Source organism: Hyperoodon ampullatus (genome assembly GCF_949752795.1).
Source record: "Hyperoodon ampullatus genome assembly, chromosome: 2".
Lineage (NCBI taxonomy): Eukaryota > Metazoa > Chordata > Mammalia > Artiodactyla > Ziphiidae > Hyperoodon > Hyperoodon ampullatus.
In genome coordinates this window covers 83621784-83765962 of record NC_136915.1, presented here as the reverse complement: position 1 = coordinate 83765962, position 144179 = coordinate 83621784, and the positions used below count along the sequence as shown (strand labels likewise).

Below are 144179 nucleotides of genomic sequence, written 5' to 3'. Positions count from 1 at the left end.
CAAGATGTTGAGTTGTTAATTGAGCTTCATGCTGGAGAACAAAGGGTGACTGACAGCTCTAGGTGCCAAGGCCATATCCACATGCAAAGAGGGTGAGGTTGCCAATGAAGGGCGAACTTTCTCCTGGTCGTTGGGTTCACCCTTCCTGATCGTTGATGTGCCCTGGTACATGGGTTGGTTAAAAATGGTGAACCAGGGCTTCCCTGGTGGCGCAGTGGGCTTCCCTGGTGGCGCAGTGGTTGAGAGTCCGCCTGCCGATGCAGGGGAAACGGGTTCGTGCCCCGGTCTGGGAAGATCCCACATGCCACAGAGTGGCTAGGCCCGTGAGCCATGGCCGCTGGGCCTGTGCGTCCGGAGCCTGTGCTCCGCAACGGGAGAGGCCACAACAGTGAGAGGCCCACATACCGCAAAAAAAAAAAAAAAAAAGATGAACCAGCAGACCCCTAGGCTGCAGTTTTGGTCTTCCTTGGCCCTACTAGTACAGGTAAACAAAGAGACAGCCTGCTGGTCACACCCATCTTAAGTCTTTTTGAGCTGCCAGTTAAATGTTCTAGGAATGAGTTCATTTGTGATGAATGAACACCCATAAGCAAGAACTCCATCCCAGACACATAAGCCTTCTAGTCCCTGACCTGAGTTAAGTTTTAAGTTGAAGATTTTTGCACAGTGCTTTCATATCCAGGAACCCTGTTCTACTTAGCAGCTTTGCGTAGATTCTCTGTGTGTTCTAGTCATCATTTGTGAATCATGACAGTTTTGTTCTCCCTTTTCCAATTCTTATACCTTTTATTTCTTTTGTTTATGTAACTGCACTGACTAGGACCTCCAGGACAGTGGCGCGCAGAAGCAGTAATTGTGGACATCCTTGTCTTGTTTCTGATTGATTGATTGATTGATTTTATCAATGATTCTCATACTTCACCGTTAAGAATGAGGTTTTTCATAGGTACACTTGTCCTTTTTTATTTCTAGTTTGTGAAGTTAGCTTTTTCCCTGCTGAGATCATGAAAAGATGATGATATTTTTAAAAATCCTTCCCCCCCATCAGTTAGAAGCCCAAAACGATTTTTCTCCTTTAATCCTTTAATGTTAATGTGGTGAATAGATTTTCTCATGTTAAACTGACCCTATATTCCTGGAGTCAACCCAGTTTGATTATGATGTATTTTTGTACATTCTTGGATTAGGTTTGTCAGTATTTTGTTTAGGATTCTTTTCATATCTATTCATGTGTGAGATTAGCCTAGGCTACCTTTTCTTTCTTTTATTGACCTGGTGTGCTTTTGATATCAAAGTTATAGTATCCTTTTTTTCAAGTCTCTCATTTTCAAAGTAATAAGTTCCGAAGTTTGGCAGAACTTCCTGGTTAGAAAAACCATCCAGGTCTGTAGATATTGAACAACTGATTCAAGTTTTTAATCATTATAGGACTCTTCAGATTTTCTGTTTGAGTCTATGTTACTATTATTTTTCCAGGAATTTGTTTTTCCTAAGCTTTCAAATTTATTGGCATAAGATGTTCATAGTATTCTCTTACAGGGCTCTCTTGTTATCTATGATTATGCTCCCACTTCATTTCTCTATTGTTTTGTGCCTTCTCTCATTTTCCCCCTGGATTATATCTGTCAGAGGTTTATTTTACTAGGCTTCTGAAGAACCGGGCTTCATTTGTTGCTCCCTTACTGTATCATTTTTTTAAAATTTAATTTCTGCTCTTTTTATCTTTAGTCTTTTTTAAATGTTTGTTCTGTTCTCTTAAGCTGGACACTTATTTAATTTCAGTCTTTTCTAAAAGTAAGCATTTAAGTCTCTACGTTTCCTCCAAAATACCACTTTAACTGTATCCTACAGGTACTATATCCTACATTCTGATAATCTGTCTTGTGAGTTTAATCTGGTCAACAGTTACCATGTTTGGTGATACATTTGGGTTTACAGCTGCCTCTTATTCTGTATGTCTGTACTGTTTGTACATTTTTTTTAACCTATGGGGTTTTTTAATTCCCTTATTTTAAATTGTCTTTTAAAAAAATACTCTATTCCTATTCACTTAGTGGTTATTTAAAAATACTTTTATATGACTTTAAACAACATAATAGAGTGAAACAATACCTCTCCTTTTTCCTGAGCAATGCAGGACTTAGAACATAAGCTTTGGGTACCTTCTACTTGGCTTATACGTCAATGTTGCCTTGTGTTTGTTTTAGTTTGTCTTTTTAAATTGTGGTAAAATACACGTACCATAAAATTTACCATCTTAGCCATTTTTAAGTGCACAGTTCAGTAATGTTAAGTACATTCACATTGTTGCACAACCAGTCTCCAGAACTCTTTTCATCTTTATTTAATTTATTTATTTATTTATTTATTTTAAAATAAATTTATTCATTTATTTATTTTTGGCTGTGTTGGGTCTTTGTTGCTGCACACGGGCTTTCTCTAGTTGCGGCGAGCGGGGGCTACTCTTTGTTGTGGTGCACGGGCTTCTCATTGCAGTGGCTTCTCTTGTTGCGGAGCACAGGTTCTAGGCGCGCAGGCTTCAGTAGTTGTGGCTCGCAGCCTCAGTAGTTGTGGCACATGGGCTCAGTAGTTGTGGCACATGGGCTCAGTAGTTGTGGCACACGGGCTCAGTAGTTGTGGCTCGCGGGCTCTAGAGCACAGGCTCAATATTTGTGGCGCACGGGACTAGTTGCTCCACGGCATGTGGGATATTCCTGGACCAGGGCTCGAACCTGTGTCCCCTGAATTGGCAGGCCGATTCTTAAGCACTGAGCCACCAGGGAAGTCCTATTTTATTTATTTTTATTGGAGTATAATTGCTTTACAATGTTGTGTTAGTTTCTGCTGTACAATGAAGTGTATCAGCTATATGTATACATATATGCCCTCCCTCTTGGACCTCCCTCCCACCCTCCCATCCCACCCATCTAGGTCATCACAGAACACCGAGCTCAGCTCCCTGTGCTATACAGCAGGTTCCCACTAGCCATCTATCTATTTTACACATGGTAGTGTATTTATGTCAAACCTAATCTCCTAATTCATCCCACCCTCCTCTTCACCCCCTGTGTCCCCACGTCTGTTCTCTATGTCTGCGTCTCTATTCCTGCGCAGCAAATAGGTTCATCTGTACCAGTTTTCAAGATTCCACTTATATGCATTAATATATTTCCTTTTTCTGACTTACTTCGCTCTGTGTGACAGACCTGAAACTCTGCACCCATTAAACAACAACTCCCCATTCTCTCTTCCCCCGCCCCTGGCAACCACCATTATACTTTCTGTCTCTATGATTTTGACTGTTCTGGGTATCTTACATAAGTGAAATCATACAGTTATTTGACTTTTTGTGACTGGCTTATTTCACTTAGCATAATGTCCTCAGGGTTCTTCCATATTGTAGCATGTGTCAGAATTTTCTTCCTTTTTAAGGCCAAATAATATTCCATGGTATATATACCACATTGTGTATATACCACATCCTGTTTATCCATTTATCTACTGATGGACACTTGGATTACTTCCACCTTTTGGCTTCTGTGAATAATGCTGCTACGAACATGTGTGCACAAATATCTCTTCAAAATCTTGCTTTCAGTTTTTGGGGGTATATGTTCAGAAGGCAAATTGCTGGATCATGTAGTAATTCTACTTTTAATTTTTTGAAGAACCACCACACTGTTATTAGATATTTGTCTTATTTTGCACTATCAGCGTTGGTTTAGAGTTGCCTACGTGTTTACCAGTTCTTCGTGCATCATTCAGTCTTAGATCTTAAGCTTTCCTTCTGGCATCCTTTTCCTGCTTCCTGAAGGGTATTTTCTATTTTCATTTGTCTCAAATTGTCTTTATTCACCCTTGTTCTAGGTAGTTTGCTGGGCAAGAAATTTTGTGCTCCTCACTTTCCCTTTTGACTGATGAAAATCAGCTGTCAGTCTAATTGTCTTCGATCTCAGGGAAGCCTTTCTTTGCTCTTCTGCTGCTTTTAAGATCTTCTCTTTGTTTTGGGTAGTCTGTAGTTTCATTACAATGTGTTTGTTTTTGTTTACACTGCTTAGAACTCATGGGATGCCTGAATCTGATAATTAGTATCTTTTATTAATTTTGAAGATTTCCCATCATTATTTCTTTGACTATTGCTTTTTGCCTTTCTCTCAATTCTCTCCTTCTAGAGTTCTGGTTAATTAAGCCTTCTCATTCTACCTTCAATGTCTCTTTTATATTATTCTTCACCTTTTCTCTCTGAGCTGTGTTTTGTATAATCTCTTTATATATTTGTTTTAATTCATAAATGTTTTCTCCAGTCATGTCTAAGTTATTTAGAAGGTTATCTTTATATTTCTTTATATCTAGATATTTTGATCAATTAGCTTTTTATTTCTAGAAGTTATAGTAGATTATTTTTATGTCTGCCTGTTTCTTCTTAGGTCACTTTTTTATTCCATCTTTTTAAAAAATTTATCGTACATCATTATTTTATAGCTTATATCTGAAATTCCAATATCTGAAGTCTTTGGGGATCTCAATCTATTGTCATTTCTGCTAACTTTCAGTCATTGGGGCTTGTTTTCTCACGTATATGGTTATTTCTGAAAGGGAATTTTTGTATTTAACCAAACTTGTGGATATCCTGAGTAGCTTTCTGTTGCAGATCTAGTTTTCCTCCAGAAAGGATTTACATTGTTTCCTTACTAATGGTGCCACCAACCCAGACACTTTAATTTTTTTTCAGTTTTGGATTCTCTGTCAAAGCAGGTCATATAAATATGAATCCCAAAGGCCTACTTGTGGTTACAGATTCTTAGGGGAGACTATTATTATTTTTTTCCATCAGAATCTGTGGTGGAGACAGTAGCTCTCCTTGGTTCCCTTTGCTAGAGCTTGTTTTTTGTTTCGTGTTGTGTCGTGTTTAGCACATTCCTTCTGTAGTGGGTGGTGTAGTCCCATTCTGATGGTTCAGGTGGGCGTCATGTGGGGCTTTGGGGTTAGCTGCTCACTCTTATGAACCCAGGGCTTAGCCTCCCTGCTTTCCTCCTTACCTTTTTGTTGCTGTTGTTCACGTGTTGTGTCCTTGATTTGTTCTGTTTCTGTATCTGTTTTGTATGTGTCTGTGTTTCCTGAGACTTTCCCTTTCTTGTGACTTCAACATGTATTTGGAAATACATCTGTAATTTGATTATCATTTAATTTTGAGAATATCTGGTCTACCAGATTTAGCAAAGGGAGGTCCCATCATAGAAATTTCTAATTTTCTGAGGCCTTATTTGGATTATATAGATATAAGGGTGATTAATTGTGGTTTATATTTTCATTTGTGCATTTTTGTCCTTGTTTATTTATTAATTGGCTGCTGTGTGACAAATACTTTTGTACATACTTTTGTACGTGCTTGTTCACATTGGTGAGCAAGACAGAGGTAGCTGCTGACCTCATGGAGCTTACAGTCCTGCGGAAAAGACATAAGCAAGCAGTGGCAACTGAGGTGGGGGTGATGGAGAAGACCAAAGGGTTATATAAAATCGGGCACTCTTGTCTAGCTTCTGCACAGCTACTTTGCTTTGCTGTTCTCTGGCTTTCCTTCATGAGTTAACTATTTTTGCTCGTGTGAAGGGATCCCTTAAATGTTATATTTCATCATACTTTAAGGGAAAGATTTATGTGTTCATAATTTGAGGGATGTGAAAGACTCTCCTGAAAGTAACTTATTTATCTGTCGAGAAGAAAGGAAAACTTATTTGAGACATTCAGTAGCTAAATGGCAGCAATCGTGCGGACTGCTAACTGTGGAAAATGGATGGTAATGAGGTAAATTCTTATTAATTCAGAACCTGGTAGTCTAGTTAGTACAGTATGGTGCTTGAGGCAGAGGTGTTTGCTAATTCATTCTTAACAAATGTATGGAGTCCCTGCCAAGGGCTAGGCACCATCTACCCAGTTCCCTTAGAAAGAATTCAGTGAGTGTCCTTACCTCTTTCTTCCCTTTCACCCACCAAATCCTGCCATTTACCAAGGTCTATCTATTCACAGTTCTAAGTCTCTCAAGTCTGTACACCATCCCCCCACTCCCTCTATCGCTCTAATCCAGGCCTCGTCATCTCTTACCCAGACCCCTTTAGTATCCTCTCCTTTAGTCTTCCTGACTCCACTTTGCCCCCCACTAATCTGTTTTCCACACTGCTGCAGGGGGAATTTTCTAAAACACAAATCTCTGGTTATTCTCCAGCTTAAGAGCCTTGAACAAATCCCACTGCTTTCAAGATAAAGTCTAAATGTGTTTACGTGGCGTCCAAGCCCCTTGTGACCTGGCTCTGCCTCTTCTTCATCCTGGTCTCCCAACCCCCACCAGTCCTGCTGCTTCCGTTAGTTGTTCTTTTCTTCATTAATTCAGCAAGTGGTTTCTGAGCAACTGCTATGTGCAAAGTACTGGGGACACCAAGGTACACAAAGCAGAGAAAGCCCCACTCTTGCAGGATTATATTCTGGGGAACAGACAGACCATGAGCAAATAAACATTTCATATAATATCAGATAATATGGGAAAAGATGAAGCCAGAAAAGGGGATACAGGGTGGTGGTGCTCATTTAGATAGGATGGTTAAGGGAGCGATCTTTGAGAGAGACCTGAGAGCTGCGAGGAGTGAGCCTTCGAGTATATCTGGGGAGACTATTCCAAGCAAAGGAACAGTAAATGCCAAGCCACAGCAGCAGGAGCCGGCTTGATGTGTTTGAGCAACAGAAAGAAAAGTCAGTAGGGCTTGGATGGAATAGACAAGCATATTAGTGTATTTTTGCTGAGTAACAACACCACAAACTTGGTGACTTAACACCTGTTTGTTACCTCACAGTTTCTGTAGAGCAGAAGTCCCTCATGGCTCAACTGGGTTCTCAGCTCAGGGTCTCACTCAAGATGTCAGCGGCTGCATTCTCACCTGAGGCTCTGGGGGAGAATCTGCTTCCATGCTCATTCAGGTCGTCGGCAGAATTCAATTCCTTGCAGTTGTAGGACTGAGGTCTCCATCTCCTGGCCGTCTGCCAGGGGCAGCTCCCATCTCCTGGAGGTTCTGTGTCTTGGGCCTCGTCACAGACCCTCTCATAACATCACACTGGCAACAGGGTCCCTCATGTCAAATTCCCCTCCCTCTTCAAGTCAGGTCCCCTCAGATAATTACCTTAATGTCAGCTGACTTGCGATGTTAATAACATCTGCAAAATCCCTTCACAGCAGTACCTAGATTGGTGTTTGACTGACTCACCAAGGGACAGGAACCTTGGGAGGGGGCATCTTTGAAATTCTGCCTAACACAATGAGGTTGGAGAGCTGGCTGGGGTCATGCCAACCAGGGCATTGAAGGCCATGGTGTGGACCTCAGGATTTTGTTCTGACTGGATGGGAGCTGTTAGAGGATTTTGAGCAGGGGAGTGATCTGAGTAAAGATCACTCTGACTGCTATCGTGGAGATTGTGGAGATGGAGTAGAATTGGGGAGGGTATTGGGGAGGTCCAGGGGAGAGATGATGGTGGCCTGGGCCAGCGGGGAATTAACTCCACAATGCTGTGGTTCCTCAGATGTACCATATTGTCACGTGCTTCTCTCATTGCCATGGCATGTCTCATCACCACCTACCCCACAGCTTCTTCATTGGGACAAGTCCCTACTCAGCCCTCAAACCTCCCACTGACACCCTCTCACTACCTTGAATTGTGCTGGATCAGTTGATCTGTGTTCCCCACTTGCCTGCAACCTCTCTAAATGCAGGGCCTTTGTCTTTGGTTCTTGTATTTCTGTTGTCTGGCCAACTGCATAGCATACTGTAGATGCTTGATAATGTTTGTGGGATGAATGCAAGAACTGTGGGACATACTGGGCATGAAGCAGACACATCATTACTCTTGGGTTGCTCACCTTGTAGAGGGAGAGACCATATATAAATAAATAAACATACACACAGTGAACATGCATGGAAACACCATGCCACCTGCACAGAGGAAGTGTGCCAGCTCTGCACATCACTGTTGTGCGTGGAGTTTAAGGGGAGCCTCAGTCTGGAATAGCTGGATCTAGTTTCTCACATCCCTCCATTGTATGAAATAATCATGTTATTATAAGCAATTCCGTTTTATGTTTTATCCAAAGGGACATTTGTGTGGCAACACCATTAGCCATTAAGTTAGTCTATAATATTTAAATAAGGAAACATCCATTCACTTAAAACATTCTCTAATTTAAGACAGACATAGGGCACTTCCATCTCCATCTGTATTCGAACTGCTCAGAAAAGATCTATGTTAGTGAAATTTTGTTTGTGTATTCAAGATGGAAAACCTCTTCACTCAAAATAGCAAACACTTATACATCAAGTGTCCTTTTAAGAGGGAGGATATTATTAACCTGGCTACCGATAAGAAACAAACTAAAATAGTAAATATGTATAACATGTCTGTGACTCCCAGCTAAACATCCCTCAGTATGAACTTAAGAAAGTGGGATGCTGGAAAGAATGATTTAACCAGAGTAAACACAGTGATGTTATTTAAAACTTAATAAACCTAAGAACAAAATAACAGGAGAGTCCAGTTTCATCCTGCTGCTTTCCTGCGGTCTGTGGATGGTGCTCAGCAGGGCAGCCTGCCTGACAGTGGGGCCACGGTGCCTGCCAGACTCTCCAGTTGTAAAGAGAGATGCATACAACATCACGGATTCACAGGGGTGGGGATTCATAATTGACATAAGCAAAAAAAAGATTAAAAAAGCTTTTCATTTACATTGCCAAGTTTCTGTGTTTGTTTTCTAGTGATCTCTTTTGGGGAATATAAAGATATGGTTTAAGGAGTGTTTGTGGCACAGTCTTGTATGAATAATAGGGTATTCTATTTCAAATTAGAGGCTGGGGCTACAGGGCCAACTGCTATGTTTTCCAGCTCATGTCTTCTTTCTGGTTAGATGGGTTAGGGCTAGGGTTAGGCTGGCTGAGAAAGGAGACACAGAACTTCTGCATTTAAATATAATTTTAATTTGGTTCGAGGCAATGATTTTTAAAGCTTTTGGATTTATAACACACTCACTCAGTTTTATCATACTCTCCTTGTCTTCCCTCTCTTGTCTCTCTAAAAAGGACGAGTAGGGGCTTCCCTGGTTGAGAGTCCGCCTGCCGATGCAGGGGACGTGGGTTCGTGCCCCGGTCCGGGAGGATCCCACATGCCGCGGAGCAGCTGGGCCCGTGAGCCATGGCCACTGAGCCTGCGCGTCCGGAGCCTGTGCTCCGCAAGGGAGAGGCCACAACAGTGAGAGGCCCGTGTACCGGAAAAAAAAAAAAAAAAAAAAAAAAGGACGAGTAGAAGAATACAAGGATCCACTAGGGCACCCCTTGGTGCACTGAACTAGAACTTGGATCCCCCTCTGCTCTGGGAACAGAATGAGCAAGGGTCCCTTAGCAGAGTTCATTTGGGGGTGGGGTCAAGAGGGGACTTCAGTTTTATCCCTAACCAGCAGCTCTTGTTTTCCTTCTCTTTTGCCAAAAGAAGTGTGTGTGGTGGAGGAGCACCATAGGAACACGGGAGTTCATCCAAGGCTGGGGAGACACTTGGGAGAGCACCCCAGGCTCCCAGGTGTCGGGGTCTCTGGGCAGGAGAGCAGGGTGGTGGGGAGAGCAGGTACGTTACTGACTTGGGTCCCCGGACTCTTTAATCAGTAGAAGTTGATGAAAGGCCAGACAAGAAATTCAGGCAAGGCTTTATTGGGACTCGTGCTGCAGCATGAGGGAGTGAAAACAAGTAACAGGTACCCTTGCTCGCTCCCTCAGTGGGGGAGAGCTGGTCCCTTAAACGGGGTGGGGGTGAGCGCAGGCGCATATTGGTGGGTCGGGCCAGAGTGGATTAGGTGGTCTGACCATCCTCTTGGTGGCGCTGTGTGCAGGGATCATGCGCAGTACCCTGCTTTTGCTCCTGGCACCTGAGAAGTGGCAGCTGGGTTTTGGCCTTTTTGTATCTTGTTCATAATTTGCCCCAACCGTGCATGTGTGCAGTTATCTTTAGTTCCTTATAGTTTCTTTATATTCCGTTGCTCCAGGAGATATTTGTCCAGGTGCAAGCACTGCAGTAATGGGTCCCAGGTCCCCACCTGTCTCACATGGGCCACCCTGCCTTGAGGTGACCCCATCTCTGAGTGGCGACCCTGCTGCTGCTGGGGCTGCCTCAGGAGCCACTCATAACACAGGACTCGTGTTGGTTGTCCCACACCCTCCCCAAGAGAGTTTGAGGGGTCTATCCTGAGAGAACTTGCTCAGAGTTTTCAGGTACATCTCTAGAGAAAGGGAGAGAGGAACGTTTCAGCTTTCAGTAGGTAAAAGGAAAAGGATTTTTACAGCTAAATCTGGTGAGAAGAGCAGATCCTGGACAAAATTCTAAAAAGAATTTACTAAAAGAATGACCTTTGAGCACCTAAGAAAAGAGTTAAAATTGCCGATCATGACTGTGTGGTCTTGGTATTTGGCGGCTATGTTCCCCAAAATGAATGAAATGAAGCTCAGGGAAAATATTTGACAGTGTTAGTTGCCAATGAAAAAATTCAAGCTTTCAAGTTAGAAGACTTGTATCCTCTACCATAAGCTTGGCAATTCCCAATACCTAGTAACTTCTGATGAGATCAGTGATGGTATTAACCAATGTGATTCTTTTTTTACATGATAATGAAATGGGTCAAAATTTGGAAGATCTGCATAACTCAGTGAACCAGTGTTTCCCAGAATAGTGGTTATGGAATCACACATGAACAAAACGTCCATTCAAAGTGCAGGACAGAGGCAAAAGAGTAAGAGATATGGTTTCAGATTCCACATCACAGCTAACTTTTAAGAAACTACTACTTGTCAAGTTTTGGTATGTTATCAAAGTAGAACATCCATAATTATACGCAAGTCTATTAAAATATCCCTCCCTTTCCAATTACTTAACTGTAAATGTGGATTTTCTTCATTTATTTCAACTAAGACATATCACGACATATTGAATGCAGAACTAGATGTGAGGATGCACCTGTCTTCTAGTAAGCCAGACGTTTAAAAGATTTGCAAAAATGTAAGACAATGTCACTCTTCTCACTAAATTTTTGCTATGAAAAACTTATCTGTTTTTCATTAAAGTGTTATTTATTTAAACATATAATGGGTTTACTTTAAAAATATGAATTAATATTTTGCAAGTTTCTCAGATTTAATTTCTAATATCAGTAATCAGTAGATATAACCCACATGAACAAAATTCTTCAGAGTCCTCAATTATTTAGAGTGTAAAGAGATCCCGAGACCAAATCATTGGTTTAAACAGTACACACCTACACTGTTTATCCATGCATTAAGACATATGTGTATGAATATATATAATGTACATTTTAGAACATACATAAAAATAGAAACTTGAAGAAGATGAGAAACAGCATTTCAGTGGTTCTAACATCTTTCTGCACTCCCAGGGCCAGACCACTGGGCCAGATGATTAGCATAAGACCGGATGCCTATAAGCCTAAAATGTTAATTCAGTAGAAAACCAGGAGTTTTAGAATTTAAAGGGGAGTATGACCAAAGCCCTGCCGACAAAGTTTTTAGTCACTAGCCGGGTGGTCCCATGGTCGCAAAGTCTGATGACATCAATGCAATGTCCAGACTGCAGCAGAGGAGGTGGTGACCCAGCACAGCAGACGGACTCGGCTGCTTTGGGAAAAGATGCCTGATTAACACACACAAGCTTGGAGGCAAAGAGTATGCCTGGTTTTCAGGTTCTGAAAGACTGATTTATACCCCTCTTTGATGGAAATGCACCAGGGACTTTGAGCTTAAGCCCTTCTCAGATACTTTGGCCTTACAAAGGGACTCATTTCAGAACCTAATCTGTTTGCACATCCGTGAGGAGCATCTCCGAAGCCAGCCTGCCTCTGTGCGTGTGCCCTGTGTGCAGCCCTAAGTGGACAGACCACTCCAGGAATAGCTTTGGGGGTTGGATCCATTTCACAACAAGATGGTGTGCCCCTGAGCTGCGGGATTGACTCCTTGTGTCCCAGCAGGGGTCTTGCTGCTCCTGTTCAGGGGAGAAGGGCTGCAGTCTCCCAGGGTCTCTCCACAGAGGGAAGCATCCAAGCCCCAGAGGGTCTGGGGTTGAGCTCACCCTTCCAGAGGCAGCTGCTTGCCGGTAGTGATCCCCCGCCTTCTGAAGGATGTGTCCTCTTTGTAGATATACTGACACCCCGCCCCCCCTTAAGAAAACTACTCCTATGGGCTTCAGAGCCATTCTGTCCTTTAAAAAATGGTCCCGTCTCTGCAGGGTGATGTGTTGATTTTGTGAAGTTTAAGTCTCTGAAGGCAGCTGTTTTTTCACATAGTCTGTTGAGGGGGGCACTTTGCTGTAACTCTGCCGGTGCTGGAAACATCAACTCTCATGTCTCCCCCTCTTCTCCTTTGCCTTAGATCCTCTTCCACTATAATAAGTCAGCCTCCTCAGTGACACCGCTGCTGTTTACTTTTAATTGTCTGGTTAATCCTAACAGTATTGATAGACATGAGCAGACATTAAATGGGGAGAGAAAAAACAGTGGGGCACCAAAGAAAATTAGGATGAATTGCTCAGCTTGACAATTGCTCAGCTTGACAGCAAAAGAGAAAGGTGATTTAGAAGCAGAGCTGGGTTCAAAATTCACTCACCCGGGTTCTGGGTGACCTTGAGCAGCCGATCTGCCCACCTGAGCCTCCGTTTTCTGTCAAAGTGGGTGTGACACAGTTGCCTGGTCCAAAGTGCTGCAGGTTTGGGCATCCAGCCCTGCTTTACTCGTATCTCTCACAGCTCTTTGCTTCGGACTGTTAGGCTAATTTTTATGCTCAGAGTGAATCTAGAATTACCACATATGAATAGTCTAACTTTTGGAGCTTGAATTTGACAGGAAAATATGTGGAGCTTCTAGACTGAGGTCATGGTGGTATCCTATACGTCCTCCACCCCGAGGAGACACCCGGGAAAGAAATCTGTGTCTGTTCTAACTTCCTTGTCTGCCTGCTGTGGGTATTGCCTGGGAGGTGGGCCCATCTTAATAATGTGAATGAATAGGGTGAAATAATGTTGGATACATTTTACCCAGGGTAAGATTGCATTGTTCCCAATTGTTCTCATATTTATATTTTCTCTTTTCAGGGATCAGCATCTTCTGGACCCAACTCTGGAATATGTGAAGGTAGGAAACCAGGATTTAAACCAGATAATGTCACCGTCTGGCTTGTGTAGGAAGCTGGTTAGATTGAAACCACCAGGACATAATTTGACTGTTTTGGGCTTTTAGTAATCTTTGTAGGGGTCTTATGTCACCCTATTATAAGTATACAAACTCTTCCCCTTATCTGAAACCCTGGGGGCTAGATGTGTTTTAAAAATTCAGAATTTTTTAGAAAGGTAATATGGTACATATATATAACACCCCCAAAAGGAGCTAGGGTCAGCATCCCATAATCAAGCCCATTATTTCAGCAGTGATATGTGAGAATGTTCACATGAAGTGGGATAAATAGACTACAAATGATTTTACGTAGTTCAGGTCACATTTTGCCACCAAATGAGGTTGGGTTTGTTCTGCTCCCAAATGAATTATTTAAAATTGTCAGTTTTCAGAGTTTTGGGGTTTTGGAATGGCAGACAGGAGTTGTGAAGCCGTGTTTACCTTCAGTGGAGGACTGAAGGCTCCCTGAGGCTTTCTGAGCCATCCTTTCCATTTCAGCAGCCACCCTCTTGTTCAGTGGCTAATCTGGGACCATGAGCTGTGTAATACTTTACCTTCCAGTGGGGCTGACATTCAGTGCGTCTAAATACACAACGCTTCTAAACAATCTTCTGAGCAGAAAGAAATGATGCTTTTCACTTCTTCCTTCTGCCCCTCCCCCCACTTTTCAGGTGTGTATGTTTGTTTTATTTTATTTTATTTTATTTTCGAGAACTGTAATTACGGCTGGCACCTACAACAGAAAAGAGAACTCTGATTTCTCATAACAAAATATATCATTAAATTTTAGGAGAAATCATGGCACAAGTTAGGACTTAAGGTGCTTGCCTCCTAGGAGCCACATTTCGTCTTTATTATTCCCGCATCCTGGTTTCGGAGCATTTAGGCCTGTTGCTTTTTGTGTGCCTGTGACTGTGCCTGCCCCAGGGTTTTGGCATTTCTTCCCTTTAGACCAGAGAATGGAAGGTCTAAAGCTTCTCCTAGAGGAGAAAACTCCAGTAGAACCACATGGCCACTTGAGGCAGTCATAATAAAGTTTGTTGGAATGGAGGTGGATTTTATTTTTCCCCTCTCTTCTACCCCCACTATGTCTGAGCTGTAGCTTGACTGCAGCAAATGTGTAATCCTAAGCCAGCAGGGCTGCTGTGTCAGACTCTGGTCAGGGCTTTATAAATGATGCGTCTGCTTCCCTCCTGGATGCATCACATATGCTTTTGTGCAGGTTGTACACTGCAAGGAATTTGGGGACACTATCCACATAAACTATGATTTGACTTGACCATAACATAAAAAACGTGCCCGAGACTTCTGCAGTGTGTAAATCACAGCTGTCCTTTAGAACTCACTGCATGCCATGTTCCAGAAACTGGCTATCTCCCACTGCGGGCTCGCTCAAGCTGTGCTCACCCCCTCCCCTTACTCCGTAACTCAGTTTTTTCTTTTACTAAAGTCCCAGCTTTTTAAGATAATCCAATGATGAATTCTAAACCTAAGCAGAGGCTTTGGGAAGAACTTACTTACTTAGTATTATCTAAGCTATTGCATCTCATTCATTAATATTGGTCATTGTGAGTTGTCGTGTTGACTGAGAAGAGGTGTGAGGTTTTCGGTGCTTCCATCTAGCTGGGCTCCCCCTGCCTTCCCTGGCAGTGATAGAACTGCTCTTGGTGGCTCAAGGAGTACCCCCTTCAAGGACTCGCTGAGGAGTTCTGAAGGTTACTCTTTGCTCCCATCCTCATCTGAATCTGGTCAGAGCTTTAGAGATGAAATCTCTACGTCCCTCCTTGATGCATCGTATTTTTTTTTTTTTTTCTTACTTTGCCCTTGGTTTACAGGAATGGCTTGGGGATTTGCTGAGTGAAGGTAGGGTATTTTCATTTGCCTCCATGGGCACTAAAGCTCTGAAAACACACTCATAGAGGCCTTGGGCCTCAAGGTCTCAATGGACCCACGTGTCAGTTGTCTTGGGCCAGCGCAGGCCCGTCCTAGCATTTCAGACTTAGCTACCCTCTTGAGCCCTGCTGACCAGCCCATGGCTCCAAGCCCTCGTATATCTGTGCCAGCTGGTGCCTAGAGCCTGGAGGGTGGCTGAAGATGATTGAGGGAGGTGAGAGGTGCAGATAAAGTGGATGCAGTTTGGCCCTCTGACTTTGAGCTGTTTCTTCCCTATCATCCCCTTTCTCGGGCACGGAGAAAAGTAGAGATTCTATGTAAAGTATGTTGCATACGGTAGGGCCCTTTCTGGTAGAGTCAGAGTTTTAGCAGTTCGTTGTGACCTCAGAATGGGGGCGGGGGGCGGGGAGCAAGCGGATCTCTGACTGGGTCTCATCTTGGCAGTAGAAGCACCCAGTTGGGGCCAACTGACAGCCGTTCTCATCCTTTTAGGAGCCGCCTTCCCAAGTCTCCCTTACCATGGAGACTTCCTAACCGTCTTCACCTGGTTTTCCCAGTGCTCTGATTAAGAGCGAGGTCTGGGACCACCCCTCGTTCCTCGTGTCTGGGTGAGAGGAAGCACTGGAACTGACCCATACTTCACGGGGTGATGGGGCTGCTGTGTCGTGGCAGGAGAGAGCTGGACAGGGAGTGACTCCACAGTTCAGTCGTGTCCAGTTTGGTCTCTGTGTCCTCCTAGCACTTCGCACAGTTGGCATTGCTGCACTTCAGTAAGGCAGCGTGAAAGGGGACCCGGCAGGTGGTTGCTAGGTTACGAGGAGCTCCTCTGTGTGAGGACTCTGGAGGGAAAAGTGCTTGGCGGGGAAGCCCTAGGGCTGTTTGGTAGTTCTTTCATTTCTTCAGCAGGCTTGCCTCCTGCTGGAGCCTCCCAGTGGCACCTGGTTACCCTAAGTGATGAATTCCCTGCTTGGATGTGATAAGAAAATTTGAGTAGATCCAAAGAACCCCCAGGGATTTTGAAATCTTATTCTCCACTCGTTCTGTCTCTTTAATTCTGACCGTTAGAGAGGGGAGTTTTCTTTTTTTTTCTTTTTCTTCTTTTTCTACCTTTTCCTTGTGTCCCTAGCCCCCTCCCCTCTCCACATTCCCCACTCCCACCGACCCAGTAGCTTAAAACATGATCATCTTGAAGGTCTGAGTTTAACTTTTGTATAGTCATGAGATCCTTTTCTGTAATCAAATATAATTGTTTCTCTTTCACTATATCTGAACAAGACCGCTTCTTCCAGACTGGAAAGCAGAAACCTCCAAGCAGCTGCACCTTCCTTCTGCTCTTAAGGTAGTGACTTTGGTTAGTAGTGTACAGCTCTGGAATTTTCCTCTGCGTACCTAACATACTTCCCCCTAGATAAGAACCAACTTTTTTTTTTTTTTTCAGCAGAGGAGATAGCCCTAGGCAAAATTGTTCAGTAGAGTTTATCTTCTGGGCTGCTTTACCTGCTTACTGCCCCCCATTTAGTTTTTGCCATATTTTTACTGCCTTTAAAATGTATTTACTCTGTGTCTAATTTCTTAGAGCTTTGTCAGGTAGCTGCTTAGAACATTTGATAAAAATAATTGTACTAAAATGTGAATACATGGTAATAGCTCAGTGTGTTATCCTTCCCAGATAGCATTCCAATAGGAGACTCCAAGTTACACAGCCCCTAAGACTCTCCAGGGAGGGGAGCCTGGTCCACGCTCTGGTCTAATTAGCAGCATGACCTTGGACTTACCATCTTCTCTCTATGGGTTCTAAGGCAGGAGATAGGTGGGCCCCAGGCTGAGCAGCTGGAGTTTGTCCCCTTCTGGGGAGACAGGAGGGAGGAGAAGCTGAGCCCTGCCCAGATAAGGGATAAAGAGACCCATATTCCTCATCCTCGAAGTCAAGGAGACCTTCCCCACTACACAGGCGCAGAAAAGATCCTCGGAGGTCAAAAAAGGAGGGGGCACCACGCCATAGTAGGTGATGTCAACCTACCCATATAGGTCTCTTTGCTAGAATCCATCTTGGCTAAGAGATGCGCACGCACACACACAGGGGAAGACCCTGAGATAAACCAAATACAGACTCAGAACCAGGCAAAGCAAGATGACTGGCCAAAGGAAACCTGGAAGAAATGCCTCGTAAAAGTGATTCAAACTACCACGAGGGCATGACTCTGCCTCTGAGCCTGCCTGTATGAGTCTATTCACATGTATCCTTTTTCCTCCTAATAAACACTTTACTTATCTCACTACTTTCTGTCTCTTTGTGGGAATTCATTTCTACAAAGCTGATGGGCCAGGGCCTTGTCACTGGCCACTGTCCCTGATGGTCTAGTGGCTAGGATTCAGCACTCCCCCTGCCAGCACCTGACTTCAGTCTCTGGCCAGGGAACCAAAACCCTGCATCAAGCCACCGCAGGCCAAGACGATTTGAGATCGGTTCCATCTTCCCCACAACCAGAAAACCAGGGGATGGGCCAATGTCCCTTCTAGTTTAAGACTTCTAGGATCCCCTCTGCCTGTGATAAGCTGGAGTGGAAGGGTTTTTGCAGGTGGTAAGGGGTTCTTAATTAATCTTTCACTCTTGATCATAAAATTGCCACATCGATTGAAACACGGATGGCATTTTATGTTGTGTCTCAGACATTGAGACCAAGGATGTAGCAGATAATAAGTGCCCACCCATCATATTACCTCAGAAGATTGGAGATTTACCCCCAACACTCCTACATTTGCTATTATGATCCCTGTGCTTTAACTTTTGCAACACCTTGAACCTTGAAACCTACTTTCATTTTCACTCTTTATTATTCTTTTCATTTTTTCCTGGGGCTACTTCTTTAACCTTCGGGAGTTGCCCTCCCCCACCCCATACTCTCTAAACTTTATAAATTTATAGTATTTCCTTTCTTCTTCCCCTTTATACCTATCTTCCTTTTAGACTGAAGATTCAAATTCTTTCTAGCTTCTTCCCACACAGCCTTACAGTTATATTAATAGCGTCTCTTAGAGTGGCTTAAAAGTATATTTTTTAGAGGAGGAGGTGATTAGCTACAGCAGAGCTGGGTGTTGTTTTTTTTTTTTTTAAGAAGAAATGTTTATTACGGTTTTGTGATTTTTCTTTTAGAAGAAATGTTTATTATAGATTTTTTCATTTTAAAATAAACTGTCCTTAAGAAAGACAAATTGAAAAATAAATATAGCAATAGCAAAGTAGAGAAGACATAGGGAAACCTGTTTTTTCAAATTAAGCAAGGTGTAGGCAAGGCCAGGCTGTGAACAGCACGGTGCCCTCGGACAAAGCCCGCTCTCCAGGCTCTGCAGTTAGCAAGTGTCAGGACTGAATGCAGCCTTTTGTTCCCGTGAGCTCCCTAGTGAACGAATATCCTTTCTTTTGTCGTCAGCCCTGGTCGACTCTTGCTGGAACCACTTGGCGAGCTTTTCTAAGATGATTTGCGGTTTCTGAGCTTGCTTTGCGGGTTAGGAGAAGGGATGGGACTGGAGCGGTATCTCGAGAGGCGACCAGCGCCCTTGGACTTCTCCTTCCTCTGGGGTGCACACCGGCAGCTCAGGAGCCCAGAGCCACCTGGAGATCGGTCCTTATGGGGTTAACACTCCGAAAATGCTCTTTCTAAGAGGGTCTTACAGACTTGACAGACTGCCCAAGGCTCAGATCTCAGCAAGGCCGTTTCCTGCAGTCGGCCAGGGCTACATGAGGTCACCCAGCAGATTAAAAGAGGAGTCATTATGCGAATTCCAGCGCCAAGAATAAGTGCCCGGGTTGTGGGAGCCACGCTGGGGGCGGGGGCGGCGGGGGCTGTAGCCCACTCCCCCCACCGCCCCGCCCCTTTGTGTTCAAGATGGCTGCAGCCATGGTCACGGTTAAATAGCCGTCTTTGAGGAGAGTCTTTTTCTTCCAGCGGGGAAAACAGGCCAGTCTGCTCTGAATTAGCCAGCTCACAAAGCCATGAAAGGGACTTACCAAAACAATGGTGCGCTGTGCATTCCGTGAGATTTTAACGAGTTACATGAAGCAGATAATGGCCCGATGGCTGGCTCTGCAGGTTTTTGCCTGAGCTTGCACACCCAGAGAGCCAGCACCGCCCCCTGTGGATGAGAAGCCCAAACACCGCCCGCCGTGAGTGGGGAGCAGCCTTGGGGCTCACCCTGGGAGCAACGAAGACAGCTCCCATCCCGCTCCTCCCACCCCACCCCAAAAAGTTCTCTGCAGATATTCCTGGGAGGCTTAATGTTACTGCATTTGTAAAAGATTGCTGAGGCAGGGTGAGAAGGCAGAAGAATAGGGATGGAGGACAGGCCTTCATTCAATGGAATCCTATCCTGCAGGTCTGTGAAAATATGGCCATTTATACAAAGTAAAACCTCATCATGAAAACGTATGTCCATTTTGAAATCTGTATGTGAATGTTGATGGTGACATTATTTGTCATTGACAAAAACTGGAAACAGCTCAAGTGTCCTTGGACTGGTGAGCAGATAAACTGCAGACCCACACAATAACATCCTCTTCAGCCATAAAAAGGAATTGGACTGTTGGATGCAGATAAAACCTTATAGTACAGACAACAAATCAGTGGTTGAAAGGAGTAGAGAGAGAGGTCAGCTGCAAAAGGGAATGAGGGAACTTTGGGGGAATGATTGGAATACCTTGATTGGGGTCGTTTCAAAGCTCACAGAACTGTACAGAAAAGGGTGCCTTTTACTGTTGGCAGATTATACCTCAGCTGAGCCTGACTTTAAAAAAAGCAAGCTAAATGCTTATCATATTTTAGTCCTTAAGTGCTGCCACCTCACTAGGGGAAATTTTTGGTTTTGAGATGGGCCACATCAGACTGCCGATCAGATGGAGAAAGTGCTGAGCTTGTGGATATTTTACTGCCTTTGTTCATTTGACAGATGTTTTGGGCAGATTCTATGTGTTAGTAATTGTTCAGTCGAGTCAGGCTGGGTAGGAGGAAAGTGTCATCAAGAGCCTAACCTAAGATAGTGGCAGTGGGAATGGAAAGTCAGGGCAGGTGCTGGAGGCCTTTTAGAGATAGAATTAAGAGCTGTTCTGTAAGGTGTGTTGACAGTTCCTGGCAGGACTTAAATGGAGGTGGTGACAGAGAGGAAGCCACGGGCAATTCCAGAGTTCACACAATGCCTGGCAGCTTGCCAAAAGCCAGTAAGGATTTTAGGGGAGGAAAGGAGATTTCCAGTTGGAGACCTTGTTACCACAATGACATTAAGTTAGTTCATGAGCAGCTGGGGATATCATTAGCCTGGGGGAGGGGTGTGGGGTGGGCAGTTGGCAAACTACAGCCTGGGACCAAATGTGGCCTGCTGTCTATTGTAGGCCCACAAGCTGAAAATGGATATTATGTTTTTAAGTGGGTTTTTAAAAAATCAAAAGAAGAATGTGAAAGTTGTAAAATTCAAATTTCAATGTGCGAAAAGTTTTATTGAAACACAGCCACATCCATTCATTGATGTATTGCCACTTTCTGACTATAATGATGGAGTTGAGTAGTTGTGACAGAACAGGTGGCAGAGCCTGAACTATTTACTATCTGTCCCTTTACAGAAAAGGTTTGTAGGCCCCTGCTCTAGACTGAATGCACGTACACTGTCCTTGTTTTTCCTCCGAACAAATATGTAGTAGGCTTTCCACAAAAAGTCCCATCTTTCCATGCTAACTCCTTCCATGATGCAGCCGTGGGTCATCGACATCACCTTGACCTTGCCTGATGACACAGCAGTGAGTCCTTGTGCAAGTTGTATGATCTTGCACAATCACAGAGACAATGCTGTTGCAACACTGCATGATCTGGACACACCTCAGCATCTCATCAGGTAGATCCGTCTGCTCTGAGCAGCAGCATCTCTCCTGTCGCGTTAGCATCTTCAGCTCTTCTGGGTGAACGGGTGTACGGAAATAGCTTGAGTCTTGACTGCTCTTGCCTGGGGCTTGTCTGGATAACTCCTCAGGCCAGATATTGCTCTGCCAGTACAGCCTGAGATGTGTTTTCTCAGTGTCCCAAGTCAGAAGTGAATTCCCCCTAGGCTTCTGAACTTGATGGTTTGAATCAAGGTCAGAGCCTGGAGCTGCCCTCTGGAGGTGCTTGAGGGAGCCTGGAATGGCCTGTGAGTGGAATAACGGCAGGTTCACATTCATGTTCTGTGCTGCAGCTTTCATCCTTGGCTGGAGGAAGAGGACTCCTCTGAGATCCCAAACAGTAGGAGAGTTGGTGAAGAGACTGGAGAGCTAACATGTAAGCAAGGATTGAAGCTATGGCTTCTGACCAGACTCAGCTTTATAACTGGACTTCACAGCCATCCTCTTGTGGCCTGTTCACCTCTAACCTCATGTCCTGCCATCCACCTTGCTCACAAAATTTTCCATGCTGGTTTTTCCTGCTGCTGCCAGATCTTTGCCTTTCCCTCAAGCCTGGAAGGTTCTTTTGAGGTAGAACAGCTGAGTGGTTTGAAGAGGGTGCTTGGATGCTGTCGTGGGTTGAACTGTGTTCCCCAAAAGATGTGTTGATGTCCTATAACCCCCAGTACCTGTGAATGTGACCGTATTTGGAAATAAGGTCTTTGCACATGTGATCAAATTAAGACGAGGTCATGCTGGGTTAGGGTAGGCCTAATCCAATGACTGGTATCTTATAAGAAGAGAGAAATTTGGACACACAGGGAGCATGCCATGTGATGACAACGATTGGGGTTGATGTGTGCACAGGCCTAGGAACACGGAGGATTGCCAGTGTTCACCACCACAAGCTAGGAAGGGTCCCACCTTAGAATATGTTTCTATTTTATTTTTTATTTTATTTATTAATTTTAATTTTTTTTTTTTTTTTTGCGGTACGTGGGCCTCTCACTGTTGTGGCCTCTCCCGTTGCGGAGCACAGGCTTCGGACGCGCAGGCTCAGCGGCCGTGGCTCACGGGCCCAGCCACCCTGCGGCATGTGGGATCTTCCCGGACCGGGGCACAAACCCATGTCCCCTGCATCGGCAGGCGGACTCTCAACCACTGCGCCACCAGGGAAGCCCAGAGGTATACACTTTTAAAAAGTGTGGTTCTGGCAACCTCTGTGACTCCGATCTCTCAATCCTCAGTTCAGGGATGTTGTTATCAGCTATGAGGTCCCGGTAACTAACTCATCAACCCGCAAAAGAGAGGCCAGGCTCTTCAGCATTGGAATCGTTTGCTGTTAAGCTCTGCCCTCTAGTGGTAATTGAATGACACAACAGCACAGCGTTTGGCTGTGCGACAGTTTCTGTGTGTTCTGGGAGCTTTTAATATTAAATGTAATAGTGTGCCATAGCAGTATATTTACAACCTCAGAACTAAGGTCTGCGTTTAAATTATGTAAGAAGGCAAGTCATTTTCATTAGCTCCATATAAGACAGATTAAAATTGTCAAGGCATTTTATTATTAGAATTAATTGTCTAACGTTCTTGGACTAACAGCTCTAAGATGCTGCAATACTGTATGTAGATTTTGAGGGGGGGTTGGCATCGACCTGAAGTTTCACATGTCATTACCAAGAAGTTTTCTTGGAAAAAATTATATTTGAATTGTGACTTGACAGCTGAAAAAAATGATGACTTGACAGGAAGGAAGCTGGTATTTGGTGAGGCAGAAGACAGATATCAACATGTTAGAGACTGATGGGGAGACCCCAGCCTGCGGGAAAGTGTGTGCCCAGGCTGACTGCGGCAGGAGAGAACAGCAGGTGGAGTCTTCTGGGAAGAGTAGGGACTCTCATATTTATTGAATGGGAAGGGTGAGGAAACTTCAAGTGTTCCTAGGAAATTCTGAGATGGCCAAACTGTTAAAGAGAGCAAGAATGCTGAGCTGGGGAACAATTTGATTGATTTCCCAAAATTGTGTATAACTACATATTGCTTTGCAACTTCCTTTTTTCATTGGACATCATTCCCTGTTAAACATATGGGTCTACCTCCTTCTTTTTTTTTTTTTTTTTTTTTTTTTTTTTTTGTGGTATGCGGGCCTCTCACTGCTGTGGCCTCTCCTGTTGCGGAGCACAGGCTCCGGACGCGCAGGCTCAGCGGCCATGGCTCACGGGCCCAGCCGCTCCGCGGCATGTGGGATCTTCCCGGACCGGGGCACGAACCTGTGTCCCCTGCATCGGCAGGCGGACTCTCAACCACTGCACCACCAGGGAAACCCTACCTCCTTCTTTTGAATGGTTATCCAGTATTCCATTGTATGAAATACAATTATATTTAACCAATTTCCTACTGACATTTGGGTTCTTGTTAAAAACAGTTTTGCAGTTATTTAACAAATATAGTCATATTTGTTATATATGGCATAGTCATTTAACAAATGTTTATTGAGTATCTGCCATCAGCCGGTCACTGTTCGAGGGCCTGAGGATACAGCAGTGAACAAAACAATGTCCCTGCCTCTATGGATCTTATATTATGGGGTGGAAGAGTGAGAAGACAAAGAAGACAACCGAGTACACTATGTTCGGTAGAAATAAGTGCTCAGCTGAAAAAAATTCATCAGGGGAAGGAATTATGAAATGTTAGAGTTAAGGGGACGTTGAATTTAAGTAGGGTGGCCAGGGAAGGCCTCACCCAGAGGGCAACTTTCTAGTGGAGGGGCAAGTCAAGAGTGGTGTCTGGGGAATTCCCTGGCGGTCCAATGGTTAGGACTGTACACTCTTCACTGCCAAGGGCCCGGGTTCAGTCCCTGGTTGGGGAGCTAAGATCCCGTAAGTCTCACGGCCAAAAAAAAGAGTGGTGTCTGATGGGGAGAGGATGTAGCAAGGGCAAGGCCGTGAAAGCCAGAGCTCACCTCTTCCTCTGAGCAACAGCTGTGAGGCCAGTGGGGCCAGAGGGGGTGGCCTTGGGGAGAGTGGTGAAAGCTGATGTGAGAGAATGAGGAAGGGGGATGAGGCAGGTCGCACAGGGCCTGGATGTCCCAGTAAAGATGTTAACTTCTACAGAGTGAGATGGGGAGCCATCTCAGGATCACTTTGGCCTGTATGTTGCTGGCAGACTGTGAGGGACAAGGGTAGGAGCAGGGAGATCAGATGGGAGGCCGTGGTGACCGTCCAGGTGAGAGATGGTGATGATTTGGATCTGTGATGGCAGAAGGGGTGGTGAAGAAGGGGGATTCTTGACATATAATATGAAGGCAGAGCCTCAGGATTTCCTGAGGGGCTGGATGTGGGTGGGAGAAAAGAGGCGTGAAGCTCAGTACTGGAAGGGTGGCATTGCCTCACTGAGAAGGCTTGGTGTGCATTTGTGCGAGAATTTCTGTAAGATAAACACGTATGAGTAGAATGATTGAGTGTTGGGTAATAAGTCAAAATTAACTTCCTGGCAATTAAGGAGTCTTGTTTTATTTTTCACATTTCTCTCTGTTTCCAAATTTCCTCTGATAATCATTAGTGCTTTTATGATAGTTACTTATAAAAATAGATACTCCTCTATTTATATACCTTAGTCTACTCCATAGATTTGATGCTGAAAACTTATGGCTTAATCAAAATTATGTAAAACAGGCAGGTTAGATATATGAGAGCCTAAGTTCTTAAACTCTTTGGTCTCAAGACCCATTTTCAATTGTTACAAATTATTGAGGACCCCAAAGAGCTTTTGTTATGTGGGTTTTAGCTATTGGTTTATTGTATGAGAAATTAAAATGTAGGAATTTTTAATGTTTATTTAATTCATTTAAAATAACAATATTAAACCCATTATGTGATTATAAATAGCATATTTTATAAAAAATAATCATTTTCCAAAACAATATTTAGTGAGAAGAATGGCATTGGTTTACATTTTTGCAAATCTCTTTAGTGTTTAGTCTAGTAGAACAAGCTTGATTCTCATATCTGCTTTAGCCTTCAATCTGTTGTGTTACATAATTTTGGTTGAAGTCTAAAGAAAATCTGGTCTTGCACAGGTAATGTAATTCAAAAAGGGAGGAATAGTCTTCTTTTTATTGAGGTATGATTGACATAACATTATATTAGTTTCAGGTGTACGATGTAATGATTTGATATTTGTATATGTTGCAAAATGATCACAATAAGACCAGTTAACATCCGTCCCCATACATAGTTATAAAAAAATTTTTTTTCTGATGAGAACTTTCAAGATCCACTTTGCTAGCTACTTTCAAATATGCAATATAGTATTATTAACTATAGTCACCGTGCTGTACATTACATCCCCAGCACTTATTCACTTTATAACTGGAAATTTGTACCTTTTGACCCCCTTCACCCATTTTGCCCACTCCTCATCCCCTAAGAATAGTATTTTAATAGCCTTTTCAGATCACTAGAGATATTCTTCTTTGTTATTATACTAAAACTTGAAAAGTTGTAGTTCCATAAAGGTTAATTGCAGTGTGGAATCTGAAATCATATCAATGAACTTTTTTTTTACTCTATTCCCTTGAAATCCATTGGTCTATCTGGCAATGTGAATGATGGATCTTACCCATGCATGATTTTGTACCATCGTGCATTGGTCATTTGAAAAATACTGCTTTGCTGAGATATGCAGATCTTCCAAATGTTAACATATTTCACTATACAATACCAAAAACTCACATTCATTATTATTGTCACTCATGAAAAAAATCATTAAAGTATTTACCACTCATGGTGGTAAATACACGTTTCTCAAAATTCTCATTTTCAATTGAAAGCTCAAGTTTTAGCATTGGCAACAAACACTGTCAGTTGTTTTCCTTGAAGTGACAGGCTCACTTTGTTCATTTTTTAGAAAATGTCTGCCAAATAAATACTCATGTCTGAATAACCATTGTTTGTCAGACATTCTTTGAAGTAAAAATGACGTTCCATGAAAAAGCAGCTAGTGCAGCCTACAGCTTAATGGCACAATTGCTTTCACTCAAGACAACCACTGTGCTGGGTGTGCAGGAGAAGTACAGTATGTCTGCTTCCTGTCTCACCACACAGAAATTTCGAGACATGGACTCAAGGGCCAGGATGTAATAAAGTGAATACAGTAGTCCCCCTGATCCACAGCTTTAGTCACCCACAGTCAACCATGGTCTGAAAATTCCAGATATGAACAATTCATAAGTTTTATTTTATGTGGTGGTACAATATTTTTTTACTCAAGTATAGTTGATGTACAATATTATATAACTTACAGGTGTCCAATATAGTGATTCACAATTTTTAAAAGTTATACTCCATAAATAGTTATTATAAAATATTGGCTATATTCCCTGTGTTGTACAATATATCCTTATAGCTTATTTTATATCTAATGGTTTGTACCTCTTAATCTCCTACCCCTATATTGCCCCTCCCCTCTTCCCTCTCCCCACTGGTAACCACTAGTTTGTTCTCCATATCTGTGAGTCTACTTTACTGTCACATTCACTAGTTCGTTGTATTTTTTAGATTCCACATATATCATACAGTGTTTGTCTTTCTCTCTCTGACTTACTTCACTTAGCATAATGCCCTCCAGGTCCATCCATGTTGTTGCAAGTGGCAAAATGTCATTCTTTTTTATGGCTGAGTAGTATTCCAGTGTGTGTGCATGTGTGTGTGTGCATCTTCTTTATCCATCCATCCGTTGATGGACACTTAGGTTGTTTCTATCTTGGCAATTGTAAGTCATGTGGCTATGAACAATGGGGTGCATGTATCTTTTCTAATGAGTGTGTTTTCTTTTTCTGACAATTTGTAAGTTTTAAATCGTGTGCCATTCTGAGTAGCCTGATGAAATCTCCTTCCTGCCTAACCCATGAAGAGTTAGGAACCTCCCTAACCCTTTGTCCAATGTATCCCATCCGTTAGTCACTTGATAGCCATCTTTTATCAGATTGACTCTCAAGGTATGGCAGTGCTTGTTCAAGTAACCCTTATTTTACTTAATAATGGCCCCAAAGCACAAGAGTAGTGATGTTGGCCATTCAGATATTCTCTTACTGTACCTAATTTATAAATTAAACTTCATCATAGGTATGTATGTATAGGAAAAAGCATAGTATTTATATGGTTTGGTACTATCTGTGGTTTCAGGCATCCACTGGGGGTCTTGAAACATACTGCCTGCAGATAAGGGGAGACTATTGTAATTCCTACTGCTTCATCAAGGACTTCTTAAGTGGAACTGGCTATTTTTTAAAGAAATACATATTTTTAATATTTAAAAAATAAATTTAAAAAACATGGTGGTCAAGAAATGCAGTGACTACTTTTCCAGTTTGGTGCCTCCCCCTTGCTTGCTTCCACAGTCCCAGTAGTTTTACCCATCATTGCTTTTGCTCTGTCAGCATAAATGTCAACCCAGTGAAAAAGGCAAAAAAAGGTCTCAGTATTATTACGAAAATACTGTTAACCTCACAGACTCCCTGAAAGGCTCCCGTGGGCCCGCAGACCACACTGAGCACTGCCGTCCTAGAGGGTCTCCTGCTACTAAAGAGCTGTTATAAAGCTGCAGAAACACTAATACAAATAATCACTGTCTGTTTATCTAAATACATATTTTTTCTCTAGCTAAGAAAAAACCCAGCTTGCTCAACAATAGCATTTACATTTAAAATACTGATTATTAATAGAGAAGAGACATCAATTTTCATTGAAAAATAAGAAAAAATTGAGGGTCTATCTCAGAAATAAGGGTTCACAATTGTCTGCCTGTTCTTTACAATTGAGTGGATTGTAAAGCCTCGGTAAATACTAACTCTATTTCACGCGATCAAGTCCTTGCTCATTATATACTGTAAAGAGCTAGGCCACAGCAGTTGCTGTTCTGCTCTAATTGCTTTATGTTAAAACCATGAAAGCCCAGAGCTTGGTGAGGTCAATGCCTGGTTTATAGCAAAGATGCTCAGCGTGGATGTGTGAATGCAGTCAAGGGGTATATTTCCTTGGGGCAGGCTGAACTCCAACATTCCCCTGATCCTTAAGCTTTTGTTAATTGCTGTGTATTTGCCCATTCTCTGCTCCCAGCATGCATTAGCTAGCTGACTCTATTCATCCTTTCTGTCAGTGAAGATAAGGATGTGTCAGACCCTGGGAACCAGAGCATGCCACTTGGCCCTTCGAGTTCCAGCTCTCTCCAGATGGCATCTAATTGTTCCTTGAATGACCTCAGTGTCCAGGCTGTAAGAACCTGGTCTGAGAGGCTATTTCACATATTTATTAGCTCGTGGATGAGAACTTACTACATAAAGCCCCCATTCACACTCTCAAAAGAGCTTTTTGTACAGAAGAAATGATAAAGCTGATGGACTGTTTCCTGTGGCCACCAGTCTCCAATTGGATCCTTATTTTTCAGAGGCCCAGGTGGGTGCTTTTTGAAAGGAGCTGTGTGGTCCAGTTGTGTCCATCATGGTCCAGTCTCCTCCTCTCTGTCTTCCCATGGTCTTTACTGGCAGGAGCCTAAGCAGAACAGTGCCGTATCCTCTTCTCTCCCAGTTTGCAGAGCATTCTACGGTTGCTCACTCAGAGTAGGTGGTGGGAGTTGGGAATTACTGTGTCTTGGGAGCCTCTTCCCGTTTGGGAACCCAGGTAGGTCACAGTTTAAAAGAGTAAAGTGCTTCTAAGTGACGAAGTGGGAACCAGCCCTAATCCAGCCACAGGGATGGCAAGGTGGGTTCACCAGTGAGGAAAACAACCCCCATGTGGCAATTCATGTCTCATGCTTCTGTGGTTCTTAACTATCTAGGGGGTGGTCCCCTATCTTTTTGCAAATATGATGAATAAGAAACCTGTCTCTACAAATATGCACACACACTTACGGTGCATCTTCTAAGGTGTTTGTGGATCGAGATTGAGAATCCCTGTGCTATCTTCAAATGTTCTGGCATTGTACTGGGCATTGGAGTGAAGATGATGACTGAGGCCTGGGTCCTGAGGCCACCAGACAAGGACACATCATTTTAATTAGTGCTTCAGTAGCTGGATGCTGGAAGGCAGGTTTGGGGCTGGGGCTCCTCACTGGGATGAATAGAACAAGAGCAATGGGTGAAGGATGCCCCATAGGGCCACACAGGCTGAGAACCAGGGATCCGTGGCTCCTTCCAGGCCGTGCCCACCTAAGGACTACATAAGGAACAAATTTGGGAAGATGTAAATATAATTTGGAAGTGATGCAAATTTCCTTTCTTTTGATCTAGGAGTCATGAGAGTTGCCCTCCCAGGTACTCCATCGTACCTGGTAAAGTTCTCCTTTGTAAGGGAATGTCTGAGCCTTTGCCTCTGAATCAGGTCCTCTGGCTTTCTACAAAACAGAATAGCCTTTGGAAATATTCTCCAGGAACATAAGATGCTGCTGTTGCCTGTATAAGCAGGATTGAGAGAGCCATTTATTAGTAGTTTCCCGTAGCCTGGGCGGGATGCTGGTTGTGGGAGCAAAACTTACACCTATACTCAGTGGCACAGAACATTCTAACTCTATGAATCCCTCTCCCTTTTCCTACAGGCAAATTCATGTCTGCTTTATCCTTGAGAACTCAAGACAACTCAGTTCTATAATGGAGTGTCCTTGGAGTAGGCTGTGAAACACTATTAATATCCACCCATCCCTGCAACATGAGTGTATCACCCTGTTATTAATGGGCATGTATCATACGTGTTTTCATGTAGCATCAGTTTATGTTGGCTCCTTTTTAGCATTTCCAGATTTAGGGATCGTGTCTTATACAGGTGAACTCTAGCAGAGCCCAACACAGTGTGTTATAGTTCACTCTCAAGTGTTTACCTAATCTCACAATGATAAGGTGAACCTGTAAACTCTCAAACTGATGATGCGAGCTAGGAAATTTATCACTGGGAAGGGCAGGGGCGGAGTGGCCTGGGTCGATGACTGTTCTCAGGAAGGAAAACACGTCTGGACTCTCAGCCCTTGCATCTGCTTCTCTCAGCATGTTGACTGCATTCTCTCAGATCAACTTCTCCATGTAGTTGGGGGCACATGGCTGTTGGCTATTCTAAGCTTATAATCTTAAAGCTTATGGTCCAAAGGGAAAAGGGGACCTCTACCTCTGCTCTGGTTTGAAAAATCCCAAGGAAGGACTCTGATTGGTCTAACTTAGGTCACATGTACACTCCTGGACCATTAGGTGTTCAGTATTCTGACTGGCTTTCACAACCATTACAAGCATGAATACACATGCCCTGGGGTAAAGGTTTTAAATGTAATAACCACTGTCTGCTATTTACATCATTTTTCCCCCTGAATTTTTAGGATGAGAATCTATTAGGCTATGTTTCTAATTGTCTCTGTCTATTCAGGGTACATATATAAAATGCTGGCAAATGCTGGCATATGCTTGCTAGGTTTTACAGAGATATTTTTGTTTTGATCTTTTCAAGTCATATACTCACCTTTCTCTAGCTTATCTCCCTCCTGGTTTATTTATATGCTGGATATCCATTGCCTCCCAGTTTAATTGGGAGGCAGATTCCCAGATTCCCCTACTGTTACAGAGAAATTATAGGTGGGAGGTGGGGAGGTGGTGCAGAGGGGCTGTGAATTCCCCTGTGATTTATAGTTTGACTTTGGAAAAATTCCTGCATCTGTTGTCACAAGTGGCCTAACCCTGAGGCAGGTGTGTTGATCCTCAAGAATGATCCAGGTGAGTTCTTGCTGCTCTCCCTGGTAACCCTCCCTTCCTTCCCCTGCCTTCCCACTTCTCTGGGTGTACATGTAAGGCCAGGGATTGTACTGTCCTTTGAGCCACTGACAGAAGGAACCTATTATCCGCATGAATGCTGACTGCCTGGATGTCACTTCTGAGGTGGCATTGTGCGTAGCAGCTGACTGCCTTAGGAAGTGAAGAAAGGAGCTGGTAATCAGTACAGTCCTTCCCGTGCAGCTCACCCTCTGATTTGGCCTTTTCCTGTAGAGAAATGGGCCCAGCTGACATCTCCATATACGACAGAGACTGTCTGTCCCTTAGCCCTCCATTTATCAGTTGTGTGATGGGGCTTTGCTGCCTCCTGGCTTTTCTGAGATTCTGGCCCCAGTATCCATCTGTACATGTCCTGCCCTTTCCCATCAGTAATGATGAGAACTTCTGACCGGGGATATTTCAGAGGAGACCAGCTGTCTATGTTGCCAAAAATATCTGTCACTCGGTCGGAGGGAGAGGGTTGTTGCAGCAACTATAATTCTGCCTTCTGGATTTGCACAAGATAAGGTACTCTAGGCAACCAGGTGGTATCCATGCTTCCATGATCACATGCGATAGAGCCAGCCATTCTGATTCATAGTCGTTTTAATTATTAACTCTAAGAACTGTTTTGATCTCATATGTGAAATAGAGTTAATAATACGTGTCTCCTAGCATGAGTATTAAATAGACACTATGGTTAAAGTCCTCTGTATAAATGCTGGCTCTTGGGGACCTTGCACATGGGGTGGTGAAGGCTCCTTTGGGGAGCCCGGCTGAGAGCTGGAACGATGTCTGTGACTGCCGCAGTCTAATGGGAGGGACCGCATCCCTGGAGTCTGTGGTTGGGGGGGGGATGCTGAGGGTCTCACTGGTAGCTAGTCTGAATTTACTAAGCGTTGCATGCAGACAGGCCCTTCCGCCAGCTGGGGGAAAGGGTTCTCCTCCTCTCGCAGGTGTTTAAAGCTACTCCAACAGCAGAAAGGAAAGTGGCACTGCTTGCCTCAAAGCTCTCTATCTCCTCCTCTTACCAGCCCCAGCCCTGCCAAGACTTGAATGTGTCCAAGGTGACTAAGGGAAGGGGGAGCTATCTGTCTTTGCCCATGTCTGTGGTGACCAGGGTATCCTCTGCAATTCTCTCTCCATTAGAAAAAAGATCAAGTTAAGACCCTCAGAAGCTACATCTTTAGGAGCCACTGAAAGTCTTTCTGGATCAGTGGGGATTGTTAGGTCACATGACTCTTGGGTAAAAGCCATGGACCCCTCACCTCAATGAACAGCACTCATACAGCAGTTTGTATACAATTTCCAGTGGTTCATGGAAGCCCCATCCCACCAGAGGTTAAGAACTCCTGGCCTAGACTGATTGGTTCTCATAGCTCTTTGGGCAGGATGCATAATTATCTGGTATGTCTCTCAGATGATACCCATTATCAGTTTATGACCATGAAAAAATGATATTTTCCCACTGAAGTATTGTATTCAGGTGGCTGGAATTTGCTTGAAAACAGAGAAGAAGGGATTAATTAAGATCATTTTCTCTTTCACTTGGCCAGCTTTCAAGGCTGGAATGAGTCGGGGTAGTCCTGGCTCCACCTCTTACCTGGTGCCTACCCTGCCCTCTGTCAGAGGGTTCCTGCCTTCTCAGGCATCCCTCACAGTCTGTTTCATTCATTCAGAACTTTGGTACCCTTTCTGGGTGGGAGGTGGGTGTGTGGTGGCCTTGGAAGTATGCACTGTAACTCTGGCGATCCCTGCCATTAGGGGCTGGAGAGCAGGAGGTTCAGGCAGAAAGCAGAATCACAGATGACCCAGAGAAGGTAGCTGGGCAAGGCAGGCACATCCAAGGGCTATCCCAGGCACAGTTCTAACTGTAGAAATGGTTGGCATCAGAGTATCCAGTAATATGCACTGGTGAAATATGAAGGAGTCAGGTACATGGGAGGTGGCCCTTCTGTGGACTCTAGACATATGTGGAAGATATAGTCCCAGGGCAAGAACCTGGAGAGCCAGGCAGGGGGCAGGGGGAAAGGTTGGAGGAGCATCAGGCAGGGCATCCAGGTGGGACATAGGCTGAAGCCCAGCTCTGCAGTCACTTGATGTGGGGACAATGGGAAAGGAGGGGCCACGGGATCCCTAGTCAGACTAGCTGGGACAGTGGTGGGACATGGAGAGCTTGGTAGTTGCAGGTGGACCCAGGAGTCCCCTTGGGTGAGGGCCAAGTGGGCGGAGGCTGTGGACGCACGAGCTGCCTGTTAACTCCCCAAATGACAGAGAGTCTGCAGCAGAAAAGCATCTTAGGTATCTGAGCAAGTGTGATTCAAACCAATTTTAATAGGCAGTCTTAAAATCTGAAGGCAAAAAAATATTTTAAGGCTAAAGAAACCTCTTAAACTCCTCCGCATTGTTCCCTGGCTTTCAAGGCTCAGGAGTCACCTCAGTACCAGTTGGGGTCGGTCAGTGGCTCAGGGCGGTGCTGTCCACACTCTCCTTGCAGGACGTGGGTCCCATAGCCTGCCCTTTGGGTGAGATTTAGGGTGCAGCTGGGCATGTGCCCTGTAGGAGGAATGGACCGGAGAAACAGGTTTTGTGGTCCCTTCCTTTGGAGGGGAAGGGGGGAAGGGAGGCTCACATTTGCTGAGTGCCTAGACTCTGTGTTGCCAGGCTCTTTATGTGTTATCTCTGTTGATCCTCACAAAAACCCAGTAAGTTGGAGGCTCAGAGAGGTTAAGAAATTTCCCAAGGTCACTCAGCTTGCTAGTGGTACAATGAAGACTTGAACCCACCCTGGCTCTCCCTCTACCCTGCCACCTCCCAGCAGCACTTGAAACGGGCAGATATGTGTCTCACAGCTCAGTTTTGGCAGATGTCATTTTGCAGAAGTGCTTGTGAGAAGGGCGAGCCCATGGCAGCCAAGATGGGAGCCCACGCGGCTGGATCTGGTTGGTGAGCCTTTGCACATTCTGGCTTCGTGGATGCCCCTCAGGCCATCTCTGCTGCGCTCCGCATGGGAGGGGCCTCTGAGGGGCTTTTGCTGTCACTATTAGTTGCTGGAAGGGGAAAGAGAAAAGCGTACAGCAAAGAAAGCCTAGGCGCTACAATGATAGGAGAACAAATGAGTGCTCTGGGTGTGTCGCCTGCACAGCGGATGTAGAATGGAAGGAAGCTTGGGAGGTGGGTGGCGGATCATCTTGGATGAGTAAGACTCCCACGGGTGTAAGGCTGGGCTTCAGGAGACAAGGAATCCCCTGAAATTATATGTAAAACTTTGCAATATGTGCCTTTTGTTCTGAGAGGAGGGTCCGTGGTTTTCACAGACTCTCAAAGAAGGCTGAGGCCGCCAGAAAGTCTGAGTCTGCTGTTTGAGAGGCTGGAATTACGCCCTGTGCATGTTCTTTTAATTTGGTCTTAATGCTAAAAATAGAAAATTGAGCTTGCATAATATAGGATTTCTGGGGTGATATCAGGAAATGGGTGGCGGTGGTGGTGGAGGGATGCATGGGACGGGATTGCATGCGACAGTGCGAGAAAGCAGTCAGGGCTGGATGCTCACCTAATTTTGCTTCATGTTATCAGTTATACAATTTTAATAGCCGGTTAGAGAAACAAATTTGTGGAGGGGATGGAAGGCTCGGTAGGGAGCAATCTGTTTGTGAATACTGTCCTTGGTCTCTCTTTATGTGCTCAGCAGATCAGTACCGCTTCCGGATAGAGACCATTTAACAGCCGTACTCTTTCATCCCTTTGAGGAATCTGGGGGAACCGTCAGAGCGAGAGGAGGGGGCGTACAGCAAACGCTCGTAAATGCACCCTCTGTGTTCGCCAGCGACACACAACCCGGCCCTAAGAGCTCAGCCGGCACTTCCTGCCCTCCTCCCGCCGCGTCCAGTTTGCATTCCCTTTTGGAGCAGGAAATAAATCGTGTTTGCATATAGGAAAATGTGTTGAACTGTCTTTGGCGGCTTGTGAAGCTGCTGAGTCTTGCGTGAGGAGGAGGTGACCTCTTTCCTGACGGCGTCCTCCTCCCTCAGCGGTTTCCCAGCCCTTCTCCTCGAGCCCTGTGGCTTTTTCGGGAGGGCAGGTGCTCAGATGCCCGACCTCCTCCCCTAACACCTCACCTGCTGGTGACTGTGATCAGAATCACGCAGACAAGCTGGTACCAGGGAAGCAGGGCTGCTGATAAACGTGCCCCTTTCCAGCCCAGGGCTCCCCAGGCGGGACGCTCTTCAGGGAGCAGGGCCTGCGGAAGGTGGCCTCGGATCCTTAGGATTGGGCCAGTCTGGGTTAATCTTCCTGCTTCTAGGGCACCAGGAGGAACGTCTCACTCCCTAACTCCTTAAAGCTGTCTTTGTTCACCGAGAGCCAGGTCACTGGGGTTTAGTGGAGGCAAAAAGCCAGGAAGGATGGACCTTTCTAGGAGGTGAGGAGTCTCAGCAGTTGCCCCATAGGTGGAGCTGTTTTTTGTTTGTTTGTTTGTTTTTGTTTTTTTGCAGTACGCGGGCCTCTCACTGTTGTGGCCTCTCCCGTTGCGGGGCACAGGCTCTGGACGCGCAGGCTCAGCGGCCATGGCTCACGGGCCCAGCCGCTCCGCGGCATGTGGGATCTTCCCGGACCGGGGCACGAACCCGTGTCCCCTGCATCGGCAGGCGGACTCTCAACCACTGCGCCACCGGGGAAGCCCAGTGGGGCTGTTTTGACCATGTAGACTTGTGCTGGTCTCTTGACTGATGTTCCGAGTGTGTCCCCTGTGGGCAAAGACCAGCTGGGCCTTGTGGCCTTGGATCAGTGCCCTCCGATCAAAGCCTGCCGCCCGCCTTGGGCAGTGTCACTGTCTGCAGGGCTGCTTGACAGTGACCGAGAGCACCTCGGTGTTGTTTAAGGCTTGATGCCTTGATTCTGGGCTGGCCCTGGGAAGGGGAGTGGAGGTGTGGGCAGCCTTATTTTCTCGGTTGCCCTGAAACAGGGAAAAGCAGGTACCTGGTAGGCACATCTTCCTCCTCAGAGACCTCGTCCCCACCCCGTGCCGTGTTGGACAGAGGGTCTGCCTCACGGGGAGGCTGATCTTCTAGTGCGGACTGTGGCACTTTGGGAAAGAGACTCGGTACGCCTCTCAGCCCCTCCCAGCCCAAGGGCTGCTGCTGACAAGAAGCAGTTGTCTGTGGAATATGACTGGCAGGCACCCCCTGTTTCCATGGTTACTAAATAGGGCAGGTTAGTATTAAGGCTGCCCGAGGAAAAAATGGCATTGATGGCAATGCTTGTGCAGGGGCCTTCCTCTGGTCTGCTTTAACCCTATTCCCAGACAGAGTGGGCAACATTTGACGGGAGGTCATGAGGATTTTCTTCAAGGGTTCATCTGGCTGCTCAGCCTTGGCTTTTCTCACAGGTGTATTTCTTGGTTCAGAGGAGTGAGCCTCCCAGGAGGCCAGAGGGGGCGCTGGAGAGCACAGCGCTTTCCCAGAGCTCTGTGCTGCTTGCTCCGGGCCACCCCGCCTCCATCAGTCCCTGGGGTTGCATTAGAGATGCTGACCCCTCTCCCCAGAAGAGCATGGTGTTTAGAAAGCCCTGAATACAAAATTTGACTGGTCCTAGATCACATGTACCAAATCATCAGACAATGGCCACCTACCCCAGGTCACAACCCTTTTTCATGGGACTGTGTCAGTAACCGGTTTAATTATATGACATTAAAAAATCCCATATTTGGTGATCAGATGCCAGGTTCTGGCAAAAACACAGGCTGGAGTCCCTGGTCCTTTGTCTGTCCTCTGCTGCATGACACGCCGTTCTGGTCCTCTGTTTCTTTGTAACTCGAATAGAATCATCATTGTGGGGAGAATAGGGAGGATCGGTGTGGATGGGAGACATCAAAAAACATAAGTCAGTGAAGGGCACTTTACGAATTCATGCAACTATCATCTTTAGTGGCAATAGCAACATGTTATTTTAGTCTCTCTCCTTGGCCATTTCAGGGGAAAATTGATTAAAACCTTTGAGTGCTGCTTTAGAAATTATTTTTTGTGTGGAACAAAAAAATAAAAACTGCTTAGGAAACAGTTACCTAATAAGATTAGCTCACTGTTTAATCCTGACAGAACCAATTCTTCGTGAATTATGGAGACATCTTTTAGAGTAAACAGGGAAAGCCTCAGGTGACAAGAGCTGTGATTCTGCAGTGACCTGTCTTTTGTTTTGCTTTTACCCTGGCCCTGGAGCACTTGACTACGTAATTCTATGTAATTTACATGTCTGAGTTTTTTTAAGTATATTTTCTTTCAAGAATGCACTTCATTCAGTCTTTCTGTGGGTAGGGTATTAAAATTCAGAGGCTTTGGCTGACTAATCTCACTGAATTTCTGTGCAGCATTTAAGGAGCTGCTTCCCTCCCTTTTTCTGAGCCGGGGATGCTAGCCTCTTGGGGAGTTTCTTCTTATTTATTTATATATTGGCTGCGTTGGGTCTTCGCTGCTGCACGGGGGCTTTTCTCTCCAGTTGCGGCGGTTGGGGGCTACTCTTTGTTGCCGTGCGCAGGCTTCTCATTGCGGTGGCTTCTCTTGTTGCGGAGCACAGGCTCTAGGCACACGGGCTTCAGTAGTTGTGGCACGCGGGCTCAGTAGTTGTGGCTCTCAGGCTCTAGAGCACAGGCTCAGTAGTTGTGGCGCATGGGCTCAGCTGCTCCATAGCATGTGGGATCTTCCTGGACCAGGGCTCAAACCCGTGTCCCCTGCATTGGCAGGCGGATTCTTAACCACTGCGCCACCAGGGAAGTCCTGGGAGTTTCTTATTCTGACAGAGCTTGTCACTTCCTGTCAAAGGGGAATAGCAGGTGCAAACTGGGCCCCTTACCTGGTGGCTATTGGCCTGATAGATGAGTCACCCCCACAAAACTGCTGGGGCCATGGGCCCTGGCTGCTCATGTGGACTTACTCTTTGAACCCCATCTAATGAAAATGAGGGCAAACAGAGAAAATGCTTCCTCATGGGTCCAGTTCATGGACCTTGGGAGACAGTATTGACCCACCAACTGGACCATCTCCAAGGGCCCCTCCAGCTCAAAAACCCCATGAATACTACCACCCTTGGTGCTTGCTTCCAAGGTCTCAGGTAGACTTCCCAGGACCCAGGGCTGCACATCTGGGTCCCAGAATCATGGGGGGTGGGGAGCCAGTTGAGGAAGCAGAAAGGAAGTCAGCCCCCCTGGTTGTTCCTGTGATGACAGGCCCTTTGTAGCTCCATCCCCACGTTAGAGGTGTTTATTAGGCTGAGCCTCGGCCCCTTGAGGTGAGTGTGAGATCTGTCACTCTCCAGAGCCCTCATTTAAGCACAGAAGCCACACACCAGACATTGAACAAACAGTTCTCTATTTTTACAGGCTGACTTGACCTAGTCCAAAGGCCGAGGCCTCCTGAGGATTTGACACTAATCCTGTTGGATATTTCTCATACCTCCCTCATGCCTCATCTGGTGTTGTTCCTTTCTGGACTGAATAGGTTCTGTTTCTTCCTCATTACAAGTTTCTGCCTGTGTGAAGTTTTAGAAAGCTTCAGGACACATTCCATTTTTGAGTGGCCGAAGCCACAGAAAGTTAATATTTGGAACGGTAGGAGAGGAAGCGCTACAGGCAGAAACCTGGGTTTGATTAAAAATAAAAATAAAAAAACCCAGAATTGTTGAGAATCCACCCTGACTGGAATGAAAGAAGAAAAGCAATTCCTTTCCCCTAAGGTGTCGGGAGGCTCTTGGTAGGGGTAAAGGCCTCTTAGCACTGGAGAATCGCTTGGTGGTGCTTGGTGGTGTCGGACATGAAGTTCGCGTGCTGGATCTGGGTTAGGCAGGATGGGCAATTACAGTGAAGTGTTTAAAGTGAAGGAGGAGGGGCTTCCCTGGTGGCGCAGTGGTTGAGAGTCCACCTGCCGATGCAGGGGACACGGGTTCGTGCCCCGGTCAGGGAAGATCCCACATGCCGCAGAGCGGCTGGGCCCGTGAGCCATGGTCACTGAGCCTGCGCGTCCAGAGCCTGTGCTCTGCAACGGGAGAGGCCACAACAGTGAGAGGCCCGCGTACCGGAAAAAAATAAATAAATAAATAAATAAAGTGAAGGAGGAGAGTGGGACAAACAGTTGGGTCAAAAGAGGGTACATAGCCTGTCCCCCATCCTCCCAAGAGGCTGCACAGCCAGGTGGGGAGGGTACAGGCTGCTCAGGGTGTTAGCTGACAGACTTGCTAATTAAACACCTAAAGGCAACAGTGCTTTGCCAATAGTGATGGCTATGCCAACGTTATCAGCTGCAAACTGGCTGCCAGGAGCATCCTAATTAAAAATAAACAGTTCTGGGGGTGGCTGAGAGAGTGGGATGGTGATCCTGGCCAGGTTTCTCGGGACTTCTAGGATTGCTCCTAGGGGAAAGTCACACCCAGTTCGCCTTTGGGTCCTTTCCTCAAAGGAGCCTCTGTCTCATCACAAGGTGGTGTGATGTGTGCTTCTTGAACTCCTAGGTGCTGGGGTGACAAGCAAACAGACAAAGCCTCTAGGAGCAGATTGCCTGGTGACTTCAGCCCTGGGGAGGAAAGGTTGGCTGGGGGAATAATGATTTCTGCTGGGTCTCTAAATTGAGGGGACAGCTAAAGCCCAAAGCCTCTTCTAAAAGAGGTTAGAATTTCATCAGAAAATGAGTCTGGTCACATGAGGATTTCTGGCACTGTGTGCATGGCAGGCTGGACACCCGCCTGCCAGAATCGAGCGAGTGGATCGTATTGGCTTCAGCGGAGAGGGAAAGTCCCAGCCTGGCTGGGGAGAAGGAGCCACTCACTCCCCTGCGGCCCGCGGGCCAGAGCAGCACAGCTGCTGCAGCGGGACTGGAGCTCTCACGCCTCAAGCCCCCTCTCCTTTAACCCTAAAGAAAGTGTGTGGTCCAGGGACTGAAGACTGAAAGATGCCTAAGGAATGCAATGCTTTCCACGCCCTCTCGGCTGCTCTGTGCTGCTTCTATCACCGCAAGTCTTTCCTTGGAGTAAAGGTAGGTGTGAGATAAGGTACATCTAAAATTCTCTGGGGGGCCTTGAAAGCACTAGAAAAGTTTGCAGCCCGCTGGCTGTAAAAACAGAGGTGCTGACTTTGACGTATGGATCTTCATAAGCCCCTAGTGGTGTGTCTCCTCTGGAAGCAGAATCGGGCCACACAGAAGAAGGGAGCTCCTTGTCTGTGCTTTAGGATGAAGCTCTGTTTTTCAAGAGACTTTCAGTTTCCTTGGGCTGAAATTTTATACCAAGGTAGCTCAATACTATTTTTCTTTTCTCTCTCTCTCTCTCTCTCTCCCCTTGTTTGTAATGAAGGCTGAGTCCCTCTCTCCACTTACCCTGCTGCTCCATTATGTCAGTAACGTATATAAGTACAAAACCCACCAAATATCTCCTTTCAAATTGCAGTCATGTTCCAAACCGTTTCCGTATTCAGAACTGTCTTTTCTTTTTTTTAATTTAAAGAATGCCCCCATTCTTAACCTTTGTTACAAGACATCAGTACCAAAGGTAATACGTCAATACACTATTTATTTTGATGAAAATATTCAAAGAACCTCATTTGACTAATTCAAGATGAAGCCTCTGTTCTGTTGCCCACCTGTGACAACAACTAAGAATTCCATTTAGTATAGGCTGTCACTGATCTGGGGGCTTGTCTGCCTTGGAAAAATCCTGTTGGCCCCAGCATGACTAAGGACCTCATTTATTCATGGGAAATAGGAATCAGAAAACTCTCAAGGAATTCTTCCCACCCTGACAGCAGAGCTCCCTCTCCTAAGGGACTGACTTATTCGGTGCCACTGAAAAAGCTACAACAGGAAAATTTCATAGGAAATCCTGTTACAGGGAGAAAGAGCCCTTTGTAGAAAAATAGACAGTGAATGTGAAGAGGAGAGGCTTCTTCTAATTTTACTGCCCTTTCGGAGTGTTCAGAATAGCTTTCTAACCATTCAGCCAAGTTCATTTTTGTCTCTTTGTCAAGGAATTTGGAGGAGAGTGAGTAATCATAGGTTAAGAGTGTCTCCTCCCTGATTTAAGAGCCCCTTTCTAACCTGGAGCCCAGTGGGGTGACGTGAGGACCATGTGGTTTCTGGCCTAAATATGGATCGTTCTAGAGTGGGGCAGATGAAGTCATGCCATTAACAGTATTTTAAAGCTGTTGGAGATAGACGGGGAGGTCCCGAAGGGAATCATGCACTGCAGGGACTGGCAGTAGATTTACACTCTAATAGAAGTCCTCCCATAAGCCAACTTCTGCTAATTCAGAAAAGTGCAACTCACCATTTGGTATCTGAGGAAACAGCCCATAAATATCTGGGTCTGAGTGATGAGATTCTGTTTGGAGACCACTGCGCCTCTGCAGTTATTTTCTCCAGGGCCTGCACAGAAAGGCCACAGTAACACATGGGGTTGGTCTGAACTAACCATCCTTCGGCCTCCCCACCACGGCCTCTCTTGGTGGCTGACTGTCGGTGGAAACACCCTCCTTCCCACCTGGGCTTCCTATCCCACCCTCGTATGTTGCATCTTCATAGCACAGAGAGAGGACCTGACCTTCTCACTCACCAGAACCTGAAGTCTTCCAACCCAGCTCAGGCTTTCCCTCTGACTCTTGGGATGTGTTTCCCTGTCTTGTTTTGCTTAGATAGTTACCTGGGAAAGAAAATGTACCTGTGCTCAAATCCCTCATCCTGCCAGTGTTGCCCCAGTGATAACGCTGCATCACTTTATTGACTCCCACTTTAATTAGGGGTTTCAGGTCTTGCTGCTCATAATTAGTTTCCGTTGCAATTAGAGTTTCAAAATTAAATTGGGATTGATTGCCTGATAGCAAAGCGGAAATAAAGCTCCAATTCTTGACCATGGATGCTACTTCCCTTGGCATGAATTTCTCATACCAAAAATAACACTGTGGTAGCCATGGTAACTTTCCATTTGGTCTAATCCATATCATCTCTGGAGAAAGTACAATGTTATTAATAGTGTTTGTTGTATGGGAAGAAAACTAAAAATATAAAAGCTCCGTCATTACATAGGGGACCAATCACACAGGCGCTTTCAGGGAATAAGATCTCATTTGCAGAGATTCTGCAGAATTTAGTATGTGTTTAAGGGCCTTGTGTGGACTTGAATACAAAGGCCCTGGAAAAGAATTAATTGGGAGGCTGAGAATGGAGAGGAGGTCAAGGATATGCAGTCATTGCTGGTCCTCATGTCATGTCAAGGGTCATGACTTTAACATCCCAGAAGGGTTCACACAAGGCACTCATTTCACAAAAGACCTCTGGATCTCAAGTAAGAAAAGGAAAGGACATTTTGCTTACACCCAATGGAAAAGAGTCTGTCATGAAGATATTCCAGATCCACGACATTAGTGGAGCACGTTCAAGTTTGAAAATCCCTGAATGGTGAATGTCATAGCCTTTCTGTGTATAAGAACTTTGTTAGGTGTGTGTGTTGGGGGGTTGATTTAATGACAGCTGAGGCAGGTTCCTGCCTTTGAAGGACTTCCCACAAGACCATTAGTCCACAGTGTCATTTCGTTACATTTGCAAAAGGCTTTCCAATGTCTGAGGTTCCTTCACAAGTTGTCTCCGTGGGGTCTCAAGACAAGCTGAAATCAGGCAGGACAGTAGTTTACCCCTTTCCACAGAGGAGAAGCCGAGGCTCAGAGAAGTTCCCTGCTCCAGAATCATTTAGTGGGGAACCAGGAGTAGAAATCAGATTTTGTGGCCTCAAGCTAAGTGTCCTTTCTCCGATACCATAGTAAGACCAGTGGACGTTGACAAGATGATTCTGTCTCTACTAAATACTTCAGTTAACAATTCAGTTGGGAAAGCATAGTGCGATCCTCAGCTTTTAGGAAAGACTTCAGGGAGGACGCAGAACTGGTTTTCACAGACTAGGTCTCCTTCCTGCAGCAGTGGCAGGGCCACCTTCTGGTGCCCAGAGAGCTGCAGAAGGAATTTAGGAGAAGCACAATAGATCCCATTTCTGGAACTGGCCATGGGGACAAACGCCCACTTCTCTGGCCCCTCGAGTCCCTGATTCTCCTTGTGTGTGGGCAGGGGAACCGGAGCTGAAACTTGCTGCCTTATCAGTGGCTACTGCTGATGAAGGTGGGTGTGATTGTGTCAGGAAACTTCAGGGGAACCAAAGAGACTGGAGTTACCTTGCAAGTGCAGAAGAGCCATCTTTCTGAAAGAACACCAACAAGGAGGTTGGAGTAGGGAGTTGGTGGATAAATGAATCAGTAAGTCTTGGCTAACCAGTCACTAAGTCCAGCGGCACTGGTCTTGTGAACGAGAAGTCGTTGTTAGAAGGCAGTGGATTTTAAGCATATACATTCTCGTACAGAGGTGTGACTGTCTTTGCAGCCACAAAGTGCCCTAGAGTGGGAAGAGCTTATATCGTGCGGTTGCTATTGTTGTGTTTTGTTTTGCTTTAAATCATTTCCCTTGCCCCTGGAAAAAGTATTTGGAGCCTCTCTGAATGCACATTATAGCCTGAGGTGTCTCATCTGCCCATCCCTGGAGGGTTGGGTCCTCAGAACTTGTTTTCATTGGAATCTACCTTTCTGTGTTGGAGTGTCATGTAATAGAGTGAAAGTCCTGCTCATTTGCCCTGTGGCCCATCCCTTGGTCTGTCTGCTGTTGTGACAGCTTGGTTACTGGTGATATACCCTGGTGTTGACAGTGGCTTAAGTTGTCTTTGTCATGGGGCTGATGCATTGCCAGCACAAGCTGCGCAAGGTGGAAAAAGCCACTGGGGAAATGTCTTTCGAAGTGACTCAGCCCCTCCTTGTGGCAGTTAGTAGTTGCTCACTTATTTCTCCTGCTCTCCAAAAAAAAAAAAATAGGCCTAGCACAGCTTTTTAAAAGAAACCTAAATGCATTCCATTGGCATCTGGGGGCCATGGGGATCTGGTTTCAGCATCAGGGGAAGGACGTGCCTGACAGGGGCTGGATCCCAGTGCCCCCTTCACCACAGACCCCGGAGCTTGGATCCTGGCCGAGACCTTGTTTTTGTTGGAGAGTCGTGGGTGGGAAGCAGAAACGAGACTGGGATCCTAGGAAAATTCTGTTAGCGGGTCAGCACCTCCAGGACCGCAGAGAGATGGAGCTGTGCCAAACACTGGAAGGGATGCTGGTGAGTCGTCGGGGTGCGTGCACCACAACGGTCATCACACACCCACGCGTGAGAGGGCGGCAGTACGCGGAGGACCCTAACCTCTGTCGCTGCGTTTAAAGATGCCTTCAGAGACAGAGCTGAGGCCTTTTACCTGATGCGCATTTTGGACGTCCCCAGGGCAGCAGAGGAGACTCAGGCTGTCCTGGTGGGGGAGAGGAGGAGAGCAGTGCCTCCCGGGGTTGGACATCACTGCAGCATCTCTGTCCTCATCTGGATTTTCAGTGCATGTCCATAGCCCCGGGAGCTACTACTGGAATCTGGCTCTGGCCACGAGAATGTCATGGCCTATTTTTCTATCTTATGAAAGAGCTATGATCAGTCTTTTAGTTTGTATGGAGAACTCTCCCCAGTGTCCACTCTAATACGTGTGTGCTTTTACAAAAGCAGGTATACAGAGAGAACCAGCAAGCTAGAATCCTAGATTCTTTAATTGTAGTAAGATGGGATTTGAGGGACCAACGAGCCAATCTCCCACTCAGAATTCATCTACTCATTCCCCGCTCCCACCCCCACCCCCATGCCCAGCATGTGTATCAAGGGCCTACGGGTGCTGGGGAGACAGAGTGGAAGTTTTTGTCCTAAAGGAGCAATTCCATATCTGGCTGGAGAGATGGACATGCAGGAAGCTCTCTCCGAGGTACCACGTGGTGGTGCAAAGGCAGGGAGAATACACAGCACAATGCGAGGTGCTGGGCAGAGGTATTAACCCAGTTCTGGGTCAGGGAACTTCCCCGAGCAGGTAACACTGGGCAACTCCTAAAGGAGCCGTAGGTAGAAGAGGCCCTGGGGAGAAAAAGGGCATCACACACGGGACTTCAGGCTGAAGTTGAGGAGCAGAAGGAGATGAGATCAGAGAGGTGGTCGGCGCACAGATGGCACAGGGCGGCGGGGAGCCAGCACACAGTTTGGATGGGAGTGGGGGAGGGTTTGGGGTCGGTCCCTTGTGTGCAGGATGCGTTTGAGGAGCGTCACCAGCGTCTCCCCTCACTCATGCCAACGTCCTTGAAGCCTCCCGTCCGCTCTGCTTGTCCTTGCTCAGCTCACTCGTATTTTCCTCTCTCCACCTTCTCTTTAAGCCTGTTTTTAACACTCATAATAAGATCCTGTTTCCTACTCCACAGCAACAGTTCAGACCATCAGGCCCGATGCTTTTCCATCCCCGCCCCTGCCCCCACAAGCTACAGCTCTACCTGTGTCCGTATCCATGACCCTCTCTTCCTTCCTGCAGCCTCTGAGGATGAAATGTCCCTCTCCCTGACCAAGGCCAGCCCTGCCACCTGTGCCCATGACCATCCTCCTCCCCAAAGACTCCTCAGGCACCTTCAGGTTGTCCCTCTCTACCAGCACTTTCCTCTTAGCTTAGACATGCTTCAGTCTTCCCCATTCTAAAAATATTCATCATATCCATGTCTTCCTTCCTGGTCCCTGGCTTCCTCCATCCCCAAAGCTGGTTAACACAGTCTCTGCTTCCTCACTTCCCATTGGCCACTCAGTCCCCTTGACCTGATCAGCGACCTGTCCTCGCAAAGTCCTGTGGCTGCCATCCAATTCTGATGCTATTAGAACTCTCTGCTGCACTTGGCACTGTTGGCCATCCTTTCCTGGAAGTCTCCTCTCAACCTCTAGGACACTGAACTCTACTTGTTTCTCCTAGATCCTTCCTGACCCATCCTGCTGTGTTGTTATAGACTGAATGTTTATGTCCCCCCAAAATTCATGTTGAAATCCTAACCTCGAATGCGATGATGTTAGCAGGTAGGCCCTTTGGGAGGTGATTAGGTCATGAGGGTGGAGCCCTGGTGAATGGAATTAGTGCCTTATAAAGGGGATCCCAGAGAGCTCTCTTATCCCTTCCACCATGTGAGGACATGGCAAGAACATGGCCATCTATAAACTAGAAAGCAAGCTCTCAATAGACACTGAATCTGCCGGTGCCTTGATCTTAGACTTCCCAGCCTCCAGAAACTGTGAGAAATAAATGTTTGTTGTTTAAGCCACCCAGTTTATCGTATTTTTCTTATATGAGCTTAAATGGACTAAGACACCTGTCTTCAGCTTCTCTTTCTAGCCTGCCTCTTAAAAAAGCCAGTGTCTTCTAGCCCTCTTCTCATATTCCCTCTATAACCCATCTCTTAGGTGGCATTTGAGACAGCATACCCCCTCTACACTGAGGATTCTCAAGCCCTTCTCTATAGCACCTGGATCCCATGGCCTGGTGAGCCACTCCATCCGGATGGCCCACAGGTACCTCAGGCTCTACATCTTCTTCCATAAACTTGCTCCCTGCTCATGCTTCTGTACTGGAAGTTGATGGCTCAGTCATCTTCCAGGAGCTCCCGTGTCTTTTCCCCCTATTCATCTTCCATGTCTAATCAATTATAAGTCTTCATGATTTTACTCCTAAACTCTTCTCTCATCCACTCCTTCCTCCTGTCTCTCCCACCAGTACTGTACTACTTAGGGCCTCATTATCTATTACTGCTTAAAATTCTGCAGTAACTTCCTAACTGGTCATCTGGCCCTAAATCTTCATAGGAGGTCATTTCATTACCCTTCTTTTTGACATTTCTAGAGATGGGAGGTGTACTGTACCCTAAAGGCAATACATTCCCACGTTTGAAAACTCTAAATTGCTAGAAAGTTCCTCCTAGTATTGAGTCAAAATCTGTGCCTTGCAATGTCCACCTTATTCTTCAGTTAAATGGATATAATAACCCTTCAGATACATGTTTTTCCCCTCCATATTATGACCATGTCTATTTGAGGCCAAATTAGTTGGTATGTGTAGACACCTAGGAATAAGACAGGAGGGAGTCTGGATTCGTTTCTCTAGGGAGTTGAACCAAGAATACGTGACCTGCCATCTTGGGACGAGAACATCCCAAACCTTCATATATGTCAACACAGCCCTCATGTTCCCCAGATCCTTCCTGTAAACATGTCTCGTTCTTTATGTACTTTGGGAGACTTGGATTCTAGTTTTCAGGCAATCCTTTACTGCATAAGTCTGAGCAAGTCACGAAAATTCAGGGCCTTGGTCATGTTTTCTCTTGTGAGATATAAATATTCTTGCTACTTATTTAATTCCAGGGACATCATATGATTCATGAGATCTGAGTTGTGTTGTATTAGGTATCTTGTCCCTCTAAGTCCAGCTGCTGCTTCCCTGATCCTGTCCATGACATCTAGCATGGTGTTTGTGTGTTTTTTAAAAAAAAACTTGTTAGATGAGTTATGTGGGTGTCAAGAACTTTGAACACCTCTGGGAGAAATATATACCTTTAAAGTGGCATGTGTGTGAGGTGTACATTGGAAGCAGTGAAGTCAATGCTTGGCCAAAACCCATTTTGAAATGAGTCATTTAGTTTTACTGAAAACCTACTCCGTACTTAGCTCTGATATATAGTGCACTTTCTGAGACAGTTGTTAGTCATGTACTATTTTGCAAAAAGAGAATTTGGAAAGTCATTTATTCCACCCGCACACTGAAAGGCTTTCTGAATCTTTGGATTTTCCTCCACGTGTTTGGCATATCTTGTTTTTCCTTCCAATTACATCTCCTAGTGTCTTTCAATCACAATACATTTTGTTTATTCAGTAATGCCTCATGCATTTGAGGTGAAATAAGGAAAGGATAGATTGGGGTTTTGGGTGTTTTTTTTGTTTTTGGAAAGGATAGTATTCGAATTAAGTTGATTTTTATTTTCTGATATTCTTACTGAAGAGCAAATAGGGCATCCATTTTGGTGAACAGCTGTGTTCCAAGTCACTCATAACTTGAATTAAGATGTTGAATTAACAAGCTTGAATTACCAATGGTAAAGATTTCTGGCTTGGCTCTCTTTGTGTTCTGAACTTTGGTCGGCTGGTCTTCAAACCCTTATCCTGGGTCTGCCTTAGCCAGGGCAGTCTCTGTTTTTTCATTCGCCGTAGATGTTAACAAAACACTACTCTTACTGAATGGAATCTCACTGCCAGACGGAGCGATTAATATTTCACTTGCGTTGTCTTATTTAGCTTGTGTGTGTGAGAGAGAGAAGTGTTATCGGAAGTCACTTGAGGACATGGTTAAAGGAAGCAAAGCAGTTTAGAGGAGGTTTTCATCGGTCGAACGGGTACTTGGCTTTTATTTGAAGCCCTTCATTTCACTGACCCAATAAAGGATTAAGTGCAACCTGTGACCTTCAGCCTTCATCGTAAGTGTGGCACATCCAACTTCTCACTGGGAAGAATCAGAATACAGGGCTGCCTCATGGGGGTGATTTGGATGTCTGCTCCAGGAAGTCATCACCTACATTTGATCTAGAGGAGAGGGTACCCGCCATAGCTTTCAGCAGGGCAGGATGTTAACAAATGGCTTGTTGAAAATCTTATAGTGTTTCAGTTTATCTATTACCAGAGAAAGGTGAGACCCCCTTGGAGTTGAGCACTGAGTGAGCCCCTGGGTAATGCTTTGTCAAAAGGGTAAGAAACATGATGGACAAACCCACTGGGGCCAGGGGAGGCGGGGGAGGGGAGGAGAGCTTATGGTGTAATGAGTGCATTCAGCAAGTTCTTTCACATGTGAGTAACTTTTGTGAAGGAAAAATGCTATTCTTGGTGTTGGATGTGCTACATTCTGTCACACTTAGAATTCTTCCTGCAGTTTTCAGCCCGAAATCAGTCTCCTTCAGTGAAAAATAATTTTCAGTCCCTTGGTGTTTCATCAAAATAAAATTGAACTTCAAAAGCAATAGCTTCATGATCTAGCAGGATGGGAGGGTGTGGGGAAGATCTTGCCCAGAGAATGATTGTGGATGAAAGGCAACAGGAGTTTAACATCAAAGGGAGCTGTGGGTCCCAATCAGAATGATTCTAATGTAATTAGTTTGGAATGGAGGATTAAGTTACTGCTGCCTGCTTAGAGAGTACGCTGCTTTAAGGCTCCAGTCTGCACAAATTAAAATTAGTCTTTTTTCATTTACACATATGGAAAGCAGAATTTTAATGCGAATTTCACAGAACCTTGATAAGTGCGGAGTTCCACAGATATCCTCATCATGTTTCTTATTCATGGTTTCTGAGCCTCTTTTGATAAGCATTTGATAAGGTTTGATAATGAATAAAATGAAATCTCTTGGACTTGGGCTCTCTGGGGGGTTTGATGGCATTTTCCTATCTGTGCTAGTGTCTGACGGCCCCTGTGTCATCATTTGTCTGTGAAAAGGAAAATCACACAAAGTAAAAAAATGAAGCATCTTAATTTAACAGCAAATTGCAAATCAGTTTTTAATGGCACTGGAGTGAGAATCTGATGTAAAGTGTGATAAATTACTCAGGTTTAATTATAAAATGATTAAATGGCATCAAAACCCATCTGTAGAATCTTTGCTGAAGATGAGATTCTTTCTAGGATTTAGAAAAGAGAAATTTATATCTTCAAGGAACTTAAACGTTAGCATCAAATTAATTGAAGTGTTTCAGAATGCTGAAACTTATTGAGATTTTATGAAATCTCTTTGCTACTGAGTCCTTTCTCAGAAGGAGCCGAAGGCCCTCACTGACCTGAAATAAGATAAACACTGAGAACTTCAGCAAAACAACTTGTGATTTATTACTGTACATTCCCTTCAGATGTCTCGTCTCCTCAAAGAGGTTCTGTAGCCCATTTCAGGCCATGGAGTATTTCTTACTCATGTCTGCATCTCCCCTCAGGTCTAGCCTAGGAGGCCGAGTGGCACAGCAGGCACTTGGTAAGTCCTTGAGTTTAATCAAAGGCACACTGTTCCAGTGACTATCAAGCTCTTGATTTAAAACTGACTACCTGGGACTTCCCTGGTGGTCCAGTGGTTAAGCATCCTCCTTCCAATGCAGGGGACATGGGTTCAATCCCTGGTCGGGGAACTTAAGAACCCACACGCCGCAGGGCAACTAAGTCCAGCCACCGTAACCACTGAGCCTGTGTGCTCTGGAGCCCGTGAGCCACAACGAAAGATCCTGCGTGCCGCAACTGAGACCAGACGCAGCCAAAAATTAAAAAAAAAAACTAACTACCTTATTGTTTCTGCAGAACTTTGGCCAACAGGGTGAAGTACTGTGTGGGTTAGGAAGCTGCCTCCAAAGACTGCGTCACTGAGCTTTAATCTCAGGATTGAAAGGAGCAGGCTCAGAGGCAAGGGGCCCAAGTGAGACCAGAGGTCCCCATTTGTCAAGAGCCCAACACCTAACAGGCAGAGAGCCTCCGGGACAGCTCAGGGCCTTTCCCTGCTAGCCCACAGAGTACCTTGTGTGAATTAGAATTAGGCACCCTTTCCTCAAGACGCTCTATTGCCACCTGCCAGGCGGCTGTGGTATACAAATTTTCAATGGCTGTTTACGAAGGGCCCCTCCTTAGATATAATGTCTCTCTGTTGTACACATCCCGGAGCCAATGGCCAGGCCACTGTGTGGCCACACCCAACTGCGCTGGGCCAGGCTGAAATGCCCAACTGCCCATGCCACCATTTGCTTTTGTCTACCAGATATGAGATATAAAATTTGAATTTGACATTTTTTCTCTTTGGACTTTTAGTTACAAAATTAATTCTTTACTTAGGTAAAGACTTCGACTTTAATCACAGTTATTAGCATGAGAAACTATATTTGTCTAGCCTAGCACCCCAGTGGGAAAAGTTGGATTAGTAAATTCAAGCCTTTCTTCACTTATCTTTGGATTGTAATAAAATATTTTTAGGCAAGCCATAAAGCCAGCGAGTGTCAGTCAAAGGTGGCGCAGAACCCAATATACGAATAGTTTCATTTCAAGGCCTTAGGATTGCCACAAATGCCATCCCCTTTCATTCTATTCTACCTCAGATTAAAACAGTTGAAGGTTTGTACTAGAAATTGTTGGGCCTGAAACCGATGGAGAAGTGGATTTTTGTTTTTCAGCCTGTAGTCAGGGTTAAGAGTGGCAGAAGTAATTGGGATTTATTCATTCTGTGGCTTCGTGATCAGTTTATGCAGGTTTTCAACGGTAAAAATACCACTTGGATCTCTGAAAGCCCTTGATATACTTTGGAATTTGGTCATAAACTGGTCCACTGCTTAAAATTCAGCACAAGGCAGTGTTTCAAAGGGTCTGAGTTTCTGAAATCTCCAAAGAATCTCATTTTTGGACAGGTTTACTTGTAAGGCAACCCTAGATGCTAAGAGGCTTGGTGAGGCTTCAGAATACTCCTGTAATGGTGATCAAAAGTGTGCTTTTTCCAGGGTGGAGGAGCTCCACTTCTTCATGTGTTTACAGCATTCGTTAGGGTTCGAGATGGCACAGCTGTCACGTCATCACATGTCTTGCTGGAGTTCAGTGGATCTGAGATGAGGGGTCTTTCTGGACTCTGGCATTGCCCTGGCCACCTGGGGACAGTTCACAGTGGACTCAGAGGGGTTTCCCATCGGCTCATCAGAGGACATGGTCTTTGCTGAGAAATTAGACCAATTTTACATGCAGTCGGACTTACAATTTTGTTTGTGATCATAATTTCTGGATGAGATTTATGGAAAAACATGACCTGTGGAGTTGTTTGGTACAACCCGATGAGTGGCCTGGACTTTTGTGGACCTCTCCCTCAGTTGAGTAAAGCGGCCCAGGGCAGAAGAGAGCAGCTTTTGTTTGAGAGCCTGATAGGTTTCTCGGTGTTGTGGCCCGACACTCTGAACTAGGACAGAATAGCCCAGAAGCTTGCTCCCTCCCTCCCTCCCTCCCTCTTCACTCTCTCTGCTCCCCGCCCCCTCCCTTCCTCTTTTCATGCACACATTCCCATCCTCCTTTTTTTATTTCAAGCAAGTTAATTCCCAACCTTGGTCATAGAATGAATGACTAGAAAATCATCCCAACCTTAAAAATTCAACAAAAAAACATATTGATGACTAAGCCTCCAAGGCCCTGAAGGACACATCATCTCTGTACCAGGACGTCTCAGCCCTCGTGCAAAACACACAACTTTCTTACACTCTCATGCTGCCACTCTGTCCTGTGTGCTGTGGACGTGTGGCCGGCTGGAGTAACCACGTGCGCATGTTAGTACTGAGATGCATGCCGCCGAGGGAAAGTGCCTTCTTACAGGTGCTCAGCGTCACCCTGCACAGATGGAACCATTTAGTGCTACTCAAAACCCCAGCAAATACTGACTTGGAACTGAAATAAACAGAATAAACATACCTACGCCTAAGTAGAAATTTGTAGTTCCAACTTCTAGCTTTTTTTTATTCCATCAGAACTATTGATAAATTCTCAAAGACCAAATATCTCTAAAACCTTCTGATGGGTTGTATAATTCATTTTTTAAAAAAACTCTTTAGTGAAGTAACTTTCTATTTTTTAGCTAAGAAGCATCTTTAGAGTGTTCAAATTCTATGTTGTTCCACATGAGCACCTACTGTGTGCCAGGCACTGTGCCAGTTCCCTTTTTTTTTTTTTTTAATTCCAGGTGCATCAGGTCAGGTAGTCCTGTGAAGTGGGCGCTATTACTCCCAGGTACAGACAGACACAAGTTAAGAGAAGTCTAGAAAGGTGGTCAGGGTCACCTGTTCTTTCTTTTTTTTTCTTCCAGTTTTATTGAGGTATAACTGACATACAGAACTGTTAAATTTAAAGTGTACAGCATAACGATTTGACTTACATACGTCATGAAACGATGATCACAATAAGTTTAGTGAACATCCATCATCTCCTGTAGATAGAAAATTAGAGAAATAGAAAAAATATATTGTTTTCCTTGTGATGAGAACCCTAGGATTTACTCTCTTAACAACTTTCATATGTAACGTGCAGTAGAGTTAAGTATACTGATCATGTTGTACGTTACATCCCTAGGACTTATTTATCTTATAACTGGAAGTTTGTGCCTTTTGACTCCTTCATCCAATTCCCCCTACCCCACCTCTGGTAACCACAAATCTGATCTCTTTTTCTATGAGTTTGTTTGTTTTTGAAGTATAATTGACCTACAACACTATGTTAATTCCTGTCATGTAACATAGTGATTTGATACTTCTCTACATTCATAATGATTACCATAAGTTTGGTTACCATCTGTCACCATACAAAGATATTACATAATTATTGACTATGTTCCCCCACACTGTACATTTCATCCTCTGACTCATTTATTTTGCAGCTGGAAGTTTGTACCTCTTAATCTTCCTCACCTATTTCTCTCATCCCCCAACCCCACTCCCTTCTGGCAACTACCTGTTTGTTCTCTGTATCTGTGAGTCGGTTTCTGTTTTGTTATGTTTGTTCCTTGTTTTGTTTTTTAGATTCTACATATAAGTGAAATCATACAGTATTTGTCTTTTTCTGTCTGACTTATTTCACTTAGCATGATACCCCCTCTAGGTCCATCCATGTTGTGTCAAATGGCAAGATTTCATTTTTTTATGGCTGAGTAATATTCCATTGTGTATATATGCCAGATCTTTTTTATCCATTCATCTATTGATGGGCACTTAGGTTGCTTCCATATCTTGACTATTGTAAATAATACTGCTGTGAACATAGTGGTGCATATATTTTTTCTAATCAGTGTTTTTTTTTTCTTCAGATAAATACCCAGGAGTGGAATTGCTGGATCACATGGTAGTTCTATTTTAAATTTTTTGAGGAATCTCCATACTGTTTTCCACAGCATCTGCACTCATTTACATTTCCACCAACAGTGCATGAGGATTCCCTTTTCTTCACATCCTCACCAACACTTATTATTTGTTGTCTTTTTAATAATAGACATTCTGACAGGTGTGAGGTGATATCTCATTGTGGTTTTGAGTTGCATTTCCCTGATGATTTGTGATGTTGAGCATCTTTTCATGTACCTGTTGGCCATCTGTATGTCTCCTTCGGAAAAATGTTTATCTAGATCCTCTGCCCGTTTTTAAAGATCAGGTTGTTTGGTCTTTTGCTTTTGAGTTGTATGAGTTCTCTGTATATTTTGGATATTAACCCCTTATCAGGTATATCATTTGCAAATATCTTCTCTTCAGTAGGCAGCCTTTTCATTTTGTTGATGGTTTCCAACATTGTGCAAAGCCTTGTAGTTTGATGTAGTCCCATTTGTTTATTTTTGCTTTTGTTTCCCTTGCCTGAGGAGACATATCCAAAAATATGTTATGAAGACCAATGTCCAGGAATGTACTGCCTATGTTTTCTTCTAGAAGTTTTATGGTTTCAGGTCTCACATGTAAGTCTTTAATCCATTTGAGTTTATTTTTGTATGTGGCATGAGAAAGTAGTCCGGTTTGATTCTTTTGCATATAGCTGTCCAGTCTTCCCAACACCATTTACTGAAGAGGTTGTCTTTCCTCCATTGTCTATTCTTGCTTCTTGGTCATAGATTAATTGCCCACACAAGGGTAGGTTCATTTCTGGGCTCTCTATTCTGTTCCATTGACCTATGGCTCTGTTTTTTGTCACCTGTTCTTGACCAACCTCCAAACTCTTTCTTTTTCTCCCCACCCAGTGGCAAGGAAGCTGCCACACGGAGGGTGAAATGGCAAGCATGGTTCCAGTCAGTAAGTGTTTACTGGGTACCTGCTGCGTGCCAGCCACCAGGCTCTGGGAGCCCAAAGCAAGTAAGCCATGGCCTCTGCCCTCAAGGAGCTCATGCCTGGCAGACTGCATTGCCCCCACTGTGTAGAGTGTGTTAGTGGATTCCCTGCCCCCTTTGATAAAATCAGACTAACTCAGCGTGGTCTTCAAGGCCCTGCCTGCCTCGTCCAACTCCCCTCTGGCCTTTCCCCATCCCCCAGCCTGTGCTCCAGCTAGGCTGCACCGTGGCATCTACAGGTGGGTCACTGTCTCTGGACCACGAGAGAAGGCATGGAGGAGGGACGTAGGGGACTGTGTATCCATGAAGCTGTGGAAGGTCGTATGACCAGGGCCCTGTGTCAGTGTGCCTCAGAAAGGGAGCTCAGGGCCAGATGGAGAAGGACATCGCCTGCCTTTGGGTTTTATGTGTAGGATACTGTGAGCCCTTTGGAACAGGTGGACCCTTTAAATAAAGTCCAAAAAACTTGAGTGCCCCAAATCTGCTGACTCATGGACCCCACTCATGGACCCACTGCATAATGGCAGTACCCTTGCCCATCTCCTCCATCCATGAAGCCTCTGCCACTTATTTCTGGGGACCCACAAAGATGCCTCACATGGGCATCCACAGCCTTCTCGTGACCTGGGCCTCCTAGCAAATTCGGACCTGGATCCCTGTATGAGGTGTCAGTATATAGCAAGAGTGGTGCATCAGCTCACTGGGCTGCAAGGAATGTAATGTGTTCAAAGCTCAGGGATCTGGGAGGAGAGGGCGATGGGGGTCTGTGTCCCTTATGGGCCAGGTCTGAGCCCTGGGAGAGTGAAAACCAGACATAAGAAGCCGACCCAGTTTGGGGGAGGAGGGGCTAGAAGAGACTCTGGATCTCATGTCAGCCCCAGCTGGGGCACCCCTTGACTAAAGTCTCTGAGGATATGATGATCTGTGGCTTTGTAGGTGGTGGGTTGTAGCACTAGACATGGGGGTAGGGAAATTGTCAGGAGGCTATTGTGAAAGTTCAGGGAGAACAGGACATGAGAACCTCCACAGGGATTAGAATGGGCCTTGGTGAGAGGTATAATCAGGAATTTCTTGATCAGTGGAAGCCAATTCTGAGGGTTCTAGTTTGAGTAATGAGGGCGGTGGAGGTGCCAATGACTGGGAAAGGAGGAGAGCAGGCTTTGCAGGACAGATGAGTTCCGTTGATCCAGGTTGGCATCGGAGCTCTGACGTGGATTCTGGTAAATATCCCTATAACAGCAGCAACCCTAAAGGCTGGAGATGGGGATTTGGGCATCATCAGCACATTTCAGAAGACTCTGAACTGGCCTTGTGCCGCTAACCCCAGCCCCATCCAGTCCCTTCTGCTCACCGCAGCCAGATTGATCTGTCCGAAAGCATCTTTTTTTTTTGTACCTGTTGCCTTCCCGGGCAGAAGGTGTCAATGGCCCTCACCGTCTGGAGTGTGAAGGTCTAACCTTTCAGCCTACAGTGCCCCTCTGTCTGATCTGTCTGATCTCTGCCTTCCTGGGTCAGGACTTCTCTGGTCACAAGTGACAGGAGTCCAGCACAAACTAACTGAGGTATCGGGAGTTTGCCAGTTAACATCATCAGCTAGGGTTAGGGCTGTGTGTGCCACTGGGACCTGTCCATCTCCTGCTCCTCTTCCCTTTGCACAGTGATTTCATTCTCTCAGCCCAGTCTGGTCAACATAAGGTGAAGCAACCTCCATTCTTCCAGTCTCATGACGTCTTCACGAGCAGGTAGGGTGTCCTTCACTCAGTTCCCTTAGAAAGATCCCAGGAAGAAATTTGGTTAGGCCAGCTTGGGTCAGGGACTTAGCCAGGCCAGCCAGCAATGTCCAGGGAGGTAGGTTTGAACCACATACTTAGAGAAAAGATGGAGCTCCCCTGGGGAGAGAAAAGGGGTGCTTGGGGTGTTAGGGGGAGAGGCTCCGCCTGCTCTAGCCCTCTCCTCCCAAACAGCACCTTTATCTGACCAGGCCCAGCTGCTTTTAGCTCAAATGCCCAAAGCCCCTTACTGTTCTCAAGTTTTATCCTCAAGGGCCAACCCTGATACCCCGTCTTCTCCTTCCTACCCCCCACCCCCACCCCATATGGGGCCTTTTTGACATGGGAAAACCAAAGGATAAAGAGGTGGCATAACTTGCCCAGGCTAAGGAGCTGTAGGGGCAGGGATGAGATCCCAGCATTCTGTCTCCAGAGCTCAGGGATGTGTTAAACTATTCCCTGTGTGGGCTTCTAGGAGAATGTGCCCTCCTGAGGGTAGGGACCCAGGCTGTCATCACCCGCCAGCAGCCTGAGGGTTGGCAAACTGCTTGGTCACCATTGTTGTTGGCCCCAAGGTGGTGCCTCCGCAGTCTTTTCCTTTCCATCCACAGCTCCCAGCCCGGGGATGTGGTCTTTCCTGGTGATTTGCACAATTTAAAATTCTGTGGGAACTGGGAAGCTTTCCTTCTATGCAGGGAGAGAATAAAATATTAGTTATAATGCAGATGCCATCTTTTCCTAATCCTCTCAATGGTCTCCCACAGCGGCTCTGGGGCTTTCCCACCGATGGTGGTGAGCACGCATCCCTCATCCCCCGGACTTAGGAACACAAACCTCCGGAGAGTCTGGGTCCCATTGTTGTGCCTGATTTGAAATGCAGGATCGCACATCACACAGCCGTTGCAAGAGGAGACCCTGAGCTCCATTCCTCCCTGGGCTAGAAAAGCTTTTTCTTCCTCAGAGAACTGTTGAAATGTGGGTTTCCTTGTTAATCGAGGTTCCCAGCACGTCGGTGGAGCTGGCTCTGTGCCTCCAGAATGTGTTTTCCAACCATCTCCTGGGCTCCAGCTATTCCAGCCTGTCAAGACCAGACTTGCCTGCGGTGTGGGGCTCCAGAGATGTTCATTCCAGATTAGAGTGATTTTCAGAGGCGGCCTCAGCAAGCTAGGACTGGTCCTGGCCATGTAACCAGACCAGAGGGCCTGGGGCAGGTGGACAGCGAGGCTTCTGAAGAGGATTGAGGTAGCCAGTGGGCACTTAAACAAGTACCAGGCTGCTTTCCTTAACTGCTTTCCTCCCAAATACTGACCCACCCACCATGCCTATGCATCAGACCTTAAACACCTCAAATGTAAACTGTTCATTTTATTTAACCGGGTGAGTAGCGTTCTGATGTAGGCCTATAAAAACAGTTAACAGTTCGCGCTGTCTGTGTGCCACGGTATGTCATAAGCGCTTTACGGATATTGATCCACTTCATCCCCATTAACCTGTCGTCGTATGTTATTATCCCCATTTTGCAGACCAGGAGCTCTACAGAGAGGTAAAGTCACTTGCCCAGAGCCACACAGCTGGTGAGTGGCACAGTGGCCTATGGATGGAGGGGGCAGGCTGGCCTGAGCTTTTAAACACTGTGCTATAACATCCGTTGACATCAGGGTTATGAAAATGCTGGCAGTAGGAAAGTAGTAGCTAGGCTCAGATTTCCATGAAAAGCAGCAATGATAGTAATTTATGAATTTTCTGGCTAAACTTCAATTCGGTTGGACAGTTGTGGACCTCATCCATCCCCTCATTTGCTATAGTTATCCGTTTACCCACCTCTCGTCTCAGACCCCAGAGCCAATGACTAGGACCGGAAGAAGTTTTAGAAGTGGAGCCATGTGAGTGGGTAACCCTGACACAGTAGTTACTAAGCCCCGCCTCCATCCCTCCCTCCCTTTCTTTTTTTTTTTTTTTTTTTTTTTTTTTGCGGTACGCGGGCCTCTCACTGCTGTGGCCTCTCCCGTTGCGGAGCACAGGCTCCGGCAGCGCAGGCTCAGCGGCCGTGGCTCACGGGCCCAGCCACTCTGTGGCATGTGGGATCTTCCCGGACCGGGGCCCGAACCCGTGTCCCCTGCATCAGCAGGGGGACTCTCAACCACTGCACCACCAGAGAAGTCCCCTCCCTCCCTTTCTTCTTTTCTTTCCTGCTCAAGGTATACTTATTACTTAATTTACGTACATAGCACATTTTCTTACACCTCCTCCCCTCCCCCTCCCCCCACCAAAAAAAGGACTGCTCTCAAATCTCTGATGGATAAGACTCAGGCAAGACTTGGAGTAGAAGGTACGTGTCCAGCCTGCATCCTTCTCTTATGGTGGCTGTGGGTGGATTTGGTCCCTGGAATGAACCTGGCAAGACTTGTGGCAGAATGTTCTTGATCCAAAGCCTAGCAGCTTCCCTTCCTCCGGAGGTTGTGCCCCAGCTGCCGTGTGTGGTGGAGCTCAGGATGGCCAGGGCCCGTGCTGGTGCAGTGAAACCCTATTCCATCTCTGGCCTCCCCTCGCTGCCACCTCCTCCCTTCAAGATAAGAGGCTCGAGAAACAAAGAATCAGACTTATCTTCCAGGAATGAAGTTCAAATTTAGGGGCAAATAGTTAGAGAATTTGAGCTTGAAGAAAACGGTCATTAGTAACATTTATAACATTTGTTTGAGAGATCGATTATTTGTAATTATTTTCTTGCTTTCTCTGGCAGTTGAAGAACATAAGGTCCAAAGGTCAGTGAATACTGCACTTCCATTCAGTGTAAGCTACTTTCTTATATGGTCACCCCTCACCAACCACGGGGTTGACAGCCCATCAAAGTACCTACCTACAGCGGCAAAATCAGAGTCAGCAAGGTCAAGATGTCATAAAATAGGCACCTGGGAAAAATAAAAGTTGCGTTAATATATGTGATTAAAACAATGAGTGAAAGTTCTAGAAGGCATCCTCTCCCAAATAACCACTATTTAATCATGAGAGTGACCACACGTGGGTGACTTCTGAATTGCCTCTTCAGTTGTTTGGGAGACATTGCCCACATCATCTGTAGTCGCAGAAGCTCCCAGCGGCCCCCTCGGCTCCTTTTAATGCAGTAGAACCAGCCCTCACTGGCTTGAAATGAAGAGCCCTTTGCAATTCTTGCTCTCTCTGGCTCTGGCTCCCTCCCTTCCTCCCACCCCTCCCCCTCCACCCCCTCCCTCTTCCTCTCCCTCCCTTTCCCTTCTCCTCTTCCCCATTTAAAATACAAGTCTGGACAACTGTGTAACCCCCTAACTTTTCACAAATTATACAAGAGCTTAAGGGCATATTTTCTGAAGTCTGGTCTTCTGTCCCAGATTATGTGAGAGGGTCAGTCTTACGGATCTTTTCTCTCTTCTCTGGGTACTTCCCTAGAGTGCCCAGCTCCCGAGTCTGCAGGGGGAGAGAACAGTAACTGTGGACTTTCCTCTAAGGAGTTAGGACAGAAGTAACGAGAACTGACTTTTTATTTTTGGTAACAAGTGCAAAACAATATTATCTCAAAACCTGAAGTAACAGATTGTCCCATATAAAATGCTACAGAAGACCTTTGATGTTTATGAGATGCTGAAAAAGAGAGAGGGTGTGGAGGATGGGACGTGGCCTGGGTGTTGGCTATCAGGGAGCGAGGAGAGTACGGGGATAGCTTTCGGGGTCTGGGCGAACACAGTTTCAGTGGAGGGTTACACAGAGGATAGGACCTGCTGGTTGCTGCATTTTCAGAGCTCAGACCAAGAAGAAGTGGACCCAGGACTCGGCCCAAGGGATTTAGGCTAGGTGTACAGACTGTCAGGGTGGCTAAAGAGAGGCCAGGGTCACAGTATCGGTTAGGATTTAGCTCAGCTGCCAGTGACAGGAACATCCAAAATAACAGGCTTAAAAAAGCTAGAAGATCACATGGAAGACCTGGAGGCCGGCAGTCCAGGGCTGGGGTGTTGGCCTCACCGTTGTGAGGGACCTGGGCTCGTTCAGGCCTTCTGCTCCCCTATTCCTATGGTTTGGCCTCTTCCTCATTATCCAGGATGGTTTTGCAGCTCCGGCCATCACATCTCAGCTTGGAAGTCCCACCAACATGGCAGTTTACCCTGCCTTGGCCAAAACTTAGCCATGTGGCCACATCTCCCTATAAGAGAGAAAGACTGAGGAATGTCAGTCATCCATTAGCTGTGTGGCAACCCACCCGGTTAAACCAGGGCTTCAAATAATTTGAGAGGAAACAGGAGACCCTCCATAACTAAGAAAAGTCCTAGACATTGGGTTATTTGTTCATTCAGTGAGTACGGAGTAACCCTTGTGTTCAGGCATTGCCCGAAGGCAGCAGGGAAGAAGGCAGATGGGCTTCTGGTCTCGGGAAGCTTATTACCTAGCAGGAGGCAAGACAGACAATAAACAGTGAGCAAATGCGGCCTGGTTGACAATCTACATTCTGTACTCAAGTCTTCCCAGCGCGCTGTCCTCAGATGTACCTGTACATAATTAATGATCGAAGCCGACAGTATCAAACATCAGTGCTAATGCCTGCGGGCGCTGTGGGCAGCCAACATCAGTATCTCTTTGATAGGAATTCAGCTCATCCGTCAAACACTCGGGAGGGGGGGTCCTGCACTGTGAGAAGAGTGGTGGGGAAGAGCTGGAGGGAGAAGTAAATAATTAGTAAGTCAGAGCCCCACCTTGAAAACAGCCCGGGAGTCATTCTGCGGCCAGTGCCCTCGTGGGCTGAGGATAAGAATCCAGCTGTAAAATCCCAGGTCTTTTTCTTCTTCTTGAGTGGAGGAGGTTTGGGGGGCTCTTTCCTTGCTAAGGTGCAGGGCAGTGTGATGAGGATAGTTTTGTGATTCCTACAGGCCTTTGAGGCCAAGCTGGGGAAGTTGAGAAAACCCAGGGACACAGCCTTTTCCTGCTCATATGACCTTCAGCCACAGTCCCTGAGCCTGGTTTTGCTGGGAACCAGGCAGGTGTCCAAGTTCAGTTCACATGTTGTAAGTGGGCGTGGGTTCTAAATTAAACCCGGAACAAGTGTGACCCACCCAGAACTCCTGTCCCGGCCGCTGTGCAGTGACCTAGATTCAGTGATTCTCAAACTACTTGAGGTGAAGAGCCAGTTCTTTGTTTTGACTTAAGTTTCCTTTTCCAATCTGTCATAAAAAATGAAATATCAGAAAAATGAAATTAAAATCACATACAAAATACAAACTCAGACTTCTGTTAGTAGATTCAAGAGACATTACTCTGTCCAATTTTCTAAACGTTTCTAAAGGCAAACTCGATCCTGAACTGGAGTTTGCCGGAAGCAAAGAATTCAGAGCCATCACGACAGCCCAGGGACTGCACTTGGGGCAGCACTGTCCTGCAGGCCTGCGACCATGGGCCGGCTGGGACTCTGTCTTTCCCAGCTCTGTGTTAGGACGGCTCTGAAGGAGAATGAGGAAGCTCTCTGGGTGGCCTGGCACATCTCTCCCTGGCGCCCCCTACCGTGCTCCCCATGTTTTCAGCTGCTACCCGAGTAGACTGATCAAAGGAACGGCTTGGCTGATTCTCCTATCATAGTCCCCGAGTGCAGGTGAAAATTTTACTACACGCTTTCTGCAGCCAGAGAAATGAAAGTTCACAGCTAATTGTAATCATTATCCAGGTTCCTCTACCTGACCAGGGCTTTGGGCATATGCTGGTTTGATTAGCAAAGCAGCCGACCGCAAGGCCGGCGTCTCCAGCCGGCTGGCCTGGGCTCGCGGCCCCAGCAGGCTGGGAGATCACTGGTGACCCTGTGTTGCAGTTCTCCAAGGAGAGGCACGTCATGGACAGGACCCCGGAGAGGCTGAAGAAGGAGCTGGAAGAGGAGCTGCTGCTGAGCAGCGAGGACTTGCGCAGCCACGCCTGGTACCACGGCCGCATCCCCCGACAGGTACCCGCCCCCGCGCAGGGTCACACGCCCGAGGCTACCAGGAGCGAGCCCCGGTTCAGCCAGAGCGCACTACTACAGGGTGGCCTGTGGTGACTTAACGTAGGCCCGTCTCTAAGGAGACCTTGGGAAGAGCTAAGGTCAGGAATCCAAAGTACGTTTCCCCGTGGCGGCCGGTGAGTGGATGAAGGGAGAGCAGCTGTTCTGTGGTTCTGTAAACAAGACGCAGGCGGGAGGCAGCAGCGCAGGCTGGTACCTAAGGGAATATGAGGCTGGGCTGTGGTTCAGATAATTGAACTCTTGGCCGGCTGCCTGCAGCCTCATACCCTGTGGAGCCTGCTTCCTTCTCAAGGCAGTGGTTTAATTTCAGGTGAAGAGGGGGTATCATCAGGGCGGGTGACCCATAGCAACAGGGCCGCCTTTGCCCTAGTGGGGCCGGCACTTATTCACTCTCCATCCCTCCCCTCCCCGGCCCCTGGCCCGGGGGTGGGAAAGAAGAGGAATATACCAGCGACCACAGACTCATGGCCAGAATGGACTTTGTGTGATTGTCCTTTGGGTCATAGCCATGAATGATATTTTTGTATTTAATAGTATAGAATAAGTGCAGAATTGAGGTATAGAGTTTCCCTTGGGTTTTTATTGTAACCTGATCTGACCAGTCACGCAGGACAACGTGACAGGAAAGGGGTGGCTGAGGGTGAGGGAAAGGCATCATGTTGTGAACGTTTTTTTTTAATGTAGCAGCTTTCTCAGCACCGTCAAAGAAATAATCCTGATTCTAACTTTGTTTTTTTTCTTCTTTTAGTGTAAAATCGATTGTAGAAAATAGAGTAAAAAGAAGAAAATTAAACTCTTACCTGTAATTCTCCCTTCTGGAGATAACCACTATGAACATTTCGATATAAATCCTGCCAGACTTTTCCAAATCAAGTATGAGCTCATGCTGCATATAACTTTGCAGCCCACTTTCTTCCCTTAATGCTATTTCCTAGGAATTTTCTCCTGCTCTGAAATGTTCTTCTACACCAGTCTCCATTGTCTGTGTCCACTGTATGCTTTCTCCATTCTGTACGGGGCACTCTCCCCAACATCCTTGAAGATAACTACTGTGTTCATGACTATAATTATTTCCTCAGGCTCAATTCCAAGAAATGGAATTTCTGGGTGAAAACATTTTTAAGGCTAAGATGCAATTTTAAGGTAACCATGGTAGCATACTATTCTAAGCTAGCTGATCAAATGTTGGCATGTCCTAGAAAATTTATCAAAGTTTATAAATCTGATGTCTGTCACCACCATCATTCTCCTGATCGTGATCATAAAATTTGTTTCCCATTTGCCATGAGTGTAAATTTTCAGCTATACATCACTCCCGATTGTATAACTAAAGACTGTGACAATAATAATGATAGTTATAGCCAACACTTCAGTCCTTTAAACCTTTATAGCTATTCTGTAGGTGATATTATCCCCGTTTTACAGATGATGTAAACTGAGTGTAACTTGTCCATGTAACTTGTCACACAGACGAGCCAGAATGCAAACCCAGGCAGATTAGCTACAGGAACAACCATACTACAACACAGTATAAATTCTCCTTTTATTATAAACATCAGCATCATTATAGCTAATGATTTTTTTAGCACCTGCTGTGTTCCAGGCACTGTACTAGTGCTTTGCATATAGTATGTATGCAGGTATATAATCTTCCCAATAACTATGTGAGATGAGAGACCCGGCCCTCTTTGTTCCAGGCCCTCCAGAGTAATTGGTGTGCCCAGAACCACACTCAAGGGCCGATTCCACAGTGCCTGGACTCCACCTGCATGTGGACCCTCCTCCCCGTCGACCAGGCCTGGAGAGGGGTGTCTTAGGAGAGGGCTCTGAGGGTGACTCGTAGATGACAAAAAACACCCTCCTCCAATTGTTGGGGGAAGGGGGAGAATCAGACCCACCAGACACAAATTTTCTTATTTATTTTCCATCACTTCATATCCTTCAGGTCTGCATAAATATCATCTTGTCGTGATACCCTCCTAACCACAGTATTTAAGAGGACAGCCCTCATCCCAATTTACTTCTTCCTTAACTTTACAACATCTGACATACCGTACCTGTTGCTTGTTTGTTCTCACTAAAATAGAAGCTGTCCACTAAAAACAGAAGCTCTGAGGCAGCGGGGACTCTCGTCGGCTTCATTCACTGCTGTAAATGCAGTGCCTACAATAGTACTTGGCACATAGTAGGTGATCAGCAAATAGCTCTTAAATGAATGAGTGGGTCTTCTAAGAATTTGGCATTTGACAAAGAGCCGACTGAGGAAGAAGAGACATAATAGCATTGTCCTCTGTTGGCCCAAAGGAGTGGGGAGCAGCGCAGCTAAGCTTGCCTTGCCTACTCCTCACTCACCGTTTTGTCCCAAAGGTGTCAGAAAACCTCGTGCAGCGAGATGGTGACTTCCTGGTTCGTGATTCTCTGTCCAGCCCTGGAAACTTTGTCCTGACCTGCCAGTGGAAGAACCTCCCTCAGCACTTCAAGATCCGCCGGACGGTCCTGCGGCTCAGTGAGGCCTACAGCCGAGTGCAGTACCAGTTTGAGATGGAGAGCTTCGACTCCATCCCCGGCCTGGTGCGCTGCTATGTGGGCAACCGGCGGCCCATCTCCCAGCAGAGCGGAGCCATCATCTTCCAGCCCATCAACAGGACGGTGCCCCTGCGGTGCCTGGAGGAGCACTACGGCACCTCCCCCGGCCGGGCCCAGGAGGGCAGCCTCGTCGAGGGAAGGCCGGACGTGGCCAAGAGGCTGAGCCTCACCATGGGCAGCCCCCAGGCCCGAGAACCGAGCTTGCCCAGGGGCAACCTCCTCAGGTGGGTCAGGGCCTCCTGGGTCGGTGTTGGGAGCGTGGGGGACCCTCTGGCCTGGACCAGGCTTAGCTAGGCAGGCGTGCTCCCCCAGGAGCAGAAGAACCATGAACGACGTTAAGAAGAATGTCAAGTGTCGTTGGAATAACTGTCACGAGGCAGTGCGTGATTAGTTCCCAATTGAGTTGGTGCCAAAAATGAATGATGCAGTTGCTGAGGAAGGGGACGGCTGAGTGGGAGAGACCTCCCAGCGAAGGAGGTAAGGATTCCGGCTAGTCTGAAGGCTAGGGAAAATGTGGATAGATGCTGCAAAGGGAAGCGTATTCCCAGGGAGGGAGGGGGCTCAGCCTGAGCATAAGAGTAGAGTTAGAGAAGGGGCGAGTGTCGCTTGGAGTGAGGAAACTGGTGGAGCTGGAACACAGGGTCCGTGCAGGGGGCTGGCAGGGGGAGGTTTAGGGAGGTGACTGACCCCCACCAGATCGGGGAGGCCTTAATGCCAGGCTAGGGGATTGGAGGAGCCTCAGAGACTCAATGTGGGGAACGGGATGTCCTAAGAATTGGACGGGATGGTGCTGTGCGAGAGGAGTGAGGAAGGGGAGGGCAGGGATAGCAGCTAGTGAGCCGCGGAGGGTCAGGCTGTGCGGGTGGGGTAGGGTGAGGGTCAGGAGACTCAGAACCAGCCTTCCCCAGGCTCTCCTGCATGAGGGGAAGATGGAGAAGGCCAAGTCAGATACCGCGGGAGGGACCGGAGGGCGTGGACTTCAGAGGAAAAACCAGTTGTTCCATCTGAGATGCGACTGTGGGCTTGCTGAGGGCCAGTGTTCAGCGACAGTTCCTGGGTTCAGGAGGGAAGTTAGGCCTGGAGGCTTAGATGAGGGCTTGGTCCAAAGGGAGAGGGTGGTTGACTAGGTCAGAACAGACGAGATTCCTAAGACAGGAGACGTCAAGAGCCCGGGGGCTGCAGTCTGACCCTCAGGGGATCTCGGGGAGAAGAGTTCAGAGAGGTGGAGGCCGAGCTGAGGTGCCCCACTGTCGACTATGAGTGGCGTGCCCTGTGTTAATACAGGACCTGTCTCTCATGGAGAGAGGAGGCCTTGTGCCTATTATTTAACTGCCAGGAAAGGAAAGCAGGCAAGAGGCAGGCATGGTAGGGTCCCAGCCCCTCAGTTACATGGGTCCCCTTCTCCGGCTCCCTGGCGTCCAAGCTTGCGCAACATATTTTATTCCACTCGCTGGTTTTCTTTCTGGGCCAGGAGGAAATGTCATAAACTGTAATCTCTAGACTGCAAAAATTCAGAAGCAAAATACAGGACTCTGTGAGTAATACGAATGACGGCTGTGTGCTACTAGGAAGCTCTGGTAGATGTTCGTCAGCGTCTGGCGGTGGACCCTGCTGCCTGCCCTCAAACGCTGGTCCACCCCTGACCTGGTCAACCCTGGACGAGCTACTTACCTGCTCTGGGCCTCAGTTTCTTGGAAAGGTGGGGCTTTTGAGGGTTAAATGGTTTAAGATCTGCGAAGTGCTTCAAACAGTGCCAGCCCATAGAAAGTGCTAGGTGAGTGTTCATAATCCTAATAATTATTGTTTTCTGGAGAGCAGTAGAATGCAGGACTCAGGGCAGTTGCAGGGAAGGAGGCAAGAGCTGACATTTAGAAATTCTCCTTTTCATGGTAATAAGATCGGATGTGAGATCCCTTAAAATATTAAAAGGGGGCCTCTCTTCTGTTTCTTTTGAGGGGGGCAGGGGTTGGCTGCTGAACTGGTGAGCAGGCAGTCAGTGTCGTGAACAGAGCCAGGATGACCCACAGAACCCCTGCCAGGAACGGTGCTGGAGAGGAAGGCCGCCTGGTCAGCCCTCAGCAGCCTGGATTTAAAATACAGATTTTTTTTTTTTAAAGATAAGAAATGAAAGAAAGGCTGAGAAGGTCACTAAGTCGACGATACAAACCTAACAGAGCCACTCTTTGGATTGCGCTTTGAGAGCAGAGCTCCCTAAGCCTTGTCACCCATTGGCACAGGTTGTAGGCCCCGAGATGCCTAATCGTAGGGGTGGCGTGGGCTCAGCACGGAAGATGCCCCAAAGCCCTGCCCCTCCGCGCCAGCGGCTCCACACCTTCCCTGACGTCGGGCCTGCTGGTTGGCTGCCCGCCGCCGGCATAGGCGTGCGCTCTGCCAGGTTGCATTCCAGGCCGGTGATGGGGCCCTGGAGTCCGATTGCTGGCGGTGATCACTGCTTAAATATCGCCTCGCTGAAGCTATTGCCTTTTGGAATTTGCCCTCTGCCCTGCTTTATCTCTGAGGGGTTGCTGGAATTTCTCTGTTGCTGGAAGTTTGGGGGGGGTTTGGTTTGTTTTATTTCTTTGGTGCTTGCAAAGGTAGGAAAGAACTTGCCGATGTCTGTAACATAAGCTTGTCGGGGGCGTTGGAGAGGGGGAGGCCGATTAAAGTTCATTACGACTTGGCTGGTGCAGTGCTTTCTGTTTTAGCAAAAGGGAAATTCTGTTCTTTGGTGCTAATTAGAGAAATTCCCAGTCTGAATTGGCAAGGGACAGAGGAATGCTAGCTGATCTTGTCGTTTCGTTCCACCTTTCCCTGTGCGGCTGTGCTCCGTGCCTCGCAGCCGCTGCTTGGTGACCCCGCCAAGTCCCTTTTCCCGACTCGGCCCGAGGAGGCTGGCTGTGGGATCCTCCTCGACGTGTACGACAGCCTCCTGGGGCAACCCCGCAGGTTATCTGGGGGACGCTGAGATTTGCCCTGAAATGGAAACTGCCCCACAGCTTCCTTCCTAACCATGGCACTGTGAGGCCTGGTGAAGAATGCATGTTAGTTACACAAGTCTTTCCTTCTGGGTCTGTAAGTAATTTTAGGCTCTGTTAAAAGTACACATTCCAGTTCATCAGATTTTCCTGAGAGTATCTTGAAACCCTTACCCTGATCTGCTCAACAGGATGGAAAGGCTCAGAGGAGGCAGCCTAGGACCTAACTGGATTGGTCCTGGGGACGCAGGGTCGGAGCCCACAGCAGAGTCATGTACTAATCGCCCCCATCAGTAATTTCCACCCTCCACCAGACATTCCTTTACTCTTAGGCTGTGCGGGAACACTCTCATTCTGAGCAATCTTTTTTTTTTTTTTTTTTTCTTAAACTTTCCATGACGTTGCCTAAAGGTTTTACGATTTAATGGCATGTTTCTGCCCCGCTTGTCTGTTGCTTCAGAAATAGAGAGAAGAGTGGTAGCCAGCCAGCCTGCCTGGATCACATGCAGGACAGAAGAGCCTTGTCCCTCAAAGCCCACCAGTCGGAAAGTTACCTGCCAATTGGTAGGTCTTTGGGAATTTGGGAGGAGGAGGGTGACAGTGTTTCCCTGATTTCCTTCAGGCTGTTTCCCCTGCCCCATCTGGTCACCTAATTTGGAAATGACAGAAGACTCCATGTCTGCAGGCTGTAGGATGAGGGGTTTGTAGAACTATATCCAGATGCAAATCACTGAGCTGGACGCTTTATGGGTGCTTTTAAGCTTTTAAGCCTCATAACAAGCCTTCAAGGTGGGCATGGTTATTGTCTTTGTGGCTGAGAAAACTGAGGCGCAGATATTAAGTGACCTACCTAGGTTCATCTGTCTAGTAAGTGGTGAAGCCAGCATTTGAACCCAGGTTTCCTGATTCTAAGCCCAGTTGCTAACTGGTGGTCTTCATAACGAATGCACCTCCCCCTTAGTCTCCTCCCTGGGCAGACGGTGAGTGGGTCAGTCCTGGGGCTCCTGGTAGAGACCCCTCTTCCTCTCCATTCTCCTGCCACAACCAGAAGAGTGAGATGGTATGGAATGTGGGGAAATCAAGTAAGCAATTATGTTAATAGGCGACGGGATTGTTTTCCATTATTTTTGTAACTGACCTTCCTTGGGGAACCACAAGGTGATTTTCCTGCTGCCCCTTTGTAAACCGCTTGGATGTGGGTTATCTCAGTGTCTTTTTCTCCCTTCCCCGTGTGTCTCTATCTCTTTCTTAAAGCTGGCTGGGATCCACCCTGGCTTTGAGAGTGACTCAGGGTCCCCCCTTTATGCTATGTGGCTAAAGACTTGTGCTTCTTAGGGCAAGGTTAGATTACTCACTGCCCTCCAAGCTCAGTGTAGTTCCCTGTTCTGACTGTACTAACCTTCTGTGACCATAAAATGACATTGCTGCCCAGCTGTCGGTGGTCGCTGGGATTTAGAATTCCCCCAGAAATGGGGTGGGGCCATCTTAGCCCTTGACATGCTCTAGACTGCTCTAGACTGCTCTAGATTGGGCCTGCGGTGGTCATACTGACTTATCTTTTACGGGCGAAAATGGAAATCCTAGGGCCTGAATTGAGGGCCAGGAGCTGTCACTCTAGTTTTGTCTGTTTCATGTTCTTCGCACAGCTGAGCTTTTTCTGACCCTCTCTTATCCTCCACAGGTGGTAAGCTGCCCCCTCAGTCCCCAGGTGTGGGCACAAGACCCTGCCCAAACTCACCGGTTTTCAGGACAGGCAGCGAGCCCACCCTGAGCCCAACGGTGGTTCGGAGGGTCTCCTCGGACGCTAGGGCAGGGGGGGCGCTGAGGGGCTCAGACAGCCAGCTATGCCCCAAACCGCCCCCCAAGCCCTGCAAAGCGCCCATGCTCAAGGCTCCCCAGTCTCCCTCCACCTGGCTCAACTCAGAGGCCAACTACTGCGAACTGAACCCAGCCTTGGCCGCAGGCTGCGACGGGGCAGCACGGCCGCACTTCTGTGCTCAGGACAGCTACGTGGACCTGCTGACCACCAAGCAGAACGGCGGGCCGGCTGCCCGGAACTCTGACACCAGCTACTTGATCCTTGATGACGATGACGGGGCAAAGCCTTGGGAGCCGCTGCTGACCCAGAGGAACGAGGGGCAGGAGGACGAGGGTACATTCGTGACACCCCTCCTGGAGACTGCCTCCTCCTTCAAGCCCAACGACCTTGAGTCGAAGCTCCTTCCTCCTGAGAACAAGCCCCTGGAAACCGCGATGCTGAAGCGTGCGAAAGAACTGTTCACCAACAACGACCCCAAGGTCATCGCCCAGCACATGCTGAGCGTGGACTGCAAGGTAGGTGCCCGGCGGGTGGGTTTGGTCGGACTTCCGAATGTTTGGAAGGGGGATCTGTCTGGGGCTCCTTCGGCCTTACCTTGTGACTGCTTTGCTCACAGGAAAACTCAGATGATAACCTGGGTGTGGGGATTTATTTAAGGGGTGGGGACCACAGGCCGGGACAACCCTTGCCCAGGCAGGAAGCTTGTACAATTCACCTGAGACAGAGGGACGCAGGCTGCTACCCAGGGCTGTGCCTTCCCTCTCCCACCCCTGCTGTGTCCTTCTCCCAGCTGGTGTGGATTTTCAAGTTCTCCCCCAGCCTCAACTCCATCAGAACTGGTGAAGTCAAGTCCAAAGAAGAGTAGATTGTAGATGAAAATGTAGTTTCTGGAGTAGCAGAGCCTTGGTTGTTTTTACTTTCATTGTACATGCTACATATGTACGTTATATATTTGTTTTATTGTTACAAAAATGGTCTTTAGGATAAACATTTTGAAAGTTACTTGCTCAATTTAGAAACACTATAAAATACAATTATAAGATACAATTCTAGAAAAATTATACAATACAGATTAAGAGAAAAGAAAAAATCACACAAAATCCAGCTTCTTGGTGATCACTGTTGTTAACATTTATTCTGCAAATAGATACATGTAAATAATAATTGCATTCATATCTATTTGTTTACCACAGAAATGGCACAGGTCTATACATACCATTCCAAACCCTTTTTGTCTTCCATCAAACAACATGTCATGACTATCTTTCCATGTGACTACATAAATCTGTGTTTACATCATCATCATTTTTGATAGGAAGCATTTCTTTTAGATATGGGTGGCTTTTGTCCATAGCTGGCCCCAAGACAACCTCATCCTTCAGAGAGAAATTTCTAGAAAGCAGGTGTTTAAAGCTGGGGTGTGCTTAGCCCATGCCTCAGTATAAGGAGACAGATCCCTTCATTTGAGCAACAGATAAGGACTTAGATAGATTTAAAGTCCTTTTTCATTTGTAGCTCAGTGGAGTCAATTAGCTTCAAAGATCAGGGCTTATTGAGGAATTGGGTTTTCCTAAATAAATTTCCTGGGTCATGAATCATGGCAGAAAATCTAATCTCGGAGTACTCCCCCAGTGAGTTCCTCAGTTGATTGAAGCTCACAGGGGCGCAGAGGGCCTCCTTAATGAGGCACATTAAGCAGGTGCTGGCTGCTCTGGGGTGAACAGTCTGGGGGGCTGCCAGGAAAGGGGCTGTGTTGGAAGAACAAGGGCTGTTCTCGTGGTTGGGTGGGTGTCCTTGGGCAGTGCCCCAAGCGGTCAGATAATTCGCCTTGTTAAGGCCTTACCTCACTTTAATGTGAGCTAAACCTGTTTGGGCAGGAAGAGGATTTAGGTCTCCTGTGTAAGTAGCTCTCATCCTGGGCCCTGGATCTGAGAGCAGAACCACACCAATGGGCCAGGAGCCTGGCGTGAACCTGTCTGGGTTCTCCATGGAGGAAGCTCCTTGTGGGACCATGGGTCTGGGTTTACAGAACAGCCTAATTTCCAGGAGGAAATGAATCCTTCCCCCTTGTGGCCTCAGGCGGGGCTTGGTGGTAGTCTAGGAGGAGGTGAGATGCCTGACCACTCTTTGCAGGAGAGTCTGGAACCTTCCCACTGCCTTGGAAGTCTGTTCTCAACTGAAGGAATGTGCAGCCTGCCCTCCTTCTTGTTCTGTTTCTCTGTTTGCATTTTGTCCTCCTGGTGAGGGTCCCACTCTCCTGTCTGCCTTCAGGCACCCCTGGAAGAGTGGCTGGACAGAGCCCCCAAGCAGCGACGCAGAGACCTGAGCAGGAGCCCCCTGACTGACCCCCGTTCCCAGCCCCCAAGGGCAGGGCTGTTAAATCTTCCTTCCTCTCTCCAGAGTCCCCTGCCATTTCCTTATTCTCTTCCTGAACCACTGACTTCAGGGCTTTGCCAACAAATCACGCACAACTAGCGTCTGTAAGAGGGAAACAAAACAAACGCTGTTGTTACTGACTCTAAATGCAACCAGATGGGGCCACCAGAAGCCGAGAGCAGGCGCTGGGCAGCATCTGGGGCCCAAGTGCTGGTTCCCACCTGTGCACAGAGCCCGGGGTGTCAGGACAGGTGGATGGCCCTGAGCGCCTGGCGGCTGCCTGCCCAGCAGTGTGAGCCCCTCCCCGGGCTGAGCCCCTCCCACCCTGCAAACGGGCGCCGCCTTGGCCTCACTCACCCGCTGGGCTCTGCCGAAGCTAGAAGGGAGGCCCAGCGGCCAAGGGCCTGGCCTCTGGGGATGAACTGCCTGAGTCTAATGCCACCTCCCCCTGCCTCTCGGTGTCTCTAAAAGGAGAACAATGCCACGGCCCAGGTGGTTGTGAATACTAAAGCCCTCATACCATGCCTGCCCCAGAGTGAAGCTAAGTAAGTGTTCACTAGTGTTCTGTATTGAGCCTTGGTTGAGCACCAACCGTGGGCCAAGCCAGGCCAGGTCATGGTGGAAGAGGCAGGAGCGACAGTGACACAGAAATTCAGACCACAGCCCAGGTGGGAAATGCTCTGCAGGGGAAAGCACAGGACCTGCAGGGCCTCTGAGGTAGGGTCTTAAACATGGGGAGGGCAGGGAATCAGGGTGGAGATGTCTGAGATGAGTTTTGAAGGCTGAATAGGAGTTGGCCTGATGAAGAACACAAAAGGCATCTTCCAGGTGGCAGGCAACACACATGTGCCGAGACTCAGAGGTCAAAAGCCGTGGGGGGAGGGGTTGGTTTATGGAGGATTCACCCTGTGTGGGTGGTGAAGAGCACATGGGGTCAGCTGGGGGAGGGCCTGGGGTCTTTCCTTCTTGTTTTTAAGTCTACTCTTGAGCTCGTGCCAGGTTGCTGCCTTCAAAGAACTTTGCAGTTCAGTGAGGGAGACAGGCCCGTAAGAGCACAGTGCAAATCAGAGTCCTCTGCGGAGAACAACAGACACGGATAGTGGAGCCAGGCAATCTCATTTCTCTGGAGAAGGTCCCTGGCAGCTGGGAGGAGAGCAGGGCCAGGCCCCTCTCAGGGCTCCCCTGGGTCACTGCAGCAACTCCCGAGGCAATGGGATGAGGATCAGGCAGACTTCAGAGATCCTGCAAAGCTAGGATGGCTAAGATCAGAAGAGCAGAGGGTGGCTAGAATTACTCATCGTGGGGCATTGATGTCACCCTGCACTGCCGGGTCCAGCTCATAGTAAATCCTCTACAAGTGTTCATCCCTCCTCTGTACCTCTGAGCTGCATGGCCCCAGGCTTTTCCAGGAGACCTAATCCAGGCTCTGCACTGTGACCTCAGGACCCCCTTGTTCCATAGCTCAGCCTTGGGGCAAGCAGGTGTCAGCATTTCCTGGTAATACGTCAGGAAAGTGACCAGGGGATTGCATGTTTACACTGAAGGAAAACAGACTGGAAAGGAAAACAGCTTCCCGAATAAAACTGAGTCAATGACAAGCCTTTGACTCTTGTTACACGGAGTGTGCATGAATTGGATGAATTGGGTTTGGAGCCTCCGACAGGACAGGTGTCTAAACAAGCAAGCAAAATGTGTGTGATTGCAGGTGGCCGGGGTGTGCATCAGGGCTGTCTTGTCATGGTCAAGGTGTAAATCTCTTTCCAGAGATCCGGCCGGAATTCTTCCCCCTCCCACGTGGCCAACGATTCACAACTTGACTTTTTTAATAGCTGGGGTTTTAGGGTCATTTGATCCTTGGCAAAGTCTTTGAGAAAGGTGAACTTAGCCGTTTTGTTAGAGAAGGGGAAACTGAGGCCCAGAGAGCAGAGTATGAATCCTGCATCCTATTCTGGAGTCTGCACTGGACAGTTCATCCCCGGGGCTGACAGTGGTGCCTCTGCTCAACCACAGAAGTTAAGGGTCAAGGTTAATAATATCAGCTAAACTTCCAGATGTTTTTCGTGGCCTGTTATGAAGACACCTGGACTGTTCATATACCCGGGATAATTATAGTTGAGGACAACACTGGCTCAAGGAGAGGGATTGTCCCACGCCTGCCACATGTCCAGTGTTTGTTTGACCCACTGTATCTGCTAGTTGCACTGTTAGTACATCAGTGCTCTGTGAGTGTCACCAGCCCCGTTTTAGAGACGGCCTAACTCAGTTGTAGTATTTGGAGGTAGCATGTAATAACCCTAAGTGGTCAACTAGTACCTGATTCCAATAAGCTGTGATCACACACTGGAATTGAGATGAGGAGAGCTGGCTGGGACAAACAAACCAGATTTCCTTTAAGGAAGACCTCTCGGCGTGCGGGGTGGGGGTGGTGGGCAAGAAGTGGGTGTGTTTGAGGCCTCGGGTTTCAAATCGCTATACACGTTTCTAATGGTTTCCAGACGTACACTGCATTTCCTGAGCCCAGGAGAGGTGTAATTAAGGGTAATAGGAGCCAGCCCTGCCGTTAAGTGAGAACATGAACGGCAGAGCCTGCAGCAGAGCAGCATTTGGACACAGCTCTGCTTTTCCACTGCAGGGGATCCGTTTGCTCTGCGCACACACAGCCCTGCTGTTGGCAGCACAACATCACAGCAGGATCCAGCCTGTGTTAGACAAAAGCTTGAAGAACTGCACCATTCTCTGACCGGGCAGAAACATCAAATCTGCAGATTCTGCACACCAATCTAGGTGCTTTCCTCCCAGGTTTTACATTCCAGTATGTGTATTAAAATCCTCCAAATATATTAAAACTTTATCCTAAGATGCCACTGCTTAAAAAGAAATGCAACAAGTCAAGTGCATCCACACTGTTCCAGTTTAGTGTATTTCTTTCCATGTGATAAATTCGTGTTTGCAGCAAGCCCACGTCCTGGTCCAGTTCATTTCAACCTGTGTTCTTGACAGGTCGCGAGGATACTTGAAGTCTCTGAAGAGATGAGGAAGAACATGGGCATGAGCTCAGGGCTGGAGCTCATCACCTTGCCTTATGGCCACCAGCTGCGCCTGGACATTATTGAAAGGTGAGCAGTGCTGCTCTGCATTTATGGCACTTTCAACTCCACAGGCTGCAGAGCCACAGGTTTCAGAGCTGGGAGAGGCTAGGCACCCACCACCCCAGTTCTGCCTCGCTTGAGGGCGGGTGGCCCAGAAGCCGTAGCCAGAGAATTCCTGGAGAAGCTCAAAGAGACAGCAAAGAGGAAGTCAGGAAACAGAGAGCACGTTCCCGTCCCTGCTCCAGGAGCAGGTGGAGGAGCGGACAGACGATCTGCCTGGGAGCACAGCTCACCACAGCCCCTGCCAGCCTGGGGTGGGAGCAGTACTGCAGGCAGGCGGAGCACGGACGCCATACCACCTCCAGCCCGGCTCACTGAGCTGCGGCCCCCTTGTCTCCGGAGTTCAAGACTGCTTTAGGAATTAAGTGGGAGTTTGTGGGGAAGTTGGGAAGAACAGAGTCTGAACAATGTTTTCTCTGAAGGGTGGACAGATGGGGGATCAGAGGTCAGGGGATGATGGAACTCGGGCCCCCGACCTCTGAAGCATCACTGCCCTCTTCTCACAAAAAGCCAGGGCCCTGGCTGTCCATTAAAACCCACTCACTTGAACATCGGATATTTAGAAATTAGAAAGATAGAAATAGTGAGGCACGTTTTTAAGAAAAGAAGCACTAGACTAGATTCTCATATTACCATAGAAGTTGGCCTTTTCAGCACAAAAGAAAAGATAGTTTTTTGTGTATGAGACTATCTTGTTATCTTAAGTTTTCTGTTTCTCCAACCAGGTTCCCAATTACCACGACACACATGTGGTCTTTAGTGGACAGCCAGGGCCCTGGCTTTTCGTGAGAAGAGGGCAGGGGTGATTCAGGGGCCGGGGGCCCGAGTGCCGTCATCCCCTGCCCATGGCTTTCCATGATGTTCTGGGTCACAGCGCTGTCCAGTACAGCAGCTCTCTGTGATGGCAGAAATCTCATTACAGCAGCCACTAGCCACATGTTGCTACCGGGCACCTGAAATGTGGCAACTGAAGGATGCAATGTTTTATTTTACTGTGTACTACTTTAAGTGTAAGTAGCCACATGTGGCTAGTGGACAGTGCAGTCCTAGGCTGTCAGCCCCTAGAAAGTAAACATTGTATTTTAAATAGCCTGGGAGGGTCGATAACAGCTGCTTTCAAGGTTACCTGACTATGAAGCAGATAAAATGGCTCCAATACTGCTATTGCCTTGGCTTCACAGCCACAGATGCATCCCGTAGGAAACATCGACAGTACCAAATGGAAAACTTCTGGGAGGCAGGAGGACAGGAAATGGCCCCTGCTGCCTTTGATCAGAGGCCAGGGTGGGTGCTTGTTGGCCTGTTGTTCAGTGCCTTTGGGCAATTGTAGGTCCGACTTCCGAATTTCCCTACTTTCCCTGCTCAGACTGTTCTAGATGCTAGCCCCGCTCTCCAGGCGTCCTCCTCCCTCCCCATGCTGCAGGGGCCTGGCTCCTCATTTCCACTAACTTTCCCTCCTTCCTGGTCTGGGCCCGGTGGTCATCATTTCCACAGAGACAGCTGTGCTGCCATGTGTCCCCGTTTCTCATGTGATACATTTCAGCCTGAAAACTCCCCAGTTGCAGGCCCTATTTTATCAGTGTCATTAGGTGTGTTGGGCATGGATTCTAGGCCCAGGCTGAGCTCAGCAGGCTTGAGGCTTCTCTCTGGGCTATTTTCTGACTTCCACTCTTGTCTACATCCGTTTCCTCTTTCTCCTGATTGCTGCCTGGGGTCTGGCTCCTTGGCTTGTTTCCTGTTCAGGGCTGACCTGTGGGATCTACCTGCTAGGGCTTGGAGAGCTGTTTTCTCCGTTACAGTGTGTTTACTAAATAAAGGCCAAGGTTATAGCAGTCCTGCAGGATCAAATGACATTATTGTGTTTGAGAATTGAATACAAACTACCCTTCATTTTAAACTTACTGCTTCACCCATTCCAAGCCTAGCAAGCAGAGATATCCTTCGTATAACGTTTAGTGCCTCCCCCTGCCGACCCTGGGAGCTTCTGCTGTAGGGCCGCCTTGCTGAGCTGGTTTCCTCGTGGTGGTGTACACAGGAGCCTTGAGGCAAATGTTGGTTAAATGAATGGATATAATTACCCAAATAGCTGTTGATATAATGCCAGGTCTTAAAGAAGTAGAGAACCTGTCTTCTATTAAGGGCCATTAAAACACAGGAAAAAACACTGAATTAAAGAATCAGTTGAAGGCAACATGGGAAGTTAGTTTACTATTAAACATCTAAAATGTTTGACTCAACCTTAACAGTTTGCAGATGGGTAACAAAACTCTTCAATAAGTACAACAGATAATAAAAATATACTTCAAGCCTATTTTAGGATCCATTAATTAGGAAAGACAGGAAATCCGCAAAAAAGATAAAGAAAAAGGAAAGAGAGACCAACAGGCAAAAGGGACCAAGATACAGAGGGAGAGATGCACATATAGATACAATTTTAGTAACTAGTATTTGCTGGGTGCTGTGGTGCCAGGCACTTTAATTATCTTTACACACACACACACAGTCTTTCTCCCAACAACCCTTGTTCCCATTTTAGAGATGAGGAAATGGGGGAGTGGAGCAGTCAGGTAACAGCCTAAGGTCACACTCCGAGCAAGCACACTGCATACCCACATGTGCAAACACTCACAGACAGCAGAGCCCATTACTGATTTAACAATCATTAGAGAAACTAGTAATGCTAAGCACTAGATGAATCACACCTCTCTTTGCTCTAGAAGAGTGAGAGAGACACCAGCACACCTGGGCACAGAGAGAAGCATGGTCTTGGAGTAACATCCTTAGCTGTGAACTTTCAGGACAAGGTGGCCCAATTTCAAAGGCAAAGTCTTATTGTTTCGACTATTGCTTTGAATCAGGGCTTCACCTCCAGCACTGTACCAGTGCCTGGAGAAATTTACCTGAGGCTACTCTGGCCCAAGGCAGGAACTCCTGGCCCACAGGAGGAAGGAGAGGCAGGTTTACAGGCTGTGCTGCTGCCACCAGGAAGGAGACCTCTCTGCGACCCCATTCATATTGGTCCCATTGTCTGTAGAGAAAAGACCATTCTGCTTCCTGTTTTGGGTCTGCGAGGTTGACCTGTGTAGTTCAGGATGAGAAAAGGGAGGATTGTTGGCAGATACAAGATTTCAATTTTATTAGGTCTGACCTTACAGGGGAATCCTGCTGGTCCACTGTTGAGTCTTTGTCCACATCTCCATTCCTTTTCTGGCCCCTTGACCGGAGCCACAGACACTCTGTTCTTAGCTCCTCATTTCTTTCTTTGTTCTGACATCCATGTCGTCTTCCTGAATCAAGCATGTTCTCTCATTTTTCTGTCCCTTGCATCCCCCAGGCCAGGGGGCTCAGTGGAGGTGGCCCAGGGCTTCCCTGAGGAAGGGATTCCCCAGTGTGTTGGGGGACCTGGCATCTCCGCAGACCTGTCATGGTGGAAGGTACAGGGAGCCACTTGCACTTTGAGCAGCTTCACCCCAGGAGGGCCCTCTTCACATCCCCTGCTCCAGGGCTGAACAGCCCTGTCCTGGGGCATCTGTCCTTTTTGACTCTCCATAGGACACCCACTGAGGCCTCCCCGGAGCCCTGCTGCAGTCAGCCTAATGGGGGTGATCTCTCTGTTGAAATCAGCAACCAAACCGGCTGAGCTGCCAGGGCATCTCAGGGCGATAGCAGCAAATGGTGGAAAGCCAGTCCTTTCCCTGGCCAATTTGGTTTCGTTTCCTCTTAGTCCTGTTGGCCCTGGGCCTGACTGCTGTTTTCCTCCCTCTCAGACACAACACGATGGCCATCGGTATTGCAGTGGACATTCTGGGCTGCACGGGCACTTTGGAGGACAGAGCAGCCACCCTCAATAGGATCATCCAGGTGGCAGTGGAGCTGAAAGACTCCATGGGGGACCTCTATTCTTTCTCGGCCATCATGAAGGCCTTGGAAATGCCGCAGGTAAATTCTCACTTGCTTTGTGCGGCCCTGTGGGCCTGCGTGTCCTTACTGTTCTGCAAAGTGGTCTGCAAGCCCATGCTTAGCAAATCACAGATGATTTTAATTAACCTCAAAAGGTAAATCATATCTTAGTGAAAGCTGCTTTAGTTAGGGGGCAAACAAGAGCAGTGTCCCAAGTATTTTGGCTCTGTTTTTAAAAACAGCATGTAATTGCTGACAACCTACACTTTCTCTTTGATATGCGATAAGAAGAGTCATCCTCGGGAACTATAGATATTCCTGAAGGACCAGTTAGGATGATCACGTCTGTCTTGGGTGTGTTGTATAAGAAAGAGAGTGCTTCTGTCTGGGTCACCGGACGTGTGGGCAGTTTGGGGTAATGACTGGCAAACTGGGACATTTGGGGAACTGATCTCTAAGAATCCCTAGAGTGATTTATCTCAAAGTATGTTCCTCAGATCACCTAAAACAGACTCTGCTGTTAAAAAATTCAGATTCCTGGCCCATCTGCTATATAACCCCCTAAGCAGAGTTTCTGAAATCGGGCATTTTGAATTTATCTGCTTTGACAGACTATTCTTAGGAAGAGGGTCAAAACTGAAAACCCGTCTTTGAAGTCAAATGGACCTCACAGAGGAAAGTGGTCCTGTTGTCTTGACTGCTAGGAGTCAGCTTCCACACTTCCGTCGTGTTAAGCCCTAGGTGCTCGGCCACTTCGAGTATGAGACCACAGTCCCACAAGCCCAATGTGCAACCCCTAACACCAAAACCCCAGCTCATTTAGCTTGGCTGTTTCACAGCCACAGATTGTCTCTGAAATCCTGCTGGGTACTCACTGAACATCCACCATTGCCACTGGGGCAGTGTTGCCAAGTCAGGGCATGCTAGGAACATAATTTCCTTGCACGAAAGCGAGGTCACCTTTCAAACAAGAAGGTGAAAGACCTCATGCTTTCACCAGGAAATTGTGAGAGGGGTCAATTCCTATTATAATATTCCAAGAGCTTTCAAAATTCTTTAGATGCACTGGAACTGTATAGGGGCGATATTTGAAATAAGCAAGTTCAGCCATATTTTCATGATATACTGACTTCTATACTAACAGGAGTTATAATTTTTCATTTGGGTGTTTTAAATTTACATCATATTTATTTCCTCTTATCCAAAACTGCCTATAATTTTGAGGGCTAACAGGCTAGCTGTATGCATAGGCCCCCCAGCCCAGAGCCTTCTCCGAGAGTAGTGAAGGGGGTGTTTTTTGGCATTAACATGGTTGCTGTCCATGACATCAAACTCAGCAATTAGGGACTTACCCCAAAGCACCTAAACATGCCTTTATAGATGGCTGCCTCCCCCCACACAGCAGCATCAGACTCCTCCCTTCTGGAGTACTTCAGCAACGAGGGGGCAGCGTCCTCTAGGGTGTTCAGGGCCCTGCTTGGGGAGGGGAGTGGCAGGCCCAGGAAAAACCCGAGAGGAGAGTCACGTCATTTCTGTATGTCATCATCTAAACCTGCTCCTTCTCTTCTCAGCTTCTGGTATCAAGAGAGAGCATCCAGGAGATGGGCCTAGCCCAGAGACAAGGGCTCCTTTCAGAAAGGCGGACGCTTCAGGGAGGGGGAAGAGAAGAGCGGGCTGGGTGGTAGGAGGCTGGAGGAAAAACAGCCACATCCTTTCCTTCCCAACAAATCTGCTGATGGTGATCCTTTCTCACCTTCCTCTTGGAATACACAGGGAGCTCTTAGAGCCCAAGGAAATGAATTTCAGCTCTGCCATTTAGCAGCTATGAAACCTTGAGCAAGTTACCTAATCTCTTCTGTTTTCTGACCTGTAAAATGAAGCCAAAATACCTGCCTCATAGGGCATGGTGAGGATTAAATGAAATTCCTCAAATACCTGACAGAGTTGGCTCTCATTCCATAAATATTAGTTCCCTTCCCTCCTTCCTTGTTTCATGTGGAAAAGGTCAGACACGGGCTTGCCGGTTTTAAGGTGTGAGTGGGGGACCATTTATCTAGGGCAGTCAGAGTCAGTGGCATATGTTGGTTTTGACTAAACTGTTCCCAAAGAAATGAAAAGGAATGAGTAGTGGCATCGTATGGTCTAGGCAATTTTCCACATCTCAGGCTTTATTACTTACAAGTAACATTAAAATGCTGTATGTCACATTCTACATCCTTACATCAGTATAACCTCTGTGGAGGACAGTTGGCAAATCCTATCAAAATTTAAAATACATGTATTTTTTGACCCAGTAGTTCCACTTCTGGAAATTTATCCTCCAGATATTTGGTAATAGAAAAATATGTTTAAAGCGCTTATCTACAGGAAACTAGTTAAACTATGGTTTATGCATAAATGGAACACTAGGCAAAAGTTTAACAAAACAAGACCGTTCTATGCTGTTTTATATGTACTTACACGGAATAATTTCCAGACAATGAACAGGAAAATATGTGTAGTATGATACACATTTATTCTAAAAGGTGTGTGTGTCTCACGGATCATTAGAGCAATGTGGAGCAGGGTCGGGGTGGGGATTAGCTTTGCTCTGTACACTCCTTTCAACTGCTTTGAGTTTTTACCATGTACCTCTATCATCCATTCCAAAACTTAAGCAAAAAGGTAGTTTTAAAAAGAGCCTTTTCCAAAACGATAACACCTTTCTTTCTTCCAGATCACAAGGTTAGAAAAAACGTGGACTGCCCTGCGGCACCAGTACACACAAACCGCCATCCTCTATGAGAAACAGCTGAAGCCTTTTAGCAAAATCCTGCACGAAGGCAGAGGTGAGCACAGGATCAGGACAAGGGGGTCTGGTGGCAGCCCTGGCAGTGTCATATCTGTTCTGGTTTGATTGAAGCATTTAGCAGGGCATATTATGAGGCTCTGAGTTATCTGCAGGACTGTTGATGGGTCACCAAGGCTTTTATCAGATGACAGCATCGCTTGTAGGTCTGCAATTGCTAAAACAAGACATAGGCTACTAGTTACCTTATTTTGTGCTTAACTTTATAAATTGAGGTGTAATTTACATAACATTATATTAGCTTCAGGTGTACAACGTAATGATTTCATATTTGTATATGTTGCAAAATGATCACAATAAGACCAGTTAACATCTGTTACCATACATGGTTACAAAACGTTTTTTTTCTTCTGATGAGAACTTTCAAGATCCACTCTGCTAGCTACTTTCAAATATGCAATACAGTATTATTACCTATAGTCACCGTGCTGTACATTACATCCCTCAGGACTTATTCACTTTATAACTGGAAATTTGTACCTTTTGATCCCCCTTCACCCATTTCACTTCTCCCCCTACCCCAACCACTCAGGCAACCACCAATCTGTTCTCTATATCCATGAGCTCAAAGGGTGTTTTTGGTTTTGGTTTTTTTAGGTATCACATGTAAGTGAGTTCATATGGTATTTATCTTTTTCTGTCTGACTTATTTCACTTAGCATAATGCCCTCAAGTTGCATTCGTGTTGTTACAAATGGCAGGATTCATTATTTTTTAATGGCTGAATAATATTCCATTGTGTATATATGTGTGTGTGTGTGTGTGTGTGTGTATACACACATGCATCTTCTTTTTTTACTGAAGTTATAACTGATTTACAATGTTTTGTTAGATTCTGATGTACAGCAAAATAATTCAGTTATACATATGTATCATTTTTCATATTCTTTTTCATTATAGGTTATTACAAGATATTGAATGTAGTTCCCTATGCTATAAAATAGGACCTTGTTATTTATCTCTTCTATATATAGTATTTTTTTAATAAATTTATTTATTTTTTGGCTGTGTTGGGTCTTCATTGTTGCTCTCAGGCTTTCTCTAGTTGTGGCGAGCAGGGCTACTCTTGGTTGCGGTGCATGGGCTTCTCACTGCGGTGGCCTCTCTTGTTGTGGAGCACAGGCTTCAGTAGTTGTGGCATGTGGGCTCAGTAGTTGTGGCTCATGGGCTCTAGAGCGCTGGCTCAGTAGTTGCGCACGGGCTTAGTTGCTCCGTGGCATGTAGGATCTTCCCGGACCAAGGCTCAAACCTGTGTCCCCTGCATTGGAAGGCGAATTCTTAACGACTGCTCCACCAGGGAAGTCCCTATATATAGTACTTCGTATCTGCTGATTCCAAACTCCTCATTTATCCCTCCCCTTCTTTCTCCTTTGGTAAACATAGATTTGTTTTCTATTACTGTGAGTCTCTGTTTCCATTCTGTAAATAAGTTCATTTGTATCATTTTTTTTAGATTCCACACATAAGTAATATCATATATTTGTCTGACACACTTCACTTATGAACTATGGTAACCTCTATGTCCATCCATATTGCTGCAGATGGCATTATTTCATTCGTTTTTATGGCTGAGTAATATTCCATTTTGTGTGTGTGTGTGTGTGTGTGTGTATGTGTGTGTGTGTATACCACATCTTCTTTATCTACTCATCTGTCAATGGACATTTAGGTCACTTCCATATCTTGGCTGCTGCTGTGACCATTGGGGTACATGTATCTTTTCGAATTAGTTTTCTCTGGATATATGCCCAGGAATGGGATTGCTGGATCATATGGCAACTCTATTTTTAGTTTTTTAAGGAACCTCCATACTGTTCTCCATAGCAGTTGCACTAATTTTCATTCCCTCCAACTGTGTAGAAGGGTTCCCTTTTCTCAACACCCTCTCCCGCACTTATTGTTTGTGACTTTTTGATGATGGCCATTCTGACCAGTGTGAGGTGATACCTCATTGTAGTTTTGATTTACATTTCTCTGATAATTAGCAATGTTGAGCATCTTTTCATGTGCCTATTGGCCATCTGTATGTCTTCTTTAGAGAAATGTCTATTTAGGTCTTCTGCCCATTTTTTGATTGGGTTGTTTGTTTTTTTGTTATTGAGTTGTATGAGCTGTTTGTATATTTTAGAAATTAAGCCCTTGTTGGTTGCATTGTTTGCAAATATTTTCTCGCAGTCTGTTGGTTGCCTTTTCATTTTGTTTATGGATTCCTTTGCTGTGCAAAAGTTTATAAGTTTGATTAGGTCCCATTTGTTTATTTTTTCTTTTATTTCTATTGCCTTGGGAGACTAAGAAAACATTGCTATGATTTATACCAGAGAATGTTTTGCCTATTTTCTCTTCTCAGAGTTTTATGGTGTCATGTCTTATATTTAGGTCTTTAAGTCATTTTGAGTTTATTTTTGTGTATGCTGTGAGGGAGTGTTCTAACTTCATTGATTTGCATGTAGCTGTCCAGCTTTCCCACCACTTGCTGAAGAGACTCTCTTATATCCATTGTATATTCTTGCCTCCATTGTCAAAGATTAATTGACCATAGGTGTGTGGGTTTATTTCTGGGCTCTGTATTCTGTTCCATTGATCCATATGTCTGTTTTCATACCAATACCATGCTGTTTTGATTACTATAGCTTTGTAGTATTGTCTGAAGTCTGGGAGGATTACACCTCCAGCTTTGTTCTTTTTTTTTTTTTTTTTTTCTTTTTTTTTTCGGTACACGGGCCTCTCACTGTTGTGGCCTCTCCTGTTGTGGAGCACAGGCTCAGCAGCCATGGCTCATGGGCCCAGCCGCTCCGTGGCATGTGGGATCTTCCCAGACCAGGGCACGAACCCGTGTCCCCTGCATCGGCAGGTGGACTCTCAACCACTGCGCCACCAGGGAAGCCCAGCTTTGTTCTTTTTCTTCAGGATTGCTGCGGCAATTCTGGGTCTTTTGTGACTCCATATAAATTTTACGATTATTTATTCTACTTCTGTGAAAAATGTCATGGGTAATTTGATAGGGATCACATTAAATCTGTAGATTGCTTTGGGTAGTATGGCCATTTTAACAATATTAATTCTTCCAGTCCAAGAGCATGAGTCCACATCTTCTTTATCCATTCATCCATTGATGGACGTTTAGGTTGGTTCCATGTCTTGGCTTTTACAAATAATGCTTCAGTGAATGGGGCAGGGGGGTGGTGCATGTATCTTTTCAAATTAGTGTTTTTGTTTTATTCAGGTAAATACCCAGAGGTGAAATTGCTGAATCAAATGACAGCTCTATTTTTAACTTTTTGAGGAACCTCCATTTTCCATAGTGGCTGCACCAATTTACATCCCCACCAACAGTGCCCAAGCATTCCCTTTTCTCTGCATCCTTGCTAAAACTTATTTCTTATCTTTTTGATAACAGCCATTCTAACAGATGTGAGATGATATCTCTGTGATTTTGATGTGCACTTCCATGATGTAGCTGTCCAGTATTCCCAGCACCACTTATTGGAGAGACTGTCCTTTCCTCGGTGTATATTCTTGGCTACTTTGTCGCAAATTGACTGACCGACCATATGTGTGTGGTTCTTTTTCAGGGCTCCCTATTTTGTTTCATTGATACATATGTCCGTTTTTATGCCAATACCATGCTGTTTTACTATAGCTTTATAATGTAGTGTGAAATCAGGGAATGTCGTGCTTCTAGCTTTGTTCTTTCTCAAGATTGTTTTGGCTACTTGGCATCTTTTGTGGTTCCACATAAATTTTAGGATTGTGTTTGTTCTATTTCTGTGAAAAATGCCATTGGAATTTTATAAGGATTGCACTGAATCTATAGATTGCTTTGGGTAGTATGGACATTTTAACAATATGAATTCTTCCATTCCGGGAGCACAATATCTTTCCATTTATTTGTGTCTTCTTCAATTTCTTTCATCAGTGTCTTACAGTTTTCAGTGTACAGGTCTTTCATCTCTTTGGTTAAATTTATTCCTAGGTATTTTGATCTTTTTGATGTAATTGTAAATGGAATTATTTTCTTAATATCTTTCTGATAGTTTGTTATTAGCATATGGAAATGCAACAGGTTTTTGTATATTTTGTATCCTGCAACTTTACTGAATTCGTTTATTCTAACAGTTTTTTGGTGGAGTTTTAGGGTTTTCTATTATAATAGGTAATCTGCAAATAGTAATAGTTTTACATCTTCCTTTCCCGTTTGGATGGTTTTATTTCGTTTTCTTGCCTAGTTGCTCTGGCTAGGACTTCCAATACTATGTTGAATAGAAGTGGTGAATAGTCATCCTTTTATTCCTGATCTTAGAGGTAAAGTTTTTAGCTCTTCATCATTGAGTATGATGTTAGCTGTGGGCTTGTTATATATGGCCTTTATTATGTTGTTGTACATTCCCTTTATTCCCACTTTGTTGAGTTTTTATCATAAATGGATGTTGAATTTTGTTAAAAATAATTTGATCATCTTAATAGATGCAGAAATATCATCTTTCTTTTATTAATGTGGTATATCATAATGATTTGTGAATGTTGAGCCATGCTTGCATCCCTGGAATAAATCCCACTTGATCAATGTATATGATCCTTTCAATGTACTGAATTCAGTTTGCAAATATTTTGTTCAGGATTTGTAGATCTGTGTTCGTCACAGATATAGGCCTGTAATTTTCTTATCTTATGGCATTACAAAGGTTAGAGTCCAGTAGGACCCATGGGCATAATAAGCCCCATTGGCCATCCGAGCTAGGCAGTTTTGAGGTGTCCTCTGGAGGCAGCTGGAGAGATTGGAATGCCGGACAAGGGTATGAGTTACTTTCTGGGATATATCAGTGAGGTGGAGCAAGGCAGAGGGAGAGCACAAAGATTGTGTCATCCATTAGCCTCCATTGCTGAGAGGGCCTCATAGGTCCCAGTTGTTTGCCAAACCAGAAGCCTGCCTCTCGGGCTAAAGCTTTAAGATTAGCAAATGAGCCTCATTTGCACAATGTCCAGGCACCTCTCAATTGGCTGCCTCTGCACTGAGCCCTGGGGCAGGTGAGTCCAAGCTTGCAAGCCCTTTAAGACCTGTTTCTCAGATGATTATAGCCTTGTGGGTCTTGCAGACATGAGTACTGTTGGTTTTCAAAGTTAGATGTTTTGGGGGCTTGTCTTTCAGGTGCTGGTCTTAAAAGCTGGGGTACCCCATGTGGGGTTCAAGCCCTTTGCTCCTCAGGGAGAAGCTCCAGGTTGAGTTCCCTCCCAATTGTGGGTCACTGTGACAGGGGTGGGGTTTATAGAGAGATAGTCTCCCAGCCTCTCTTACCTGCTTTGATGTGGACCTTCTCTCATTTATGCAATGCATTCAGACAGTTATTCAGACCGTTTTTATTTATTTTCCAGAGGAAGTTGTTCCATATTTAGCTACAGATTCAGTGTGTCCACAGAAGGAGGTGAGCCCAGGACACTCCTACATTGCCATCTTCAACTGGAACTCTCTGCGCTTAACTTGGAAAGAAAGTATGACGTGGAAAACTTTACCCCTTGTTTTTCAGAGTCTACGTGTGTTCCCCCAAACAATATATCAGTCCCACTGCTGATGCCTCTTGTGACCTTAATGGAGCGTGAGGCTGTCACTTTTGAAGGAACTGACATGTGGGAAAAAAACGACGAAAGCTGTGAGATTATGCTGAACCATTTGGCAACAGCCCGACTCATGGCAGAAGCTGCAGACAGCTACCGGATGAATGCTGAGAGGATCCTGGCAGGTAAGAGCTGGTTTTGGTAAGCTGCTGTCTACTCTGCACAGTAATTGGAATGAAGGAATGAAAGAGCATGGGTGCTCTCAATAAGAAAGAGACCAAGTAGGAAAGATTAAGGCATGGGAATTCCATTTCCTGTATGGTTGATCACTACTTACTCTTAGTTCCCACCTGTCTTAGGGATCCTGCTTCTCCCTTCCTTTTATGTATTCTCTTGTGCCAGTGGTATAAACAGAGAGAAAGGATCAAGAAAGAATTTGTCAGCTTGTTTACTGTTAGTACCTCTGATAATCACTATTAGAAAAGGTGATGGGCCAACATGAGGAGTTGGGAGTTCTATTTGACTTATCTGTATTCCTGTTTCTTCCCAGACACACTGACAAGTGAGCTCCCCTGCTCTTGGCATCAGAGGGTCCAACATAAGCAAAGGCACTGAGCAAGCTTGGAGAAAAGTACGAACCACAAGTACTTGGCTTTGTATTAGTCTAAAGTGTGTCTTAAGGAGTGGCCAGCTAGGTTAAAGAAGGAGGTAGATACAGGTGGGAAGACCTTCCATGTAGGACTGTGGCTGAGGAAGAGCCAGTGAAGGGTTTTAAACATGGGAGGATGTTATCACATGGTCAGATTTGTTTTCGGTCTGCCATCTTTGTGGAGGAAGGCAGGAAGACTGAAGCTTGCAGGCAAAAAGACCATTTAGGAAGCAAGTACAAGAATAAGGGCTTTACCAACACAGTTATCAGGGGTGACTATTTTCTATTCCTGTTTAATTTTTTTTTTTTTTTTTTTTGCGGTACGCGGGCCTCTCACTGTTGTGGCCTCTCCCGTTGCGGAGCACAGGCTCCGGACGCGCAGGCTCAGCGGCCATGGCTCACGGGCCTAGCCGCTCTGTGGCATGTGGGATCTTCCCGGACCGGGGCACGAACCTGTGTCCCCTGCATCAGCAGGCAGACTCTCAACCACTGTGCCACCAGGGAAACCCCTCACTGTATAATTTTTAACACTCTTCAAGGGCCCACAGTTTGATCCACAAGGTTAAGAACTATATGGGGCAGAAGAGGCCTATTATTTCAACCTGAAACAAAGTTGTTAATTCAGAAACAGAATTTGGGACTGAACAATTTGCACTGTGTCTGCTGTAGGTATAAGCACTACACACCTGTTTCTTTTCTTTTCCTCAGAAAGTTCTCCAGGGTTGGCAGTGTAGGATTCAAACCATAAGAGCCCGTAATTCAACTCACCAGATACTGGAATGCCTGCTTATACAAAACCAATAAGTATATTACATTAGATGTTGCCTAAGCCAATATATTAGGGTGGATTTGGAGAAAAGTATGCTCTAAGCTGTTCTACAGCAAATCACCTTAAAGGCATCTGATGGTATTTCTCAGTTGATCCTGCTACAGGTTTTCATAGTAAGTTCTCATTGCTAGAAGTGACTGTGAGCCCAGTAAGGGCAGAGATTTGCTCACCAACGTATCCCAGCACTCAGCCCAGGGTAGGGGCTCAAAGCATATTAACTGAATGAGTGGAAGTTGTCATCTGGCCTCTGGCTGGTTATCTGCCAAAGATATTTTGGCATCACATTGATGAATGGAATAGAAGCCTTCTATAATCCTCTCCGCCACCGAGATACTATGATCTAGATGGTGAGAATATATTTAATGACAGAGCCAACTACACCAGCAGTAATCAAGGATGAGAAACATATGCCTGCATGACGCTTTGGCTAGAGGTTTCCCCTGCTCTAATAGAGTTGACTGAGCATCCTTGGCCGTAAGTAGAGCAGATCTTCTCTTACAGAAAAGAGAGTTGAGAAACAGGCCCACACATATGACTGTCAATTGTTTTCTGACAACAGTGTCAAGGTAATTCACTGCATGAAGTAATCTTTCAACAAATGGTTCTGGAACTACTGATTATCATATACAAAAAAAAGAATCTCAATCTTTACGTCACAGCATACACTCAAAATGTAACAGCTAAAGTGTAAAGCTTCTATAAGAAAACATAGGAGAAATTCCTGTGTCCTTGGGTTAGGCAGATTTTCTTAAGATACAAAAAGCATGAACCACAAAAGAAAACGGATAAATCAAAATTTTACATTTTGCTCTTTAAAAGTCACCATTAAGGAAGTGAAAAGGCACACCACAGACTAGAAGAAAATATTTGGCAAACATACATCAGCTAAAGGACTTATATCTAGAATTTAAAGAAATCTTACAACTCAAGGAGAAGAGAAACAAGATTTGAATCAACAAAAGATTTGAATAGACACTACACCAGAGTGGATATACAATGACAATAAACTACATGGAAAAATGTTCAAAGCATTAGTTATTATGGAAATGTAAATGTAAACCACAGCGAGATACCACCACACGCTATCTAGAATGACAATACTAAGAGTTGATAGCTGGACTCTTCATATGTTACTGATGAGAATATAAAATGGTAAAGTCATTTTGGAAAAGAATTTGATGGTTTCTTTAAAAGTAAACATGTATTTACCATGTGACCCAGTAATTCCACTTCCAGAGAAATGAAAACAAATGTCCACTCAAAGACTTAATCACAAATGTTCACATTATTCTTAATAGCCAGAAACTGGAAACAATCCAAATGTCTTATCAGTTGGTAAATAGACAAAATGTGGTATGGATGTCCACGTAACTGAATACTACTCAGCAATAAAAAGGAATGAATTATTGATAACATACAATATGGAATAATCTCAAAAACATCATGCTGAGTGAAAGAAGCCAAAGTGAAAGAAGCTTGACATAAAAAAGTCCATGTTATATAATCCCATTTATATCAAATTTCTACAAAAGGCAAAGCAATAGTGATGGAAAGCAGATTAGTGGTTGGCTGTGGTGTGGGGTAGGTACAGGGATTGACTGAAAAGAGGTACTAGGGGATTTTCTAGGGTGATTGATGGAATTGTTCTAAAGTGGTGGTGATGGTTGTGCAACTGTATAAACTGCAGCTAAAATGGGTGAATCATGACAAGTAAAGTATACAACAATAAAGCTGTTAAAAAAAAAAAGGTACTTTGAACACTCCTTCTCACAGCACTACGGCCCATGGTGGCTTGTGCACATGAACTTTATTCTATCATCACATCTTACTGAGTCTACTTGTTATTCTTTCTCTGAAGGTGCTCAGGTCCTTGGGGTGGGGGGGGCTGTGCCCTCCTTTATATAGAGTAGATCCTATATTTTTTTTCCTTGGGGGCATTTTTTGAAAGTTCTGAGAGATGTTCATTTTGATCCTACTTTAAACAAGCAAGTTTTCAGTCTATTTTCAACACTGTTCAAGCAGAACTGAAGTAAGTTTTTTTGGTTTTGTTTTTATTAGGTTTTCAACCAGATGAAGAAATGAGTGAAATCTTCAAGACTGAATTCCAAATGAGATTGCTATGGGGCAGCAAAGGTGCACAAGTCAATCAGACAGAGAGATATGAGAAATTCAACCAGATTTTAACTGCCCTCTCACGTAAATTGGAACCTCCTCCTATAAAGCAGGCAGAGCTTTGATAACTAACTCTCCAGAGAACCTTAGGATATAATTTCAAGCTTATCCAGTTTCTTCTTTGAGAAAGCTTATCATTTGATAAAGTAAAGTAATAATGTGCAAATCTGACAATATACAAGCTTTTAGTATCCACAGGATATTAAACATGTAAATTGCACAGAGCACACTTATTTATGAATTGTTTAAAATTACTACTGATTTTAAAATGAATGATAATTTATTAAGGTAACTATTGCTAATGCTGATCAACAAATTTAAGTGAAGACCCAGCTACATTGGCTGGTTGCTTTCTATTACCAAGGTATTTGACCATTTTAGTTTTAATAATTCCATGTCAGATAAGTGTAAATAGAAGAGTTTAAAAGCATGAAACATTTCAGAAGGTATCAGTTGTATGATATTCTTTAACTAAATATGAAAAATGTAAATAGTCATATGAAAATATATCTTTTTGTGAAACAACTGTATCCAGTCTCTTTAATATTAATTCATTGTAGTACAATAATTCTACCTCCTACCTTCCTGGGGCACCCTCTTCCTGTGCCACTACATCCTGATTGATGATAGTAAACCAAAATCAATGAGAGTGGTATGGAAATTTTAAGGTTTCTGGCTTAGGGGACAGAGGTTAATAGTGATACAAGGTAGAGCTGGCGCCAGAAGACCTAGGTTCCAACAACAGCTGTGGTGCTTGCTAGCAGTTGGACTTTGGTCAAGTTAACCTCCTCAAGTCAAGTCCCGTGTGCAGCACAGCACCTGATACAAAGTGAGCACCAGATGTTAGTATATTTCATGACATTATTTCACATATTTCAAAATAATTACCTTTTCCTCTAGCTGATAAGTATGAGTTTTCCAGATTTGTTTTCTAGGTTTTTGACTTCCCAAAGGGGATACTTTCTAGTTTATCAGTATCCACCCCAATTTTTTTCTATTGTAGAAAATTTGGAATACAGGACTTTAAAATATAAAATATTAAACTTCTATCAATCACTCTGCCACCACCTCTCACTTACCAATTTGCTTTTTCTCTTCTAAATAATTTGGGGACCATAGAGAATAGTATTATATCCCACTTTTCTCAAATAAGTTGCCAGAATTTCACCATGACTGACAGCCTTTGAAAAAATATGACTGGTTCCAGAGGTTACACTATAATTTAACCATCACCCTATTATTGGTCATCTTGAATATGCCTGCCAGAACTAAGTACAAGCCTCTCATTGTGGTCTATTTAATAAAATGGAAATATTCGTTTCAAATCCTGGACTATTTCCATTAATGGGGCCTAGAATCATGAAGCCCTCCTCCCAGTTTTTAAAAGCCATCATTTTTTATTTCCTGAAAAATCCAAAGCACACTTCCACTTCTGGCAATATGGTGGTTCAGATGCTCTTAGAAAACCCTCTCACTATAACTAAATTTTCAAAAACACACCTTTTAATGCACTATTAAACTTGATAGAATGAACGGGAAATCCCCAAGGAACAATCCTCTCCTCCCCACCTCACCCATCAAAAGGAACAGCAAATTTAAATCAACTCTGTAAGAGGGACTTAAAAACCTGGGTGGCCCTAGAGGCAAATACTGACATCAACTCAGCGATCGGTAGACAGTGTCTTAGCGGAGCTGCACATGAAATGCCTCCATTAAGTAGGGATCCTTAAAGGGTCCCTGTTAATAGGCTGGAAAAGAAATCCATCTGCCTGCAAAGAGAGGTTACCCAGGGAACAGCTACAAGAAGAAAAATAATGATAATGGTCTTTGGTGAGGATTTGGAACTACAAGCCTGTTCTCAAATAGGTCTGGAGTAAAATTCACAAAATTTACAAAACTCAAAAACAAGAAATTGATTTACAGTGGTAACATATACACATACACACATATATACATATATATATATATATATATACACACATGTGTATATACATATATATATAAGACATAAGCAGGGCTTTCCTGGTGCTCAGTGGTTAAGAATCTGCCTGCCAATGCAGGGGACACGGGTTTGAGCCCTGGTCCGGGAAGATCCCACATGCCTTGGAGCAACTAAGCCCGTGTGCCACAACTACTGAGCCTGAGCTCTAGAGCCCGTGAGCCACAACTACTGAAGTCTGTGCGCCTAGAGCCCATGCTCTGCAACAGAAGCCACCGCAGTGAGAAGCCCGCGCACGGCAACAGAGAGGAGCCCCCCACTCGTCACAAGTAGAGAAAACCCGCGCACAGCAACAAAGACCCAACAGAGCCAAAAATAAATTTATTTTTTTTAAAAGCAAACATTTAAAAAAACACACAAGCAGAAGCAGTGCCATGAAAAATAAAATGCTGGGAAAAAAAAGATTTAGAACCCCAACACCTTCAGATGCTGGAATTACCATATTTTGAATGCAAAGCACTCATATATGGATGTGTATAAAGAAAACATGAACTCAAACAGGAAATGAGTAATAAAAATGATCAGAGTTTAAGAGAAACTAAATATACCCTTTAAAAGTGTATAATAATGAAATAAAAAACCCAATGGATGCTAAAAATAAACAGAAGATTAGATCCAACTGAAGCTTTAAATGAACACAAAGACGTATCTGAAGATCATGCCCAGAATACAGCAGAGATAACAGGAAAAACAGAAGAGAAAGATTAAAAGAGTTAAATGATTTGAAATAGAATGACCCAATGCATCTCAGCAGAGCTCGAGAAGTAAAGGGAGGTGGGGAGGAAGGAATTCATCCAGAAGAAAGGTCTGAGATTTAAGAAGGATTGGTGAGCAGAGAAACTGCTAAACTTAGAGGTGTATCCAGACAAACCCTAAAAATAGTATCTACTATGTGAGGTTAAAAAGTCAATTAAAACAGTAGCACAAACCAGGAGTGGGATGATCAGTTACTAGAGTTCTGATAAAGTGTTACTCTTTTAGTCAGTAGAAGGATTCAGATACTGATTAGCTTTAAGTTTTAAATAAGTATGCAAAATATCAAGGTTAAATACTACAAGAACAGAAATTACAAAGTTTCAAATTAGTAGAGGAAAAAAATGGAGAATACAAACAAAAAATATAAGAGACATCGAAAAGTGAAATGAATAGCAGGTACAAAGATGGCAGAAATAAGTCCGAACTTATCCACAGTCATTATAAATGTAAACAGACTGAACCCTCCAGTTAAAAGTCAGAGATGACCAACTAAATTTAAAACAAAACCGCCTGGACTTCCCTGGTGGTACAGTGGTTAAGAATCCACCTGCCAATGCAGGGGACATGGGTTCGAGGCCTGGTCGGGGAAGATCCCACATGCCACGGAGCAATTCAGCCTGTATGCCACAACTACTGAGCCTGCGCTCCAGAGCCCACAAGCCACAACTACTGAAGCCCGTGTGCCTAGAGCCTGCGCTCTGCAACAAAGAGAAGCCACTGCAATGAGAAGCACGCGCACCACAACGAAGAGTAGCCCCCGCTCGCCGCAACTAGAGAAAGCCCCCGTGCAGCAACGACGACCCAACACAGCCAAAAATAAAATAATTAAAAAAAAATCTTATACTATTTACAAGAGATATAAAGCATAAAAATACAGAGAAATTGAAAATCCTTTTAAAAAGGTCAGGATAATTATGAGAGAGGGAAAGGGTGTAATTTGTGAGAGGGATGTGGTGGGTTTCTGAGGTGCTGGTAATGCTTTATTGCCTGATTCAAAAGTTATTGACCTTCTAATAACTTAAGCTATACATTTATGTTTTATACATTTTCTGAATATTTTATAATAACATGTTAAAACATTTTAAAAAATACGTGATACCTAGGCATATTTATAACAAAATACGAACTTGGTGAAAAAATTTTTTAGCTTTATTCTAAAATATCTGAAAACCACTGAAAAGTAGTAAACGAAGGAACCATGCTCATAAACTAGAATATTCAGTATTAAGAGATATTAGTTCTTAAAACGATCTATAAGCTCAATGCACTCAATGCATTTGAGTGCTCAATGCAATCCCACTCAAAATTCAATACGACTTTTCAAGCTAACTTGATGAGCTTTTCCTAAAACTTTAATGGCAAGGAAGTCAAGACCATCCTAGGAAAATAAGATGGGGGGAGGGGGGAATCTGTTCTACCAAATATAAAAGCTCATGATTAAGTTACAGTCATCAAGAAACTATCATTAGGAATTTGACATATGACAGGAGTAACATTGCCCATCAGTGGAGGAAAGGAGGATTTTTTAAAATAAATAATTCTTGAACAACTGGTTAAGCAAATGAAGGCGGGGTGGGGGGGATGGTTCCTTACTTTATACCGAAATAAAATCTAGATGAATTAAGATCCCATATGTGAAAGGCAAAACCATAACACTTTTAGAAAAAAATACAGAATATCTTTTTTACTTTGAATGAAGAATTTCTTAAACTAGATAGGAAAGCATTAAATATGAAAGATTGATCAATCTACATTAAAATGAACTTCTATTCATCAAAAGATATCATAGATAAATTGAAAGAACTGAAAGATGGTATCAGCAACACGTAAAAATAACAAAGTATTAGTATGGTAGGCAGCCTCCAAGATGGCCCCAGATGTTCCCTGCCACCTGACGTTCACATCCTTGTGTTGTATACCAGGGTTGGTTTGCATCACCAAGTACATAGAAGTAATGGTATTGACATCTGAGATTAGGTTACAAAAGACCGCAGATTCCATCCTGAGCTTTTCTCTCTTGGATCATTCACTGAAGGAAGCAAGACGCCACACTGTGAACATCCCTATGAAGAGGTCCACAGGGCAAGGAACTGAGGCCTGCCAACAATCATGTGAATGATCCTGGAAGTGGACTCTCCAGTCTGAGTCAAAGCTTTGAGATGATTGCAACCCTGGCCAACACCTTGATTGCAACCTCCTGAGAAACTCTGAGCCAGAGTCACCAGCTATGTTACACAGCAAGAGATAACTAACAGTATTAGCATCCTTAATACATAAAGAACTCCCATGAATAAATACGGAAAGACACCAACCAAAGAATAAAATGGGCAAAAGATATAAACAGGCTTTTCACAGAAGAGGAAACACAAATGGTAAATATGACAAGATGTTCAACTTCATCAATAGTCAGGAAAAAGCAAATTAAGACTATAATGAAATGCTATTTTACGTCCATTGAACTGTAAAAAAAAAAAAAAAGAAAAAAATTTTTTTAAGTCTTACTCCTAAATTGTTGGTCAGGATATGGAGAATAAATAACCCTTATACACAACCTGTAGGTGTGTAAAAATGTTATAATCACTTTAAGGGGAAAATGCGGCATTACCATTTTAAATTGAAGATAAATATAACCCATAACTTAGCAACTCCTCTCCTGGGTATAGATCTTAGAGAAAGTCTTATATCAGTAAACATGCACATGGATGTGCATAAGAGCATTGTTCATACTAGCAAAATTCAGGAAATAGCCCAAATGCCCACCAACAGGAGAATGGATAAATTCTGTATATTTATATAATGGAATACTATACACAGTAAAATGAACTATGCATAAACATGGATAAATCTTAGAATACTGTTGAGTGAAAAAAGCAACTCTCAGAAGATACCATGCAATATGCAAAATATTTAAAAAGTGGGATATTAATAATACATAAATCATATGAATAAATTAATGTACAAATCAATGTGCAAATCAAGTAAAATAATCCCCTTTATTCTTTAAACTACATAACACTGTTTATCAAGTGATGAAAGTGGCACAATTCATCAATCACTAATAATTTCCAAATAATTTGATTAAATAGTTGAGTTGGTATAATTTTTTGTTTGACATGGCTGCCATCAGCTGAACAATGCCTCCATGATTTAACACAGGGCTGCAAACTCTTCCAGTGACTTCCCCCTTTCAGTTGCTAGGTATTAATTTACTAACGTGTTGTCTGGCACCTGGAGAGAGAGGACATGCAGCTGATCCTCATCTCATCTCATTGGACAGAATAGTACCATCTGGATGCAGGCTGTATGCCAAGAGACAGTGGCAGGAGCACCCCGCTAGAGGAAAGAGAGTAGAGAATGTGAGGAAGAGGGAGCAAGTTGGGTGTGGATTGATGATCTTGGTTGCCAGAACCGGGAGCTTGTGTTTTATGTCTGTCTCATTCCACACCCAAGCTGTGTCCCCCACATTGGCCGACTAAGAAATAAGCAATGGCTGGTTGGTGCCAGTCATGATTTAGGACAAAGGCAGGAGGAGAAAGTGGGGAGAATAAAAATAAACTGAGCCAGTCTACCACGGCTTCTGCAGGCCCTGAGACCAAGCAGTTTGGTCTGCCCAGGCAAGTGAGAGGAAAGCTGAACTTTTAGAGGTTAAGAGAGTGGACACTGTGATACTCCTGTCTGAGACCAGCCAGGGGAGTAGGAGTTGTGCTGTCACTTAGCATACTCTTCTGGGTATTAAACAAAGGCTGGTAGTTTCCCTCTCCTCACACCTCTTCAATGAACAAGGCAGGCTACCCTCCACCACAGAATAAGTTGCCAAATAAAACAAAATGTTAAAAAAAAAAAAAATCTAAAGGGCCATTACCTCACCACAAGGGGCTATGTCCCCAAACACCAGTGTCTACCCACACTCCCTTCCAGTCTCGCCAGCTGCTATCAGAGCTTCGATGTGTCTCCTCCCCTTGAGCAGGATGAGGCATTTCTTTGGAGGAGGAACTTCCTCAGCTTAGTTGTCCAGGGCTTACGAAGGGCTTACGAAGGGCTTATGAAACCAAGGGTTTATGAAACCAAGAAGATTCCCCAACACCTGAAATAATAGTATATCTACAGTAAGCCCTTCGACTTTGTCCCCAGTGCTCAAACCAGAAAAGCATCAGTGTCATGTGTGATTTCTGAGATAAACCACACGTAGTGAAACTTATACGATTAACTACAGTTTTACTCCTTTTCAGAATTATTTTTTACCCACCAGTAAGGAAGTATTTCTAGAGCATTAACTGTGGCTATATCAGTGTGCACTGGCTGAATATGAGCCCTGCTCATAACAGAGTATAAAACTCTCTTTTTACAGAGCTCTCTTATTACAGAGCTCAAAAACATGGAAAGCTCATCAGGTTTAGGAAAAAATATCCATGTGATAAATATGAAGAAAAAAACAATAAACATAAAACTCAGGATAATGGTTATCTTTGAAGGAGATGGAGAGGATAATTTTCTATTTCTTGAGTTGACAGATTTATGTTTATTTTACAATGGTTCATAATATACATATGTTTTCTACAGGAAGTTCTCCTCAGGGTTGACATTTTGGGTCTACCAAATCAGCTCGTTGCAAGCTCCCATTCTCTACAACAATGCTCTCACAATCTTATAAAAATGAGTATGAAATCTTGTCAATTACTGAAATTGTGCTGAAATCAGGACAATTACGTCTGTAGAATTTCCCATTTGTATCTAAAGAAAAGAATGAGGCTAACTAGACATGACTTATTCTTAGGACCTAGGTCAGTTGCCCATTACATTTTCCCTTAAATGCTGACAAAATTATCTAGCACTTTTAAGACTTGTCAAACTTCCCAGAACTTACTCTTTAAAATTTATATTTTCCAATGGGCAGAAGACCTAAATAGACATTTCTCCAAAGACATACAGGTGGCCAACAGGCACATGAAAAGATGCTCAGCATCACTAATTATTAAATGCAAATCAAAATTACAATGAGGTACCACCTCACACCCATCAAAACAGCCATAATTTTTTTTTTTTAATCTACGAATAACAAATGCTGGAGAGGGTGTGGAGAAAAGGGAACTCTCCTACGTTGTTGGTGGGAATGTAAATTGATGCAGCCACTATGGAGAACGGTACGGCAGTCCCTCAACAAACTAAAAATAGAGTTGCCATATGATCCAGCAATCTCACTTCTGGGCATATATTCAGATAAAACTATAATTCAAAAAGATACATGCACCCCTATGTTCATAGCAGCACTATTCACAACAGCCAAGACATGGAAGCAACCTAAATGTCCATCGACAGAGGAATAAAGAAGATGTACATCTATACAAATGGAATAATACTCACTCATAAAAAACTATGAAATAATGCCATTTGCAGCAACATGGATGGACCTAGAGATTATCATACTAAGTGAAGTCAGAAAGAGAAAGACAAATACCATATATCACTTATATGTGGAATCTAAAATATGACACAAATGAACTTATCTATGAAACAGACTCAGAGACACAGAGAACAGACTTGTGTTGCCAAAGGAGGAGGGGGTGAAGGAAGGATGGACTGGGAGTTTGGGATTAGCAGATACAAACTCACAGAATGGATAAACAACAGGGTCCTACTGCATAGCACAGGGAACTATATTCAATATCCTGTGATAAACCATAATGGAAAAGAATTTTTAAAAGAATGTATATATATACGTATAACTGAATCACTTTGCTGTACAGCGGAAATTAATGCAACATTGTAAATCAACCACATTACCATAAAACAAAATTTTTTTTAAATGTGTATTTTCCCATCCCCTATCTTTTGGCATCTCTTATATTTTCCATAGTTTCTTAGATTACAGACAGTGACTATACTCAGGAATATATTTGATCCCAGGTATATGAACTCATTGAAATAGGCTTGGTGGGTTTTTTTTAGTATTTTTTTCACCTGCACTAATACCTTCTTCACAAAGAAAACCTATTCTTTTCAACAAGTCTGAAGATCCTTTTCCTTTTACTGTTTCCTTAATACTGTTATGAGGATGTTATCTTTCCCTACCAAGTACGATTTGACTTCCCTGATCTTGCTTCAGATAGTAAAAGTCCTTTTCATTGTAGAGTTTTTTGGTTGACACTGTTTTCCTGCTGTTTTGTTTTGTGTGTCCCTACTTCCAAGCTTGGCGTGGATCTCTAAATTTTCATCTCAACAATTCCAACCTTTCATTGTTCAGAATAAAACCCTGAGTTTTATTTCCTTTTAGGGTTTCTAGAAGTTAATAGTCATAGTAACTTCTGAAATTAAGACTTCCTAAAATCACTGATGTGACACTAATTGTGGCAAACATTCTCTTTCCATGTTTTGAAATGCGATGAAGACACAGGTGCTCTCTCTGACTGATCAGGAACTCAAGCAGAGGCATGGGAAATGCTGACCAACCTGAGGCTAGATCAATCTATGTAGTATAGGGAAAGTTCCTATGGATGCAGAGGTTAAGATGGTGTAAAAGCAAAGTCTGTGTAACATAGTTACTGTAGAACAAAGATTAAAAAATACAAATTATTACCTTAACTTAAATTCACTGTAAAGAAAGTTAACTTTTTTTCCTTTAAGAAAGCTTGCAAGAAACTAAAACTAGAATAAAATTTTCAAAACTGCTTTGCAAAAATTGTTGCCGAACACAGATGCTTCCATTTATGGAACCTGGTCATCTACTTTGTATTACCTGGAACTTAGCATATTCAAGAACAAAACCATTACATCTCTTTAGTTCACACAGCAGTAAGAGATAATACTATACACCTTAACTGACCATGAAAAGATTATTTTATTCCATGAAAATATTCTCAACAGAGAACACTATCTTAAACAAAGCATTTACATTAAGAAATCAACATGTGCACAAAAAGAGTAAAAATTACTGAAAAATTAAAGACTTCTTTTGGACAATTCACATGTTCAAATTTAAGAATGATTTAAACTGTGCAAGTACAAATGTCTTTCCTATTGTAATAAGCCATACACAGGTTGCACTATTCCACGTGAGGGAACCTGCCTCCTACGGAAGCAAATCCTGCTTTAAGAAAAACAAACAGTAGCTTGAAAAGAACAGTTAGTCCTCACAAGAAAGCCTTAAACTTTGCCCTCTGTGGCTGTTGCCAAAAAGCACAAGCACCTCAGGCTTTGTACAGAAGACAAACACAGCCAGCTCACGTTTCCTCTTCATTGCTAACCTTTAAAATAAAAATAGCACTGGATCTGAAAACTACTTTATGTAGTCTGTCAGTACTGAATAATGTCACTTTATATAAATAACCCTGTAATGAGATTTAAAATCTAAAACTTCATAGTTTACTAGCCTTAAAGGTAATACACTATCATGTCAGCTGTGTAACGGGTGTACTTGATCTTACGAAGGCATCGACTTTCACACAATTGTCATTCAGCTTTAGTATAACTGGTAGTACGATTCAAATAACACTGGGAAAAATTATTAAAGCAGTCACACAGTTTCTAAAGTATTGCTTGAAATCCAACAATACACAGACCATTTCACGTTCTTTCTTCCTTCAAAACAGTAAAGAACCAAATTAACGAAGCTTCCATGTTACAAATATCCCCCCACCCCCACCCACTTCCCTATTAAATGCCACTAAGAAATTAGTTAAGATACAAGTCACTAACAGAATCACAAATGCGAGGGAGGACAACATGAGCAACATGAGCATAGGGGCACTGATGACAATTATATTTACAAATATAAACATACAGAAACTCCCATTTTACAAGGAAAAGTGCACATAGATCATTACAAAGTTTCAGTAAATTGTATGTGGTTCAAATAAAATCATCAATTGGAAATAGACTATCATTGTAATAATTAAGTGAGAAAACAGTAACCCCAAATTAAAAGACAATGGGAGGGAGGTCCATAAAACTTCTCATAAAAACACTAAGTAAAATGGACTCAGACATGTCTTTAGTTTGATGTGTAAATTTGAAGATGCACCAACAAACATGGTAGAGCTCTAAAAGCCACCTACCGAGGTTGTATCGGCAGCTATAGCAGCACTGCCGAGTTAATGGAGGTCGCACTGAGCTGACACATAAAGCCCTTTGTGGGATACTGTAGTGGTAGCGTTGGCAATCAGCAGATTTAGGCACTCTAGTTTAAGGCAGCGTCTGAATGGAAGCAGCTGACTTCTGACAACAGTCCTTTGTCTTGAGGTGGTGAGTATCTTCTGTGTTTATTATGCCAGGATTTCAGTGCTGACTATAGATTCTTCCCAGACTGAGGTGCTGAAGATGTATCATGTTTCAAAGAGTTCTTTCAACTGGGCTGTAGGCTAGAGCAGAGATGTTTTTTCTTCTGATCATAAATACTTCAGGTTCACAAACTGCTTCTTCATAATGCCAAAACTGGAATGTTTTGCAGTGGGGAAGTTATAGCAGCGTACACAAATACTAGGATGGAAACATTAGTGCTGGAGATGTTTGACAAAGTGATTTGCACTACAAATGTAAAACAAAACAAAGGCTTTGACAAGAACAAGGGATTATAAAGACATGCCTGAAAAATCTAAACCCGATCACTCTAGACATGCAACAGGATGTTAAGCAAGCACAGAGGTGACGCAGGCAGACACTGACAAACGGCAAGGATTCTAACAGACAATGGGTCTAAAAGCCAATTAAAACAGAGCTGCGATGGATAGTCCTGTTGGGACAGTCAAAAATGGCAAGGATTCTAACAGACAATGGATCTAAAAGCCAATTAAAAGAGCTGCGATGGACAGTCCTGTTGGGACAGTCAGATATCACAAACTTAAGGACAGCTCTGCATTCTTTCCAATTTGGATATCAGTAAAATAAATGGAAAAAAAGGTTAGCCATTGTTGGCTTTTTTCCTTTATGTGAATAACTGTAATTGACAAGTTTAAGGGTTGGTATTACAATGATTTTTTTAAACAACGTACAGAAATGCTAATGAAGTTAGTAAAAAATAATCATGTCTGCATGCACTCATGCAACTTGCTTCTCTCACTCTCTCTGAGCCTGACAACTCTAATACCCTCCCCCCAAAAGCAGCTGCATGTAACCTCCTTCAACATCTTGCCCATTTCCTCAGAAACCCTCTTCAGGAACCTGCAGTCCAGGAGGAAAAAGAAAAGAACAATTACTGAAGACCTTTGGTAAGACCAAAAGGAGCGTTCAGTTTAAAGTGTCCATCCCAAATGTCTCTAAAATCATTCTATAGTCAGCCATTAAAAACACCAAAACATGTTGGAACATGAGCAAAATTAAGGACCAGTCTCTTAAGTGCTTCCTCCCTTTACTCCCCTACACAACTAGCACTGCACATGTCTTGATTATACAGTGTTTCCAACAAATGCTTATTAAAATTAATTGGGAAAAAAAACTCCTAATAATTGATGATTCAGCTAAAATGAGGAAATGCCCTCAGTGATGGTAGAGATATATTCCTCCAACCCAGTTAGTGAAAAAAAAAGTCATTTTTCTTTCAAGCAAAATTTGCCAGTACTTCTCCTCCATGCAAGATTTCCTCTATCTTAGTTTATTTAGAATCCACTTTCCTATGTATAACTGCTAAATGCTAGTATCACTAAAGTGGTATTTCTCAAAAGGCATTTAAAGATGAAAAATACAAGCATTAATTTAGAAGAAAGCTTGTACATTATTGAAAATTACTAGAAAACCTGAAAATATCCTTGGGTCTCAAAAGAAAGCCATTTTATTCACTTAAAGAGTAAGACCAGGCCCGTTTATTTTGCACGTCTCTTGATTAGCCTACTGCTAAAACAGATTATGTGTTAGGTGTCTGTTTTCTTCCTTTAGGAAACCGAAGTTGAGAATAAGGACAAAAATGAAAATGATTACATTCGTATTTTATCCAATTAGCCAACTATTATTACATTTTTCCTAGAAACTGTAGCTACAATTTCAAACCCCTAGACCAAACCACTCTTTTGGGCAACAGCTTTTTATAGCAAGCATTTCAGAGAAGTTTTACTTGAGTTCACTATAGTCACTGTGTTTCCTGAAGCAAAGTGTAGAGGGGTAGGGAGCTTTCTTCTATCCCTACCCCTCTACAGGATGGATTCCTGCCCAGTAGATTAAATTTTATGATTTATAAGGCAGAAAAACACAAATCCTTCACACAGACTTAAGCAGGACAAAAAGCAAAAGGCATCAATTAAGCTTCACACCAACATCACTCAAATGGTAAAGCATCACGAGAACAGTTTCTTGTAATAGTCACATCTCTAAGATCGAGCCTACACTCAGCTCACACAGTGAACAATAAATCTTGGATGCCCTTTCAGCTTTCTTATGTTTTCCCACCCATTGACTGTGTTTTCATTTTGTTATCATTCCTGTCATACATGTTACAAAGCTGCCGGGTTAGTTTAGATGTAAGTTACTGCACCTTTACTGTTTTTCTCTAGAGTTACATCTATGTATGATGTGGGAACGTAGCCTTCTTCACCATTCTGTCTCCGAGCTCTTGTCCATCCATCACCCTTGTCCTCCTCAATAATGTATAGAACTTCACCTTCTTTCATTGCCAGAGTACCTTCATTATGTCCTAAATGAGAGTTTTCACAGCGCAAGCAAAATTTAAGTATAGCAATAATTTTGAATAAAAGTTACAAATACAACAAAAAACAACGTGGAACCCTACTAGATTTCAATGTAATAGAACTATGAGCCCACTGACTCTCATTACCAACACCTCTATGATGCTTTGTACTTTACCCAACAGTTTCATATACTTACCTCATTTGAACTGCACAATAACCCGTGAGGCTGGCATTAACAGCAGCACCATGTAACAGATGAAGTATCTGAGCTACAACAACACTGTATGATTTGACAGGGTACGCTAACTCCTATTTTACTACTCCAACTCCTTCCCCAAATTTGAGTGGCACTGTTATCTAGAAAATTCATGAAGTTCAAAATAGTAACAAGACATTGAGAGGGTTGGAAGAAAAAAGGAAAGAATATAATTTGAGGAGAGAGCAGAGAAAAATACAGGTCCAACTCTGGTGATGGGAGAAGCAGAATGATCATAGCCACAAAGCACAAACTTCCTTCAAAACTTCATGAGCCTCAGGCCTCTCTTTCTTCCCAATCCCTCAACCATTCCCAACCTGCTTAGCAGTAACAGTTTTCACAAATGAATATTTATTTAACATACACTAAATCCTTCCCTTACTCTCTGTAGCAAATTATAGCAAGATCTTATTTAATACTATTTTCTCAGAATGAGCAGCAACTAAAAACTACTCAATTTAAAAACCAAAACAATGGATGGGTAGGGAAGGGCCTTAAATTCATATACCATTTTATAGCAACTTCTTTGTAAGGGTGTTACTCTGCTCCTCTGTGAAATGAAGAAAATGATTTTTCAAAGTCCAAGAGAGGGAAGGGTAACTAAAAACCTGTAAGAGAGGGCCACAATGCCTTCCTCCCCTTACAGAGTCTCTTCTCCAACTATCACAGGGGGAAGGATGGCATAGTCAGAAGCTACCACGTTTCCTCCTTCCCTCACCTGAAAATATGGCCTACAGGGTCAGCATATGGTGGTGGCACTCAGCTATGCCATTTGCCTAGTACCTGTCGCTCAATGTTAGCAAGTTACAAGGAAGAGCCTGAAGTGGTATCTACCAGCCTTCCACTTTCTGGGTTGAGCTACATGCTCAAGCAGTGATCAACTTTGATGAGTACATCAAAGTTGGGAAATTCTGTATCAACCAAAGTTGATAATTAAATAATAATCTTTATTAGGATGCTGATAACATAGGTAATTTTCTTTCAATGTCATGTACGGAAGAAAAATCTCTATACCTGAAATGTAGTTAAAACAAAAATATTCACACTAATGAAGTGGGATTATAATTTTCTGGCACTTATAGTTTTCTTATTTAGCTATAAGGACACTACAGTGCATGACTCTGTATGTAGACTTTAAGGAACCAATTTTATCAATTACAGTGTATTAAGAAAATCATACCATCGAAAGGGTAGATAGCTTTGCAGTGTCCAATAGCAGGCAAGGGATCGTCATCTTCAAACTCATCATCAAACTCACTGTGGTGACCATGCTGTTGGGGTGGCCCACGGACTTCTTGGTTTGCATCATCAGTATAGCTTCCCTCAGGGCTATGAAACAAAATTATCTCTGATCAAGTACATGGGAACTTTTTATATTACCTACAAGTTGATCTCCTCAGGATCAATTCAGAAAATCAAATAACCATGACACAGTTCCAAATTAAGTCTTCATTTTCTTAAATGTTGAAGTGTGTGTGTGTGTGTGTGTGTGTGTGTGTGTATGGCTTCTAATTCAAAATGCTTTTGTTGAATTTCCTGAAATTAAAAATTAAAAGATTACAGTGTTCTAGGCACATAACATGTATTCAGTAAGTATGTCATTATCACCGGGCCCAGAGATAAAATGGAAAAATGTCATGGACATTTGGTTTTTATCATCCTGGATTCATCACCCCCTCTTTTTTCATGAAAACCCTAAAATTTCTTAGGGGACCCACCCAGACCCATGTTCAGTTCACAGGCTTCAGGTAGTTGCTCTGTCCTGGTTCCAGAGGGTCCATCTTAATCTTAGCACAGAACTTGTATGACCAGAGTGAATAGTTCACTAGTAGGCATGTAACCCAGTAAGATATGAGAGATACACAAAGACTTTTGCTTGGGACTGTTCAGAGAAGCTCCCTTCCTTTTCCACTGGACGTGAACCTGGAGAAATATGAGCTTAAGAGCTTTGGAAGATCACCATATAGAGCCTTTAAATGAAGCCAACACAGTGTAAGGCGAAACTGGAAGGTGGAGAGAAACGGAGTACTGAAGATATCATCTGAGTTCCTAGATCAAGCTCTCCCTGAAGTCAGCCAATAAAATCCCTTTTCAGTTTAAGCCAGTATGGGCAGAGTATTCATCCTGTCACTGAAAACCAAAAGACTCCCTAGTAAAATTAATTTCCAATTAATCATGTTAAGAGGAAAGTTAGTAACTAAGAAAATCCCAGAAAGCAGGTAATCCAAAGGCATTTTTTCTGTAAATTTTTACTTCACAAAGAGAAAAAATGTTGATTTTGCTAAAGAATCAAATGACTGAATAAGATTTTCATAATTTGCATGATGAGATTTAGCAGTACTTTCAGTATGCCTGGAAGCCAAGTTCTTAATAACACAAACCAGAGGGACTAGATTATTTTAATCTAGGGTTTACCTAATAACAAAAACCAGTGTATTTGTGACTATCTCTTGATATATTAAGGATATATACTCTTTCAAAAAGTGATAATGGAGAAGAAGAGAAGGAGAAATTAACATTTGTCAAGCACATACTAGCACAGGTATTTTACTAGTAGGTGCTTTATGTACATTATTTCAGGAGTCCCCAACCTTTTTGGCACCAGGGACCGGTTTCATGGAAGACAATTTATCCAGGGACCGGGGCGGGGGTGGGGGGATGGGATGGTTCAGGCAGTAATGAGAGTGATGGGGGCGGCAGATGAAGCGTCACTCACCCGCCCACCCGCCGCTCACCTCCTGCTGTGCACCACCCCTGCAGCTGGGGACCCCGACATTATTTCATTCATTACTAATAACCCTGTATGACAGGTATTTTAATCTTTATTTTATATTTTAGGAAACTGAGACTCAGGGAGCATTAAAAATGAACTGCTAAATGTGGAGGGGAGGGCTTCCCTGGTGGCACAGTGGTTGGGAGTCTGCCTGCCGATGCAAGGGACACGGGTTTGTGCCCCGGTCCGGGAGGATCCCGCGTGCCGCGGAGCGGCTGGGCCCGTGAGCCACGGCCGCTGGGCCTGCGCATCCGGAGCCTGTGCTCCGCAGCGGGAGAGGCCACAGCAGTGAGAGGCCCGTGTACCGCAAAAAAAAAAAAAAAAAAAGAATTTGCTCAAATTACAATGTAATTAGGTAGTAAACCAATATTTGATACTAGATCTCTCAAATTGTTCTCTAAGGTGAATCCAAATTTGTTGGATTTTATTATGAGGGGGAAAAAAACATTACCCAAAGGGAGAAAATGTCACAAAATGTATGAAAACATAGAAATTTAGTAAAATGCCTTTTGGAAGCTCTGATCCAATTTAACGATATGAATTTTTTTCCTTCACAAGACTTTGAGTAATTTGACACTTAAATTTTTCTTTGGCATAAGCTACCCAACTCCATCTAAACCTAAAGGCAATCTTCCCAGGCCTGGGGAGCCTATGCCTCTAGACTACAGCTCCCAGAATTTTCCAAGTTCCTACCTCTCTGTTTGTAGATGCATTACAAACTAGAACTGAGCAGCAATATGAAATTTCATACTTCACCTGTAGCTATTATAAAGAAACAGAAAATTATTTAGGTTCAAAGATTGAGTTATTAAAAGCCAAACTTGTTAAATTAGGAAAAAAGAGAATTGTATGAAGTTTAGGACAAAACAGTGAGAAAAGTCTGGGGTAAAAGGAGGAAATACAAATAAAATGTAAAAAATAACCTTTCTCGTCCCTGTGTTACAAGGTGATTTATGTCACTGCTATGTCTTCTGTCTCCTCTTCCACCTGTTTTGCCTTCAACTTCAGACAGCCAAGCCTTAGGGAAAAAACAAAACTGAGCTCAATAAATATATATATATATATTTTTTAAATTTTATTTATTTTTTGTTTTATTTTCTATTTTTGGTTGTGTTGGGTCTTTGTTGCTGCACGTGGGCTTTCTCTAGTTGCAGTGAGTGGGGGATACTCTTCATTGCGGTGTGCGGGCTTCTCATTGCAGTGGCTTCTCTTGTTGCGGCGCACAGGCTCTAGGCATGTGGGCTTCAGTACTTGTGGCTCACGGGCTCTAGAGCGCAGGCTCAGTAGTTGTGGCACATGGGTTTAGCTGCTCTGAGGCATGTGGGATCTTCCCGGACTAGGGCTCGAACCTGTGTCCCCGGCATTGGCAAGCAGATTCTTAACCACTGCACCACCAAGGAAGCCCAATGTATATATTTTAAAGCTCATAAAATATTCTACATTTAAAATGTGCTTTGGGTCTTTATAATTATGTAATTCTTAGAGAAGGGAAACCTTTATTTCAATTTGGTCAATGACCAACTTGATAGCTGATTAAAAAAATACTATGTTTAGTTTTACATAAAGTTTTAAATAAGGAAAAAAACTTCAACGAGGGATTAATTCTAAAGATTATGATACCTGAACTTCCCTGGTGGTGCAGTGGTTAAGAAGCTGCCTGCCAATGCAAGGGACACAAGGTTCGATCCCTGGTCCAGGAAGAGCCCACATGCCACAGAGCAACTAAGCCCATGCCCCACAACTACTGAGCCTGCACTCTACAGCCCATGAGCCACAACTACTGAGCCCGCGCACCACAACTACTGAAGCCCATGTGCCCTAGAGCCTGCAAGTCGCAACTACCGAGCCAACGCGCTGCAACTACTGAAGCCTACGTGCTCTAGGGCCCGCATGCTGCAACTACTGAGCGCACGTGCTGCAATTACTGAAGTCTGTGCCTACAGCCCGTGCTCCGCAAAAAGAGAAGCCACCGTAATGAGAAGCCCACGCATGGCAACAAAGAGTAGCCCCCACGCACCACAACTAGAAAAAGCCCTCGCGCAGCCACAAAGACCCAACTCAGCCAAAAGAAAAAGAAACAGAAAAAAAAAAGCAAGATTATGATACCTTACTTTTAGATTATGGTACCTTACTTTTAGATCATAATGATACCTTACTTTTAGATGATAAACCCTAAAATAAAATATTTGAAGATAATTCTAGCAAAACCCAATCCATCATAATGAAGTTTATAAAAATGAACTTATCTTAGACAACTGCTAAATAACAAATCTACCTCATTCTTGTGGATTTCCATTCGTAGGCGGTCAATGTTATTCATGGTCTCTGCTAATTTAGGCTGCAAACTCCCTGGGTCCCCCATTTGTGGATTTTTCTCATATACATCTTTCATTTTGTTGAGTGCTTCTCTGAAAATGAGAAGGAAGACAAAAAATTAAACATTTACTTTATATGTTCCCAGATAAAAGAGTTTCATTTGATTCTGGGGACTCACATGCAGCCTAATCTTAAAAGTCATATCCCTTTAAATTTAATCAAACATTACCTGATTGAAGATAATCTGCACAAAGCTGATCGTGTATATAGTTAGTAATTTATGGAGGCAGTCTTTTAAAACATTTAGAATTTTTAAAAAATGATTTCATTTCTCATTTCTTGCTTCCTAAATGAGATTATATATATTTAATCAAGGACTGAAAGAATATTCCTCAATATTGTTAAACTCATCATGTCCCAAATCAAAATCATATTCTCATCCAGACACATTATTCCACCAGTGTTCCTTATCTTAGTTCACAGCATCATCATCCTCCCACTCATCTATACCATCTTTAACTTGCCCCTCTCCCTCTAAATTCAAGTCATTCATCCTCTTCACTTCTCTAATCATATCACTATTATCATATCACTATTATATCACTATATATGCCTCAATTAGCTCTCCTTGGCTCTAACATCTGACATTACTAACACTCCTTAATACTCTTTTCTTTCTTGATTTCCTGGAGGTTACATTTTCTTTTCCCTTCCCTTCACCTCTGTCTCATTATTTCCCTCACTGGTTCCTTCTCTTCTGTTTATCCTTTAAATGTGTTACATAAAATGACAGAGATTTCTTCTCATCTCATCCTACAGTTCTCCTTTTTAAGGGTGATCTCTTAATGCTTTGTTTTTTCCAGTTTTATTGAGACAAAATTGACTATTTTAATATCACCTATCTTCAGAGCATTCTCAAATATGAATCTCTTCAATCACTCATGTCAGAGTTTAAGCTCCAATTTTATCTTCAGTGTAATAGCAGATAGTAAGTTACTAATCCACTGTAATAACCCTTTATTCATCATATATAAATCTCTATATTCATTAAAACAAAATTGAACTAAAAGAAACTTTTTATAAAATTGAAAAAAAATTAAAGCTACAAATGAATCTGAAGCTGTAAGTAATCAAACACTGTTTTCCAACATTCTTGCTGCAAACAAAATAATTATAGCCTCAGATTTCTATTGAGCTCAATTTATATACTAAAGCAAAATAAAAATTTATCAAAATGTAAGAGGTAGTTAGTGTTGGTGAAGCTACCTTTGATAATCATCAAACTATTTTGAAAATTTATGGAAGGCATATATACTATTAGCATCCAATAAGTAATCTGCAACATAAGAAACTCTCTAACATTTCATTTTAAAAATATGACAGAGCACAATTTTCCAAAGTTTAGGACTGTGTTTTTCCCTCAAAAGATATTTCAATTAGGATGTATAATTTTTAAGCCTTTTATACATCACATTTAAACATATTCAAAGTAGACTCTGAAAGGAATAATGATGGCAGATGGCAGACAGAACTTAATGGGAAAATACTTTTGGTCTGATTCTTTTTGTAGTTCTCTGTTAAGTTCATCGATGCGCTGCTGTAGTTTTTTACGTCTCTGTTCTGGTGGCAGATGACTGAAATCTTCTAGTGCTGGGCCCTGAAAAGAGAATCTAAATCATTATAAAAGATATTTTCATGAAATTTTATTTCTAAAATATACTCACTATAAAGTAAGAATATATATCAATTTTAAGTTTAATTTCAAATTAGCCCCAAACACCTCCTTTTAAGAAAAAGAAATCTACATAGATATGTATGTGTATGTTAATTAAAACAATCGTATTGAAGAAAGAGCTCAGATGCCAGTCACTTTTTAAAAAATCATGAAATAGAATAGGGAAAAATATCAGCAGATACAGATAATTGGTAATTACCAGTATAACATTATATTCAGGTCTCAGCAGAGTTAAAGTAAATACAGATGAACCTTCTTACAGCAACAACAATGAAATGGAAACACGTAACATTTCTCACTTATACAAAGTATTTTTTATATAACATACTGCACCACATTCCCAAATCAAATTTATTGCCGTGACACTCGGGATATTACAAATGTTCAGACTGAAAATATGAAAAGTTTATATAACTGAGTTAAACAACTTACCTCATAAAGGCAATATAACTAATGAAAAATATTTTAATATTACAGTCTTTGAATGATTATATTTATTAAACCATTCATTAGAACCGAAACATACTTGATCATTAAAAAATAAAAGGTAGAACTATCCACCAAGTGAAATGTAAGTAGAAATTACATTCCAATAAGGAATTTATTTTCAATTATCCTTTGTACAACCAAATAGCATACCTCAGTTGTTCTTGAAATAAAGATATAATCCAAAGAAAGATAAAATCCTTATTTAGGAAGGATGCTTAATGTCTGAAAATTTTAATGTTGTGATATTCAAGAAACTATATCATTTAAGAAACAGTTCTAGTATTTAGATGTAACTTCTGATTCAAATGATGTCTTTCTCCTCTTAAATGTTAATCATGTCATTGTTACCATAGTTATCTTATTAGAGATTATACAACCAGACCAATGTTAGCAACTATTGATTCCATTTAACATGAGCCCATATTTACGTAAGATTTTACATACTCAAAAATTGTTGACAACTATTATTCTTCATTTTTCTCTTTAAAATGGGGATTTTAAGAATATGCAATTCAATTTTTTAAGTGTTGCTGAAGTGAGCTCCCACAACAAATGCATCCTTGCTCCTTGAACCACTGACTCCTATAACACATCTAAATAGCTTTATTTCACCATCTATAAGAGTGCTTCCCTTGCTTTTAAAAAAGATAAAACTCACTTTTCAGGTAAGCCATGATCAAATGTAACATTCAATTCATAAGAAAGTTTTTTGCAAATGGCCTGAACATTATGGACATTCAACAAGCCTGTCTAAAAAAAAAAAGGAGGACATCTTTTGTAAGTGGCTTTTGTTTTTTAATCTACCAGTCACCAGAAATAAAAATCTGTCAATCACCCAAATCTGACCTAAATAAACAAATGGCAAAATTTCCTACAAGGTGCCTTTAAATTTAGTGGTCAATTATCAATGTAAGTTGTCAGATTTAATCTAATTTGGGGTACAGGTATATAATAGTTTGAAAACTATTATATTGTGCCAAAAGTAAAACTTTCTAATTTATATTTTTAAACTTAATGAAATGAAAAAACACATTTCAATATTGTTTTTTTGATAGTATTGTAATAAACTCACAATTACCTACAGGTAAATCCTCCAGATTTCCACTTATCATTAATCGAACTTGTTCTCAAATTTATTTACAGGAGATAGCTAGGCACTTGCATTTTTAATATCCCATTTTGACATTATAACATATTCCTTTATAGAATATGAGAACTAAACTCACTCTATTTCCTATGGCTGTAAAGAAGACTCTGAGACATTTAAAAACCTCTCCTACTCCATGGAAATTCATAAAAGGCCAAACTGCAATAGTCTGAAAAAGACTCATTTGTTTTCCAAAAAATGAGAAACTACATAAGCACCCAATAATTTTTGCATTAGGTCTTCACAATGCAGTTCCATTAATTTGTTTGAAACATATGTATAAAGGAACATCACACACATGCGCAAGCACACATGCGCACATACACACGATATTTAAGTTATTTGTGCTTTTATTCCCATTCATTAGTAGACAAGAAGAAAGCACTTACTCTCTAATGATACTAGCAAGAAATCTTTCTTTCTTACATTTTGGAAAATCTAATGATTCTTGTGATAAGCTACAAATCAAACTTATATGATCTCTTTAAAGAGTGTTAAGAAAAATCATTTTTGTTTAATTTTTCTTTTGTAAAAACATAAACTTTTGTTATACCATGTAACTTTTAAAATGATGTTTAACTATAATTTCATTCTCTGTAACATGACAAAGACTCCACCCAATAACATTTAAGAACTTAATGAGTTACAGTTGACCACATTATTATTAAATTTTATGACATCAGAGGTACTGGTATGTGTTGGACTATGGATTAAACTATAAAAAGAAAAGACATACAAGGTAACATGTGGGAATGTACGTTACCACTTTGTTTTGAATTAAACAAAACAATGTTTTGTGATTATTTAATGTTGGCACAGTATATAGATCAGCACATAAGGCTTACCATCTTCACCGACCACTGAATAGTTCAATGGAAAACAGAAAGAAATGGTATATTATTCACATGAAACCATAATACAGAAGATGCAATAACTTATTTTTTCTTACAATATTAAAATAAACTATGTACATTTCACAATCCAAACAATTATGCCAGAAAAACAATTTTAACCACACTTTTGGGAAAGTAAATTACTTGCCAAAAAAAATATACACTGATGATAATGGGCAGATATTTTCCAAGTGCAACTGAAACGCAAAAGTAAATAGTAATCATTCTATCAGTAAACACATATTTTCTTCTTTAAAAAACAATTTTTACATAAGTGGATTTCACTTACATAGCTCTTCACTCTCAAAATACTAACATTTGAAAAGGTGAATATAAAAGATTTAATATTAGCCATTTTAAAGAAATATTATATGTAGTATTAAAGAATGGAATACTTTTCCCAATGCATTAAACAAAACACCATTATCTGAATTATTATAGTTCAAAATACTGTTTTGAATTTAAATATACCATGGGTCAGTAAGGGTAACATTTCTACTTTAGTTTTAAGGTGCTATTTTTAATGTACGGACACATTAAAAAACACACTATTATCAAAATAATAATGAGTCACCCAGATTCAAGTTTCCCATACATATTTGCTAATGGACACAAACATATGGGTTGAATTTTGCTTTGAAGATATAGCTTCCATTTTTCAGTTTTCATTCTGAAATCCATGTGCTCGAAAAGCAACACTAAAAATACATAACTTCAATTTTTAGAAAACTGGTTAAAATTTATTCTTTCTGAAAATGTGAAATGACATAGCAGAGTCCTCTCATACTGTGAACATATATATGCGTATTTATATATCACCCACGTTCTATGAGTTAGCAGGATTCTGCAATTGGCACTGCATCTGTCTGCCATCCACACGTGTATACATGCACATGCGTGCGCACAAACACACTCACACACACATTGTGACCCATAATACTCAGTAGAGCTTTGCAAAGTTCATCTTCATATCCATTTCATTTGTTTAGCAGCCCCTAAAATTTTTATTTGTCCCTATTTTCTAAGTCATGATGTTTTAGAGAATATGGAGGATGTCAGGTAGAATTTCACATAAAAAATATAGATTTTAATAAATAGCTGACAAAAATATCTACCCTTTATCTCTGATGAACTGGTCATATATATTAATGGTTACGATGATAAGAAAAGATGACATATGCTATCCATTATCTTTCCAAAGTAAGCTTAACATTCTTTAGACTGTCAGTAGTTTCAGGGAAAAAAACCACAACTTATTTCGCTATGACAAAATTCCTGGTAAGAAGATTAGAAGGTTTAAATTTTAAAAAGATATTTATGGTCTTCTATAAATATTATTAAAACAAAATCATATAGATGATAAGAAACAAAATAGGTAAAGCATTTGAATTTATCTTTTATGATAATCTCCACCAGCTAAATTTCTAAGTGATACAAATTATTTTTTCAGTTTCTATATTAATAGTTTTAGAGAAAACAATAATATAATTATAACTGAAATATCAAATGCTTCAGTTTTTAGCTAATCTAGTTTTACTATCAATTAGAAAATAAATTCACAGTTCATTAACCTTAGATTTGGGGATATTAAAAACTCAAATTCTTTGTAAAATATTAGAAATATATTTTGTCTTTTTTTTAAGCAATTCATGTTCAATAGAGAAATACTATACTCTCATATGCAATTTTCATATCCCTATAACTAGAAAATTTCACATACCCACTATATCTTAATAAATACATAAGGGACCTAAAAAGGAAATCAGTCAGGCAATTCAAATTATTATGTGTATTTAATTTAAAGATAGGAAAATCCTGAGAACTGTATTCTGGATAAATAAAAGCTTACAAAAATGACTCTAGACGTCTATAAGATCATGAATAATTTAAAAAGAAAACATGGACTTGATACTGCTAGATAAATATACTTCTGAAAAAAAAAAAGGAGTACCCAGTAAGCTCCAATGAAGTAGTTATAGAGTAAAAATTATTCATTTTTATATTAAGTAGTTAAGTTTGGGTGTGCACCAAATATCTATTTTAGATCATGTCACAGAAGGAAATTATAAACCCTAGTCCCTCAGAGAAAGTCTACCAGTACCACCATCAAATTCAAAAACACTGGTCCAATATAATATTTCTCATATCCTTAAAGATACTGCAAACTGTATACAATAGGTTTTCTTAAGAATGAAAGCAAAAGAAATTATAAATTTTTAGAAAAGCCAAAAGCAGGTACTTAGGAAAAATGATGTAACAAATATAGCTCAAAACAAGAGTTTCTGCTTTCAATGGTACAACTCATCAGCTTTACGAAACCTTAAGACTTTGTAAGTTTAATGGACTTACATGGAAATCCATGTAAAAACATATAAACTGGCTTCTTAAAGCTTATCTTCTTTTTCTATATTGAGAAAATTCTTAAGTGGAAGAAAACATAATTTCGAAATAGTATCTAGTAAACTACCAAATACCAATCAAAATAGAAAGAAACTTCTCAATGCCAAGGTAATAAACTTTACTTCCTGCTCTATTCTCCAATCTCTAGTTGGTTTGTCTGTCATATTTTCCATCTTGCATACTGCTTTTTTCTTTGGCATGATAACTAGTAATAAAAGTGGGACCATTTTGGCCTTCTGGAACTAGCCCCCCACCCCCCCGCCAAATGTACTAATATTTTAAATTAAAGCAATATGTGGAAATACGAGAAATAATGACCCCGCAGATACTTTTAAGTTCTACGGTTATAAAATTCTACCGATAGATTTATTCAATAACAATGAAGATGGCACATATTTAAGCTTCTCTCTCCAGGGCTCACAGTTCTAACTGCCTAAACTTTTTTCAAAGAATTATGTTTACTTCATATCCCTATGACTATACTGTGTAGGGTTCTGTAACTGGGCCTGGTAGACTCGATATGTAGGACACATACGTGATTACAAAAACATGGCTACTAGAAATTACTATTTGTAATTTCTCATGATTTATGCAAAAGCATAATATTTAATGAAGTCTAAGTTATCAAAGAGAAGAAAGATGGGAATTAATTCTACTCTATTGTTCAGGCAATAGAAATCCCACATATGATTTCTTAAAGTCTTTTAAACAAGTGATAAGAGCTTTGAAAAGTGATAACAGGCACCTATGGTGCTTATAGGTATAATACAGACTCATTCACAGGGACTTTTCAAAATGTCATGAAATTAACCTATAATATCATTCACATACAGAATTAGGAAAGGTAGACGCAAAGAAGTTCATGTCATTATAGGAAAAAAGGAAGTCCCAAAAAGAACATAATACACTAGGATATTTCTGTTGCATTACTGATACCAATTGTTTGTCATACTGTTTCAATGGAAATGTAAATAATAATGTAATCTTGCCCTAAATTAACGTATCTTGTCCACACGTGGCCAGAAGAGAAATCCAACTAAAGCAATTTGAAGATAGAAAGGGCTACAAACAGTGAGAAACACACAGGCTAGACTGAGAAGGAAAAATAAGAAAGAAATGAAAGAGAGAGAAGGAACAAAGGGAAAGAGGAAGGGAGGAGAAGCAGGAAAAGGGAAGGAAGAGAGAGGGACTGCAAGGAAGAGTGAGTCCAAGAGTGAGTGTACTGCTGTTAATGATTAGAGTTTTTATGACACTACTAGACTCTGAGTTCTCATTGGTGGGTTATCACACCTATGTTTTTTATATGTCCAAACAAATGCTCATACAAATCTCATAAATGTATCTAAATTATGAGCTATGAATATTACAAACACGGCCTTAAAATCAGATCATAAAAGAAATTAGCCTAACATAATGAAGTAACACTAATTTATCAGTAGTGTAACAGTTGTTGCTAAGAAACAATTTAATATTTGCTTTTTACTATTCTAAAACTTTTAATTTGCAGAATATCTTTAGTTTTAAGTAAATGCCAAAGGCTAGCCTATTGGAAAAAAAAGGAAATATTTGGTAAAAAATACTTCCTGTAACAATTACTCAATACAAATTCCATATAACCATTACTCAATAATATCTAGTATTTTTATAGGCTTTACAACCTACAAAGTACTTTCTAATATATTATTTTAATTGATCTACAATCTTGATATTTAACATGCCTATCTGTGATTTTTTATTTAACTATTGGAAATTGTGTTTTATGCTTCTGAAAGTAGGGCAATTAAAATAGAACTTGGTTTTTTTTGCCAACAAAATAATACTTTATAAATTTGTAGAGGTCATCATTAGTGACAAATTATTACATGAGTAACTCCAGTGACAAATTACTGAAAGTCTTAAAAATGTAAATACATTACAAGACAATGGCGGACATATGACTTCACATAAACAACAACAACAAAAAAAATAGCTAATATGATTGTACCCAGCACCCTCTTTATAATACCATTCTTTTATGGGTGAGCATTTCAAATGTTATAAAGAGGAGTTGTTTTTAACTTGAGGGCAGCTATACTTAATTCTGTCGTGTTTTAAACTACATATATATAGGAGAGAGCCTTATAATGAGGGTGGAGAGTATTAAAAGCCACACCACACACACAATAGGCCATCATGCATTTTAACCCATTATTAAACTTACCCCTCTTTTGAGACTTCTGAAAGAAGGAATTCTGGGCTTCCCTGTTTTTATTTCATTCATACAATAATGCACGGGCTCAATGGAGAATGTGAGAAACTGGGACCCATTAGGAGTACTGGATGTGAATAAACTAGTAGGGGTTAAGGGTGGGGACTGTGGCTAATATGGAAATAAAGAAAGGAATCAATAAGCCAAATGTGCATAGCTTTTTTTCCTAAATGAAAATTCTATTTTTGGCAACATACTTTTTACAAAATATATCTCAAATAAAGTTTTCTATAAAAATATTATAAGAAAGTTAACATAGCTTTGCCAAAACTGTCATTTTAAAAAGTCAAATTTACTTTTAAAAATGTACCACTTCATCACTTTTTTACAAGCTGACAGACTGAAAATATAGAGTATATACAAATTGTAAGGTTAGAGAGAGCAATATGACCTAGACAAAAAAATTCTCTTCTCACTTCTAGAATATTAGTACCACCTAGTTAGTTATACTTAACCTATAATACTTGTCAGAGATAAAGGCAGCAGCTACAGTTAAAGTTATCTAAATAGTCAATGTCTATTAAAATAAAATATTAAAATTGTAACTGATTATCATAAATAGGCAAAATAATTTCATTACGCTGTGGCTTTCCTCTCAAAACTGTTTCTATTTCATCCCTGTTGCACCTCTTTTTTTAAAAAAATTTCAGTATTCCTTGTTTTTCTAATCTCTCCTAGCTACTCTGATCTGACTTTTAAAAAAGTCTCACCTCTCAACTAACTTCTCAGTGGGACAATATTATGAAAAGCATGAATAAAGCTTGAGTTAATTATAATTGTGCTTTTAAAGATATTTACAGGTATATTATAATAAGTTAAATTTTATCTACATTCGTATGTCAAGATCAGAAAAATGAATTAAAATAATCATGTATACTTTAATAAATACAGAACATCAGATTAAAGGTATATATCTATTCTCCTACTGATTATGACACTTTATAGTCATTAAATTGATAAGAAGATTAAGCACGCATCTATTCCATTTGCTCACCTGCTGAGCTAAATTTATCTATCTAAAATAAACAGCACATCAAAAGATGGGTTTCAACAGGAGGTTAAGAGAGATTCTCTTAGTAAACTAGAGATTTTTCTAAACTTCAAATAACACACACATTGAGCCCTTCCCATTAAATATTCACATGGATGATAAAAATAACCTTATTAGTATGATCTATAAGACCTAATCTGACATTTTATTATTGCTGTGGTCAAATCATTCATTCCAACTGAGAACTGCAATTTTTGTGATCTTAGAGTCAGATCATAATGATCCTGAAAAAATCTGAACTGAAACTACATACAAATGAAATTTCAAAAGCATATAATTTAAGAGATGTTAACAGCTTATTTAATATTTTTACTCATTTTTATATGGCAGTCAAATGTTAAATCCAGAAATAATTTTTACTATTAAGGTACAAAATTCTATGTTTCTACTAAGTGAAAAGTTAATTGAATCATTCAAATCAAAATATTTATTCTCTATTAATAGTAAACCATTATCCATTCAATACCTACATCACTTTAAATGACAAACTAAAACAAAATTATTAGCATAGAGGAATTTTAAGAATTTTACCTTTGGCTTCTTTCCAAAGAGCCACAACTTGCCCTTGGCCTTTCCTACTGTGGTTTTGGCATCCACCTTCCCACTTTCCTGTTTGGATGCACTGATAGTCCCATCAGAAATGGTTCTATAAATATGCTGACTGTAATCTTCAAATGGAAAGTCTCCTGGAGGTTCAAATCCGGACTTAAAGGAGTCTACTACCATCTGAGAGTCCTATACACAAGAAACATGTTTTTTTAAACCATTTTATTTGCTTATGATACCATATTAGCTTTCAAAGACCTTAATCTGTGTTAGAAAACAACAAATAAAAATTTAAAGAAATAATTCTACAATACTTATTAAAGGTTTAAAGTGAATAATTTCTTCCTGTGAATATGTAATAAACCATAAATATTTTAATTCCTATAGAAAAATAATTTACAAACAAATTACTACTTTATTAATTTGTAATATTCACAGATGTTTTCACTCCATGGTTATTCTCAAGTAGAAATTCTAAGTTTTAAAGGAAAAGGGTTTTTTGTTTTACAGGATGTCTCCAAAGAAGGTGACCTATGTCTCTTACCCTCTTGTAAAAGAGGGTAAGAGACAAGTAGAAAGGCTTTCATTCACGCAACAGGGGAAAGGATAAATAAAATATATTAAAGACATACGAGGAAATGTTAACAGAGCAATGAAAAAAGATCTCACAAACAATACTGAGTGCAAAAAGTAACTCTGAAATAAAGTTTAGCACCATTTACCCAAAACTTTAAAACTCATGTAAGTATTATATATTGATTTTGGACATACATACCTCTACCTGAATGTTCTATTGACACCTTAAAATCATTATTTGCAAACAGAATACTTTATCTCTACAAACTCCTCCCCCACCCCACCACCTCTCCTCTTTTATTCCCTATTTCTGTTGGTAGTACATTTTGCCTATCATTTAGTCAAAAGTCATCCTTAGGTCATACCTTACTTTTTTTTTGTCACTAATGCCACCCCCATCAATCATCTGCTAAAGGGTAAGAAGAGGGAGAGAGGAGGAGGACCTAACTATATTTGTAACCTTGGATGCAGCAATACCAAAATATAAATGTATGTTTGAATTCCCAAAGAATTCCCAAAATCTTCTTTCCTTTTTTAAATTTAAGTCAGAATTCTGGTACAGGAAAGACCTTCACTCATATAAAACCAACTTGCCGTGAAGACTAAAATACGTAGTACATATTTGGCACTCCCCAAACACTGGTTCTCTTCTCTTCCTTTTCCCTCATATCCTCATTTTCTGTTAACCTTAGCTTCTCAGTCACTAAATCAACATTTACTGAAAAATGACCAGGTACAAGACCTTTTCTAGACCTTAATCAAGATACAATGTGATTAGATTTATTTCTTCAAGAGGAGCAAGGCTTCTTGAAGGCAGTACCTTCTACTCATAATGCCCTCCTTCTTTTCTCATGAGCCATCATTCCATACACTACTCAGGCTTCAAAATGCAGCTCAAGTGCCAACTCCTGTGGTTACAAGCAACTCTTACAACTCTAGATCTGACCATTTCCTTCTTTAAACTTTCACTAGACTAACAGTATCATACAGTTTGTAACATACAGTTCATAGGTTAGTTATACTCTTGGAGTAGAACTGAAAAATTAGTGGAGAAAGGAAAGAGAAGCATTAGAACTCTTTCCTTTTAAACAATTAGAATTTTAGTGTTTAGAATGATCCTTACATCCCAAAGGAGTCTGGCAATAAGTTACTTCTACAGAACATAACTTAAAATCAATTACTTCCCCCCTTTCCCAATTCATTTCACTAACTTAAAGCAAATATATTATTCAAATTAATTATAAAACACTTACTCTTCTTTCGTCAACTGATTTTGCTGCAAGAATCATTCCTTCCAAACACTTTGAAATGATAGGAATAACTTTGCGTTCTGAGTCTGCAAATCCTCTGTAACACTCACTGAGTTTAATAGTCCTTCGTTCATCCATTTCTTGTAGTTGCTAATAATTAGGAATTTAAAAAAAAAAAAGGAAAACTGAATTTTCTTTTCATTCTTAAGCAGCCCCCTTCCAAAAAAAAAAAACCCACAAAGATTCTACCCTAACAGTTACACTGTTGTAAATACCTTTTAACAAGTGTTACAGACTTAAAGTACTTAAAACTTGAGGCCTGTGAAGTAGCAAAAAAAAAAAAAAAAAAAATACAAGGCTTTTTGTATATCCTAAAACCAGGTGACAACAGTTTTCAAGCCTTCTAAGGGACCCCCTACAGGCTACCAGATCTCTGCCTCATACAACCTCCACCTTTCATTCTTCAGTCAGAGCAGTTATTGTTGTTTATGCTTCTAGGAAAAGTTTCAGAGGAAAAGTTTCATTTTAACACAGAATTTTGACACATTTTTTTTTCCTTTTTAAGCAACTGGCATAAAACATATACAAGTGTGAGCATTCTAAACCCTTAAGTTAGTTCAGAACATTTTGGTAAGATCTGACTGGACCAAGAATCCACAGTTGACCGCATACCAATGGGTACACAAACCTACCACATTCTACAGCTCAAGGTGACTATCGAAAGGTTGGAGACACAAGAGGAAAAACAAGGTCAAAGTGATACAAGTATGGAATCCCTACAATTCAAAAATTCATTGGCACATGCCACTAAGAATTATGCCAGGACACAATTATGCCAAATAACTTAAAGGCATTTTTTGACACTTCTTATTTGTCAACAATGACCTTTGTTTCTCACAGGAAGCAACTACACTGCTGAAGTCCCCTAGCTCCCAAAGCCTCCATACTACTTTTTTCCTCTTTACTTCCCAAAGCCTGGGAATTTATTTTGAGACCTGCATTTTCACAAAAGAACTGCCCCCAGCATCACAAACTGGCAAGACTGCTCCATAGCAAAGTACAAACAAAAGGATCAAGCCCCAAAACACAGAAAAGCAGTGGATCTCCAAGTTAAGGTCTCCCCAGAATACGAAGGCATAGCTGGTAAGTTTAGAAAAGCACCACAGAGTGAGGACAGGCTGACTAGACGCTCTGGATTAAATGACTGAAATCTGATACCCTCTCTAGTCCACCACCTCTCACTATGCTTCCTTTGTACTTCTAACTTGCCTCCAAGAAAAAAAAAGGTGTATTTGGACTGACACTCTTTTCACAAAAGCTCTGCTCTCCCAGGTACTACTGTTTTCAACACTGTTTCACTAAATCCCTTTCTCTTCTTTCTAGAATAGGCGGTAACATAATTTAACCTCCGGGGTCCTTACCTGAGGGCCGTTTGGCAATTAGTATCATCAAATGATGATGGATGGGATTTATAAGACTGAATTACATTTATGATCTGGCAGCTAGGAAGATAAGCAGGCAAAAACCAGGCTAGCAAATACATTTCTTAAGATTTATTTCTGCCATCTGGACTAATGCCAATGATTCTGTTATAGTGTCAAAAAGCTACATCCAAATTCTAAGTGAGCAGACTACAGTACAAAATTCCAATGAATTCTCCCATCTCATAATAATAATGTAGTGTTAAAATTTATCTAGAAAATGTCATTGTTTTAGTGAACTGTTTAATATACTACTAATAAATCTGTAGAAAAATCTGTGATTTCAAAGTCAGAAAAAAATCTACTTTTCACATCTATAATCATAAATTTCTTATCACCAATCTTGATGACTAGTGAATCTAGAAACATTCTGGTTGATGCCTGAAATTTTAAAGTTCTACATTTAAAGACTAGCTCTTCCGTATTTAAAATTAGGTTAATTTCACATCTCTAAATTTTACCTTGTAAATCTGAGGAATCACTACGTAGAAATGTTTGTGCTGTTCTCCGTTGAAGTTTTGTAATTGTGCAGCATATTCATTCTTATTTTCGTCAGCCATATGCGTGCGTAGATTCAACTGCTGTTTAGCCTAGAGGCAAATTGGTCCAAATCATCACCAACGAAAAGACGAGCAACAAAATCACAGCTAATTCACTTTTCTAGAAGTTATACTAAAACGAGACTTTTTCTAACTATTGATATCATTTAAAAGTAAAGGAGAGGCTTACAGATCTTATGGCCAGTCTCCCTGTTGCAATATTCCCTTTTTCTTACCGCAATAATAAATCCTCCCCCTTACAATAATCCATTAAAGTAAAGTTTCTCCTTAACAAATTCAGATTTTTTTTATTAAATAAATGACAACATTATGGTTTGAAATAGTAAGCTTTTAATCAGAAGGGAAAAAAAGCATCAGGAATAATTTAGACAGTTACAAAGTTAGCAGTAAAACATTTCTTTAAACATAATCCAGTTATAGCCAACTCAGAACCACAGTGAAACCAAGTAATAGTAAAAGTGGGATTTGGGGATAATGTAATGCTTAACAATAATTTCTACCTCTATACAAATCCACAGGTACTTTATTTAAGGAATCCTTATTTAGAATATAGTTCTGTTCATCTCAAGGAAGGTCTTATAGAAATGCTTCTTGAACGAGAACTTTAGTACCATCTACTGATACATTGGTGAGAACATCAGAATACAAACAGCACAAATCTAGATTTATTGGAGGGGAATCTAAACAATTTTCTCAATTGTTATAAAGTAATAGAAAAAAACAAAATAAGAATTGAAAATTTTTCAGTGTTCCAAGCTATAAATCATGTTAGATGAGAGTGCTTTGAAAATTACATCAATAAAAGCACATTGTGAATATACTTCATTATTCTAATTTTGGTTTTTACAATTGTAATCCCTAACCTTCTAACAGTAGGTCTACAAGTTAGTTCTTCTGAACTCAGAAACAAACTGACCTACAGAAATACATGGCAGTCAAGATCTCAGATAAGTCCACAAAAATCCATTTAATCCACAGTGTACTTGAAAATTAAAATAAATAAGTACTATGAAAACTAAACACCATGGCCCAAAATATTTCTACAGAAAAATACACTTCAAGTTCTAACCTGGGATCGTAAGTACACATTCATTCACTCCTTTCCTTTTTCTCCCTCCTCTCACAAACTATGATGGAATAAAAGGATTCCAGAATATCCCCTACCCACAATGGTTCTTTCAGGGGAAGCTCCTCATGTTCCAAGTCACTGGCTGTGATTCCCAAGGTCTGGGAGAAAGCCTCCAGCAGGTTATGTAAGAGAATAAGGCTAGAAGCTAAAACAATTGACACCTTCCCTGGCATATTCTGGGCTTCACATCTACTGCCTTTCCTTTCTTTCTTTTTCTTTTTATATTTCATCAAATTTTTTAAAATTTTAATTGTGGCAAAATACACATAACATAAAATTTACCATCTTAATCATTTTTAAGTGTACAGTTTGATAGTGTTACGTATATTCACGGTTTTGTGCAACTGACTTCCTTTTCTTTAGGAAGATATAGTAATCGGCCTGCTCCCTCTTCACCTGTTTTTTTATGCTTTTTTAAAAAACTTTCATAAGTAGTTACTTGAAACTATGTTCCCTTCCCTTCCTGGTCACTTAAAACAGAATTCCTCTACTCTCTGGTATCTAAAGTAAAACCTCAAAGTTTTCCTAATTCTCTAATAATTAAAGGGGTTGCAAACAAATAAGAATAAAAAAGGAAGATATAAACATTAAAATTCTGAACTAGTTAGGTGAAACTAACTAGTAGACGTTATATCTAGATTTCAAGACGTCTGACCTGTCTCTAAAGATATCTTTATAGACAAAATGAGTAAGTTAAAAATGAGAGTCCAGTTAAAGAGTTCGCCTAACTTGCCTAGTACATAAACTATGTATTCAATTGATGTTTGATAATAAGTCAAAGGAGTTCTTAAGGAGTCAATGTCAACCAGCAAGGAAGTTTCCCATATATAAAATAGGGCTGTTTGCAAGTGTTGTGGTCCACATTTTTATCAAGTAATGATAACACATTATGTGTATGACATGATACCTGGAAGGAAATTGATATAATGGATGATCAAAATCAGGATCCAAAAATCTTAACAGCAGGATCGAATCTAATAATTGATACAGATGTAGCATATACATTTAAAAGACCAACAGTACAAGTTCTGTCTGAGACACATATTCTTATACCACACCATATGTGAAAAGACATGGGGATTTCAGTTAACCATAAACTCAACGAGAGTCAAGCCAAACAATGTGGTTGCCCAAAAAGCTGATATACATTTAGTGTATAATTAACATAAATTTAGTGTTCAAAACAAAGGAGGTAATCAAACTCAGAACTGATCAGACTGAACTATAACCAATTTGAGGTAACAAAGAATATTGGTTAATTAAATGGTATCCAAAGGAAAGTAGTTACTTGAAGATATCTGAAAAGTAACTTGAAGATATTTCATATGTGCAATAGGTGAAGAAACACAATAGTTCATCTAGGGGTAGATAATCTGCTACAAATATCTAAAAACCTATTTTGAAAAAAATATAGATTTGTTATTTTTCTGGTACCTCAAAGAAACTAAAGCTGAACAGGGAGACAAGTGGAGTCAATATAAGGAAATGGTAATTTTTTAAAAAAATGAACAGACTATTTTAAGACTCTATATTCCCCAAAACAGGGAACTTACTATCATAAGAGATATGTTATTAAAAATAGGGTAGACAAGATAAACGCCATCATAAGTTATACTAGAAGAACTTTAAGGTAACTGGAACTTGAAATGTATATGATTTTGGGGTTTTTAAAAACTGGTAAAGAAAATGGAAGATAGAAAATAAATTATTCCTTTCTTCTTGCTTTTTCTTGTTCTGATGCTATAGGAAATTACAAAATTCTAAGGAGAAAATATACTAATGTTGGGTCTTTGTATATACAAAAACATGGAGTAAGGTTCATCTATTTTTCAAAATCCCAACATTTCAGCACTATCACTGTGTCAAATGTCCTAAGATAAAGAGCATACAGCAGGGGAGAAGGAGAAGCTAAGCAGCAACAGTTACAGGGCTGATCCTACCAACAGTAATGTTACAGAACATCTGGCCCAGAATCAGTCAGGGAATGACAAGAGAGAATTCAGTTTTCCAAAATGAATGACTGGATTAATCAAATAATAAACAAATACTTGATATCACATTTCTAACAGTTTTATCATGTTTTCCCTTCTGTATAGTTGGGAAGCACACTATCCAGCCTCTATTTGCATACCCCATCAACATACCTTAGACTTTCTATCTTATTTTTAAATAGGATAGAAGCTCATTCTTAATAGCAACTATGTCTTTCCTATACACTCAGAATGCAGTTGACATTAATATATTAATTTTATTCTAATTACTTTCTCAGACCAATAGTGTAAAGTATGCAAATATTTGGGTATCTTAGATTTAGATATAGTGTATCTCTTGAGGAAACTCTAATACCAACATAAATATTGTAACTACTCTCCATATGCAAGTAATAATATTTTGATATTAAAGTCAGTTTGGATTATTTCTTACCTTTTCAACATCTGCCTTGGTTGCATTAGTATCATTATCCAATCTTTCATAACTCTGTTGTGCCTTCTCTGCCTCTCTACATTCTCTTTCAAATTTCTTTTTACTCTGTTAAAAAAAATTAAAATGCTGAAAAATAAAATTAGATTTATCTCATTTAGAAGTTAACAAATAATACTAAAATTTATATGGAACCATAAAAGACCCCGAATTGCCAAAGCAATCCTGAGGAAAAAGAACAAAGCTGGAGGCATAACCCTTCTAGATGTCAGACAATACTATAAAGCTATAGTTATCAAAACAGTATGGTATTGGCACAAAAAAAGACATATGGATCAATGGAACAGAAAAGAGAGCCCAGAAATAAACCCACACACCTACGACACACCTCTATGACAAAGGAGGCAAGAATATACAATGGAGAAAAGACAGCCTCTTTAGCAAGTGGTGTTTGGAAAACTGGACAGCTACATGTAAACAATGAAATTAGAACACTCCCTCACACATTATATAAGAATAAATTCAAAATGTATTAAAGACCTAAACATAAAACAGGACACCATTAAACTCCTAGAAGAGAACATAAGCAAAACATTCTCGGACATAAATCGCAACAATACTTTCTTAGATCAGTCTCCTGAGGCAAAGGAAATAAAAGCAAAACTAAACAAATGGGACCTAATCAAACTTAAAAGCTTTTGCAAAGGAAAGCATCAACAAAATAAAAAGACCTATGGAATGGGAGAAAATGTTTGCAAATGATATGATTGATAAGGGGTTAATATTCAAAATATATAAACAACTCATACACCTCAATATCAAAAAAACAACCCAATCAAAAAATGGGCAGAAGACCTAGACATTTCTTCAAAGAAGACATAGAGATGGCCAACAGCCACATGAAAAGGTGCTCAACATAGGTAATTATTAGAGAAATGCAAACAAAACCACAATGAAGTATCACCTCACACTGGTCAGAATGACTATCATCAAAAAAGTCTACAAATAATAAACACTGGAGAGAGTGTGGAGAAAAGGGAACTGTCCTACAAGGTGGGAATGCGAATTGGTGTAGCCACTGTGGAAAACAGTATGCAGGTTTCTCAAGAAACTAAGAATAGAACTAACATATGATCCAGCAGTCCCACTCCTTGGCATATATCCAGAAAAGATGAAAACTCTAATTTGAAAAGATACATGCACCCCAATGTTCACAGCAGCACCATTTACAATAGCTATGCCATGGAAACGACCCAAATGCCTATCAACAGACAACTGGTTTAAGAAGATGTGCTCTCTCTCTCTCTCTCTCTCTCTATATATATATATATACAATGGGATATTACTCAGCCATAAAAAAAGAATGAAATATTATCATATGTAGCAACATGGATGGACCTAGAGAATATCATACTAAGAGAGTCAGACAAATATTATATGATATCACTTATAAGTGGAATCTAAAAAATAATACAAGTGAATGTATATACAAAACAGAAACAGACTCACAGACATAGAAAACAAACTTACGGTTACCAAAGGGGAAAGGAAATAGGGAGATAAATTAGGAGTATGGGGTTAACAGATACAAACTACTATACATAAAACAGATAAGCAACAGGACTTACTATATAGCACAAGGAACTATATTCAATATCTTATAATAACCTATACTGGAAAATAATCTGAAAGAATTTATATATATATATAACTGAATAATTTTGCTGTACATCTGAAACCAACACAACATTGTAAACCAACTAAACCTCAATAAAAAAGAAAGTAACTTTAAGGTATTGCCACTGTGTATTGTGTAAAATTACACACTACAGGTAAAATTTTTCTAAATTAGCAAAGAATTTTACTATTACAATCAAACCATGTGTCTTAAATATCAGATATCACAAGACTATGAAGAAAAAAAAATCATAGGCATGACTGAGTTAATATTTATTATGTATCTCAATCTCTTTATAAGAAAAATAATCATATGTATTTTGAAATTTTTTATTTTAAGCTCATCTTAGGCAGGATTTTTTTGGTTTGTTTGGTGTTTTTTGTTTTGTTTTTATATGTTTGGTTGATTGGTTTTGGTGTTTGCTTGTTTTCCTTTTTTTTTTTTTTTTTCTGATGGAGTCCCAGTGTAGCTTAGAGTGTGGAAATATCCCTCCAAAGTGGTTTTGTGTTGTTTCTTCCAAGTGTCCCGGGAATACCGTCTGCCCAGAATGGCCTCTAAAATTTTTTTAATTTAATTCAAATTACTATGACTTTGCAAAACCTATTCACAACTGAGCATGTGATATATTTACTTTCCTGTGTATTTTTTTATCCTGAAGTTAATGTCTTTTTCTAAAATATTTGCTTTAGTTTTCAATGTACTTTTCTCTAATTGAACCCTAGTGTCCCCAGTTCTTTACAACTCTCCTCAGTTAATTCAAACATATTCAGAATTCTATCAATTTTATCTTCTTAATGAAATCAAGAACCCAGAGGTTTGTAACCTGTTAAAATTTGAACTGGTTACCAAACTAGGCCTACTGAATAACTGTTACCTTGGGATTTCCCTTCACCATTTCCTGGGGATTCCTTTCAATTCTCCCTTAATTCGAATCTCCTATTTCCTAGTTCCACACCTGCCCCTTTCTTGGTTCCTTTCTCTATTTTGTTAGAACACATTCAGCAGTAGCTTCCTAAAAGAAGCTTCCGAAAAGAGATAATTGTTTAAGTCTCCATGACTGAAAATGCCTTTCCATCTATTTTAATTGATAAAATTTGGCCAGGTATGAAACTCTGAGTAGGAAATCTTCTTTCTTCAGAAATGTAAAAGTACCACTCCACTGTCTTCTGGCTTCCTGATCCCATTCTGATCCCTGATCCTTTGCATAAAATATGTTTATTTTGTTTTGTTTTTTCTCTCTGGAGGTTGGTAGGATCTTCTCTCTCTCCTAATTGTTCTGAAATTTCATGAAGATATGTCTTGCTGTGAATCCACTGTGCTGAGCACCTTGAAAATCCTTTTCATCTGGAAACTCATGTCTTTCTGTTCTGGGGAAATTTTCTTGAATTAATTTTGTCTATCCATTTTCTATGTTTTCTCTTTTTTAAGATGCTTATTATCTTGAAAATGAATCTATAGGATGAGTCCCTCTAATTTTCTTATATTTTCTCTCATATTTTCAGTCTGTCATTTTGCTCTACTTTGAGAGATTTCTTCAATTTCATTCTTTCTAGTGAGCTTTTCATTTCTGCTACCATAAAGTTCTTTTTTGTTCTTTATATGTTCCTTTCTTTATAGTATCTTGTTCCTATTTCACGGATGTAATAACTTCTCTATTCCCTATGAAAATGTTAATAATAGTTCTGGGTTTTGCTTGTTTTTGCTTTTTAATTTCTATTTCCTTTCACAGTCACTGTTTCTTCAAAGTTGCTTTTTTTTCTGCATGCTAGTTTTTCTGCATACTCTGGTATTTACATTAGATGTTTTCTTTAAATGTCTGGGGATACCTGCCTATCTGCTCTTATTTTAAAAGCTAATTGGATTATGGCCTTTTCCTCTACAGTGATAAGGCCAGGCAGTTTCCTTGGAGAAACCATGGTGCCTGTATCTTTAAGCCTTTCCTCTCAAACTAATTAAATTCCACAAGAGGAGACTCTTCCAATTTCTTGTCTGGAAAATATATGCCTTGCTACCTGTATTCTGAGAATTACTCAGAAGAAAGCACAGGATGTCAACATTTTCTACTTACCTAACCAGTTACAATGTCAATTTCTTATCTTGAGGATTACAAAACTATTCAGATAGTGCAAATCTCATAACTACAAGGTCAAAAGGTTTAAATTTCTCACAGGATACCTCCTACTCCTTGACTTTCAGATAGAGACAAGGTTTTTCCGCTACCTCCCTTGGCCAGTGGGCAGAGTTCCTGCCACCTTTCACTAAAGGTTTAGTCCTTCAAAGAGTCAAACTTTATACAGGGATTTCAGTTCCAACTCTCCAAACATACAGAGCTAAAACCTAAACTTTGTCAAAGTGTGAGTACTAAACCCCAAGCCCTTAGCAAGGTCCTGTAAACCATACCCCAAAACCTCTATAACCACTTTTCAAATGCCACTGTATCAGCTCACACAACTATTGCTCTGGCTTTTAGTTTACCCTTAGTTTCTAGCAGTTAGAAATTTCCCTTTCTTTCAGGTAGCTATGCTAAGAGCTTAAAATACAATAAAAAATATTTTAGCTTTTATATCTAGGTATTTGTAGCCAAAAGTTGTCTGAGTTAGTTCAGTTTGCCTTATACCTAGAACCAGACATACCCGTAACTTACATCAAATAAATGTACTCAGAAATTTCTTATAAAAAATTTAAAATGTTCTTACTATTTTGATTAGTATGAGATATCAAATGAGATACATAAAATTTATTCAAAGCATAAATATATCTGAATATACATAATATACAGAATGTCACTTTCCTGTGAAGATTAAAATTAAATTTCCACATTTAATTCTCTGAAACTCAGTTCAGAGCTGTGTTTTCAAATTGAACAGCTATAGCTACTAATTTTGGTGTAATTTGAGGCAACTCATATACAACAATACTTTTATATTAAGTGTCCTATTGTTTGTGAAAAAATCTACCTACTAATTTCCTTGCAACAGCAAAAGAATCATGAGTACAGTAATATTAAAAATACTCCTTCCCTGAAAGATATTATATCATTATACAATACAGGGATATACTCCAGAAAAGATTCTCCTTTCTTCATCCTTTGTGTCACACACTAATCAACAGCCACATCTACTCCCCTACTCTTTCTCAAAAGAGCCCACCTCCCTGCATGGAGGCTGAAAACAGCTGAAAACTTGCTTTACCAGCCTTCCCACAGCTGGGGCATGGTCAAGTAATCTAATCCTGTCAAAGGCACCCTTGAAGAATTCTGCTGGCATTTTCTGGGAAAGCTTTCCTTCCCTGATAAGAGGAAACAGAAGAGAAATGCTTCCTCTCTCCTGCTTCTGCATGCAGCTGAATGAGGATGTGGTGCTTGGCTGCTTAAATCAACTGTTGACCATAAAGGGACAAGCCTGAAGGAAAAGGCCATGGTCAAGACAGCAACGTGGACAGATAGAAAAAGCAGCCTTGGTGACATCACTGAGCTACTGACCAACTCTGGAACTGACCTGTTTCTGAGCTTTGTTCTTATAAACTCATATGATCTGTTACTTGGAACCACCTGATAGACCTGGCATTTCTGACGCTTCAATCTTCTGAATCTCTGACCATTCCTTCAAAATCTTCTTCACAGGCTACTGTCTTCTGCCCTCAACTTAAATGTCAGTGGGGCCTATTTTGTTTATCCTGGGTTAATAACTGTCTTTAAAATTTTTTTTCTCAATGTTCAATACTCTGTCACTAACTCAATCTTTCTCTCCTAGTTCTTTAAATATCCTCTCAATTACTGCAAACATGTTAGGAATTTTACAATTTCGTTTTCTTGATTAGACATGAAGATATGGGACTATAAAAGGGATCCTGCACATATTTCTACATATTACACAGAAATTATATTTGTGTCTCTTTCTTACTAGACTGCAGGCTCCACAAAAACAAGACCATATCATATTTGCTTTTGTACCAGACTCAATACATGTTACGGATAGCTTCAATAAGCATGAGTTGAGCTGAACTCACCTTTATTTCACAATATTGTTAACGCCTTAAAGAAATCTCTCCTACATTTTTTGACGCTTGTTTCTTATGACCCTTATGACTCTTGCTTAATAACTAACAATTGTTCTAAAGGTAAGTCAGCACGTATCAACAGGAATGATTTGTGTCAACTCCAGTTTTTAAAGGGACCAATAACTCATGATTGTAGGAGTCTGTTATTTTGTGCAAATGAAAGACACACACACATACACAGTCATTGGGTGGCAGATACTAAGGATGCTAGTTAAGGCAATTTAAAATTTAATAAATGTAAACACTCCCTAGAAGTCTTTCTGAAACCAATTAGAAAGAAAATCAAAACAAAAATGAAAACAGACTATTAATATACCTAAGAATTCTCAATCAGTACTGGTGATTAGAATCTTACATCAGTGACAGTTATATAGTAGAAATTTACTCTAAGCTTTTAATCCGTGCCTTTAAAAAAGAAAGAAAAAAAGCTGAAACTGTACACGTATATGCATACTTTTTTTTAAATCTCAGACTTGTCCTTTTTCCAACAACCACAAGCTAAATTCATTAACATGAAAAACTCCCTTCAGCATAATTTTCAAGGAATACAGTGTCCATCATAAAAATATGCAGGGAAAGAGTAAACTGCTTGCTAACATGAGGGTTCAAGAAAGAATATTAATCTTATACGACAGTACATCATTTGGCAGAGTGTTTCAAGTAAATAAAATGTTCCATGTAAACATCTTGGTTTTCAAATGACTGTATGCCAGAATATTTAAGAAAAACCACATTAAAGAGTACCTTTGGAAAGTTTTTAAAGTAAATAATTATTATGCTTTTATAATTTTGCCTTATAAAGTACTTTATTTCCTACAGTGAGACAGTCTATGACCAGCAGCCCAGTACTAGAAACATTCAATTATAGAATCACTGAACTGGAAGAAACATTTCATATAATCTAGCTCACTGTCTTCATTTTTCATTTGCTAAAACTGAAGTCAAGACAAAATCAGGTGCTAATAAGGAAAAGGCAGAAATAGAATCTAGTTTCTCTTAGTCTCAGTCACATGGTCTTCTAAGGTGTATCAATACTTCCTTATTACTTCTATCCTCTATCAATATTTTATAGTAACAACGGCAAAGTCAAAAAGAATCTTCCTAAATGTGTACAATTATCTGAAGATTATAGAATTGGTACAAGTACAGAACCATGTATAAAAAAAGGAAAACAGACAAAATGGTCTCATATTCTCTGTTTACACCAATGTCAAATTATAAATAATACTACATTGAGAAATATTAAACTCAAATAGATATGAAGCATAAGAGCATTTAGAGCTAAATGCTACAAAATTTTATGTTAAACATGAAAACACTATAACTCACATTATCCATCTGTTTCCAGCACATGTCAAGGTATTGCTGAGCTTTTCGTCCCTCTTGAAGATGCTGAAGATCATAACAACAACCAAAAATACAAACAAAACAAATTTTAAAATTATAATTAAATACCAATTAAAGCCTAAAGTCCCCAAAAGGCTTTTCACTTAATTTTTTTTCAAGGTACTAATTATGTAAACTTTATCAAGACTTAGGAAGAGATTATTAGTAAAGCAAAAATTCTCTAAAATGCATTTTATAGACTATTATTTAAATATTTTAAATATAATCTTTAAGACAGATATAATCTCTTGGAAAATACATGATTATCTAAACAGGGGTTGACAAAGTTTTCTATAAAGGGTCAAATAAACATTTTAGGCTTTGCAAACCACATGGTCTCTGTCTCTGTTACAAATATTCAACTCTGCTAATATAATGCAAAAGCAGCCACACACAATATATAAGTGAATGAGTGTGCGCCTGTTCCAATAAAACTTCATGGTCACTAAAATTTGAATTTCATACAATTTTCACATGTCATAAAATATTCTTTTTTTCATTTTCTTTTCAACTATCTAAAAATGTAAAAACCATTCTTAACTCATGGTAACTAGGAAACAAAAACAGGCAGTAGGCTAGATTTGTCCCACTGGCTGGAATTTACCAGACCTCAGTCTTAAATCCAAAAGGATCACAAATTAGCAAGAATGTCTTGAGATAATTTTAGCTAGAAGAAATTTAGAGAAATAGAAAACCAGTTTATGCTGTATGACTATACATTATTTTAAAAAGCAAAGTAATTACTTCATTTCTGTGAAAATATTTCATATACTATTATCACTGTATAAAAATGATAAGAATTACCATTTTTCTTTCAGTTTTCAGATCATGAGCATATCTCATTAATTCACCATAAACTCTGTGCGCCATTTCTTCTGCTACTACTTCTCGCTGTCCTGCATAGTCATTTAACTCGTTAAGGATGTTAAAAAAGGCTATACACGAAGTAAACCTGACAAAAACATATTAAAAATGGTGAAATTTATTTTTACTTTCATTATAAATGTTTTTGTGAGGTATAGATTGAGTCTCATACTTAACAAATTTTAACATATTCAACCTAAATCTCAGCTACTAGCTCTAAATTAACTTTGTATGAAAAGAATCCTGCTTAAGCTCAAGTTGTACATGTTTATATATCGTTGGGCAGTCTTAATTCATAAATAAAAGGATATGTGGGGTCAAAAAATAATAAGAATACTACCTGCAGGCTCTTTTAGCATACTGGAATCTCTTAAGTTGCCAATTAACTGGCCTGAGCTTGGGAATGAACTTGGTTGGATTCCTAGGCTTGGCAGCTGAACCTATTACAGAGATGATATGCTTGCTCTAGAGGACAGAACCTGCCAATTATACCACTCAAATGCATCTCGATGGGTGATCTACAGAACAATTTTGCTATCAGCTCTGGACACAGCTGCCTGTATGCCTGCCCACATCCTGAATGCAAGTGAAGTGCCGCTATGGTTGGCACCACAGAGGAGTAAGAAGGGGCAAAAATAAGGGTAAAAAAAAAATGTGTGTGGAGGGCAGGAGAGAAACAAAGAGAATCACTGTATTAAAATGTATAGATCTACTTGAATACACTGCGGGAACACTCTTACATAAGCTGAAGGTGGACAGCTCAGCTAGGACTCCATTAACACTAAACCTGAGAATCCTCTAACAACTGACAAATACACACAAAGTTGTTTTAAGTCTAGTTTCCTTTTGTTTCTGCATTTTACAACTATCCATGTATCCCCCTATTTAAGAATGCCAAAAAGCTCATAGGCAATTCCTAACCTTTTATTCAGAGTTCCAAAATTACCCTGAAAACCTTATTCCTTTTCATTACCCCTTTAAACTAACCAGCCAAATTGTTTTACTACCTGTAAAAGTAAAAGCAAGAATCTAACAAGCTGACAGCTACAAAATAAAGTATGGAAAAAATACCCTTTTCTTCTGGAGAAAAGTGGAGTCCCAGTCCACCTATTACTTAGAAATCACACTTCAACTATTCTAAAAAGCTATTATCAAGCCCACTGAAGTATGCAACCTCATAAGAAAAAACAGTAGTTTCCTCTTTCATAAACATTATGATTTTTTATTACAATAAACTTTTTTAAATCTTTATAAAAAGCTAATGGCATAATATTTATTTTACTAAATAACAAAAATATAGGTCTTCTTTTAAATTTTAATATGCAACAGTAAATAGGTATATAATTTACCTTGGCTCTTCATCTTTGGTGGAACGTTTGGGACAGTACTTCTTAACCAGATTTCTATAGGAAGAAGATTTTTTAAAATTTACTAAAAATACTGTTGTTGAAATTCAAATACTCTAAAAGTTTCCAATTTCATTAAATCAAGAATTTAATGATGTAAAACAATTAAGACAGCAACATGATCATCTATTACCATCGTAATAGACAATCATTACTTACATTTTCTCCTTAAAATACTGATTCCTTCAGAAAGAAATGTTATTTCTATGTTTATACGAGTGTAATAGTAACAATTTGGTTGATTATGCTATCAAACTAAAAAGAATTAAGAGGAAGAATAAAAGAAACAAAGTACTCAGTATATGAAACTGAGTTATGGCAGAAAGGTATTTCAAGGAAATACTATCATTATTTTCTTTTGTAAATCAGGGATTATAATACTAACTAAGGTAAAATGTAAACAGATGCAGACCCACTATAGGATAAAAGAACCGTTCGTCAGTACCCTCTGTAAATCTACTTTTATATGAAAATCACTATGTGATCCTTAACCTTCTCTTTCTTTAGGCAAATGAATTAATTCCAATTTGTAACTTTCTCTGCCTGTATCTATGTCCATTCTTGACAGTCTCGGACTAGAATGCTACCTCATTTCATCTTTGTAAAATGAGAGATAGACAAGCACATAGACTCTGGAGTCAAACTGGACTATGTGGGTTTTGTGTGGCATCTGTGTGACCTTGGGCAATTTACTCACACTCTTTGTGCCCAGTTTTCTATAAATGGTGATACACAGTACCTCTAACCCATAAGGTTATGGGAATTAAAGTAGATAATATTTGCAAAGCATTAGCCACTGTCCTTTATACCACGCTCCTGAAAATATGATTCATGGACCAGTAAAGGTCCACAGACTCTTTGTTACCTATCCCACAACAAGCTAAGTACAGAAGTTGAGAGTAGTTTTATAAATGTTGAATTTAACAGTAAAAAAAAGTAGGGCCTGTATTTCATATGTCTCTTTTTATGTCATTTTTTCTAGCATTAAATTTTTATTGTATTTTATAAAAGCATCAGTAGAAACTTTAAAAGAAACTAGTCCATCATCACAAATAATTTGAGAAGTACTGGTTTAAACTATAATATCCATGGAAATCAGCAATTATGAGGTAACTGATTAACTTATTATGGTTATAACCACAGTCTCCAACCTATAAATGGGTTGCATTCTGGAAATTACTTTTAATGTCAGTGATTTTCAACCATGAGTCCATGAATTACTTTAAATAAAAACAAGTCAAACTTGGGCGAAGAACATTCCAAAGAGCAAGCAGTTTCAAATTCTGAACATAATTTTGTATATCAATATTTTAAGCATTGTTTAGAGTTATAGGCTATAATTGACATTTGTTGTCTATGGCTACCTACAACACTCACTACACTTTTTTATTCTGTAACAGTTTGTGGCAGACATATTTCTGCTCATCAAAGAACCCTATTATTTCACACATTTTCCAGCACACTTGCAGTTAGGCAGAACCATGTGGCTAATTTTGTATAATGGGCTGTTAGCTCTGTGTTAAGTACCAAGCTAAAGCATTATAGCTCATGCATAAACGTCTGGGCTTCTTCATTCCCTGATGAAGCAACTGTGGAGGCTTCATGTTAAGATCAAGATGAAAACAGTATGGATTCTTGAGTTACCACATGGACTACCAGAGTTATCACCTAGCTTTGTGGTTGACTTTGCATGAGCAAGAAATAAGCTTTTGCTGTGTAAAGTCCCTGAGATTTGGGAGTTATTATTCTAGTACAGCCTAGCATAACCTAAACTACAGCTCCTCTATTGTCACGTCTACATAATTGTGGTGGGTTGGTCACATATAACAGTCCAGGAACACTTATTTGATCCAGGCCCATTAATCCAGGCCAAAGTCAATGCTAAAATTTCCACTGAAATTCTTGGTAAGATATGTTTTTTCTTTTTTTTAATTTTTATTTTATATTGGAGTATAGTTGATTAACAATGTTGTGTTAGTTTCAGGTGTACAGCAAAGTGATTCAGTTATACATATACATATATCTATTCTTTTTCAAATTCTTTTCCCATTTAGGTTATTACAGAATACTGAGCAGAGTTCCCTGTGCTGTACAGTAGGTCCTTGCTGTTCATCAATATGTTCTCTTTATGCTGAAGCTAAGTTGATAGGACAAAATCCTGGAGCCCCCACATGTAAAGAGCCTACTTGGGTATTAAATCAACAGAAAGGACAACAAAACCAAGAGAAAAAGAGAGAAATTCTTACTTTTCTGAGTACCCAGATCCCTAAACTTTTCAGTCAAATAAGCCATAAATTCCTTTCTTTGCTTAAACCAATATGACTTGGGCTTCTGACACTTGAAAGAATTATGACTACTACCACAGACATTAACACAAAAGTCTTAACTTACTCATAGCTTAAACACACAACACTAATTTGAACTCTAGCTTCTGGGAGGAAGAGCACAAATATCACAAGAGGGAAGGGGAAGAAGAAGAAAGTAATATTACTTTTACCTTTTGAGCATGCACAGTTAATCCTCAGCAATTTTTTAAAATTTGTCTTGCCTCTCTTATGTAAAGTCACCCATCTACGGGAAACTCTTCCCAAGCCCCAATAAAGCCCTCAGAAACCATATACAAGCCACTAAGACTCCATCCAAGCCTACCCTGCCACTAGAAAAACTACAGCATGGTCCAAAATGTTCTTATATTCCACTAAATCAAAACTTCTATTCTAGGAAAACATATGCCCTAGAAGAAGACACAACAAATTATTAATAGTACTCATTTCTAGGGAGAGGGATTGGGAAGTGACTCAAATTTAAATATGTTACAGTGATCATATACTGTTTTTTAATTTAAAAAAAATTAATGATAAAAGCATACCAGGGGCTTCCCTGGTGGCGCAGTGGTTGAGAGTCCGCCTGCCGATGCAGGGGACACGGGCTCGTGCCCCGGTCCGGGAAGATCCCACATGCCGCGGAGCGGCTGGGCCCGTGAGCCATGGCCGCTGAGCCTGCGCGTCCGGAGCCTGTGCTCCGCAACGGGAGAGGCCAGAACAGTGAGAGGCCCGCCTACCGCAAAAAAAAAAAAAAAAAAGCATACCAAAAGAATTTATCCCCTCAAAGCAGCTGATCTCAGTTGGGCCTTCTAAGAAAACAGTCTGAAGTCAGCAAAAATACACACCAAGGTGTGACTGGTTACTAAGTCCCACAAATCCTTGCTTTGAATTTTTAACATAATATGCTTATTAGGTCAAATAAATCTCTGGCTTGTCTTACTATGTAAGTGTAAAACAGGCAGGTTTCTCCTAAACTAAAAATATTTTAGGCAATTCATCTCTCTCAAGAAATCTTCCCTTAGAACCCTCTTGCACTGTTGGTGGGAATGTAAATTGATACAGCCACTATGGAGAACAGTATGGAGGTTCCTTAAAAAACTAAAAATAGAACTACCATACGACCCAGCAATCCCATTACTGGGCATATACCCTAATTCACAAAGAGTCATGTACCACAATGTTCATTGCAGCTCTATTTACAATAGCCAGGACATGGAAGCAACCTAAGTGTCCATCTACAGATGAACAGATAAAGAAGATGTGGATGGGGAGGGGGAAGGGTAAGCTGTGACAAAGCGAAAGAGAGGCATGGACATATATACACTACCAAACGTAAGGTAGATAGATAGTGGGAAGCAGCCGCAGAGCACAGGGAGATCAGCTCGGTGCTTTGTGACCGCCTGGAGGGGTGGGATGGGGAGGGTGGGAGGGAGGGAGATGCATGAGGGAAGGGATGTGGGAACAGATGTATATGTATGACTGATTCACTTTGTAATAAAGCAGAAACTAATAAAATAAATAAATAAATAAATAAAATAAAGAGAAGGAAAAAAAAAGATGTGGCACATATATACAATGGAATATTACTCAGCCATAAAAAGAAACAAAATTGAGTTATTTGTAGTGAGGTGGATGGACCCAGAGTCTGTCATACAGAGTGAAGTCAGAAAGAGAAAAACAAATACCGTATGCTAACACATATACATGGAATCTAAAAAAAAAAAAAGGTTCTGAAGAACCTAGGGGCAGGACAGGAATAAAGATGCAGACGTAGAGAATGGACTTGAGGACACGGGGAGGGGGAAGGGTAAGCTGGGATGAAGTGAGAGAGTGGCAGGGACATATATACACTACCAAATGTAAAATAGATAGTGGGAAGCAGCCACATAGCACAGGGAGATCAGTTTGGTGCTTTGTGACCACCTAGAGGGGTGGGATAGGGAGGGTGGGAGGGAGACGCAAGAGGGACGAGATATGGGGATATATGTATATGTATAGCTGATTCACTTTGTTATAAAGCAGAAACTAACACACCATTGTAAAGCAGTTATACTCCAATAAAGATGTTAAAAAAAAAGAAGAAATCTGCCCTTAGAACCCTCCTACACTGTTGGTGAGAATGTAATTGGTACAGCCACTATGGAGAACAGTATGGAGGTTCCTTAAGAAACTAAAAATAGAGCTACCATATGATCCAGCAATCCCACTCCTGGGCATATACTGGAGAAAAACATGGTTCGAAAGGATACATGCACCCCAGTGTTCATTGCAGCACTGTTTACAATAGCCAAGACATGGAAGCAACCTAACTATCCATTGACGGATTAGTGGATAAGGAAGATGTGGTACATATATACAACGGAATATTACTCAGCCATTAAAAAGAATGAAATAATGCCAGTTGCAGCAACATGGATGGACCTGGAGATTATCATACTAAGTGAAGTAAATCAGACAGAGAAAGACAAATATCATATGATATTGCTTATATGCAGAATCTAAAAAAAAGATACAAATGAACTTATTTACAAAACAGAAACAGACTCACAGACTTAAAGAACAAACTTATAGTTATCTACAGTTTTCTGGGGTGGGGGAGGGGAAGGAGGAGGGGAGGGATAGACTGGGAGTTTGGATTGACATGTACACACTGCTGTATTGAAAATAAATATCCAACAAGGACCTACTGTCTCAGCTCAGTACTCTGTAATAACCTAAATAGAAAAAGAATTTGAAAAAGAATAGATACATGTGTATGTATAATGGAATCACTTTGCTGTACATCTGAAGCTAATACAACATTGTTAATCAACTATACTCCAATATAAAATAAATATTAAAAAAAAAGAAAAAGAAATCTGCCCTTAGTGTCAGTTTCCCTAGGCTACTGTTTTTGAAAAATTTTTCCTCTCTTCTAAGTCCAGAGATTCTCCAAGTAACCAATTATGATAGCAGTTTTTATATGTAAGACATGTTTTGAATAGCATGTTATGAATCAGGAATTAATTAAAACCAAGTTTTATACAGATACAATACATATTATAGAAATTATAATATATGTCATAGATAAGCTGATACTTTGTTTTGATGTGTGTGTGTTTCATCCATGTTTTCTAAGAACCTTAGGATCATGCACTATGATCCTAAGAGGAATTAACACTCTTCCTTCAGTAGCCTGAGAAGGCTTCTAAATGTAATGGGTTTCTCCAAATATTATAGTATTCTCTATATATCCTAATTATACATGTGATATTAAATATATCGTACTACTTAATTTATATTTAAATTGCTGATTTTAATATTTTTTACCCATTCTAGTTTTGTCATGTTTATATTTGAGTTTTAGTGAAAATTATAAAGTATTCCAAATAATTTCTCAAAACTTTAATTCACTTTTATTTAAACTACATTTTACAGTTAAATGATGAGGTACAAGATACCTCAAAAAATTTTAAGCAGAAAATCACCTCTATACGTTTTCAATCTTTCAACATTTGAGAGGCTCTGAGCTCTAATTACTGTTTAACAGGTGATCAATACCATATTTATTTGTAAAATGGGACACAAATCATACTATGGCAGAAGGGTAGTATTAGATATCTGAGACTGACCAGTATCCCTTTTCTTTTTTTTTTTTTTTTTTTTTTTTTGTGGTACGCGGGCCTCTCACTGTTGTGGCCTCTCCCGTTGCGGAGCACAGGCTCCGGATGCGCAGGCTCAGCAGCCATGGCTCACGGGCCCAGCCGCTCCGCGGCATATGGGATCCTCCCAGACCGGGGCACGAACCCGTATCCCCTGCATCGGCAGGCGGACTCTCAACCACTGCGCCACCAGGGAGGCCCTATCCCTTTTCTTAATTGCCGTCCCTATATCTAACGGTTAACATGTTTAGGAATTACCAGATTAAGACAAATGGCCCTATTTGTGGGCCTCAGCTAAGTGATCCAGAGATAGAAAACTGAATCTAGCTGGGCCAAAGAGTTCTCTTACTGGAATTTTTAAGTGTTTGGACCTGATACAGCTTTGAGGTCAGTACGAGAGCTGAATCTCTGAGACATAAAACTGAATGTTGGTGAGTATATTTCCTGCCATGTGGAGAAAAAAGGCCAGTCTGCACTGAAAGCATGAAGCCAACACATAAAAAAAGGAGCGTGGAGCGGGGGAGAAGGAGGGAGGGAGGGAGGGAGGGAGGGAGGAAGGAAGACAACAAAGGTCTCTGGCTCTCTGGCTGTGCCTCAGATCCTGACTTTTTTTTCCCCTGTGACCTAGTTGCATCCCAGGACTTCCAGCAGCTGAACTGTTCAACCTCTTCTTGAATTCAAGTTAAAAAATCAAATCAAATCAAAAAAAAAAATCAAAGCAATAAAAGACATCAATAAATAAATCGATAAATATCTCTTCTCAATAAATTTACCATTAAACAAACTAGCTCACTGGGGTTTCCATCACTTACAGACACAAATCTTTCCTCATATAGTGGAAAACGGAATGTAAAAGATATCCACATACAAGAGAATGAAGCTGTACCCCTACCTTACAACCATATAAAAACATTAACTCAAAATGGGTCAAAGATCTAAACGCAAGAG

At 41.9% G+C, this 144179-nt stretch overlaps 2 protein-coding genes across 4 annotated transcripts in view; one reads left to right on the top strand and one right to left on the bottom strand.

Annotated features, from left to right (window-relative positions):
* Positions 1-33894: 33894 nt before the first annotated feature.
* On the top strand, positions 33895-91302 carry BCAR3 (BCAR3 adaptor protein, NSP family member; the record flags this gene model as incomplete). Of its 3 annotated transcripts, none has more annotated exons than XM_079696315.1 (10): positions 33895-34026; positions 62199-62327; positions 64752-65194; positions 68406-68509; positions 69627-70279; positions 75141-75256; positions 79057-79228; positions 81906-82017; positions 87560-87772; positions 91124-91302. In XM_079696315.1, the coding sequence occupies 9 exons, from the start codon at positions 62220-62222 to the stop codon at positions 91300-91302; spliced, it is 2100 nt and encodes a 699-aa protein (XP_079552441.1). The 3 variants fall into 3 exon arrangements, with proteins under 3 accessions (XP_079552441.1, XP_079552439.1, XP_079552440.1); XM_079696313.1 differs by lacking the exon at positions 33895-34026 and adding an exon at positions 39765-39848; XM_079696314.1 differs by lacking the exons at positions 33895-34026; positions 62199-62327 and adding an exon at positions 39765-39848.
* A 10971-nt stretch (positions 91303-102273) lies between these two features.
* The window catches only part of FNBP1L (formin binding protein 1 like), a gene marked incomplete at both ends in the record, with an annotated part of 115569 nt that continues 73663 nt past the window's right edge, over positions 102274-144179 (bottom strand). Inside the window, 14 exon segments of the mRNA XM_079721356.1 lie at positions 102274-102321; positions 102324-102346; positions 104449-104607; positions 106039-106187; positions 108555-108649; positions 109907-110039; positions 111495-111604; positions 120442-120645; positions 122286-122432; positions 124225-124353; positions 127877-127981; positions 134940-135002; positions 135801-135948; positions 137210-137263. Of these exon segments, the coding sequence (XP_079577482.1) occupies positions 102274-102321; positions 102324-102346; positions 104449-104607; positions 106039-106187; positions 108555-108649; positions 109907-110039; positions 111495-111604; positions 120442-120645; positions 122286-122432; positions 124225-124353; positions 127877-127981; positions 134940-135002; positions 135801-135948; positions 137210-137263 (1567 nt within the window).